Source organism: Scyliorhinus torazame, chromosome 14, assembly GCF_047496885.1.
Source record: "Scyliorhinus torazame isolate Kashiwa2021f chromosome 14, sScyTor2.1, whole genome shotgun sequence".
NCBI lineage: Eukaryota > Metazoa > Chordata > Chondrichthyes > Carcharhiniformes > Scyliorhinidae > Scyliorhinus > Scyliorhinus torazame.
Window position 1 is genome coordinate 21,691,576 of NC_092720.1, and position 144,179 is coordinate 21,835,754.

Sequence of the window (144,179 nt, forward strand, 5' to 3'; positions counted from 1 at the left end):
GGCATCCTGGAGCTGTGAGACAGCGGTGCTGACCACTGTGCCACCGTGCCGCCAAATGGAAAACACATTGTGATCTCACACTACTGAAATCCATAGTATCAGTCAGATGCCACAAGGCAGATCAACCTCAGAAATTATTCCTAGCACCTCAGTTCATGACTTAATATCAAAATATTGCCTCCCAGGTGCCAGGGTCCGTGATGTCTCTGATCGTGTTTTCAGGATCCTTAAGGGGGAGGGGAAGCAGCCCCAAGTTGTGGTCCACATAGGTACCAAAGACATAGGTAGGAAAAGGGATAGGGATGTAAGGCAGGAATTCAGGGAGCTAGGGTGGAATCTTAGAGCTGGAACAAACAGAGTTATTATCTCTGGGTTGTTACCCGTGCCACGTGCTAGCGAGATGAGGAATAGGGAGAGAGAGCAGTTGAACACGTGGCTACAGGATGGTGCAGGAGGGAGGGTTTCAGATACCTGGATAATTGGGGCTCATTCTGGCATAGGTGTGACCTCTACAAACAGGATGGTCTGCACCTGGACCAGAGGGGTACCAATATCCTGGGGGGAAATTTGCTAATGCTCTTCGGGAGGGTTTAAACTAGTTCGGCAGGGGGTTGGGAACCTGAATTGTAGCTCCAGTACACAGGAGGTTGAGAGTAGTGAGGTCATGAGTAAGGTTTCAAGGTTGCAGGAGTGTACCAGCAGGCAGGAAGGTGGTTTAAAGTGTGTCTACTTCAACGCTTGAAGCATCCGGAATAAGGTGGGTGAACTTGTAGCATGGGTTGGTACCTGGGACTTCGATGTTGTGGCCATTTCGGAGACATGGATAGAGCAGGGACAGGAATGCTTGTTGCAGGTTCCAGGGTTTAGATATTTCAGTAACCTCAGGGAAGGTGGTAAAAGAGGGGGAGGGGTGGCATTGTTAGTCAAGGACAGTATTACGGTGGCAGAAAGGACGTTTGATGAGGACTCGTCTACTGACGTACTAAGGGCTGAGATTAGAAACAGGAAAGGAGAGGTCACCCTGTTAGGGGTTTTCTGTAGGCCTCTGAAAAGTTCCAGAGAAGTAGAGGAAAGGATTACAAAGATGATTCTGGATAGGAATGAAAGTAACAGGGTAGTTGTTATGGGGGACTTTAACTTTCCAAATATTGACCGGAAACGCTATAGTTTGAGTACTTTAGATGGGTCTGTTTTTGTCCAATGTGTGCAGGAGGGTTTCCTGACACAGTATGTAGATAGGCCAACAAGAGACAAGGCCACATTGGATTTGGTACTGGGTAGTGAACCAGGCCAGGTGTTAGATTGGAGGTAGGTGAGCACTTTGGTGATAGTGACCACAATTCGGTTACGTTTACTTTAGTGAGGGAAAGGGATAGGTATATACCACAGGGCAAGGGTTATAGCTGGGGGAAAGGCAATTATGATGCGATGAGGCAAGACTTAGGATGCATAGAATGAGGAAGGAAACTGCAGGGGATGGGCATAATTGAAATGTGGAGCTTGTTCAAGGAACAGCTACTGCGTGTCCTTGATAACTATGTACCTGTCAGGCAGGGAGGAAGTGCTCAAGTGAGGGAACCGTGGTTTACTAAAGTAGTTGAATCAATTGTCAAGAGAAAGAAGGAGGCTTATGTAAAGATGAGATGTGAAGGTTCAGTTAGGGCGCTCAAGAGTTACAAGTTAGCTAAGAAGAGCCAGGAGGGGGCATGAGAAGTCTTTGGCAGGTGGGATCAAGGACAACCCTAAAGCTTTCTATAGGTATGTCAGGAATAAAAGAATGACTCGGCTAAGAGTAGGGCCAGTCAAGGACAGTAGTGGGAAGTTGTGCGTGGAGTCCGAGGAGATAGGAGAGGTGCTGAATGAATATTTCTCGTCAGTATTCACACAGGAAAAAGACAATGTTGTTGAGGAGAACACTGAGATTCAGGCTGCTAGACTAGAAGGGCTTGAGGTTCATAAGGAACAATTCTGGAAAGTGTGAAAATAGATAAGTCCCCTGGGCTGGATGGGATTTATCCTAGGATTCACTGGGAAGCTAGGGAGAAGAATGCTGAGCCTTTGGCTTTGATCATTATGTCGTCGTTGTCCACAGGAATAGTGGCAGAAGACTGGAGGATAGCAAATGTTGTCCCTTTGTTCAAGAGGGGAGTAGAGACAACCCCGGTAACTATAGACCAGTGAGCCTTACTTCTGTTGTAGGCAAAGTCTTGGAAAGGTTTATACGAGATAGGATTTATAATCATCTAGAAAGGAATAATTTGATTAGGGATAGTTAACATGGTTTTGTGAAGGGTAGGTCGTGCCTCACAAACCTTTTGATAGGTAGATAGGCCAACGAGAGGCGAGGCCGTATTGGATTTGGTACTGGGTAATGAACCAGGACAGGAGTTAGATTTGGAGGTAGGTGAGCACTTTGGTAATAGTGACCACAATTCGATTACGTTTACTTTAGTGATGGAAAGGGATAGGTATATACCGCAGGGAAAGAGTTATATCTGGGGGAAAGGCAATTCTGCACTGTAAATTCTATGATTCTATGATGTGATGAGGCAAAACTTAGGATGCATCAGACGGAGAGGAAAACTGCAGGGGATGGGCACAATGGAAATGTGGAGCTTGTTCAAGGAACAGCTACTGCGTGTCCTTGAGATGTATGTACCTGTCAGACAGGGAGGAAGTGGCCGAGCAATGGAACCGTGGTTTACTAAGGTAGTCGAAACACTTGTCAAGAGGAAGAAGGAGGCTTATGTAAAGATGAGACATAAAGGTACAGTAAGGGCACTCGAGAGTTACAAGTTAGCTAGGAAGGACATAAAGAGAGAGCTAAGAAGAGCCAGGAGGGGACATGAGAAGTCTTTGGCAGGTAGAATCAAGGATAACCCTAAAACTTTCTATAGATATATCAGGAATAAAAGAATGACTCGGCTAAGAGTAGGGCCATTCAAGGACAGTAGTGGGAAGTTGTGCTTGGAGATAGGAGAGGTGCTAAATGAATTTTTTTAGGCAGTATTCACACAGGAAAAAGACACTGTTGTCGAGGAGAATACTGAGATTCAGGCTACTAGACTAGAAGGGCTTGAGATTCATAAAGAGGAGGTGTTAACAATTCTGGAAAGGGTGAAAATAGATAAGTCCCCTGGGCTGGGTGGGATTTATCCTAGGATTCTCTGGGAATCTAGGGAGGAGATTGCTGAGCCTTTGGCTTTGATCTTTAATTCAACTTTGTCAACAGGAATAGTGCCAGAAGACTGGAGGATAGCAAATGTTGTCCCCTTGTTCAAGAAGGGGAGTAGAGACAACCCCGGTAACTATAGACCAGTGAGCCTTACTTCTGTTGTGGGCAAAATCTTGGAAACGTTTATAAGAGATAGGGTGTATAATCATCTGGAAAGGAATAATTTGATTAGACATAGTCAACACGGTTTCGTGAAGGGTAGGTCGTGCCTCACAAACCTTATTGAGTTCTTTGAGAAGGTGACCAAACAGGTGGATGAGGGTAAAGCAGTTGATGTGGTGGATATGGATTTCAGTAAAGCGTTTGATTAGGTTCCCCATGGTAGGCTACCGCAGAAAATACGGAAGCATGGGATTCAGGGAGATTTAGCAGTTTGGGTCAGAAATTGGCTAGCTGGAAGACAAAGGGTGGTGGTTGATGGGAAATGTTCAGACTGAAGTCCAGTTACTATGGTGTAACACAAGGATCTGTTTTGGGGCCACTGCTGTTTGTCATTTTTATAAATGACCTGGAGGAGGGTGCAGAAGGATGGGTGAGTACATTTGCAGATGACACTAAAGTCGGTGGAGTTGTGGACAGTGCGGAAGGATGTTACAAGTTACAGAGGGACATAGATAAGCTGCAGCGCTGGGCTGAGAGGTGGCAAATGGAGTTTAATGCAGAAAAGTGTGAGGTGATTCATTTTGGAAGGAATAACAGGAAGACAGAGTACTGGGCTAATGGTAAGAGTCTTGGCAGTGTGGATGAGCAGAGAGATCTCGGTGTCCATGTACATAGAACCCTGAAAGTTGCCACTCAGGTTGAGAGGGTTGTTAAGAAGGCGTACGGTGTGTTAGCTTTTATTGGTTGAGGGGTTGAGTTTCGGAGCCATGAGGTCATGTTGCAGCTGTACAAAACTCTGATGCGGCCACATTTGGAGTATTGTGTGCAATTCTGGTTGCCATATTATAGGAAGGATGTGAAAGCATTGGAAAGGGTGCAGAGGAGATTTACCAGAATGTTGCCTGGTATGTAGGGAAGGTCTTATGAGGAAAGGCTGAGGGACTTGAGGCTGTTTTCATTAGAGAGAAGAAGGTTAAGAGGTGACTTAATTGAAGCATACAAGATGATCAGAGGATTGGATAGGGTGGACAGTGAGAGCCTTTTTCCTCGGATGGTGATGTCTAGCACGAGGGGACATAGCTTTAAATTGAGGGGAGATTGATATAAGACAGATGTCAGAGGTAGGTTCTTTACTCAGAGAGTAGTAAGGGTGTGGAATGCCCTGCCTGCAACAGTAGTGGACTCGCCAACATGAAGGGTATTCAAATGGTCATTGGATAGACATATGGACGATAAGGGAATAGTGTAGATGGGCTTTAGAGTGGTTTCACAGATCAACGCAACATCGAGGGCTGAAGGGCCTGTACTGTGCTGTAATGTTCTATGTTCTCTGTTTTGAGTTCTTTGAGAAGGTGACCAAATAGGTGGACGAGGGTAAAGCAGTTGATGTGGTGAATATGGATTTCAGTAAAGCATTTGATAAGGTTCCCCACGGTAGGCTATTGCAGAAAATACGGAGGCATGGGATTCAGGGTGATTTAGCGGTTTGGATCAGAAATTGCCGAGAGACTGCTGTGTGCTCTGTTTCACAGAGACATGGCACACCCCCGCCTCACCGTACTGTGCCATACAACCTGAAGGCTTCTCAATTCACCGGGCGGACCGCACGGCATCATCAGGCAAAGTGAAGGGTGGAGGGGTTTGCCTCCTCATCAACTCCTCCTGGTGCTTGGATGTGGTGACCCTGGCGACCTACTGCTCCCCAGACCTGGAATACCTGACCGTGAAGTGCCGCCCATATTATCTTCCACGTGAGTTCACTTCAGCCATTATCACAGCGGTCTACATCCCACCCCAGGCAGAAGTGAGGAAGGCGCTGGACAAACTATGCACACAGTTATAAACAACTACAAAACAGAACACCCGGAGGCCTTGGTCATCGTGACCGGAGACTTCAACAAGGCCAACCTCAAGAGTGTACTGCCAAAATTCCACCAGCACATCTCCTGTCCAACCAGGGGCAACAACACTCTTGACCACTGCTACTCAAAAATCAAGGGCGCCTACCGTTCCATCCCCCGACTGCACTTTGGGAAATCAGACCATAAGATGGTGCTCCTTCTCCCGGCATACAAGCAGAAACTCAAGCGGGAGAATCCAGCTAAGAAGGTTGTGCAGTGCTGGTCCGAGGAGACAGAAGAGCTCTTACATGACTGCTTAGAGATAGTGGACTGGTCCATATTTAAGAACTGTTGCTGATTTTCTCCTTGGTTCAATTGCTCTGTTTTATTACCTTTGCTCTCGAGTCGTCAGGTATCTTTATGATACCGCCACGAGGTTCAAGTCCGAGTAATGATCAATAACGCAGTACACCGATTAGTAAGATTTAAATCAAAGCACATTTATTATACACTGTAATCGCTACTCATGCACAAATTCTATGTCTAAGCTACTTCTATAACTAACAGGCCTATACTTAACTTAGGACTGGCCCACCAGGTCAGGGGAACAAATGGCCTTTCGTTCAGGTTCTGAGTCTGCGGGATTCGAAGTTGGTACGGATTGGTAGCTAGGAGCGCCTGTCCCATAGCAAGTGTTGAATTAAGACTTACTTCAGTCGATGATCACTGCACCAGTCATGGTCAATGTTGGTTCGTGTTGCTGGATGACCCGGGCAGGAAGAAGAGGTGAAGAGAGCGATTTGAACTTGGGGATCAACTCTTCTCGTCCCCAGGGGCATCCCGCCTTTCGGGGCGGACCCTGTACCTGGTCCCAAGTGATTGGACTTTGTCCCAATCACTTGGTTCGATTTTCTCCAATACTGGAGCAGTTCCCTAATCGATGGGCGGTCTGGAGGTGCTCATTCACCTCCTTTGTGTTGGCTCCTGCTGGCGCCGAGGAGTCTGGCTTTGCTTTGTGTGTCCAAAATGTTACTTATTGTTCCCGGGGATTGCTCATCAGTATGCAGATGACTGTTACTTTGTTATGCTGATGGTTGCTGGTATCGATGTTGTCTGGCCTTTGCAGAGGTAAATACACAGCAAACCTGCAGCTGCTGGTTTCTGTCTATGTTGGCTGACTTTCCCATCAGACTTTTGCTGTTCGCCATTTTAAATCGGGAGTTGGCCAATTTAGGTGGCTACAGAACTCAGTGACCAACTTAAATGAGTATGCCACCACTGTCACAGACTTCATCAGTAAATTTGTGGACGACTGCGTGCCAAAGAAAGCAGTACGTGCTTTCCCCAACCGGAAACCATGGCTCAATCGCTAGATTGACTCTCTACTGAAGGACAGATCTGAGGCATTCAAGAGAGACGACCTTGACCTATACAAGAAATCCAGGTACGACCTCCGCAAAGCCATCCGAGATGCCAAGAGAGAATATCAAACCAAGCTAGAGTCACAGGCAGACTCTCGGCGGTTGTGGCAAGGACTAAACAACATAACGGGCTACAAAGCGAAGCCGAACAGTATCTCTGGCAGCAGCGCACCCCTCCCCGATGAACTCAATGCATTCTATGTTCGGTACGAGCAGGTAACCAACAATCCGCTGTCAAGTGCCCCAGCAGCCCATAATTCACCCATACCCACCATCACAGCTTCCGAAGTCAGATTGGCCTTCCTGAAAGTGTGTTAGACGTTTTAGTTGCTATGAAATGAAGAGTCTAAAGTTCTTGTTCCTTTTCACCAAACACCATTTAGTTCACTTCCACAGCCTCTGCACAAAACTCTTAACAACACACCACCTCCCAGAGGCCACCTGATGCCCCTTTACATATCAGTGTCAATTAATGGATACTTAACATAAATGAGTCAACTAATTGTCTCATTACTTAACAGTCTCCTCTTCCTTGGAGAAAAAAATAATTAGGTGAAAACAAAATTTCAAGAAACGCAAAAACACACACATAATGTCCCCCACCCCTTTTTTTTTGTTTGGACGAGAAAGAAAAAAAAAACAGTCACAGAAACAAGCGCCCTTCATTAACAATATCCAAAAGTTTCTGTGAACTCGCCCCTCTTTTCGTAAAACAGTCTGACAGTTGATAACTCCTGTCGACCCATTTAATTTTTGTTATTTCCCCTCTGTCCAACATCTGCTTCAAACTTGCGATGTCTATCCGTAACCTCTTTTCATTGACACTTTTTGTAAAGTGCACATTTTCCCACAGGGATTTATTGTCAATGTGACAGTCAATAGGTATATTACCCAAATCCCCTAATCCCCAAATTTCTGTCAATATCATACTTATATAAAAAAGCCATATCCACCGCCTCTACAAGGCTTAACGTCTCAGCAACCAAAATGCTTTTTACCACTCTCCTTATTTTCTTTGTTTCCCACACAAGTGGGCAACATTTACCATTGTTCCCCAAAAGGAAAATTATAAAACCTCCTGCGCTTGAAACCCCATCACATAAATTTGCGGAGGACGTATCACTATAAACTATGAGTTTCAAGTGCTTAAGGTCACCGAAAACCGGGAACTTCAAAACACACTCCTGCATTTTTAGTTTGGCCAACGCTTTATTTTCTCTTATTATGTCTTCCACTTTGGCATCATTCATTTTTGTACTCAACTCTAAGACATCAAAACTCACGTCCGGTCTAGTCTGTCTACCTAACCGGTTCAGTTGCCCAATTAAACGTGGCAGTTGCTCTTTTTCTATCTTTGAAGCCATTGCGTCTTTTTGTGAAACTCGGCCACGACTAATTGCTATTGGGGTGATGCTTTCCAAATGAAATTGCTGACTTAAAGTTGTCCCTAACTTAGTCTGTCCAATTTCCAGTCCAATATATTTAAATGCACCGGAAGCCTGACTTCCAACCCTGAATTCTTTCCTCAAACCAGAGATTACAATAGCTTCAAATTCACTAGTCCCACCCCACAAAAAATCATCGACATGCATCATAAAAATGCCAGAAAGATTTCCTTTATAGTGCCAGTAAAACATTGCAGGATCTGCTTTCAACTGGCAACAGCCTAACCTGAACAAAACTGACCTTACCGAAAAATACCAGACTCTAGATGCATCATTTAATCCATGTACACATTTGTTCAACTTCCAGAGTACCCCTTCTGTGTTAGCTGCTTCTTTAGGAGGACGGAGAAAAATGTCTCTCTGGAGCTGATGCCCCTGCAAAAAGGCAGCTTTTATATCTATAGATTTGCATTCCCATGCCTTTGTGGCTAATAGAGCCAAGAAGATCTTTAAAATAACCTTTCCTGCTGTAGGTGAATCTACCCTTAAATCCTGATCTTCTAAGTTTTCTTCAAATCCCCTTGCCACGAGCCTGGCCTTTGCCTTATAAGTTCCATCCGGAAGAACGTTTTCCGTGCAAATCCTTTTGTGGGATAGAGCTCTTTGTCCCCTATCCGGTACTTCCGTGTATACCCCAAATTCACTCCAACTATGCACTTCTTGCTGTTTAGCTTCTTTAATAACTTTTTCATCTAATTTATTTGAAGCCACCAAAATCTCAATTGCATGTGGGCTTCTGCGCCTATTAGTATTTGTAGTCTTACTCATGTTCCGAGATCTTGACAAACTACGTCCCCTCTCCCGCCTGGTATCTCGTTCTGTACTGCTACTGCTTGATCTCTCCCTTCTGCTGTGGGATGTCCTTTCAATAGTTCTTGACATTTTCCTGCGGACATGTTCACTATCCAATGTACTATCTGAACTGGCACTGCGTTTCTGTGCCCTCCATTTTTGAACTTCGTTTTCCCAATCCATTGTCTTGACTCCTTCCCCTGAATGCCGTACATTCAACCAATGTTTAAACTTTCCAGTGGCCTTCCCTGCTCTACTAATAACAGTTGCATCCTTCCATTGACTAGACCCTTCAGGTAAGTATGTCACTTTTGTACCAACTTTTGGCAGTTGCCCTTTCGGAAAAATGGCCTGTTTTAATTCACCAGAAGTGTTGTGTTCCTCCACAGAAACCCTGTCTATATCAGTTAATTGGTCCTCATAGTTCTGTAACACATGCGTACCAGATGACTCTGGTTCCTCGTCATGTCTGTCTGCTCTGTCTAAATTTGAAAATTTGTAATCTGTACCCATTATCCTTGATGAATGGACCTGAACAGTTTGATTACCATGTTGCAAAATAATTGTTTTGCCATCTATGCCTATGATCTTCCCTGGGCCTCTCCATTCATTAGAATTGTCTCTCCTATAGTATACCATGCCTCCTTGCTGAAAAACGACATCTGATGGCCATACGTTATGTCTTAAAGCTCTGCGAATTCTTTCAGAGACCTCTGCTTCCAAAAAAGCTTTTTTACTGCTATGTAATGCATTTAAATGTTCAGCAAAACCAGAGCTAATTGTAGTCCCCATCCCAAGCTGGAGGCTGGTCATCCAAAATGGACGGAATTTTAGGATTTCTACCAAACATTAATTGATAAGGACTATAGTCCCCATCCGTCTGCAATGAATTCTTTGCATGTACTGCCCATGCTAAAGCTGAATTTAGCCTGCAATTTGGTCGATCTGCCAGAATTTTCCGAAGCATATCATCGATGACAGCATGATTTCTTTCACAGACACCATAACTAAATGGGCTTTCTGAAGCCGTATTCATAACTCTGATAGTCATGTTTTCACACATATCTCTAAACTCATCATTAGCAAATTCTCCCCCATTGTCCGTAAGGAATTTTGCCGGTGGACCCATTCCTGTCCCTATCCATTTTTCCACGATTTGATCCAGAATTACTCTCTTTTCTTTACTTCGTACAATCGTTGATTGACTAAATCTGGTTGCTAAATCTACAAAATGCAAAATAAATATATTATTTGCTTTATCCCAGATCTTGAGGTCCATGGCCACAATGTCGTTAAAATCCCTGGCCAAAGGTAGGGTTACTATCGATCGTGCTGGTGTCCTTCTGTACTTCCGACAAACTTCACAGCGGTCACTAACCTGTTCTATCAGTTTAGTATAGTCGTCATCCCTTACCCCTGCATCATTTAATAAATTTTTCAGCCTCCGAGGAGCCAGGTGTGCAAATTGCCTATGCAGTTTTAATACCACAAGCTTTTTATCAGCTAAAGTCCTATTTTCAACTGTCATTAACACATCAGTTTCATGTGTGCTTTCTTCATCGATGGTCTGCTCAGAAGCAAAGGTATCTCACTTGATACAACATCCGTGCTAATGAAATGATTCATTCCGGCAATATTGCAAGGGATCACCACTCTTTTCAGCGACTTCAGAATATTATCATCCCCAAACCTGAAACTTTTGGAACTTTCAAATTCCTTAACCTTGTTACAATTTTCAGCATTCAAAGAGTCCAGGTAACATTTTAACCAGTCAATTCCACGTACAGTAGATGTGCAGCCACTGTCCAATACAGCACAGTTGAAGGATTCTGCAACCAACACCCTCATTACCGGCGTAAAACTGCTTGTCAATAGGACAATGCCTTCTTTCTGGTCACTATCTTTTTCCTCTTCTGACTCTTCCGTGTCATGTGTCGCTTCAAACACTCTATCATAGCGAGTTGGACAGTTGAAAGCATAATGGTATTGAGTGGCACATCGAAAACATCGATTTATCATGCCCCGTGCATTTCTGGGGTTCATCTTCCTATTGTAGGTTCTAACTGGGTTTCTGTCTTCATAATTTCCTTGTCTCGGTCTCCGTCTATAGTCTTGAGCCCTGTTCGTAGCCATACGATTTCGCCATCCTGTTACTAGGGCAGCATGGTAGCATTGTGGATAGCACAATTGCTTCACAGCTCCAGGGTCCCAGGTTCGATTCCGGCTTGGGTCACTGTCTGTGTGGAGTCTGCAAGTCCTCCCCGTGTGTGCGTGGGTTTCCTCCGGGTGCTCCGGTTTCCTCCCACAGTCCAAAGATGTGCAGGTTAGGTGGATTGGCCGTGATAAATTGCCCTTTGTGTCCAAAATTGCCCTTAGTGTTGGGTGGGGTTGCTGGGTTGTGGGGATAGGGTGGAGGTGTTGACCTTGGGTAGGGTGCTCTTTCCAAGAGCCGGTGCAGACTCGATGGGCCGAATGGCCTCCTTCTGCACTGTAAATTCTATGATAACCTATGATAATCTTCCATATTCTGCCTTATTGCAGGCTGACCTATTTGGGTCATCAGAGCCATCGGAATCAAATGTTTCCCCAGAAACTTTTGTAAAGCTTTTGTCATCTGTTCGAATAAGGTATCCTTATCAGTAAACTGCACTCCTGTCAAATCCAGGAGCCTATCCATGTTGCTCACTCTAGCACAGTCAAGTAATTTAAAGGCCAACACAGACTGTGGAAATTCCAGATTGTGTTATCATAGAATTTACAGGCCTTTGACAAGGTCCCTCATGGTAGACTAGTACAAAAGGTGAAGTCACACGGGATCAGGGGTGAACTGGCAAGGTGGATACAGAACTGGCTAGGCCATAGAAGGCAGAGGGTAGCAATGGAGGGATGCTTTTCTAATTGGAGGGCTGTGACCAGTGGTGTTCCACAGGGATCAGTGCTGGGACCTTTGCTCTTTGTAGTATATATACATGATTTGGAGGAAAATGTAACTGGTCTGATTAGTAAGTTTGCAGACGACACAAAGGTTGGTGGAATTGCGGATAGCGATGATGACTGTCAGAGGATACAGCAGGATTTAGATTGTCTGGAGACTTGGGCGGAGAGATGGCAGATGGAGTTTAATCCGGACAAATGTGAGGTAATGCATTTTGGAAGGGCTAATGCAGGTAGGGAATATACAGTGAATGGTAGAACCCTCAAGAGTATTGAAAGTCAAAGAGATCTAGGAGTACAGGTCCACAGGTCATTGAAAGGGGCAACACAGGTGGAGAAGGTAGTCAAGAAGGCATACGGCATGCTTGCCTTCATTGGCCGGGGCATTGAGTATAAGAATTGGCAAGTCATGTTGCAGCTGTATAGAACCTTAGTTAGGCCACACTTGGAGTATAGTGTTCAATTCTGGTCGCCACACTACCAGAAGGATGTGGAGGCTTTAGAGAGGGTGCAGAAGAGATTTACCAGAATGTTGCCTGGTATGGAGGGCATAAGCTATGAGGAGCGATTGAATAAACTCGGTTTGTTCTCACTGGAACGAAGGAGGTTGAGGGGCGACCTGATAGAGGTATACAAAATTATGAGGGGCATAGACAGAGTGGATAGTCAGAGGCTTTTCCCCAGGGTAGAGGGGTCAATTACTAGGGGGCATAGGTTTAAGGTGAGAGGGGCAAGGTTTAGAGTAGATGTACGAGGCAAGTTTTTTACGCAGAGGGTAGTGGGTGCCTGGAACTCACTACCGGAGGAGGTAGTGGAAGCAGGGACGATAGGGACATTTAAGGGGCATCTTGACAAATATATGAATAGGATGGGAATAGAAGGATACGGACCCAGGAAGTGTAGAAGATTGTAGTTTAGTCGGGCAGTATGGTCGGCACGGGCTTGGAGGGCCGAAGGGCCTGTTCCTGTGCTGTACATTTCTTTGTTCTTTGTTGTTGTTCTATCCCCACAACCCAGCAACCCCACCCAACACTAAGGGCAATTTTGGACACGAAGGGCAATTTATCATGGCCAATTTGTTTCTGCAGCCTTTTATATCGTCTGCCAAATTCCATTATATAGTCTTCCATGGAGATATCCTCCATTTTCCGGAACTTATCAAAATCCGACCATGCTTCATACGCACTTAACAAGTCATCTTTCTTATAAATCTTCTCCATATAATGTAATAAAATCTCCAGACCTTCTTCTGAGTCTAACTCTTCCAATTCCAGCTCAGAAAGCACTTTGTTTGGATTTTACTGCCATATGGTAGAGAAAGAGCCAATGCCATACCTTGTTTTCTCTTTCCCAAAGCAGTTACTTTAGTCCTCATAACTACTGCACTTCTCCATTGGTCGTACGATTCCCTTTCAGAAAATAAGGGGGGATAGTCATATCCAGCCATCTTTATCCTGGGTTCAGCCATGTATCTTCTTTTTTTTCCCTTCTCACTCACTCCTTGGTTTGATCAGGATAAGTTGTATCTTTCAAACCTTCACATTTGCACAACAACCATCCTCTGCTACCATTGTTAGACGTTTTAGTTGCTGTGGAATTAAGCATCTAAAGTTCTTGTTCCTTCTCACCAAACACCATTTATTTCACGTCCACAACCTCTGCACAAAACTCTTATGAACACACCACCTCCCAGAGGCCACCTGAAGCCCCTTGACATATCAGTGTCAATTAATGGATACTTAACATAAATGAGACAACTAATTGCAATGTCTCTTAACCCATTCCTTAACAAAGTGAACTCTCGGAAGGAGGCGGGCCCGGACGGGATCCCTGGGTCGTGCACTCAGAGCCTGCGCAGACCAGCTGGCAGAGGTATTCACGGACATCTTTAATCTGCCCCTACTGCACTCCGAGGTCCCCACCTGCTTCAAGAAGACCATCATCATACCGGTACCAAAGAAGAATCAGGCAATGTGCCTCAATGACTACCGTCCAGTGGCCCTGACTTCAGTCATAATGAAGTACTTCGAGAGATTGATCATGAAGCGCATCACGTCCATACTCCCAGAACGCCTTGGTCCACTGCAATTCGCATGCCGCTGCAAACGGTCCACATCAGACGCCATTTCCCTGGCCCTACACTCATCCCTAGAGCATCTCGAAAACAAGGACTCCTACATCAGACTCCTATTTATTGACCACAGCTCCACCTTCAACACCATAATCCCAGCCAAGCTCATATCAAAGCTCCAAAACCTAGGACTTGGCTCCCCACTCTGCAACTGGATCCTCGATTTTCTGACCAACAGACCACAATCAGTAAGAATGAACAACAACACCTCCTCCACAATAGTCCTCAAGACCGGGGCCCGCAAGGCTGCGTACTTAGCCGCCTACTCTACTCCCTGTACACACACGACTGCGTGGCAAAACTTGGTTCCAACTCCATCTACAAGTTTGCTGACGATACGACCATAGTGGGCCGGATCTCGAATAACGATGAGTCCGAATACAGGCGGGAGATAGAGAACTTAGTGGAGTGGTGTAGCGACAACAATCTCTCCCTCAATGCCAGCAAAACTAAAGAGCTGGTCATTGACTTCAGGAAGCAAAGTACTGTACACACCCCTGTCAGCATCAACGGGGCCGAGGTGGAGATGGTTAGCAGTTTCAAATTCCTAGGGGTGCACATCTCCAAAAATCTGTCCTGGTCCACCCACGTCGACGCTACCACCAAGAAAGCACAACAGCGCCTATACTTCCTCAGGAAACTAAGGAAATTCGGCATGTCCACATTAACACTTACCAACTTTTACAGATGCACCATAGAAAGCATCCTATCGGGCTGCATCACAGCCTGATATGGCAACTGCTCGGCCCAGGACCGCAAGAAACTTCAGAGTCGTGAACACCGCCCAGTCCATCACACAAACCTGCCTCCCATCCATTGACTCAATCTATACCTCCCGCTGCCTGGGGAAAGCGAGCAGCATAATCAAAGATCCCTCCCATCCGGCTTACTCACTCTTCCAACTTCTTCCATCGGGCAGGAGATACAGAAGTCTGAGAACACGCACGAACAGACTCAAAAACAGCTTCTTCCCCACTGCTACCAAATTCCTAAATGATCCGCTTATGGACTGACCTCATTAGCACTACATCCTGTATGCTTCATCCGATGCCAGTGCTTTTGTAGTTACATTGTATATGTTGTGTTGCCCTATTACGTATTTTCTTTTATTCCCATGTACTTAATGATCTGTTGAGCTGCTCGCAGAAAAATACTTTTCACTGTATCTCGGTACACGTGACAATAAACAAATCCAATCCAAGGATGTGAAAGCATTGAAAAGGGTGCAGAGGAAATTTACCAGGATGTTGCCTGTTATGGAGGGAAGATCTTATGAGGAAAGGATGAGGGGCTTAAGGCTGTTTTCATTTGAGAGAAGAAGGTTAAGAGGTGACTTAATTGAGGCATACAAGGTGATCAGAGGATTAGATAGGGTGGACGGTGATAGCCTTTTTCCTCGGATGGTGATGGCTAGCACGAGGGGACATAGCTTTAAATTGAGGGGAGATAGATATAGGACAGATGTCAGAGGTAGGTTCTTAACTCAGAGAGTAGTAAGGGCGTGGAATGCCCTGCCTGCAACAGTAGTGGACTCGCCAACATTAAGGGCAATTAAAAGGTCATTGGATAAACATATGGATGATAAGGTAACGAATTTGGTAATTTGGTGCAGTGAGGTAACCAGGAAAGGTAAGTGGTTAATCTAATTTTGGTGTTTTTCAGTTAAAGGTGCAGTGTAGATTAGTGTCTGATTGGCTGAAGCTGCCCCCACCCTAATTGCTGAGAGGCAGTTATCTGGCAGTCACCTGAGGCCTGTTAAGGGGCACAAAGGTACACATTGTTTTCTTCTCTTTGAAGTTTTAGTGTGAGTCATCCTAAAGTCTGTATAAAAGACAGACAGAAAGCGCACATTAGTAAGCATTGCGCAGGTCAAGGAGACACAGCCTGAGTGAGAGAGATACAGACCGAGTGAGAATTTGGTAATTTGGTGCAGTGAGGTAATTCGGTGAAGAATGGGAGAAGGTGCTTTTTCCCTACTGTTTTGTTCTCTCTCTTTCTTCGGGCCTAATTTCGGGAGCCGTTCGGAGGAGGAGGAGCAGTCTCTGTGAGTATAAAAACCTAACGGTAACTTCCTGTTTTCCAGTTTTCTTTCCAAAAGTGACGTCAGAGGGAAGCTGTGATCTGAGTGGTTGATAGCAAATCTGCCCCAAATTTAAAAAAAAAAACACAGCTAAACTCATGAACTTAAATTAAACTAATTAATTAATTAGTGATGGCTGGTCAGGTGATGTGCTTGAGCTGCTTGATGTGGGAGCTGGCAGATCCCATTGCGAGCTGCAGCGACCACATCTGCAGTAAGTGTTGGCTGCTCGAAGAGCTCCGGCTCAGAGTTGATGAGCTGGAGTCTGAGCTTCAAACACTGAGGCACATCCGGGAGGGGGAGACTTACCTGGACACTGGGTTTCAGGAGGCAGTCACACCTGTCAGAGTAAGTAGTTTAAATCCTGCCAGTGGCCAGGGACAGCAGGGTGTGACTGCAAGTCAGGCAAGTAAAGGGAACCAGCAGTCAGGAACTCAGGAGACTCAGCCCTTGACTCTGTCCAACAGGTATGAGGCACTTGCTCCCTGTGTGGATGGCGAACAGGGCTGCAGGAAGGATGAGTCAGCTGACCAAGGCACCATGGTTCAGCAGGCCATTCAAGGGGAGGGAGTAAATAGGCAAGTTGTAGTTGTAGGGGATTCTATTATCAGGGGGATAGACAGTATCCTTTGTGAGCAGGATAAAGAGTCCCGCATGGTATGTTGCCTGCCCGGTGCTAGGGTGCGGGACATCTCTGACCGGCTTGAAAGGATACTGGAGAGGGAGGGGGAGGATCCAGTTGTTGTGGTCCATGTCGGAACCAACAACATAGGCAAGTCTAGGAAAGAGGACCTGTTTAGAGATTATAAAGAGCTAGGATTCAAATTAAAAAACAGGTCCTCAAGGGTCATAATCTCCGGATTACTGCCCGAGCCACGTGCAAATTGGCATAGGGAGGCAAGAATAAGGGAAGTTAACACGTGGCTGAAAGAGTGGTGTGGGAAAGAGGGGTTCCTTTTCATGGGACACTGGCATCAGTTTTGGGACAGGGGGGACCTATATCGTTGGGATGGTCTCCACCTGAACCGAGCTGGGACCAGTGTTCTGGCGAAAAGAATAAATAGGGTGGTCAATAGGCTTTAAACTAAAGATTGGGGGGGAAGGGAAAGTCAGGGAACCAAGAGGTGAAGTAATCAGTGGGAAGAGTAGCTGCTTAGGAATACAAAAAAGCATGAAAAGACAAAACTCAGGAGAGGTTACGATAGTCCCCATCCCACAAAATATGACACAGTGATGGAAAGGCTCAGTAAACCAAGGTCCACCACACTAAGAAAACAAAAAGGGACGGTCAATAGAGAATTAAAGGTGCTATATTTAAATGCGCGCAGTGTACGGAACAAGGTAGATGAGCTTGTGGCCCAGATTGTGACTGGCAGGTATGATGTGGTAGGCATCACAGAGACATGGTTGCAGGGGGTTCAGGACTGGCATTTAAACATCCAGGGATTCACAACCTATCGAAAAGACAGGGAGGTGGGCAGAGGGGGCGGGGTTGCCTTGTTAATTAGGAATGAAATTAAATCAATAGCACTAAATGACAGAGGGTCAGATGATGTGGAGTCTGTGTGGGTAGAGTTGAGGAACCACAAAGGCAAAAAAACCATAATGGGAGTTATGTACAGGCCTCCTAACAGTGGTCAGGACCGGGGGCACAAAATGCACCACGAAATAGAAAGTGCATGTCAGAAAGGCAAGGTCACAGTGATCATGGGGGACTTCAATATGCAGGTGGACTGGGTAAATAATGCTGCCAGTGGACCCAAGGAAAGGGAATTCATTGAATGTTTACAGGAGGGATTTTTGGAACAGCTTGTGATGGAGCCCACGAGGGAACAGGCCATTCTGGACTTAGTGTTATGTAATGAGCCAGACTTGATGAAAGATCTTAAAGTAAGGGAACACTTAGGAGACAGTGATCATAATATGATAGAATTCAGTCTGCAATTTGAAAGAAAGAAGGTAGAATCAGATGTAAAGGTGTTACAGTTAAATAAAGGTAACTACAGGGGCATGAGGGAGGAACTGACGAAAATCGACTGGGAGCATAGCCTAGTGGGAAAGACAGTGGAACAGCAATGGCAGGAGTTTCTGGGAGTAATTGAGGACACAGTACAGAGGTTCATCCCAAAGAAAAGAAAGGTTATCAGAGGGGGGATTAGGCAGCCATGGCTGACAAAGGAAGTTAGGGAATGCATCAAAGCAAAAGAGAAAGCCTATAATGTGGCAAAGAGTAGTGGGAAGTCAGAAGATTGGGAAGGCTACAAAAACAAACAGAGGATAACAAAGAGAGAAATAAGGAGAGAGAGGATCAAATATGAAGGTAGGCTAGCCAATAACATTAGGAATGATAGTAAAAGTTTCTTTAAATACATTAAAAACAAACGGGAGGCAAAAGTTGACATTGGGCCGTTCCAAAATGACGCTGGTAATTTTGTGATGGGAGACAAGGAAATAGCTGAGGAACTAAATAAGTACTTTGCGTCAGTCTTCACAGTAGAAGACATGAATAATATCCCAACAATTCCGGAGAGTCAGGGGGCAGAGTTGAATATGGTAGCCATCACAAAGGAGAAAGTGCTAGAGAAACTAAGAGGTCTAAAAATTGATAAATCTCCAGGCCCAGATGGACTACATCCTAGAGTTCTAAAGGAGATAGCTGAAGAAATAGTGGAGGCGTTAGTTATGATCTTTCAAAAGTCACTGGAGTCAGGGAAAGTCTCAGAGGATTGGAAAATCGCTGTTGTAACCCCTCTGTTCAAGAAGGGAACAAGGAAAAAGATGGAAAATTATAGGCCAATTAGCCTAACCTCGGTTGTTGGCAAGATTCTAGAATCCATTGTTAAGGATGAGATTTCTAAATTCTTGGAAGTGCAGGGTCAGATTAGGACAAGTCAGCATGGATTTAGTAAGGGGAGGTCGTGCCTGACAAACCTGTTAGAGTTCTTTGAAGAGATAACAAATAGGTTAGACCAAGGCGAGCCAATGGATGTTATCTATCTTGACTTCCAAAAGGTCTTTGATAAGGTGCCTCACGGGAGACTGCTGATTAAAATAAGGGCCCATGGTATTCGAGGCAAGGTAGTAACATGGATTGACAATTGGCTGTCAGGCAGAAGGCAGAGAGTTGGGATAAAAGGTTCTTTTTCGGAATGGCAACCGGTGACGAGTGGTGTCCCGCAGGGTTCAGTGTTGGGGCCACAGCTGTTCTCTTTATATATTAACGATCTAGATGACGGGACTGGGGGCATTCTGGCTACGTTTGCCGATGATACAAAGATGGGTGGAGGGGCAGGTAGTATGGAGGAGGTGGGGAGGCTGCAGAAAGATTGAGACAGTTTAGGAGAGTGGTCCAAGAAATGGCTGATGAAATTCAACGTGGGCAAGTGCGAGATCTTGCACTTTGGAAAAAAGAATAGAGGCGTGGACTATTTTCTAAACGGTGACAAAATTCATAATGCTGAAGTGCAAAGGGACTTGGGAGTCCTAGTCCAGGATTCTCTAAAGGTAAACTTGCAGGTTGAGTCCGTAATTAAGAAAGCAAATGCAATGTTGTCATTCATCTCAAGAGGCTTGGAATATAAAAGCAGGGATGTACTTCTGAAGCTTTATAAAGCATTAGTTAGGCCCCATTTAGAATACTGTGAGCAATTTTGGGCCCCACACCTCAGGAAGGACATACTGGCACTGGAGCGGGTCCAGCGGAGATTCACACGGATGATCCCAGGAATGGTAGGCCTAACATACGATGAACGTCTGAGGATCCTGGGATTATATTCATTGGAGTTTAGGAGGTTGAGGGGAGATCTAATAGAAACTTACAAGATAATGAATGGCTTAGATAGGGTGGATGTAGGGAAGTTGTTTCCTTTAGCAGGGGAGACTAGGACCCGGGGGCACAGCCTTAGAATAAAAGGGAGTCACTTTAGAACAGAGATGAGGAGAAATTTCTTCAGCCAGAGAGTGGTGGGTCTGTGGAATTCATTGCCACAAAGGGCGGTGGAGGCCGGGACGTTGAGTGTCTTTAAGACAGAAGTTGATAAATTCTTGATTTCTCGAGGAATTAAGGGCTATGGAGAGAGAGCGGGTAAATGGAGTTGAAATCAGCCATGATTGAATGGTGGAGTGGACTCGATGGGCCGAATGGCCTTACTTCCGCTCCTATGTCTTATGGTCTTATAAGGGAATAGTTTAGATGTGCTTTAGATTGGGTTCACAGGTCGACGCAACATCGAGGGCCGAAGGGCCGGTACTGCGCTGTAATGTTCTATGTTCTATAATATCCAGAATGTTTCGACAAAACAGGCTGTTTCAAGGGAGGTGCAACATTACAATTGCAGAAGGATGCCACCACACCCATTGATCCTCCATGCAAGTGCAACATCCACTTAAAAGACCAATTGAAGAGCAAAGTAGTCAAAATGCAGAAAGGCAGGATCATCAGAAGAGTTCAGGAGCACACAGATTGGTGCAACCCGGTCACATGCGCCATCAACAAGGACGGATCATTGAGATTATGCCTCGATCCAGGGCATTTAAATACAGCTTTGAAGCACTGTCCTTAGAAAATACCCACAGAAAAAGAGTTAAATACAAAATTTACAGATGCAAAGATTTTCTCGAAATGTGATGCCAAACGTGGCGGTTGGGAAAACTCTCAAGAAATTGTAACATTCGCTACGCATCAGACAATACTGTTTTACTGATTTACATTCGGGCTGTTAGCCAGGATCTCTTTCAAGATCACATGTCTGAGCTTGTCAAAGTCTGAGAACATGAACAAACAGGCTCAAAAGCAGCTTCTTCCTCGCTGTTACCAGACACCTAAACGACCCTCTTATGGACTGACCTGATTAACACTACACCCCTGTATGCTTCACCCGATGCTGGTATTATGTAGTTACATTGTGTATGTTGTGTTGCCCCATTATGTATTTTCTTTTCTTTTCATGTACTTAATGATCTTTTGAGCTGTTCGCAGAAAAATACTTTTGACTGTACCTTGGTACACGTGACAATAAACAAATGAAATCCAATCCAATCCATGCATTATGTTAGATTGCATCCGTATCACTGATGACATTGCCATTGAGGGCGGAACAAAGCAAGAACATGACTATAATCTGCACTTACTGATGCAAATGGCACGTTTGAAGGATTGGGATTCAACAATCTGAAATATGCCATCGATGTGCAGCAGATCAATTTATTTGGTTTTATTTCTTCCAGTGCAGCGTAAAATCTAATCCATTTAAAAAAGAGACTATTAAAGCCATGCCAACTCCTCAAGGTAAGGACAAGATTCGAAGGTGTCTCGGTCTCTTGAATTTCTAGTCCCCGTACATTCGTAATTTTGCTCAACAAGCTTCAGGGCAAGGGAGTTGTGAAGAAAGGATGTGCCTTGCCTGTGGCACACAGATCATCAATACCTCCTCAAAGAGCTGAAACTGTCACTATCAGGAGCAGCAACATTGCAATTTTACAATCCTAGGGAGACATCTATCCTGGAGATAGATACCTCACAGAAATGCCCAGGAGCACGCATACTACAAAAAGGTAAACCAATTGCATTTGCTTCAAAATACCTGTCCAGAACTCAATTCAACAATTCCAACATGAAACGCGAAACATTAGCTTTAGTATTTGGAATCATGTGTTTTCATACCTATCTATTTGGCAAAAGATTTGTGGCAGAGACCGATCACTGGTGATGATTTGGTGAAAACTATAAGACCAGCGCACAGTTAAGGTTGTAACATCCTTTGGTAAAGATTCAATGTTATGACTGTGAGACGGGATACAAGACAGGTACCTTGATGGTCACATTGGATACATTTGCTCAATCCAGTGAAAATGGAAGATGCATCCTTCAATCTCCAAATTGACTTCTGGAAGACCTTCTCCAAATTGATCTGCTACATTTTGTGCAACACCAATGCCAATAGCTACAAGAAGAAACGGTGAATGATTCCACACCACAGAACCTGTGGGAAACCATCACTGAAGGATGGCCTGAATTAATTCAGCATGTTCATGAATACATAAGACCATTTTGGCCTTACAATGATGAGCAAGGCATTATGTTTAAAGGCATACAGGTTGTCATTCCAGATCCTTACAACCTGGCATTCTTCACCAACTTCATTGCTCACATGGGCATGGATCAGATGAGAACGCTCGCAAAAGACACAGTCTATTGGCCGGGTATTGAAGCCATTGTCAAGTAGTGTGGGGAATGTCAGGAGCATATCAGAGTTTTTCAAGGAAGTCTCAACCAGAGTGGATAGAGGGGAACCAGTAGATGTGTTGTATTTGGACTTCCAGAAGGCATTTGACAAGGTATCTTACAAAAGGTTAAGTCGCAAGATAAGAGCCCATGGTGGTGGAAGTAGTATACTGGCACAGATAGAGAATTGGCTAATGGGTAGGAAACAGTGGGCGGGATTCTCCCCCCCCCCCCCCACGCCGGGTGGGAGAATAGCCGGGGCGCCGCGCGGATCGCGCCATGCCGCCCCGAACCCCGCACGTGATTCTCCCCCCCGAAACCAGCGGCACGCGATTCGCGCTGGGCCGCTCGGAGAATCGCCGCAAACGGCGAGCGGCGATTCTCCGGCCCGGATGGGCCGAGCGGCCGCTACGACACGACAGGTTCCCGCCGGCGCCGGCCACCCCTGATCGCTGCTGGCGGGAATCCTGCAGGAACGCTGGGGGGGGGGCGGCATGTGGGGGGGCCCCTTCACCAGGGGGGGGGGTCTCCGATGGGGTCTGGCCCGCGATCGGGGCCCACCGATCAGCGGGCCGGCCTCTCTCCCCCCGGGCCTACCTCCTTCCGCGAGCGGCCCCAGAACACCGCGCCATGTTGGCGAGGGGCCGGCACGTGTAAGAAGTTCCCCGCGCATGCGTAGGATTGGGCTGCCCCAACTGCGCATGCGCGGGTTGACGCTGCACCCATTTGGCACCGTGTAATGATGCTGGAGCGGCGTGAACCGCTCCCGCGCCATGCTGGCCCCCTGTGCGGGCCAGAATAGGTTGTGCTCGGGCCCTGTTCGCGCTGTCGTGAAACGTGACGGCGTTCACGACGGCGCGGGCACTTAGTCCCGGGAGCGGAGAATCCCGCCCAGTGGGTGGGGATAATGGGTTCTTTTTCAGGATGCCTACCTGTAATCAGAGCTGGGGCCACAACTGTTTACAATATATATTCATGACTTGGAGGAAGGAAGCGAATGTACTATAGCCAAACCTGTAGATAATACAAAATATGTGGAAAGCCAAGTTGCAAGAGGAATACAAACAATTTGCAAAGAGATATTGATAGGTTAAGTAAGTGAACAAAGTGTTGGCAGATGGAGCATAATATGAGAAAATGTGAAGCTGTTCATTTTGGAAGGGAGAACAATTGATTAAATGGAGAGAAACTGCAGAAAGCTGCAACACAAAGGGACTTGGGGGGACTTGTGCACGAAACACAGAAAGCTAGCACACAGGTGCAGCAGGTAATCAGGAAGGGGTCAATGGAATATTGACCCTTATTTCAAGGCTGTTTGAGTATAAGAGTAGAGAAGTCTTGCTGAAGCTGTGCAAGTTACTGAAGAGACCATATCTGGTGCACTGTGAGCAGTTTTAAGAACGAAGAACAGAGAAAATGTGCCACACAGGAACAGGCCCTTCGGCCCTCCAAGCCTGTGCCCTAACTGAAAAAAATATAATTCTGCCCTAACTCGGTCCGTATTCCTCTATTTCTTCCCTATTCATGTACCCATCCAGATGCCTCTTAAATGTTGCTAATGTGCCCGCTTCCACTACATCCTCTGGCAGCGCGTTCCAGGCACTCATCACTCTCTGTGTGAAAAACGTTTTCCGGAAATCTCCCTTAAACTTTCTCCCTCTCGCCTTGAACCTGTGCCCTCTTGTAATTGACACTTCCACCCTTGGAAAAAGCCTCTGACTAGCCACCCTGTCTATGCCTCTCATAATTTTGTAGACCTCTATCAGGTCACCCCTCAACCTTGTCTTTCCAGTGCAAACAATCCTAGTTTATTCAACCTCTCCTCATAGCCAACACCCCCGAGACCAGGCAACATCCTGGTGAACCTTCTTTGCACTCTCTCCAAAGCTTCCACGTCCTTCTGACAACATGGTGACCAGAACTGCACGCAATACTCCAAATGCGTCCTAACCAAGGTTTTATACAGCTGCAACATGGCCGCCTTATTTAAGGAAAGGTATTGGGCTGGATTATCCGTCCCGCCGCGCCACATTTGCGTTTCAGCACGCCGGCGGGGTGCTCCGTTGCACCGGCTGGTCAATGGAGTTTCCTATTGTGGGACAGCCCCACGCCGTTGGGAAACCCCCGTGCTGCCGGCAAAACGGAGCATCCCACCGACGGAGAATCCAGCCCTTCATTTCTTGGAGACAGTTCAGAGAAGGTTCACAAGGATGATCCCCGGTATGGAGGGATTGGCTTATGAACAAAGGTTAAACAGGTTGGGACTCTATTCATTGGAATTCAGAAGAGTGAGAGGTGATCTCATTGAAACATACAGGATTCTTAAGGGGCTTGACAGGGTGAACACTGAGATGCTGTTTCCCCTCATGGCAGAGTCTAAGACCAGAGGACACAGTTTCAGAATAAAGGGGATGCCAATTTAAGACTGACATGAGGAGGAATTCTTCTCTCAGAGGGTTGTGAGTCTTTGGAACTTGCCACAGAGAGCTGTGGGGTAGGGTCCTTGTGTAGATTTGTTATGGGCCAGGGTTTAGAGAACCCCAAAGTGTATCATGGAATTCACCTGATCCACAACTTTTAATCGATTGTGGTATGGGGAGCACACGGCCCACTCTACAGGTGTGGTACAGCAGAAATGGAAAAGTATTTTTTAAAGCAAAACAATGTTTATTCAATGAACTCAAGTTAACCTTTTTAATACATACAGTGAATATCTCAGCAACCATTAATTCAAATACAACCCCCAAAGAATACAACACTAAGTAATCCTTTAAGCTTTCCTTTTAACATCCAGAAGACTTACAAAAAACATAACCTTTAACAGAAGCACATCAGGTTAAAGTCACTATTGAAAACATTTATAATTCTGAATTCACCAAATGATCAAGAGGTAATCTTTTCATGGCAGAAAGATCAACAGTGCACATGTTCTGTCTTGTTTCAGCTCCAACACTGAAAACAAAACTAAAACACATCCTGCAGCAAACAGCCTGAAACAAAAGTAAAAAGCTGACAGACAGCCCAGTTCCACCCACTCTCTGACATCACTGCACTAGTAAACACCCATTTCTTAAAGGTACTCTCATTACAGATATTTATATACACACCCATTTATAAACACCCATTTCTTAAAGGTATTCTCACATGACACATTTAAGGCTGGGTTAGATAGATTCTTGATCAGTATGGGAATTAAGGGTTATGGGTAAAGGACAGGACGTGGACGTGAGGAATGTTGGATCTGCCATTACCCTATTGAATGGCGAACAGGCTCGATGGGCCCACTCATGTTCCTATTTCCTCTGGTCTTGTTGCCTGAAGTAAAAACCTCACCACTTTTCTTAGAATTCCCCCTATACCAAAAATGGGTTAAGATATTCTAAATGGTGAACAGGGATTCTCACTCCCTGACTCCTATGCAGACTTAAGTAGATGCTATTCGGGTCAAACTAGTGTTTCAAGTTATCCCCCGGTATAACCTATATCTTCATAGAAGATTCGGTCTACTTACCACTTAGTAGCTTCGATTCTGGGTGCCGCGTTGCTAAGTAAGTAAAGTAAACTTTGTAATAACCACTGTTTCAGGTTATCGATTTTTAAGTTATTTTATTATTTTTTCTTTAAAAGAATAAAATTACTGTATTTACAGAAAAGTAAAAAGGATCTTGCTTGTGGATACTCCTGGTCGGTTGATTAGACCTTCCTGGTCTACCTTGGCAATCTCTCTTCTTTATCTTTTGGTTTTCTCCTGAAGGATTAGCTGGGGTGTTCGGTTTTCGAATGCTGTCCGTCCCATGTACTGAGATACTCTACCAGCTGAGAGTGGGAGTGAGTGATAGCAATTCAGGGTTTATAATGCCCTCCTAGCAGCCTAAGTGATTACATGATATTATTGAAAGTAACTTTCTTGCGATGACAAGTGACTTCTTTTTACATTTAGTCCTACTTATGTCTAATACAATCTTTAGTTACCGCACCCTAATTGCATTTAGTCTTTGTACTATTGGATCTTGCGTGACTGGTAATAAATTCGGTTGACTGGTAATAAATTTGGTTCCTGCCTCATCAGCAAATGTTCTGATATAAAACCCTAGTCTTATCTTCCCAGCCTCAATGTTTGACGATAACTTGTGTTCATTGAAGCAGTTCCCTCTGAATCTCTGCATTCAACTGGTGTCAGTGTTTCACACATGCGCTTTATTGTTATCTAATTGGGAGATAAATCTTGACCCTTCTTATTTGACTACTTGCTAAAAGGTTTTAACTTCTAAAGTTAGTTTTAACTTCTAAAAAAAATGTAAACTATTAAGTGTAAAATAAAGTATAAATGTATTGTATTTGTAACTAAAAGCCTTCGTTATATTTGTAACCACAACTATATATGTGACTAAAACTTAATTCGCTATAATTTCTTTAACTGGAAAGGAGTTGTCTCAAGCTGGTGTTTAAGCTGACACTTTTTGTATTTCAACCTGCTTATCTTGCTGTTAACCCTTCGTCGGACTTTTCCCTTACATTTGACATCTCAGTTTTTGCCAGACTTCCATGGTTCAAATGACATATTTTCCCACATTTCTTTACATACCTTATATGCCAATTCAGCACAAATAAGCATTCCTTCCACATGAGATTCCAACCCAACCTTGGTCCAAAATCACATTTCACCTATTTTCATGTCCACGTCGCTGCCTTCATCATCATCATCAACTCTTTCATCAAGTACCTCATTCATTGACAATTCCACAATACATCATGAACAACTGTCGCACATTCTCTCAGGTGCAAATTTCGTTGATATTTCCTGTGCCTAGCGAGATCGTTATGGATAACGGTCCACAGTTCATTGGTAAACCATTTCAGGATATGTGTGAAAAGTGGAATATTGATCACACTAATCATTACCCTACATGCAATAGTTTAACTGAATGCATTATTCGCACGGTGAAATACCTAATTCTCAAGCGTAGGCTGACCAAGCAAGATCGACCCGTTGCACTGTTACATCGAAGAGCGCCAACTTTAAATGCAACCATCCCATCACCAGGAGAGCTTCATGTTTGGTGGGCAAGTGCGCACCAAGTGAGTTAATCTTACCCATTTCACTCGATCAGAAACTAGAGAGCAACTTGCGAAGCTTCAAGAGAAGATGGCCAACATGCAGAATACAAATGCGGGCGCAGAATTCCCAAATTTACAGTTGGGACAATAAGTTCATTTCTAGGATCCCACAGATGATCCATGGCAACATGCCGAGGTGACAAAGATTTATTCAGAACCAAGGCCCAATGAAGTCATTCCGCACAAAGGTACAATGCTGAGGCACAACCGAGGACCAATCAGACCCATTCCACCTCCTCTACCACCGTACAGTCCAATTATATTGAGGACAAGATCTCAAACGCAGCCAGGAACAACATCCAAGAATGACAATCTCACAGCTCACTTTGGGTGGCACGGTGGCACAATGGTTAGCACTGCTGCCTCACAGCGCCAGGGACCCGGGTTTGATTCCGGCCTTGGGTGACTGTCTCTGTGGAGGTTGTATGTTCTCCCCGTGTCTACGTGGGTTTCCTCCAGGTGCTCCAGTTTCCTCCCACAGTCCAAATATGTGTAGGTTAGATGGGGTTACAAGGACAGGGCAGGTGAGTGGACCTCGGTCGTGTGCTTGAGGGTCGGTGCAGATCCGATGGGCCAAATGGCCTCCTTTGCACTGTAGGGATTCTATGGTGAGCAATTACACACACCTCCAGGCAAGATTACCATGACAAGATCTTGCTGTACTTGTAGATTACGTGTCAGCTCAAATGACTCATAGATGTATCAGTTCTGTAACTTAGTTAATGGATACTAAAGTAAAAGTAAAGTCGCCATGGTCCCAGATGATCATAGGTTGCTTTCCCCTTTGAGGGGGAGAGCTGACTAGTGTCGATTTAACCTGAGGATCACCACACTTCAGGCGAGGGGCAAGGTTGAGAAGGTGGGGACCTTCATGAATAACCTCAGCCGGTACGGGCATTGAACCCGTGCTGTCAACCCTGCTCCGTATCATAAACCAGCCATCCAGCCAACTGAGCTGAACCGGTAACTCAAGTTAACATGTATTACAAATAGTTATACTTCTTTGGAAATGGAAAAATATCTTTACCACAGAAGCGGGGTGTGGTGATATGCCTTTACATGATTATAACATGACATATCAAGAAAGAAAATGTGTCATCGGATTCAGTTTTATTTTCAGTTTTGCTTAGAGCAGAGTACACATACACAGCTCTGCTGCTGGTGTTTCCAATATTTCTGACCTTTAATTAATTTCCCCCCGTGCCCAACCTCAATAAATGCACCCACAACCTTTTTCCTCAATCGATTATGAGTGATTGGTGCCTTAATATGATAAGAAAAACGTGACATACTTTGCCCAGTTGAGTTATTAGGCAGCAAATTCTAAAACGTTTAAGTTCCCAACTTTCAAGAAGTCCTACATTAGCAAGTCAACGTTGTACAATCTATTCCTTAGACGTCTGTTCCTTTAACAACACTGACTGCACTTCAAGATGTTCAATTCTATAAATATCCTTGCAGGTCAGGAAGGTTAATGTAGAAATTTAAGTCTTTTGCTATAGCTTATATTCATAACTGACTTTCCAGAAGTTTACAGTAAGCCATTATAAGGAGTGGGATCCTTGACTTTCAAGCACAGAGGTATTGCAGGCAATTGTAACATTCAACTTGTGATCCCCAGCTGAGAGTGGCTAATTCAGCATTGGACCCAGAAGGAGTATTTCTGTAGGACTCAATTCCATACCAATCAGAATCTTTTACTCTCCCGGGCATTGATAACTCTGCTTCATTGAATTAATTCATTCTATCTTGTTATGCCTTTATCAGCTATTGTGCACTGTGGTGTTCTTACATAATGAAGGTTATGTCCAGCTTCAGGAGTTAATTTGAAATTGAACGAAATGGCATTAACAATAGTGACTAATGATAAAATGCACTGGGAGACAATATTGGCTCAGTTGATATTGAAGTTAATAGGTAGCACTTTATTGTTGCACACATCAATTTAACAGAGACAGTTACTCAGGCTCCTGTACACTCTCTTTGCATTCCAATCGGAAAAACGTTTTGGTTAATGGGAGAAAATTAAGATCTCATTCTCGATGGTTATGATGTCAGTTTGGATCTATGATTGCACTACCATGTTGGAGTATGGAGGCTGCGGCATCAAGGCCCACATCAGTACCCGGACATACAATATAGGCTGATTTCCACTCTGTGCTGTTACTCAAGACATTGAGGTGTAAATGCACCTGGGAGCATCAGCAGCCGTTTTGTACTCCACGATTTATTTTTCTCCATATCGAATTCAATATTAAAGAAAATCAGGTATTTATTGTTCATTTTAAGTTCCCCCTTGAAAGCGTGATTGGCCTACTTCTTGAACAGCTGCAGTCCATGTGTTGAAGGTGCTCCCACAATGCAAAGCAGCATGGCACAGTGGTTTGCACTGCTGCCTCAACACGGACACGTGTTGCATTCCAGGCTTGGGTGACTCTCAGTGTGGAGTTCGCACATCCGCCCCGTGTCTTGCGTGGGTTTCCTGCGGGTGCTCCGGTTTCCTCCCATAGTCCAAAGATGTGCAGGTTAGGTGGATTGGCCATGCTAAATTGCTCCTTGGTGTCAAAGATTTGCAGGTTAAATGGATTGGCTATGATCGAAGCGCGGGATTACCGTGATGGGCTGGGCGATTGGGCTTAGGTTGGGTGCTCTTTCAGAGGGGTGGTGCAGATGCGATGGGCTGAATGGCCTCCTTCTGCACTGTCGGCATTCTTTATTCTAGTATAAGGCCAGCAGGTTCCTTTACTGCCCAGAAGGAAATAGCAGTTTGGACCAGTATTCTTATTTCCCCGATTTTCTTGTTTTTTCCCCTCCTGGATGTGTATTCAGTGAGAGCTCTTCAATAATAATAATCATATTTATTGTCACAAGTAGGCTTACATTAACATTGCAATGAAGTTACTGTGAAAAGCCCTTAGTCGTCACACTCCAGTGCCTGTTCGGGTACACAGAGGGAGAATTCAGAATGTCCAAATTACCCAACAAGCACGTCTTTCGGGACTTGTGGGAGGAAACCGGAGCACCCGGAGGAAACCCACACAGACACAGGGAGAACGTGCAGACTCTGCACAGTCAGTGGCCCAAGCCAGCAATCGAACCTGGGGCCCTGGAGCTGTGAAGCAACAGTGCTACCCACTGTGCTACCATGCCGCCCTTGATTGAACTGATGTTAAGATGTCTGTCTCCAGAGGCAGCCTCATGGCATAGTCACGTGACTACAGAAAGCTGAGTGTGTCAGCCAACTGGTTACATTTCAAAACTCAAGCAGTATTGTAAGGTAGGGAGTTCCAGGAATTTGATTGATCAGCAATGAAGGAACAGCAGTACATTTCTAAGTCAGGATGGTGTGTGGTTTGGAGGACAGTTTGGAGGTGGTGCCGTCATCTTGCGCTTGCTTCACTTGTCGTTCTAGATGTAGAGGTCAGACGCTGGGATAACTGAGCTATACAGCCACTGGCCCCCGCCACTCTCTTGTACATCCTTCAAGTGGCCATTCTTCGTGTGGACACCATGGCATTATAAAGAGCAGCCTCTTTATAACACCGAGTGGTGTAGGTTGAGACATCACAGCTGCATCCCACTCCTGCCCTCAGCTGAAGTCTAGATGTGTGGATATTCCCGAAGATGTAAGTGATCAGAAGCAGGGTCCTTGGTTTCCTTATTTTCTGCATCATAAACCAAGAACTCAGCTATAGAGCCCCACCTACTGCTTGGTGATAATCAGAAAACCTAACACACCACACATAGAGACAGCACAGCACTAAATCAGCACGCAATATAAAGGGAGCACAGTATGATTTGTGGTTCAGTAAGTAGCACACTTAACAGTGACTCTGAGGATCACAGGTCCAAATCCTAATCCATACACTTGCACACAGCACCTAGTGCAGTGTGGAGGGACTGCAGCACTTTAGGAAGTGCTGTCCTTTAGGTGACCCATTCAACTAAGGCTCTGCCCACCATAGCGTGTGAATGAAAAAGATCCCATGGCTCGATTTCAAAGGTATGTCCCTAATGTCCTGATCAATACTTATCACTCAGCCAATAACTAAAACTGATTATTTGGTCATCATCACATTGCTGTTTGTGAGACTTGTCACCCTAAATCCACCTTTTTACAAACATTTATCATGGGACGTGGGTGACGCCGGCTATGCCAGCATTGATTGCTCATCCCTAATTGCCCTCAAGGGGCAGTCAAGAGTCAACCATATTGTTGTGGGTCCAGAGCCACATGTAGGCCAGACCAGGCAAGGATGGCAGGTTTCCTTCCCAAATTAGTGAACCAATGGTGGTTTCATGGTCATCATTAGACTTTCATTTCCAGATTTTTATTGAATTCCAAATTTCACCATCTGCTGTGGCGGGATTCGAATCCGGGACCCCAGAGCATTACCCTGGGTTTCTGGCTTACTAGTCCAGTGGCAATACCACTGCCTCTCCTGACACTCTACATTCGGCACCCCAGCATCTTCCTCCAGACCCCCGGAACATCTCATCACAACCCCTGAGAGTTGGGGTGTGGTACCCTCAGATGCCAGTTGCCATGGACCTGACCCGTCAGGCATCCGGATCACAATGTCCTCTTTGTGTCCCCGCAGGAGAAGGTAGCTCGTAATGGAAGGGAGCAGGAGAAGACCCCTTGTAAAGAAAGGGCAATGGAGCTCACAGGGTGGGTGAGGAGTGAACCATCATCGATAATGAGGTTGGCCTGCGCCATAGAAGTGAGGATTCACTGAACCCCAATGACCTGTGTCAATTGAGTTCTTAACTGCACGCACCCTTGTCCTTCCCATTCACTGAAACTGTGTCCCTTGTCTTGCAGGAACACCAGCCGATGAAACCGGCCCATCCAAAGGAAAAGCCTCCCCCCCCGCCCCCCTCCAGCCTCAACAGCACATTGGAGGTGATCTCCAAGGAGGATTATGAAAAGGCGGCACAGTTATCACCAGCACCATTCACCATTGTAGAGGCAAACACCTCGGTGGGCGTCACTATCTGGTGAGCACCACACAGCTGCTGATGCACATCAGGTGAAGACAGGATTGAGCAGCGGAGGCCTGCTGGATCCCAGGATACAGCTGTCCCCCAGTTAGATGCCATGCCTCTGGATAGGTTCCTCCAAGCGCTGCTGGAGTTGCAACGGCAGAGGCGGAAAACCCAGGAGCAGGTGTCAGCGACATTCCTGCAACTGCAAGGCCATCATTGCGTGGCGCCCAGGCCTACACTGGAAGGCTGTCACTGAGTTTGCACATTCTCCCTCTGTCTGCGTGAGTCTCACCCCCACAACCCAAAGATGTGCAGGGTAGGTGGATTGGCCACACTGAATTGCCCCTTCATTGGAAAAAAATAATTGGGTACGCTAAATTTAAAAAGGAAACGCATTCAAATCACTTTTTCACACCTCCTGGGCGTGAACGTGATCGTGTCATTGGGGAGGGCACTGGAAGATCGCGTTCTGAAATCTCTCCGGTGCAAATCCCATTTCTGGCATCTCACGAGATAGCGTGGCCATTACGGGATTTGCGCCCTATCTGTTTCTATGTTTGGCTACATCTTTCCGCAGATGGTCATGGACTGCTTAGGTCTCGTAGAACATACAGTGCCGAAGGAGGCCATTCGGCCCATCGAGTCTGCACCTACCCACTTAAGCCCTCACTTCCACCCTGTCCCCGTAACCCAATAACCCCTCCTAACCTTTTTTGGTCACTACTGGCAATTTATCACGGCCAATCCACCTAACCTGCACGACTTTGGACTGTGGGAGGAAACCAGAGCACCCGGAGGAAACCCACGCAGACACGGGGAGAATGTGCAGACTCCGCAAAGACAGTGACCCAGCAGGGAATCGAACCCGGGACCCTGGCGCTGTGAAGCCACAGTGCTATCCACTTGTGCTACCGTGCTACCTGTATCGGAGGAGACTTAAATGGCACTGCACATTGTGCAATAACCTACAAACATCCCCACTTCTAACGTTACACGTGCGCAAATTAGCTGCAATTCCTAGAATCATGAATCGCTCCAGTGCAGAAGGAGCCCATTCAGCCCATCAAATCTGCATCGACTCTCCGAATGAGCACCTCACTCAGTCCCATGGGCCCACCCTATCCCTGTAACCCAATAACCCCCCCCTATCCTTTTGGACACCAAGAGGTAATTTATCACAGCCAATCCACCTAACCTGCACATCTTTGGACAGTGGGAGGAAACCGGAGGATACCCACGCAGACACGGAGAGAACGTGCAAAGTCCACATCTGTGCATTGAATTACCCTCAATGATGACCACACTTCCAACATTTGTCATTGGCAATGAATACTTTACAACTTCCGAAGGTCATACATAATTAACTTTGTTTCTTTCACTTATTCCCTTGAAGGTAAGAAGCTAAGTCAGGGCAGAGGAGCTGGGAGGTCTGAGAATACTAATCCCTGAATAGCAATGCGAGTCAGCAAGGTCTTAAAGGGTACAAATTAATGGGATTGATGTTTGAAAGAATGGAAGGTCATGTTAAATTTATATAGACCACACTAGTATCCTGGTGGGAACTAAAATCAATGCAAAGAAAAATCTGTACCGCGGACATCCAGTCAAATGCCCCCAATAATTAATATTGGCAAAAGTTAGATTTGCTCCCGCTGTGTGCAGCTGTGGTCTCCATATTGTAACAGAAAGGATGTTGAAGCACCGGAGAAAACAGAGAAATGATTTACAGGATGTTACCAGAATTGAGTAGATGTCACTGTCCAGAACAATTGAGTCGGTTGCTGGAGTTCACTGTCCCTGTAACAAAGGAAGCACATGTCCGAAGCTTCGGGGATTTTGGCAAGGTTTTACAAATGTCATGTCCGTGGTGTTAAAAACAAAGATGGTAGCAAGTCCAGAGGCGGCGATTTTCGGAGTGTGGGAAGATCCGGGAGTCCAGGGGGTGAGAGAGGCTGACATCTTGGCCTTTGCCTCCTTGGTCGCCCGGAGACGGATATTGTTAGCGTGGAGGGACTCAAAGCTCCCAAATTCAGAGATCTGGCTTAGTGACTTGGCCTGGTTTCTCAGACTTGAGAAAATAAAGTTGGCCCTAAGAGGGTCAATGCTAGGGTTCGTCCGGAGGTGGCAGCCGTTTGTCGACTTCGTTGGAGGTGAGGGAAGAGAGGGCAGAATGGGGCTGAGATGGAGGGAGGGAGTGAGGGAGGGAAGAGGTGCCTAATCACGACGATCATCATGTAGGAATTGACTAATCCCTTGTGCGATCATTGTTCACAAATAGAATCAGAGAATCATAGAGCCAGACAGAATCTCCTCCGGTTTAAATAAAACACCTGGGGCGAAATTCTCCGGAAACGGCGCAATGTCCGCCAACTGGCGCTCAAAACGGCGCCAATCAGATGGGCATCGCGCCGCCCCAAAGGTGCGGAATGCTCCGCATTGAGGGGCTAGGCCGACGCCAGAGGAATTTCCGCCCCGCCAGCTGATGGAAATGGTCTTTGGTGCCCCGCCAGCTGGCGCGGAAATGACATCTCCGGGCGGCGCATGCGCGGGAGCGTCAGCGGCCGCTGACAGTTTCCCGCGCATGCGCAGTGGAGGGAGTCTCTTCCGCCTCCGCCATGGTGGAGACCATGGCGGAGGCGGAAGGGAAAGAGTGCCCCCACGGCACAGGCCCGCCCGCGGATCGGTGGGCCCCGATCGCGGGCCAGGCCACCGTGGGGGCCCCCCCCGGGGCCAGATCGCCCCGCGCCCCCCCCCCCCCCCCAGGACCCCGGAGCCCGCCCGCGCCGCCTTGTCCCGCCGGTAAGGTAGGTGATTTAATTTACGCCGGCGGGACAGGCAATTTATCGGCGGGACTTCGGCCCATCCGGGCCGGAGAATCGAGCGGGGGGGGGGGGGGGGGGGGGGAGGCGCCAACCGGCGCGGCGCGATTCCCGCCCCCGCTGAATCTCTGGTGCCGGAGACTTCGGCAACCGGCAGGGGCGGGATTCCCGCCAGCCCCCTGCGATTCTCCAACCCGGCGGGGGGGTCGGAGAATGTCCCCCCTGATCACTCTAATCCCATTTTTCAGCAATTGGCCCATAGCCTTGTATGCTCTGGGATCGCAAGTGCACATCCAAATACTAGAGCCTCTCTGCCTCCATCACCCTTTGAGGCAGCAAGTTCCAGACTCTCACCATCCTCTGGGTGAAAATGTTTTCCTCACATCCTCTCTAAACCTCCTGCCCCTTACCTTAAATCTATGTCACCTGGTCATTGACCCCTCCACTAAGGGAAAAAGTTTGTTCCTGTGTACTCTTTCTGTGCCCCTCATAATTTTAAACATCAATCATGTCCCCCCTCAATCGCCTCTGCTCCAAAGAAAACAATCCAAGTCCATCGAATCTCTCTCCAGCCAAGGAAACATCCTGGGAAATCTCTTCTGCACCCTTCCCAATGCTATCACATTCCTCCTATCCCTGCATTCAATACTCTAGCTGTGGCCAAACCAACATTTTATACAGTCCCAGTATAACCTCCCTGCTCTTAAACCTGTGCCTTGGCTAATAAAGGCAAGTATACCATGTGCCTTCCTAACCACTGTATCCACCTGCTCTGTTATCTTAAGGGACCAGTGTACATGCACACCAAGGCCAGTTTGATCCCTGGTGCTTCCCAGATCCTGCCATTTATCATGTAGGCCCTTGCTTTGTTTGTCCTGCCCAAGTGCATCACGGCACACTTATCCGGATTGAATTCCATTTGCCACTGATCAGCCCATCTGGACAGCCCGATTATATTCTCCTGCAATCGAAGGCTATCCTCCTCACTATATACCACTCCACCATTTTTCGTATCATCCGCGAACTTACGAATCAACCCTCCGACATTCATGTCTAAATCATTTATAAAAACATAAACAGCAAGGACCCCAACACTGATCCCCACTGGACACTGGCTTCCAATCAGAAAAATATCCCTTGGCCATCACCCTCTGCTTCCTGCCACTCAGCCAATTCTGGATCCAATTTGCCAAATTTCCTTGGATGCCATGGGCTCTTTCCTTCACTATCTCAGTCTCCCACGTGGGACCTTGCTGAAATCGAAGCAGACTATCTCAAGGATAGTTGAGTCAATGTGGAAGTCAGGTAGATAGGGCTGGCTTTGCCCTTTCATTGTTGGCAATAGCTACGAGGAAACTGGAGTGAGTGTGCAGTCAAGGAAAGGGATCATGAATTCATTGCAAATTAAGCCTTGTATCACAAATAAAACAGGAGCAGACTCACCCAATTTGTCTATTTTGACATCTCAGTTTAAGATTGCAATAATTGACAAGGGTTTGAAATGGCGACTCTGAGAAAATAGTGTGGGATGGTCAATAATTCATCTGAATATCCTGTAATACAAAGGATTAAAATGGCCTTTTGGCACCAATTTGCAATGTTGTTGAATGGGTTTGTGCCAATGTCTTTATCCTTTGTGACCCTGCAGGAATAACTGTCTAGACAGTTGACGTTTATCCCATTATTCTGGTGGGAATATATTTTTCCCAGGGGTAAAATGACAAGTTTCAAATATTTCTGTCATCTAATTCCCTGTGGTCTGGCCGCTCGTGGAGGCAGCCTTTCCATAACAAATTACTGTGGAGTGAACCACTGCATTTATTCACTCATATTTAAATGATTTACATTAAAAGACCAGTTTTATAAGCTTGAAGAAAGCCTTTTGTCGGTCGAAGATTTTAGTTGCTCTGCGGGAAGATAAAAGCTTATTGACATTGAGTTCGCGCGCTGAAAGCCTCTTGGCAAAATTCCTGGGTGTAACAGTCCAACAAATTATTAAGCATCTTATTTTAAAGGGATCAACCAAGCACAAAAGCAAAATACCGCGGATGCTATTTCGATTAGATGCACTTTGAGGCCTTCCAGACTCAACTTTGAGTTCAACGATTTCACACTGTGTTCGCTGCCCGCATATTGTTTCCCTCTCTTTGCATCTTTCCATCTTAATTGGGTCTGATTAGTAAGATTGCGGATGATACTAAGATTGCAGGAGTTGCGGATAGTGATGAAGATTGTCAGAGAATACAACAGGATATAGCTAGGCTGCAAAATTGGGCAGAGAAATGCCAGGTGGAATTTAATCCGGACAAGTGCGAGGTGATGCATTTTGGGAGATCCAATTCAGGTGGGAGCTATAAAATAAATGGCAGACTCATCAGGAGCATAGAGACACAGAGAGATCTGGGCATGCAGGTCCACAGATCCTTAAAAGTGGCAGCACAGGTGGAAATGGTGGTAAAGAAAGCATATGGCATGCTTACCTTCATAGGACGGGGTATCGAGTTTAAAAGCTCGAAAATTATGTTACAATTATATAGAACGTAGGTTAGGCCACATTTGGAATACTGTGTCGAATTCTGGTCGCCACACTACCAGAAGGATGTGGAGGCTTTGGAGAGAGTACAGAAAAGGTTTACCAGGTTGTTGTCTGGTATGGAGGGTATTAGCTATGAGGAGAGATTGAATAAACTAGGATTGTTCTCCCTACAGAGACGGAGGCTGAGGGGCGACCTGATAGAAGTTTATAAAATTATTAGGGGTGTAGATCGGGTAACAGTTGGAGGCTTTTTCCCAGGGTGGAAATGACAAAGTTCAAGGTGAGGGGGGAAATGTTCAGTGGAGATGTATGGGTAAGTTTTTTACACAGCGGGTGGTGGGTGCCTAGAATGCATGGCCAAGTGAGGTGTTGAGGCAGATACATTAGCGACCTTTAAGACTTATCTGGATAGGCACATGAACAGACGGGGTATAGAAGGATAGAGGCGGTTGGTCTAGATAGGACACATGATCGGCGCGGGCTTGAAGGGCCGAAGGGCCTGTTCCTGTGCTATATTGTTCCTTGTTCTTTTGATCTTTTTGCATAATCCTGTTTTTCCCCTGTTTCTGTTTTCGGACAGCAGTCAATCATAATTCTGTCATTTGCACCTCCCCGAGACATATCTTATATATCTTTACTTTCTCCACGCTCCCTAAACCTCTTTTCTGATCAAACGGGCAGGACAGCCACAGGAAGTCGGCAGGTGGGGTGATGGGGTCTTCAGTAATATGCTGGCGGTGATGTAATCAAAACCAGACTACAATATTAGCAGCACACGGCAAAAGCACCTTTGCTGACAAAACGATGGAAGTTGGGGCCTAGGGCCAGAAGAGACCCAACAACCAAAATAATTCGGGATGATTTTCTTTGTTTCCCTGTGAGTCAGAGGTCGCCTCTGAACTGCCGCAGTAAAGCTAGGCTTCCCTCCACACCCCCTCACCGCCACCCCCCCCTCCCCCAACTGCGAAGCCCTCCCTAAGAAACACGTTGGTCACTTTAAGGGCCCCCTTGCCGCCCGTATTGAGGTTGTAGAACTCAAGAGATTCCCAGTCCTCACATTGTTGAGCACTTTATTTACATAAAAGTACATAGAAATTACAGCACAATAACCGACCATTCATTCCAACTAGTCTATGCTGGTATTTGGGCACCTCCCATCCCTCTTCCTCTAACCCCTATTGTGGTAACTTGAGACCACAAGGTAGGTAGCCGAATGTGTTGTTTAAACAAAGGAACTTATTTACATGAATAAGTAAGAAAGTTTAATCATTATCCTAACCCAATAGAACAGTAGGAACAGTAATAACAATGAAAGCAGGGGTTCTAGTAAAACAAGTCTTGCTCACAGGTCACCCTCTTGCCACAAAACCCGCCAAAGCCTGCATACGCTCAGAACCCTCAAGCAATAAAGCAATTACATAGAAGAAAGGCTTATAAGAAAGGCCTATAAGAACACTCGGTAATCAAAATTACTCACTGCAGCATTCTCCACTCTTAAATTTCAATCCCCCATCAGGACAGAAATACAACAAAAGTAATTCTTAACTATATCAAAGTCTGTCAGGAGCTTTGCGATTGTGTTGCGACCTATACAATACCACTGGTAAATCTTGTAACGATCGCTCTGGTATCGTAGGTGAAGAGGTAAATTACGAATCTTAACTTGAATGTTCCTCTTGCACCCCCCCAGCAGCACCCAGTGGCAAGCCTGAAAACATGGGAGCATCTACCTGGTGACCGCCCACAGCACCATTATCTTCTGCCATGTTACCTGGAATAGTTGCTGACTCTGAAACTTTTCCTGACTCTGACTCATTGTGTAAATGAACATGGGCTTGGTGTCTGTGAACAACTCTTCCATGTTACAGTCTCCCAACCTAAGATCATGGACCTCTTTGGTTTACAATGACTCCTGGTAACCACCTCTGGTTACCACCAAAGATCCTACTATAAACCTGATCACCTGGTTTGAACTCCCTCTCTTTGGCCTGGCAGTCGTGTCCCTCCTTCTGCTCCTCTTGCCTCCTGCAGACTTCTGCTCTGAGATCTCGATGAATCAAATCTAGCTGCGTGTGGTAAACCACTGTAATGTATAATATGTGTATTGTGGTAAACGGCTACTGTATTATATGTAATGTGGTAAACCACTGCCCGATGGCTCCGCCTCCCCTCGGGCTCGGTATAAAGGTGGCTGGTCTCCGCCTCTGATCCAGTTTGGGATCAGAGGCCAGGAGGCTTTCTGTTTAGTTTATTAAAGCCTCAGTTACGTTCACTACTCGTCATGTGTTCATTGATGGCATATCAATTTAATAAGCAAAACATCTAAGATGAATTCATCGCTCAAGCCTGATCGCCTGGTGCTGGACCCACAGGCAGCCGACGCCACTGCAACATTTGAGCACTGGCTAAGCTGCTTCGAAGCGCACATCGGATCCTCCACCGAAGACTTCACCGACTTCCAAAAGAAGCAGATCCTCAAAGCACGGGTGAGCCTGCGAGTCTTCCTTCTCAACAGGGACGCCCCCTCGTATTCGGAGGCGATAATGCTGCTGAAGGGACAATATGTAAAATCTGTAACGAGGTGCATGCTAGGCACCTTCTTGCCACGAGACGACAACGCCCTGGGGAATCACTGCAGAATTCCTGCGTGCCTTGCGGGTACTCAGTTGGAACTGTGATTGCCAGGCGGTATCGGCTACCCAACACGCGGAGCTGTTGATCAGGGAGGCTTATGTCGCAGGCATGAAATCGAACTACATCCGCCAGTGATTACTAGAAGGGGGTACACTCGACCTCCCAGAGACAGTGCAGCTCTCAAACTCGATGGAGGTGGCCTTCCAGAACATGGAGGCCTACACCTCCGACCGCACGCACCCTCGTGGATCTCATGGGTGCCGCCATCATCCGACCCGAGTGCGGCGCAAGCCTGTGCCGCGCAGCAGCCTGCCAATGCCGGAAGCCCGAAGTGCTACATTGTTATTACTGTTCCTACTGTTCTGTTGGGAAGTGCTACTTTTGCGCCCAGGGTAATCATCCCAGACAATGCTGCCCTGCACGGAATGCGACTTGCAATGGGTGTGGGAGGAAGGGCCACTTTGCGAAAAGCTGCCAGGCCCGATCTCTCCCTAATACTCCTAGGCCCAGCAGTGCTGCCTGCTGCCTGTCGGGGCCACCCTTCGCTGCCATGCCACCCGCCATGTGCGACCCGTGGGCGCCGCCATCTTCACCGTCATGTTCGATTTCGCTCGCCACGCGCGGCCCATGGGGGCCACCATCTTTGACGCCATCTCCGATGCCACCTGCCACGCACGACCCATGGGGGCCGTCATCTTGGGACCACTCCGCAGCCTCCCGGGAGCCCTGCTCACCTGCTGGCCGCTATGCTGGCCGCCGCTACCTCCGACCGGCCTACCCATCACCTTCCGAAGCTCGCCTCCATCACGCTCGACCAGTCCCGGCCTCATCACCTCACAAAATCTATGATGACCGTCCGGATCAATGGGCATGAGACGGCCTGTCTTTTCGACTCCGGGAGCACAGACAGCTTTATACACCCAGATACGGTAAGGCGCTACTCCCTCCCAATTTTACCTGCGACCCAGAAAATCTCCCTGGCTTCCGGATCGCATTCAGTAGAAATCCGGGGGGTACTGTGTCGCGACCCTTACTGTACAAGGCGTAGAATACACTAACTTCAAACTCTACATCCTTCCCCATATCTGTGCTGCCCTATTACTGGGGCTCGACTTCCAGTGCCACCTCCAAAGCCTTACTTTAAAGTTTGGTGGACCCCTGCCCCCTCTCACCGTCTGTAGCCTCACGATCCTTAAGGTTGCCCCACCCTCGCTCTTCGCTAACCTCACCCCGGACTGTAAGCCCGTCGCTAATAGGAGCAGACGATACAGTGCCCGGGTCAGGGCCTTTATCAGGTCGGACGTCCAGCGACTCCTATGAGAGGGGATCACTGAGGCTAGTACCAGCCCCTGGAGAGCCCAAGTGGTGGTCGTCAAGACTGGGGAGAAGCACCGGATGGTCATCGACTACAGTCAGACCATCAACCGGTACACGCAGCTCGATGCGTACCCCCTCCCCTGCATATCTGACATGATCAACCAGATTGCGCAGTATCGAGTCTTCTCCACAGTTGACTTGAAGTCCGCGTACCACCAGCTCCCTATCCGCCCGGAGGACCGCCAATACACTGCCTTCGAGGCAGATGGCCACCTGTACCACTTCCTCAGGGTCCCCTTCGGCGTCACCAATGGGGTCTTGGTCTTCCAACGAGAAATTGACCGAATGGTTGACCAGTACGGGCTGCGGGCCACATTCCCATAAAGATAATGTCACCATGACCAGCAGGATCATGTCGAAAACCTCCGACACTTCCTCCACACCGCTAAACTCCTGAACCTCACCTATAGTAAGGAAAAATGCGTTTTCCACACAACCCGCCGAGCCACCCTTGGCTACATTATGGAAAACGGAGTTCTCGGGCCCGACCCCGACCGCATGCGCCCCCTCCTGGAACTCCCCCTCTCCCACTGCCCCAAGGCCCTGAAGAGATGCCTGGGGTTCTTCTCTTACTATGCCTGATAATTATGTACCTGTCAGGCAGGGAGGAAGTGGTCGAGCAAGGGAACCGTGGTTTACTAAAGCAGTCAAAACACTTGTCAAGAGGAAGAAGGAGGCTTATGTAAAGATGAGACATGAAGGTTCAGTTAGGGCGCTCAAGAGTTACAAGTTAGCTAGGAAGGACCTAAAGAGAGAGCTAAGAAGAGCCAGGAGGGGACATGAGAAGTCTTTGGCAGGTAGAATCAAGGATAACCCTAAAGCTCTCTATAGATATGTCAGGAAATAGATAAGTCCCTTAGGCCGGATGGGATTTATCCTAGGATTCTCTGGGAAGCCAGGGAGGAGATTGCTGAGCCTTTGGCTTTGATCTTTAAGTCATCTTTATCTGCAGGAATAGTGCTAGAAGACTGGAGGATAGCAAATGTTGTCCCCTTGTTCAAGAAGGGAAGTAGAGACAACGCTGGTAACTGTAGACCAGTGAGCCTTACTTCTGTTGTGGGCAAAATCTTGGAAAGGTTTATGAGAGATAAGATGTATAATCATCTGGAAAGGAATAATTTGATTAGAGATAGTCAACACAGTTTTGTGAAGGGTAGGTCGTGCCTCACAAACCTTATTGAGTAGTTCTTTGAGATGGTGACCAAACAGGTGGATGAGGGTAATGTAGTTGATGTGGTGTATATGGATTTCAGTAAAGCGTTTGATAAGGTTCCCCACGGTAGGCTACTGCAGAAAATACGGAGGCATGGGATTATCATAGAATTTACAGTGCAGAAGGAGGCCACCCGGCCCATCGAGTCTGCACCGACTCTTGGAAAGAGCACCCTACCCAGGGTCAACACCTTCACCCTCTCCCCACAACCCAGCAACCCCACCCAACACTAAGAGCAATTTTGGACACTAAGGGCAATTTACCACGGCCAATCCACCTAACCTGCACATCTTTGGACTGTGGGAGGAAACCAGAGCACCCGGAGGAAACCCGCGCACACACGGGGAGGACGTGCAGACTCCGCACAGACAGTGACCCAAGCCATAATCGAACCAGGGACCCTGGAGCTGTGAAGCAATTGTGCTATCCACAATGCTACCGTGCTGCCCTTCAGTGTGATTTAGTAGTTTGGATCAGAAATTAGATAGCTGGAAGAAGACAAAGGGTGGTGGTTGATGGGAAATGTTCAGACTGGAATCCAGTTACTAGAGGTGTACCACAAGGATCTGTTTTGGGGCCACTGCTGTTTGTCATTTTTATAAATGACCTGGAGGAGGGTGTAGTAGGATGGGTGAGTAAATTTGCAGATGACACTAAAGTCGGTGGAGTTGTGGATAGTGCGGAAGGATGTTACAATTTACAGAGGGACATATATAAGCTGCAGCGCTGGGCTGAGAGGTGGCAAATGGAGTTTAATGCAGAAAAGTGTGAGGTGATTCATTTTGGAAGGAATAACAGGAAGACAGAGTACTGGGCTAATGGTAAGATTCTTGGCAGTGTGGATGAGCAGAGAGATCTCGGTGTCCATGTACATAGATCCCTGAAAGTTGCCACCCAGGTTGAGAGGGTTGTTAAGAAGGCGTACGGTGTGTTAGCTTTTATTGGCAGAGGGATTGAGTTTCGGAGCCATGAGGTCATTTTGCAGCTGTACAAAACTCTGGTGCGGCCACATTTGGAGTATTGCGTGCAATTCTGGTCGTCGCATTATAGGAAGGATGTGGAAGCATTGGAAAGGGTGCAGAGGAGATTTACCAGAATGTTGCCTAGTATGGAGGGAAGATCTTATGAGGAAAGGCTGAGGGACTTGAGGCGGTTTTCATTCGAGAGAAGAAGGTTAAGAGGTGACTTAATTGAGGCATACAAGATGATCAGCGGATTGGATAGGGTGGACAGTGAGAGCCAAATATTGCGAATGCTGGAAATCTGAAATTGAAACAGAAAATGCTGCAAAATCTCAGCGGGTCTGGCAGCATCTATGGAAGAAAAACAGAGTTAACATTCTGTGTCTGTACCACTCTTCATCAGAGCTGAAGAAACGTGATCGGTTTTTCTCTCTCCATAGATGCTGCCAAGTCTGCTGAGTTTATCCAACAATTTCCTCACCACCGAAGGCAATGATAATGCAAGATGATGGCATAAAAATGCAAAATCGCAACATAAATTGGAGAAACAGACCCTAAAGAATAAACAACTTTAAAATGAAACAACGTTAAACAGTGCAATTTCCCAGTAAGAAGTCTTACAACACCAGCACTGCTCCGAAAGCTAGTGTTTGAAACAAACCTGTTGGACTTTAACCTGGTGTTGTAAGACTTCTTACTGTGCTCACCCCAGTCCAACGCCGGCATCTCCACATCAGTGCAATTTCAGATCAGGGCTTACTATAGTGATGAATGGTTGTTTTTTTGAACTGGCCAAAGATACATAGGGGGTTCAGCAAGGCTCAGCATTAGGACTCCTGCTTTTTTTGATCTATACTAGTGACCAACTCACAGGTGTGCAGGGTTGATTTCAAAATTTGCAGATGATACAAAACCTGGAAGTATTATTTTTTTAAATATTCATAACACCGATTCATTTTTTCAATTAAGGGGCAATTCAGCGTGGTCAATCCACCTACCCTGCACATCTTTGGGTTGTGGGAGTGAAATCCATGCAAACACGGGGAGAATATGCAAACTCCACCCGGACAGTGACCCAGAGCCGGGATCGAACCTGTGACCTCGGTGCCGTAGGCAGTAGTGCTAACTACTGCTACATCGTGCGCCTGTTATTCGACTTTTTGAGTGCCGAGTTTGAACTTGGGTTCCAGAGCATTATTCTGGGTCTCTGGATTACTAGCCCAGTGATTACTACCACTCTGCTACCGTCACCCTTTGATGGAGATATTCAAAATGATGGGCGATGTGGACGGAGTAGATCGGGAGAAACTGCCCCCCACCCCCCTTGCTGGCTGAAATGTTGAGAACCAGAGAACGCAGAGCTAAAATCAGTGGCGTAAGAAGCAAAGGCCGCATGAGGAAAATGCTTTTTAGGTTGTGAATGGTTCGGATCTGGAATGCACTCTCTGCGAGGGTGGCACTGCTAGATTCATTTGTAGCTTTCACAAGAGATTGGATGATTGATTGGGAAAGAAAACAAATTTGCGGGGCTATGGGGAAATGACAGAGGAATGCGACGAGCTGAGTTTGCTCTTACTGAGAGCCGATGCGGGAACAGTGCCTTAACCTGTGCTGTGATCATTCCACGGTTCTGTCAGCGGCAAAGTGGTAATAACCAGCCATTTCAGTGGGGTTGGTTGAGGGGTAAACATTGCCCAGAGGTGAGAAAGCAGTGGTTAGCACTGCTCCCTCAAGGCGCCGAGGACCCGGGTTCGATCCCGGCTCTGGGTCACTGTCCGTTTGGAATTTGCACATTCTCCCCGTGTCTGCGTGTGTGGGTCTCACCCCTACAACCCAAAGATGTGCAGGGTAGGTGAATTGGCCACACTAAATTGCCCCTTAATTGGGAAAAAAAGAATTGGGTAGTCTAAATTTAAAAAAAAAAACTTGACAAGGAAGACGGAACCTCGATTTAAGATCACATCCGCAATGCACCATCTCCTGCAGCATCCTGCCATACAAATCCAGGACAATGTTACGAGCAGGCCACGCAGCCAGGTTGAAGCAGGATTTCCCCTCTGTAATGAAAGGGTTGGGTGGTGAAGTGGTTTTACTGTAAATGCTGCATCAACGAAGCTCCCCACGCCCAATGAGTGTTTTATTCCTGGTAACGAGCGGACACCATCTCTCCCAGGCCATAATAATAACTCAAGCATAAGCTCGTGCTCCCACATTTTCCCACATTGTTCCCTGCCACTCACAGTGAGAGATGGCGATTTGTCACAGTCCTTTTTGTCAGATTCTCAGAGGGTTAGAGAAATAGCCCAGTCACTGATGAACAAGAGGAGCTAGGAGCGAGCGAAGGGAATATATCACAGTGTTTGTAACTATTTAATTCACAAGTATTATCATTAGCTACAGCCAAAGTTAATTGTGTTAAATTTTAAATACTGGCCATGGGAGAGAAAATCTGACAGGGTGAAAAAACACCATTTTACATTTATATAGCGCTTTTATGGTAGTAAAACAGCCAAGGTGTTGCATAGATGTATGATCCAACAGGTGGTCACTCTGTGGCTGCCTCCCCCTCCTCTTAAATATATCTATAAATACAGTTTCAGGGCAGCTGTGAGTCAGTTGGCAGAACTTGGACCCGAAGCACAAGGCTCTGGGTTTAAGTCCCGCTCCAAGGCTTGAGCACAGAATTCCAGGCCGACACTGAGGGAGTGCAGCACTGTTGGAGGTGCTCTCTTTTGGCTCCCCCTACCTGTTCAGGAGTGCGCAGAAGAACCCACGGCACTATTTTGAAGAAGAACAGGGGAGCATTCCCTCAGTCTCCTGGCCCCTGAATGAACATCACAGAACAAAAGATTATTGGGTCGTTGTCACATTGCTATTGCCAGGAAAATAAAGGTGGTTTTAAGGATTTGTACGGTTGAATGTGAGAAATAAGGCCGAGTTTTCAGTGGGTTTAATTTAGTGTTCCTGTTTAAGGAGGGGGAAACCTACAGTTAGATTCCTGCTGGACAAAGGTGTTTATAAGTTTGGGGATTTTGGTTTCAATTCAAACTGTGCGTCTAGTTTGCTCACAGAAGTAAATAAATGCTGGCAGATGCATGAAGTCATCGGAACATAAAAACATAAAACATAGGAGCAGGAGGAGGCCATTCGGCTTTTCGAGCCTGTTCGGCCATTCATTGTGTCCATGGCTATCATCTAACTCAGTAACCTGTTCCCGCTTTCCCCCCATATCCTTTGAAACCTTTAGCCTCAAGAGCTATATCGACCTCTTTCTTGAAAACATACATGTTTTGGTCTCAACTGTTTTCTGTGTTCGAGAATTCCGCAGGCATGTCATTCTCTGGGTGAAGGAATTTCAGAGAATTCATAGAATTTACAGTGCAGAAGGAGGCTATTCGGCCCATTGAGTCTGCACCGGCTCTTTGAAAGAGCACCCTTCCCAAGCCCACACCTCCACCCTGTCCCCATAAGCCCCACCCAACACTGAGGGCAATTTTGAACACTAAGGGCACTTTAACATGGTCAATCCACCTAACCTGCACATCGTTGGACTGTGGGAGGAAACCGGACCACCCGGAGGAAACCCACGCAGACACGGGGAGAACGTGCAGAACTCCGCACAGACAGTGAACCAAGCCGGGAATCGAACCTGGGACCCTGGAGCTGTGAAGCAATTGTGCTAACCACCATGCTACCGTGATGCCCTAATTTCTCCTCATCACAATTCTAAATGGTTTCAGCCGCATCCGTAGACCGTGACCCCTGGTCCTGGGCTCCCCCGCCATTGGGAACATCCTTCCTTCATATACCCTGTCTAATCCTGTTAGAATTTTATAGGTTTCTATGAGATCCCCCTTGATTCCTCTAAGCACCATCTAATAAAACCCTAACCGCCTCAATCTCTCCTCATACGTCAGTCCCGCCCTCCCAGGAATCAGTCTGATAAATCTTCACTGCACGCCCTCCACAGCAAGAACATACATCCTCAGATAAGGAGACCAAAAACTGCACACAGTATTCCAGGAGTGGTCTCACCAGGGCCCCGTATAATTTCAGCAATACATCCCTGCTCCTGTATTCGAATCCTCTCGCTATGAAGGCCAACATACCAATTGCCTTCTTTATCACCTGCTGCACCTACATGCCTACTTTCAGTGGCTGGTGTACAAGGACACCCAGGTCTTGTTGAACATTCCCCTCTCTGAATCTATAGCCATTCCGATAATAATCTGCTTTCTTGTATTTGCTACTAAAGTGCATAACCTCACATTTATCCACATTATACTGCATCTGCCATGCATATGCCCACTCACTCAGCCTGTCCAAATCACAGTGAAGCATCCCTGCATCCTCCTCACAGCTCACCCTCAACCCAGCTTTGTGTCATCTGCAAATCTAGAGATAATACATTTGGTTCCCTCATCTAAATCATTAATATTTATTGTGAATAGCTGGGGTCCTAAAACCAATCCCAGCGGTACCCCACTAGTCACTGTCTGCTCTTTGGAAAAATACCTGTTTATTCCTACTCTTTGGTTCCTGTCTGCCAACCAGTTTTCTGTCCATCTCAATACACTCCCCCCAATCACATGGGCTTTAATTCTACGTGCTAATCTCTTATGTGGCACCTTGTCGAAAGCTTTCTGAAAGTCCAAAAAATACCTGTACACTTGTTCGCCCTCATCAATTCTACTAGTTACATCCTTGAAGAATTCCAGTAGGTTTGTCAAGTATGATTTCCCTTTCGTAAATCCATGCTGACTCTGTCCGATCCTGCCACTGTTTTTCGCATGCTCTGCTATCAAATCTTTTATAATGGACTCTAGATCTTTTGCCACTACCTGACTGGTCTATAATTCCCTGGTTTCTCTCTACCTCACATTTTAAATAGTAGGGTTACATTAGCTACTCTCGAATCCATAGGAACTGTCCCAGAGTCTATAGAAGATGACCACCAATTCATCCACTATTTCTAAGGCCATATCCTTAAATACTCTGGGATGTAGATTGTCAGGCCCTGGGGATTTATCAGCCTACAATCCCATCAATTTCCGCAACACCATTTCCCTCCTAGTGCTGATTTCCTTCAATTCCTTCCTCTCACTAGACCCTGTGTCCCCCAACATTTCTGGTGTCATTTATGTCCTCGTTTCTGAAGACAGAACCAATGCATGTCTTTAGTCTTTGAGCCGTAACTTTGTTCCCCATTATAAATTCCCTTATTTACAGACAGAAATGTCGGGACCTACATTTGTCTTTCCCAATCTTTTTCTCCTCCTACATCTCGTTGCTTCGTTACCATGGGCTAGTTTCCAGAGGGAAGAGATTTTCTTTGTTGTTTTAACTGGAAGCCAGGGCAATTGGAGATAGGTAGTGAGCGAGAAGGCACCAGTCACAGCTCTGATAGAAGCACTTGGCTTAGAAGGCTAAAGAGGAAATGGTTCTCTCAGCTTTGCTAAAAGAAAAGCCATACCATGGAGTAATGGTTAAGAAAATGAGTGCAGAGATCTAAAGAGCCGTTAGTTAAGGCAACTAGAGAAATGAAGAGAAGTTTCCAAGAAGTCTGGAGTTAACAGAACAGAGGAAGCCGTGAACCAGAACAAATACTGTTGAGTAAAGTCACAGAGAGTTGAAAATTCATTGGATCGCGAGAGGTCAGAAAGGCAAATGCAGTAGTGCTCAGGTTTGTGAGAAATTATTACAATTTGTGAGACATTATTTGAAATAATTGTGGAAGCCGGTGGCTGGACCTCGGACCTTTAAGAAAAAGGAAGCCTGAAGGGAGAGGTGTAAAACCCGAAAGTGAAACATTGGTGGAAGCAACCGGGAGAAAGCACAATTTAAAAGAATATTTGAAAGCGGAATTTGAAATCACTCATTGTTTAGTGAGACAAGGTGATTCACAGTATAAGAATCATCTGGGGGATTTTGTGGGGGAATGAACAGACATTCACTTGGGTTCAGGTTGGAGTGTGTTTCTGACCACAGCCAGCCTGTGTGTTTAAAAAGGACTGTGTGTTACTGAACCATTATAGCCTAAGCTCAGGGGTGGACTTCCTCTCTGTGGGTGCCCCATATCACGCCCTGCCCTTTAGTGACTTGGCGGCCCACCCCCAATGACACTGAGCCCTGCCCCAGTGACATTGAGCCCCTCCCACAATGATGTCGGGCCCCATCCCGAATGCCCTCTTGACCCCGCCCACCCTCAGCTCACACAATGTAAGGCAGAGAAACCCCAAATCTCTCCCTCGCTGCCCAGTCTGATTGCTGCCCAGCCCACTCCTCTCACTCTCAGCCCTGCTGCCTGTCTGGCCTCCAGCTCTGCTCGAGGCACCCTGCAACCGCTGGCCACTGCTCCCCGATTCCCTGAAACACCACACCGGCGCTTGGCTGGCCTTCTTCTCACTTCTCGACTGCTGCTCTTCTCACCGATTGGCTTTCGCTTCGACCCACGGCCCTTGACGACTGCGTGTGCTCCTGGCTGGCTGTGTGGCCCCTGCTGCTGCAGCTTGATATCTGGCCTGGTGGCCTCTGTTCTTTTTGTTATTGTGACGGACCGCAAGTCATTGCTTGGACTCTTTAGAACATAGAACATACAGTGTAGAAGGAGGCCATTCGGCCCATCGAGTCTGCACCGACCCACCTTAAGCCCTCACTTCCACCCTATCCCCATAACCCAACAACCCCTCCCAACCTTTTTGGACACTAAGGGCAATTTAGCATGGCCAATCCACCTAACCTGCACGTCTTTGGACTGTGGGAGGAAACCGGAGCACCCGGAGGAAACCCATGCAGACACGGGGAGAACGTGCAGACGCCGCACAGACAGTGACCCAAGCCGGGAATCGAACCTGGGACCCTGGTGCTGTGGAGCCACAGTGCTATCCACTTGTGCTGCCGTGCTGCCACGGTAAAGTGCTTTAAGTGCTTTAAAATGAGTAAAAGCGATGACGCCTGCCAGGATTCTGAGATGGGACCTGTTGCTAGCAACGACAAATATGCCTTTGATTATCACCCAGGTACGTAAATTGCAAATGCAGACGCATTGTGCAGGCTCCCACTGCCAACATGGCCCCCATCTCCACATAGAGCCGATGAAGTCGTCGCCACGCTTAATTTTATGGATACCTGGCCGGACACCACTACACAGATACGTGATTGGATGTATTGGTGAAGGTCCGCCACATTTTCTTGTGTGGGCGCCAGCACAGAAAGCTGCCCGAAGAACTGCAGGCCTTTGCAACCAAACTGTTGGAGTTTAGCATAGAGGACGTCATTCGCGCCATAGTCCCACACCAGGGCAGATACTCCATACTACGGGACCTGAACAATGGCCACCCAGCCCTGGGATATCAAGGATGAAGATGCTAGCCCATAGCTGTGTGTGGTAGCCTGGCCTGGATGGCAAAACTAGAAAGATTGGCCCACCGGTGTGCCACCTGCCAAGAGCAGCAAAGACCCCCGGTGGCAGCGCCATTACATCAGTGGGAATATCCGGGTCGGCCAAGGATGCGTTTGCAAGCTGATTTCGCCGGGCCTTTCCAGGGGTCCATGTTTCTGCTCATAGTGGATGCTCATTCCAAGTGGCCACCGAATATCATCCACCACGTAGAGAACAACGGTCGAAAAGTTCCGTCTCTCCTTTAGTACTCCTGGCATTCCGGAGGTGCTGGTCACGGATAATGTCACCTCTTCACCAGCGACAAATTCGGACAATTCCTGAAGGCCAATGGAGTGCGACATATCCGCACAGCCCTGTACCATCCTTCGTCGAACAGGCTGACTGAGCGGGTGGTGCAAACCGTCAAAAGAGGTCTCGTGAAACACACCACGGGATCCGCGGAAACGCGACTGGGCCGGTTTTTATTTAATTATCACACCGCACCACAAGTTGCGACTGGCGTGCACCGGCAGAGCTGTTATTGAAACGACAACGCAGGACCCCGCCTCAGCCTCACGTTCCCCGATGTTGGCGGGAAAGTGCGATGGAGTCAGGAACAGCAGAGGCGTCGCCCAGATAGACGAAAGCGGACCAGACAGTTCCAACCAGGAGACTCAGGTCACGTCGGAACTTCGGGGACGGCGTTGAGTGAATTCCTAGGATGGTGGTATGAATGACGGGGCCAGTCTCGTAACAAGCACGGACACAAGAGCATACAATGCGGAAACACGTGGACCACCTCCGAGGCAGGGGACTGGCATTGTGCCGCGCCCCTTTTGAGGAACCAAGTTCCATGGTAGCATTGTGGATAGCATAATTGCTTCACAGCTCCAGGGTCCCAAGTTCGATTCCGGCTTGGGTCACTGTCTGTGCGGAGTCTGCACGTTCTCCCCGTGTCTGCGTGGGTTTCCTCCGGGTGCTCCGGTTTCCTCCCACAGTCCAAAGATGTGCAGGTTAGGTGGATTGGCCATGATAAATTGCCCTTAGTGTCCAAAATTGCTCTTAGTGTTGGGTGGGGTTACTGGGTTATGGAGATAGGGTGGAGGTGTGGGCCTTGGGTAGGGTGCTCTTTCCAAGAGCCGGTGCAGTCTCGATGGGCCGAATGGCCTCCTTCTGCACTGTAAATTCTATGAAAAAAAGTTTGAGTTCTGTCACTTCGACCCATGGAGGCTCTGGGATGTCACCCCTTGAGGGTCCCGATACTGAGATGAGGGAGACCATCGACTCTGACTGGAACATGGAGATCCAGGTGTCAGGTGATGTGGTTGAGGATCAGCTGCTAGCGGTAGTCCCCCCCAGAGAGTCGTGCAGAAAACACATTCCCCAATGTACTACCTGCCCCCCAATCTGGCCCCTCAACCGCTGGAAGCACAGCCCCGGGCGAAGAAAAGCAGGCGTCCTCCTGCTCCAACTTCCACAGAAGGTCCTACAGACTCTGTGGGGGGAAGGATGTTACAACCCCCACAAAACCCCATGTGCTTCATGGAGTACGAGCTCCCCCCCCGGTGAGGGGCCGAGACCCATCAGCGGATGTTGGATTTGGGCATAAAAGCAGGCCCAGGTACGAACCGTGCTGTTGTGTGCAGTCCCGACTGGAACATGAATTATGCTTGTACATCGTTACTTTGACAATAAACCTTTTCATTGAACTCTCTTACTGGATACTGTGATCACTAAACTTATCTACGTCCCTCATAATTTTATACACTTTGGTCATGTCCCCCCCTCAGCCTCCTATGCTCTGAGGAAGACAACCCCAGCCTAATCAGCCACTCTTTATCGCTGAAATGCACTGTAGCACAGTGGTTAGCACTGTTGCTTCACAGCTCCAGGGTTCCAGGTTCGATTCCCAGCTTGGGTCACTGTCTGTGCGGAGTCTGCATGTTCTCCCCAATAGTTGCGTGGGTTTCCTCCAGATGCTCCGGTTTCCTCCCACAAGTCCCGAAAGACGTGCTTGTTAGGTAATTTGGACATTCTGATTTCTCCCTCCGTGTACCAGAACCGGTATTGGGATGTGGCGACCATGGGCTTTTCGCAGTAACTTCATTGCAGTGTTAATGTAAGCCTAATGTAACATTATTATAAATGCTCCAGCCCAGGCAACAGCCTGGGGAATCTCCTCTGCACCCTCTCTAACGAATTCACATCCTGCATCTGGTGTGGGTGACCAGGACTGCACACAGTACTCCAGCTGTGTCTGAACACTGAACAGTTTTTGCGTCCGTCATCACATCCGCTTGCATCATTTTGTGGTCAATGATTGCTTGAATCATTTTTCTTTCCCAATGGGTAGCTGTTCATTCGAAGCAATGAATCACCCGTTTAAATAAATGCTTAGAAATGCTGGGCTTGCATCAGGTGGAATAGAAAACTGTGAGGAAATCAGAACTGATTTACAAATTAGCCTGGAGGCACAGTTAAATGTCAAGACTTGCATTTACATAACAGCTTTCGCTGTCCCAAAGTGCTTTCCAGCCAATAAAGCATTTCTGCAGCATAATCGCTACTGCAATGTAGGCAACATGATCGCCAATCTGTGCACAGAGAGCTCCCACACACAGCAACGTCACAATGAACAAATAATCTGTTTTATTTGTTGGTTCAGTGATAAATGTTGGTGAGACCTCCAGGAAGATCATTTATCTGTCAATGAGTGAATTGTATAAAAGCAAATTACTGCGGAAGCTGGAATCTGAAACCAAAGAGAAAATGCTGGAAAATCTCAGCAGGTCAGGCAGCATCTGTAGGGAGAGAAAAGAGCTGGGGCGTCATTCTCCGACCCCCTGCCGGGTTGGAGAATCGCCGGGGGCTGCCGTGAATCCCGCCCCCGCTGGTTGCCGAAGTCTCCGGCACCGGATATTCGGCAGGGGCGGGAATCGGGCCGCGCCGGTTGGCGGGCCCCCCCGCTCAATTCTCCGGCCCGAATGGGCCGAAGTCCAGCCGATAAATTGCCTGTCCCGCCGGCGTGGATTAAACTACCTTTTGAACGGCAGGACAAGGCGGCGTGGGCGGGGTCCTGGGGGGGGGGGGCGCGGGGCGATCTGGCCCCGGGGGGTGCCCCCACGGTGGCCTGGCCCGCGATCGGGGCCCACCGATCCGCGGGAGGGCCTATGCCGTGGGGGCACTCTTTCCCTTCCGCCTCCGCCACGGTCTCCACCGTGGCGGAGGCGGAAGAGACTCCCTCCACTGCGCATGCGTGGGAAACTGGCAGCGGCCGCTGACACTCCCGCGCATGCACCGCCCGGGGATGTCATTTCCGCGCCAGCTGGCGGGGCAACAAAGGCCGTTTCCGCCAGCTGGCGGGGCGGAAATTCGTCCGTTGTCGGCCTAGCCCCTCAATGTTGGGGCTCGGCCCCCAAAGATGCGGAGCATTCCGCACCTTTGGGGCGGCGCGATGCCCGTCTCATTGGCGCTGTTTTGGGCGCCAGTCAGCGGACATCGCGCCGTTTCCGGAGAATTGCGCCCCTAATGTTTCGAGTCCAGATGACCCTTTGTCAAAGCTAAAAGACAAAGAAAGTAGGAGATATTTATACTGTGGCGTGAGAATGAAAAAAGAGTCCTAGCCACAGAAACCTAGGGAATCGGGATGATATTGACCACAGAAACCAAGGGATAAGAGCACTAATGACAGTCCCCAGAGAGAGAAAAAGGTGTGAAAGGCCAAACAGTAGAGAAACTAACATCAGAGGGTGAACTGTGACAGATGTAGATGTGGTGGGAGGGGAAGGGGGAAGCAAAGGGGAGAAAGGGTAAGGAAAGGTGGATAAGATGGGGTGGGTAAATATACATAAAGAAAGCCAAGAAAGAAAGAAATGGTAAAAGGCAGTTAAAATGAAATGGGATGAAAACAAATGAGTGGAGGTGGGGTAGAGCTGAAGTTGTTGAATTCGATGTTGAGACCGGAAGGCTGTAGCGTGCCTAACCGGAAGATGAGATGTTGTTCCTCCAGTTTGTGTTGAGATTCACTAGAACATTGCAGCAGGCGAAGGACAGACATGTGGGCATGGGAGAAGAGTCTTGTGTTAAAATGGCAAGCAACGGGAAGGTCAGGGTCCTGAATGGTAACAGACAGTGCTTTAAATGCCTCTTAGAGTCCAAAAGGTTAGGTGGTGTTACAGGGTAAAAGGGCTAGGGTGGTGGCATGAGCTTGGGGAGGGTGCTCTTTCTAAGGGCCGGTGCAGACTCGATGGGTCGAATGGCCTCCTTCTGCACTGTAAATTCTATGATATGATCTGTGCTAACTATAATATTCTGGATTTTTGTAAATTTTACTCCAATGGCACGAGATTGAGACTGATGACAGCCAACCCGTCAAAACTGATGTTGGATCAACAGTCGGAGGTTTTCAAAAAGAATTGAGCTCAATTCAGGACCAGAGGAGCAAGGGTTCTACAGGCCACACAAAGCAGCCACGGCCTATTGTGATGGTGCATTTGCTGATATATAGAAAGAATACTCATTTAAATGTACGACTATGCAAATAGGTCTGCCTTCAGAGGATCGCTGCAGAGTTGTGCTGCAGCAGTCACCTTGGCCAGTCTGCTCGGTGAGCAGCAGAAGCAGAAAGATGATTGAAGACCTGCGTGTTCAACCTCTAATGAGGGCGATTTTCAGCCTGCGTTCTCCGTGAGCTAAACGTCAACGCAGGCCCAAAATCTCGCCAGAGTAGGAAAACAAGAATCTCGTCGGCGAGGTCCCATTTTCTGGTTTTCCGCGTCCCCTCGCCTTGGTGACGGGACTCCCTCCCAGGAAGGTCGGGAACTCCGTTTTGATAACTTAACAAGAAATTAGCATGCCGTCCCACAATCACTTCCACCCTCATTGAATATTCAAACGTTGCTGAAGCGGTATCGCTGCGGCACGGTTGACAACAGCTCTATGAAAACATCAACCTGGCAGCCTCACCAGGTGAGATCGTGGGTTGCCACAATCCAGCAGGGAGTTCCATGCAGAGGGGGACCCAGATAAGTTCTTCTCAGGTCTGGGGCCGGTTGAACAAAGAACAAAGAACAAAGAAAAGTACAGCACAGGAACAGGCCCTTCGGCCTTCCAAGCCTGCGCCGACCATGCTGCCCGTCTAAACTGAAATCTTCTACACTTCCCGGGTCTGTATCCCTCTATTCCCATCCTATTCATGTATTTGTCAAGATGCCCCTTAAATGTCACTATTGCCCCTGCTTCCACCACCTCCTCCAGCAGCGTGTTCCAGGCACCCACTACCCTCTGTGTAAAAAGCTTGCCTCGTACATTTCCTCTAAACCTTGCCCCTCGCACCTTAAACCTATGCACCCTAGTAATTGACCCCTCTACCCTGGGAAAAAGCCTCTGACTATCCACTCTGTCTATGCCCCTCATAATTTTGTAGACCTCTATCAGGCCGCCCCTCAACCTCCTTCGTTCCAGTGAGAACAAACCGAGTTTATTCAACCTCTCCTCAGAGCTAATGCCCTCCATACCAGGCAACATCCTGGTAAATCACTTCTGCACCCTCTCTAAAGCCTCCACATCCTTCTGATAGTGTGGCGATTAGAATTGAACACTATACTCAAAGGTGGCCTAACTAAGGTTCTGTACAGCTGCAGCATGACTTGCCAATTTTTGGCTGTTCGGGAGGGGTGGGGGAGGAGGGGGGGCGGGGGGGCGGAAGGTTGGTGGAGGGGGGGCAGTGTTGGGCGCAGACCTCATGGAGGCCTCTGGTCTTGGGGGGCATGCGGGGAGGTGAGTGATGTGCGGACATTGGGTGCAGACCTGATGTAGGCCTCCAGTCTTTGGGGACTATCATTTATTTGCCTTCCTCACCCTACCGCTATGTCTAAGTGGCTCCCCAGGATCCACAGCTGAGGTTGAGGCGGCCTGCTGCTTGTCACGTCCTGTTGCCTGAGGCGACCTTGGCGAGTGTCCATTTGAGGGGCTGGACATGGAGCCCCGGTCTGCTTTCGGACGTTGTGGGTCTAATAGTGCTACCCTCCTCAGTGTGCGAGGTTAGAGGTGTGTCAGTCACAGGATGGGGGAGTCAGATGGGCTGCACATCCTCAAAGTCTCCGGGGAGTTAGGACCCGGCCTTTGCACTCTTCCCTGTGGATGCTGTGGGCCTCCTGGGCTCCTCCATGAGATGGAGGTGCAGCTGGCATGAGATCCAAAAGCCCTGCCATCCTCTGGCGCAGTAAAAATTGGACACCCACAAGTGCCTGCACCATGTAGCTGATGACCTTGACCATGGTGTGGTCTCTTTAGGTCCTTCCTAGCTAACTTGTAACTCTCGAGCGCCCTAACTGAACCTTCATGTCTCATCTTTTCATAAACCTCCTTCTTCCTCTTGACAAGTGTTTCAACTGCTTTAGTAAACCACGGTTCCCTTGCTCGACCACTTCCTCCCTGCCTGACAGGTACATACTTATCAAGGACACGCAGTAGCTGTTCCTTGAACAAGCTCCACATTTCCATTGTGCCCAACCCCTGCATGTTTCCTCTCCATCCGATGCATCCTAAGTCTTGCCTCATCGCATCATAATTGCCTTTCCCCCAGACATAACTCTTGCCCTGCGGTATATACCTATCCCTTTCCATCACTAAAGTAAACGTAATCGAATTGTGGTCACTATCACCAAAGTGCTCACCTCCCTCCAAATCTAACACCTGTCCTGGTTCATTACCCAGTACCAAATCCAATATGGCCTTGCCTCCCGTTGGCCTATCTACATACTGTGTCAGGAAACCCTCCTGCACACATTGGACAAAAACGGACCCATCTAAAGTACTCGAACTATAGCGTTTCCAGTCAATATTTGGAAAGTTAAAGTCCCCCATAACAACTACCCTGTTGCTTTCGCTCCTATCCAGTATCATCTTTGCAATCCTTTCCTCTACATCTCTGGAACTTTTCGGAGGCCTATAGAAAACCCCTAACAGTGTGATCTCTCTTTTCCTGTTTCTAATCTCAGCCCATAGTACCTCAGTAGACGAGTCTTCATCAAACGTCCTTTCTGCCACTGTAATACTGTCCTTGACTAACAATGCCACACCTCCCCCTCTTTTACCACCTTCCCTGAGCTTACTGAAATATCTAAACCCTGGCTCCTGCAAAAACCATTCCTGCCCCTGCTCTATCCATGTCTCCGAAATGGCCACAACATCGAAGTCCCAGGTACCAACCCATGCCGCAAGTTCACCCACCTTATTCCGGATGCTCCTGGCATTGAAGAAGACACACTTTAAACCACCTTCCTGCCTGCCGGTACACTCCTGAAACTTTGAAACCTTACTCATGACCTCACTAGTCTCAACCTCGTGTATACTGGAGCTACAATTTAGGTTCCCAAGCCCCTGCTGAACTAGTTTAAACCCTCCTGAAGAGCATTAGCAAATTTCCCCCCCAGGATATTGGTACCCCTCTGGTCCAGGTGTAGACCATCCCGTTTGTAGAGGTCCCACCGACCCCAGAATGAGCCCCAATTATCCAGAAATCTGCACCCATCCCAGTAGCCACGTGTTCAACTCCTCTCTCTCCCTATTCCTCATCTCGCTATCACGTGGCACGGGTAACAATCCAAAGATAATAACTCTGTTTGTCCTAGATCTAAATTTCCACCCTAGGTCCCTGAATTCCTGCCTTACATCCCTATCCCTTTTCCTACCTCTGTCGTTGGTACCTATGTGGAACATGACTTGGGGCTGCTCCCCCTCCCCCTTAAGAATCCCGAAAACACGATCCGAGACATCACGCACCCTGGCACCTGAGAGGCAACACACCAACCGCGAGTCTCTCTCGTTCCCACAGAATCTCTTATCTATCCCCCTAACTATGGAGTCTCCACTGACTAATGCTCTACTCCTCTCCCCCTTCCCTTCTGAGCAACAGGGACAGAATCTGTGCCAGAGACCTGTACCCCATGGCTAACCCCTGGTAAGTCGTCCACCTCCAAAGCGGGATACTTGTTACTAAGGGGAACGACAACAGGGGATCCCTGTACTGGCTGCTTCCTCCCAGCCCCTCTCACCGTCACCCATCTATCTTTATTCTTCCATGGAGTGGACATTCCCGCCATGCAGTGGACATTCCTGCCATGGAGTGGACATTCCCACCATGGAGTGGACATTCCCGCCATGGAGTGGACATCCCTGCCATGGAGTGGACATTCCAGCCATGCAGTGGACAATCCCGCCATGGAGTGGACATTCCTGCCATGGAGTGGCCATTCCCGCCATGGAGTGGACATTCCCGCCATGGAGTGGACATTCCCCCCTGGAGTGGACATTCCTGCCATGGAGTGGACATCGCCGCCATGGAGTGAACATCCCGCCAGAGAGTGGACATCCCGCCATGGAGTGGACATTCCCGCCATGGAGTGGACATCGCCTCCATGGAGTGGACATCCCCGCCATGGAGTGGACATCCCCGCCATGGAGTGGACATTCCCGCCATGGAGTGGACATTCCCGACATGGAGTGGACATTCCCGCCATAGAGTGGACATTCCCACCATGGAGTGGACATTCCCGCCATGGAGTCGACATCCCTGCCATGGAGTGGACATTCCCGCCATAGAGTGGACATTCCCGCCATGGAGTCGACATCCCTGCCATGGAGTCGACATCCCCGCCATGGAGTGGACATTCCCGCCATAGAGTGGACATCTCTGCCATCGAGTCGACATCCCCGCCATGGAGTGGACATTCCCGCCATAGAGTGGACATTCCCACCATGGAGTGGACATTCCCGCCATGGAGTCGACATCCCTGCCATGGAGTGGACATTCCCGCCATAGAGTGGACATTCCCGCCATGGAGTCGACATCCCTGCCATGGAGTCGACATCCCCGCCATGGAGTGGACATTCCCGCCATAGAGTGGACATCTCTGCCATCGAGTCGACATCCCCGCCATGGAGTGGACATTCCCGCCATAGAGTGGACATCCCCGCCGTGGAGTGGACATTCCCACCATAGAGTGGACATTCCTGCCATGGAGTGGACATCCCCGCCATGGAGTGGACATTCCCGCCATAGAGTGGACATCCCCACCGTGGAGTGGACATTCCCACCATAGAGTGGACATTCCTGCCATGGAGTGGACATCCCCGCCATGGAGTCGACATCCCCGCCATGGAGTCGACATCCCCGCCATGGAGTGGACATTCCTGCCATGGAGTGGACATTCCCGCCATAGAGTGGACATTCCCTGCCATGGAGTGGACATTCCCACCATAGAGTGGACATTCCTGCCATGGAGTGGACATTCCCGCCATAGAGTGGACATCCCGGCCGTGGAGTGGACATCCCCGCCATGGAGTGGACATTCCTGCCATGGAGTGGATTCCCCGCCATGGAGTGGACATTCCCGCCATGGAGTGGACATTCCTGCCATGGAGTGGACATTCCCGCCATGGAGTGGACATTCCTGCCATGGAGTGGACATTCCCGCCATGGAGTGGACATTCCTGCCATGGAGTGGACATTCCAGCCATGGAGTGGACATTCCCGCCATGGAGTGGATTCCCCAACATGGAGTGGACATTCCCGCCATGGAGTAGACATTCCCGCCATGGAGTGGACATTCCTGCCATGGAGTGGACATTCCCGCCCTGGATTGGACATTCCCGCCATGAAGTGGATTCCCCGCCATGGAGTGGGCATCCCAGCCCTGGATTGGACATCCCCGCCATGGAGTGGGCAATCCCGCCGTGGAGTGGACATCCCCGCCCTGGACTGGACATCCCCGCCATGGAGTGGACATCCCCGCCATGGAGTGGACATTCCCGCCGTGGAGAGGACATTCCCGCCATAGAGTGGACATTCCCGCCATGGAGTGGACATTCCCGCCATGGAGTGGATTCCGCGCCATGGAGTGGACATTCCCGCCATGGAGTGGAGATCCCCGCCGTGGAGTGGACATCCTGCCGTGGAGTGGACATTCCCGCCATGGAGTGGACATCCCCGCCCTGGAGTGGACATCCCCGCCATGGAGTGGACATCCCCACCATGGAGTGGACATTCCCGCCATGGAGTGGACATTCCTGCCATGGAGTCGACATCCCCCCCTGGAGTGGACATTCCCGCCATGGAGTGGACATTCCCGTCATGGAGTGGAGATCCCCGCCGTGGAGTGGACATCCCCGCCATGCAGTGGACATCGCCGCCATGGAGTGGACATTCCCGCCATGGAGTGGACATTCCTGCCATGGAGTCGACATCCCCCCTGGAGTGGACATCCCCGCCATGGAGTGGACATCCCCGCCCTGGAGTGGACATTCCCACCATAGAGTGGACATCCCGCCATGGAGTGGACATTCCCGCCATGGAGTGGATTCCCCGCCATGGAGTGGACATCCCGCCATGGAGTGGACATTCCTGCCATGGAGTGGATTCCCCGCCATGGAGTGGACATCCCGCCATGGAGTGGACATTCCCGCCATGGAGTGGATTCCCCGCCATGGAGTGGACATCCCGCCATGGAGTGGACATTCCTGCCATGGAGTGGATTCCCCGCCATGGAGTGGACATCCCGCCATGGAGTGGACATTCCCGCCATGGAGTGGATTCCCCGCCATGGAGTGGACATCCCGCCATGGAGTGGACATTCCTGCCATGGAGTGGATTCCCCGCCATGGAGTGGACATCCCGCCATGGAGTGGACATTCCCGCCATGGAGTGGATTCCCCGCCATGGAGTGGACATCCCCGCCATGGAGTGGACATCCCCGCCATGGAGTGGACATTCCCGCCATGGAGTGGACATTCCTGCCATGGAGTGGACATCCCCCCTGGAGTGGACATTCCCGCCATAGAGTGGACATTCCCGCCATGGAGTGGATTCCCCGATATGGAGTGGACATTCCCGCCATGGATTGGACATCCCCGCCCTGGATTGGTCATCCCCGCTGTGGAGTGGACATCCCCGCCAGGGAGTGGACATTCCCGCCATAGAGTGGACATCCCCGCCCTGGATTGGACATCCCTGCCGTGGAGTGGACATCCCGCCGTGGAGTGGACATCCCCGCCATGGAGTGGACATCCCTGCCGTGGAGTGGACATCAAAGAACAAAGAAATGTACAGCACAGGAACAGGCCCTTCGGCCCTCCAAGCCCGTGCCGACCATGCTGCCCGACTAAACTACAATCTTCTACACTTCCTGGGTCCGTATCCTTCTATTCCCATCCTATTCATATATTTGTCAAGATGCCCCTTAAATGTCCCTATCGTCCCTGCTTCCACTACCTCCTCCGGTAGCGAGTTCCAGGCACCCACTACCCTCTGCGTAAAAAACTTGCCTCGTACATCTACTCTAAACCTTGCCCCTCTCACCTTAAACCTATGCCCCCTAGTAATTGACCCCTCTACCCTGGGGAAAAGCCTCTGACTATCCACTCTGTCTATGCCCCTCATAATTTTGTATACCTCTATCAGGTCTCCCCTCAACCTCCTTTGTTCCAGTGAGAACAAACCGAGTTTATTCAACCGCTCCTCATAGCTAATGCCCTCCATACCAGGCAACATTCTGATAAATCTCTTCTGCACCCTCTCTAAAGCCTCCACATCCTTCTGGTAGTGTGGCGACCAGAATTGAACACTATACTCCAAGTGTGGCCTAACTAAGGTTCTATACAACTGCAACATGACTTGCCAATTCTTATACTCAATGCCCCGGCCAATGAAGGCAAGCATGCTGTATGCCTTCTTGACTACCTTCTCCACCTGTGTTGCCCCTTTCAATGACCTGTGGACCTGTACTCCTAGATCTCTTTGACTTTCAATACTCTTGAGGGTTCTACCATTCACTGTATATTCCCTACCTGCATTAGACCTTCCAAAATGCATTACCTCACATTTGTCCGGATTAAACTCCATCTGCCATCTCTCCGCCCAAGTCTCCAGACAATCTAAATCCTGCTGTATCCTCCGACAGTCCTCATCGATATCCGCAATTCCACCAACCTTTGTGTCATCTGCAAACTTACTAATCAGACCAGTTACATTTTCCTCCAAATCATTTATATATACTACAAAGAGCAAAGGTCCCAGCACTGATCCCTGTGGAACACCACTGGTCACAGCCCTCCAATTAGAAAAGCATCCCTCCATTGCTACTCTCTGCCTTCTATGGCCTAGCCAGTTCTGTATCCACCTTGCCAGCTCATCCCTGATCCCGTGTGACTTCACCTTTTGTACTAGTCTACCATGAGGGACCTTGTCAAAGGCCTTACTGAAGTCCATATAGACAACATCTACTGCCCTACCTGCATCAATCATCTTAGTGACCTCCTTGAAAAACTCTATCAAGTTAGTGAGACACGACCTCCCCTTCACAAAACCATGCTGCCTCTCACTAATACGTCCATTTGCTTCCAAATGGGAGTAGATCATGTCTCGTAGAATTCTCTCCAGTAATTTCCCTACCACTGAAGTAAGGCCTGTAGTTCCCGGGATTATCCTTGCTACCCTTCTTAAACAGAGGAACAACATTGGCTATTCTCCAGTCCTCCGGGACATCCCCTGAAGACATTCCTGCCATGGAGTGGACATCCCCGTCATGGAGTGGACATTCCCGCCATGGAGTGGACATTCCTGCCATGGAGTGGACATCCCCGCCATGGAGTGGACATCCCCGTCATGGAGTGGACATTCCCGCCATGGAGTGGACATTCCTGCCATGGAGTGGACATCCCCGCCATGGAGTGGACATCCCCGCCCTGGAGTGGACAGTCCCGCCATGGAGTGGATTCCCCGCCATGGAGTGGACATTCCCGCCATGGAGTGGACATTCCCACCATGGAGTGGACATTCCCGCCATGGAGTGGACATCCCACCCTGGAGTGGACATCGCGCCATGGAGCGGACATTCCCACCATGGAGTGGACATCCCCGCCATTGAGTGGACATTCCTGCCATGGAGTGGACATTCCCGCCATGGAGTGGACATCCCCGCCATGGAGTGGACATTCCCGCCATGGAGTGGACATCCCCGCCATGGAGTGGACATTCCCGCCATGGAGTGGACATTCCCACCATGGAGTGTACATTCCCGCCATGGAGTGGACATCCCACCCTGGAGTGGACATCGCGCCATGGAGCGGACATTCCCACCATGGAGTGGACATCCCCGCCATTGAGTGGACATTCCTGCCATGGAGTGGACATTCCCGCCATGGAGTGGACATTCCCGCCATGGAGTGAACATTCCTGCCATGGAGTGGACATCCCCGCCATGGAGTGGACATTCCCGCCATGGAGTGGACATCCCCGCCATGGAGTGGACATTCCCGCCATGGAGTGGACATCCCCGCCACGGAGTGGACATTCCCGCCATGGAGTGGACATCGCCTCCATGGAGTGGACATTCCAGCCATGGAGTGGATTCCCCGCCATGGAGTGGACATTCCCGCCATGGAGTGGACATCCCCGCCCTGGAGTGGACAGTCACGCCATGGAGTGGATTCCCCGCCATGGAGTGGACATTCCCGCCATGGAGTGGACATTCCTGCCATGGAGTGGACATCCCCGTCATGGAGTGGACATTCCCGCCATGGAGTGGACATTCCTGCCATGGAGTGGACATCCCCGCCATGGAGTGGACATCCCCGTCATGGAGTGGACATTCCCGCCATGGAGTGGACATTCCCGCCATGGAGTGGACATTCCCGCCATGGAGTGGACATTCCTGCCATGGAGTGGACATCCCCGCCATGGAGTGGACATTCCCGCCATGGAGTGGACATTCCCGCCATGGAGTGGACATTCCCGCCATGGAGTGGACATTCCCGCCATGGAGCGGACATTCCCGCCATGGAGTGGACACTCCCGCCATGGAGTGGACACTCCCACCCTGGAGTGGACATCGCGCCATGGAGCGGACATTCCCACCATGGAGTGGACATCCCCGCCATTGATTGGACATTCCCACCATGGAGTGGACACCCCCCCATGGAGTGGACACCCCCCATGGAGTGGACACCCCCCATGGAGTGCACATCCTGCACCAAGGTCTCCACTGCGGGTGCTAACCTCGAGGTTTTGGCCTGTTACCTCGGAGTGCCGGCATCATCTCCTCGGACAGAAGGCGATGGGACTCCTCCTGTCGGCCTTGCAGTTTGAGGAGGGATGCCGATATCCCTTCCTGATATACTCTACTCTGTCTTTGTAGCTCCAGCAGCTCGGGGGAATGACTGAACCCAGGGGAAAGTCGCCTGATTGGGTTCAGCAGAGTCCTGAGTTCCATGCGTCCCTCCGAGTGCCAATCCCTGGGACGTCCCTGCGTCTGCCTGCTGTGGATCATCAGCTGTGAGGTGCTCACCAATGAGTTACCCAGAGGCCTGCCTGTGCCTGCTGTCTCCAAAGGTTGAAAGGATAATTCAGGTTGGCCACTGATTGACCTGCAAGGGAAATGTGTTGTCATTAGTGCATGGCAGGGGCATTTGGGTAGCAGAAAGTGAACTCAGGTGAAGCTGGCACAATGGCTGGATGTGTTGAGGGTTCCTTCTTTAGTCTCATGCCTCCACTTCTCCCTCAGTACAATTATGGTCCAGCTCCTCACCTTCACCTCGAATGGCGTGAGGATTTTCCTCTTGGGCATGACTCTGGTCAACTGTGCCCAATCCCGCCAATTATGCTCAAGCTTCTCCTGCAATGAGACAGATGGGGAGACTGTAAGCATGTCGTGTACCCAATCAAACGGCAATAATGCCTGACATCATGGTTGGTGAGTGGGAGCTGGGATGTGAGGAGGATTGGAGCCACTGGGAGGAGAAGGGGGGTGCGGGCGGGTGAGTGGTGGGGCCCGGGAGGTGGCAGCACGTGAGCCCCCATGAGGAAGTGGGATGGGTGAGCGGTGGGAGCATGGTGAGAAATGAGACTTACCCTGGTTGCACGAAGGAGCTCATTCATCTTCTTCCTGCACTGGACTCCCATTCTCTTACCCAACGAGTTGCCGCTCACTAGTGCTGCCACGGGCTCTCACGCCGGGGCCCGTCACCCTGCTGGTGGGCCGCCTACCCACCTGAGGGTAGAGGATGTCACGCCTCTGCTCCACCCCATCCTGCATCTTCTTGAGGGCTCCCTCCAAAAACCTTGGAGCTATCTTCCTGGCTGCCATCTCCCCTGACTGGACTTGGAAGAAGTGCTGGGGAATGTTGGGGAGGTGTTTAAACAGTGTGCTCCCCCCCTTCCCCCGCCCCATTTGGTAAGCTCAAGTGATGCCGGAAAGAGCAAATCAGAGGCAGATCACCACAAACGAGGCGCGACACTCGTGACATCTTTTTTTTTCAAGAACAAGGACAATCAAAGCTAAGACTCACAATGATGATGACAGAAAAGTGGATATAAAAATGACAATTGAGCATATAACAGTCAAAAGAAAGGAGGTGGCGTCGTAATGGTACTGTCACGAGACCCCACCATAGCAGGCACACAGTCACCCGAGGCCGGAATTGAACCCGGGTCTCTGGCGCTGTGAGGCAGTAGCGCTAACCACTGCACCACCGCGCTGCCTGGAACCGCTCACCGCTGGTGACCAAGAAACCATTGCCGATTGTCGTAAAAACGATCTGATTCACTGAAATGGCCCACTCAGTTCAAGGTCAATTAGGGATGGGCAATAAATTCTGGTCCAGTCAGCGACGCCCGCATCCCATGCAAGAGTTTTTTTTAAATCCAAAGGAGGATGAAAAACACAAGGGGTGGAATTGTTTTGGTGCAAATGGTGCCGCGGGGAAGCTGTTGGACCCAAGAACGGCTTCCTCCACCGTATTTTTAGGCACTCATTGAAAAAAAGGTACGGGGCGGGTCCCATGATGTCACACTCGAAGTGGGGTCTCAACTTCAGTTTTCAAAAATTCCAGGGAGATCCGATTTTTAAAATTTAAAATAGCAGTGGATAGAGCTTTAAAATAGAATTCCCCAGCCCCTCGCGGAACCCCCCCTCCAACCCGCCACGTAATCTCACCTTGCCCCCTCCCCCACCTCCGACCCACCACGGAATTCCCCGCCACCCCCTCACAGAAATCATCTGCCCCATACGGAACTCCCCTACCATGGAACTCCCATCACCCAACATGGAACCCCTTGACTACGGAGTCCCCCCATCGACACAGAGCTACCCCCCCCCCCCCCCGCACCCCTTCCCCCCCCCCCCCCCCCCCCCCCCCCCCCCCATGGAGAGGGAGAAACTGGTAGACTGTTACTCTGGCATACAGTTTGGAGAAGCTATTGGAATTAAAAATGAAGGACAGAGTGGCTAAGCTCTGAGATAAATCCATCGTGGATTTATAAAGTGTAAAGTGTCGGAGGTAATGTCTGTGGTGTTCTTTAGAATATAGAACAGTACAGCACAGTACAGACCCTTCAGCCCACAATGTTATGCCAACCATTTATCCTAATCTAAGATCAACCTAACCTACACCCCTTCAATTTATTGCTGTCCATGTGCCTGTGTAAGAGTCGCTTAAATGTCCCTAATGACTCTGACTCCACCACCTCTGCTGGCAGTGCATTCCACACACCCACCACTCTCTGTGTAAAGAACCTCTGACATCTCCCCTATACTTTTCTCCAATCACCTTAAAATGATGTCCCCTCGTGACAGCCATTTCCACCCTGGGGAAAAGTCTCTGGCTATCCATTCTATCCATACATTTCATCACCTTGTACACCTCTATCAAGTCAGCTTTCTTCCTTCTTCACTCTTGTGAGAAAAGCCCTAGCTCCCTCAACCTTTCTTCAGAAGACATGTCCAGGCAGCCTCTTTGTGTTGCTTATTTCAGGATTATTGGAGTAGTGTTTACAAAGACCACAGAATAGCTTTTACTGGAACAAAGCTATGATTTTATTTACACTACTAAAACTGGGATTCGACACTTAGTCCTTAAGAATACAAAGTTGATCAATAACATCTAACGACAATCATCTTCTGCTAATCTCACTACTGGTATAAACTATAATCTAACCTTCTCACACTATCTGATCTTATGACCTTCATTAGCTATCTCCTGCATTCACTCCTCCCCTAAGGTCTATCACTGCCTTATACAATTGTATCTGTAGCTCCCTCTAGTGGCTACTCTTGACACAACATTAACCCTTGTAATGCTGATAGTTATGATAATACCACAATGTCCAAAGAACATTTTTTTGAGAAATGAACTCTAGTAGTAAACAATGGATGTAGCTCAAATGGACTTCCACTGAGGTATTTAATGAATTTCCACATAAGAGACTGTTAGCAAAAACTTAAGTTCATGGGATTGAAGATGAATTGTTTAACTGGTTATGAGATTGGTTTGGTAGTAGAGGGTAGAGAATAGGGACAAGGGGTATGTATTTATTTGAATTGGAATGAAATGAACACTAGTGTCCCACCGGGATCTGTACAGTGCTTCAACTATTGTACTTATTAATAATGACTTCCATAATGCAAGCTCCCACACAGCTATAGGGACCATTTTTCCAAGGTTTCCATTGACATCAAGATTTCTGGCATAATCAAGAGTGTGGGAGGAGTCTAAAAGTGACATTGATGGATTAGGTGAGGGGGCGCGAAAGCCATAGATGGATTTCACCACAAGAACATTTGACGTCATCCAATTTGGATCAAATGAAAATTTAAATTAAATAACCAAAAATTAGGAAGTCTAAAAGAGATTTATGTACACAGATGCCTGCAGCAGAGTAGCGAGGTATGAAAGATAATCAAAAAAGCAAATGCAATGTTAGCCTTTATGACTAGAAGGGGAGGGAAAGCTTTTCCGCAGAGATACGATTCCCGGTTAGACCACATCTGGAGCAGTTCCGGGCACCAATATGTTGGCCTTGGAAGGTGCGGCATTCAGATTTGTGGGATTGTTTTTTGGGACTCCAAGGATTAGAGTAGGAGGAGAGAGTACATAAACTATGTTATTATTGCTTGGAATATAAAAGATGAATTGATTAAGGTTTTTAGGATTTTCAAAGGAATTTATCGAGTAAATCGAATGTAACTTTTTCCCCAGGTGAGGGAGTCGGGGGTAAGGAGACATCACTTTAGAACTCCAGAGGTATGCCTTTCAGCAGCGAAGTTTGGAAATGTATCTTCACACAAAAAGTGATTGATCTGAAACCTGCTCCCACAAAAATCAGCAGATTCCAGCTCCACTAATAGAACATAGAACAGTACAGCACAGTACAGGCCCTTCGGCCCACCATTTATCCTAATCTAAGATCAACCTAACCTATACCCCTTCAATTTACTCTGTTCATGTGCCTGTCCAAGAGCCACTTAAATGTCCTTAATGACCCTGACTCCATCACCTCTGCTGGCAGTGCATTCCACGCACCCACCACTCTCTGTGTAAAGAAAGTACCTCTGACATCTCTCCTATATCTTCCTCCAATCACCTTAAAACTATGTCCCCTCATGACAGCCATTTCCGTCCTGGGGAAAAGTCTCTGGCTATCCACTCTATCGATGCCTCTCATCACCTTGTACACCTCTATCGAGTCACCTCTCTTCCTTCTTCACGCCAGTGAGAAAAGCCATAGCTCCCTCAACCTTTCTTCATAAGACATGCCCTCCAGTCCAGGCAGCATCCTGGTAAATCTCCTCTGCACCCTCTCCTAAGCATCCACATCCTTCCTATAATGAGGACACAATATTCCACGTGTGGCCACACCAGGGTTTTATAAAGCTGCAGCAAAACCTCGCGGCTCTTAAACTCAATCCCCCTGTTAATGAAAGCCAAATCACCATACGTCTTCTTAACAACCCTGTCAACCTGGGCGGCAACTTTGAGGGATCTATGTACATGGACCCCAAGATCCCTCTGTTCCTCCACACGTCCAAGAATCCTGCCTTTAACCCTGTATTTTGTTGTCTACAATGGATAGAATTTCACAGAATAAAGATAGTAAAGACGATGTAACCAGGATAGTAACGATTATGTAACCAAGACAGGGGGATGGCGTTTAAGAGGCAGATCAGCTATCATAACATTGAATTGCACAACAAACATTAATATGCTGGATTGGCTACTCCTGTTTTTGTCCTCCTCAATTCCTCAACTAGTGTGATCGGATTTTTAAAAATGTATTCATGGGATGTGGCTGTCACTGGCTGGGCCAGCATTGCCCATCTCCAATTGTCCCCAGAGCCCTTAACTTGCGCAGTAAGTTCAGAGGTCATTTTTAAGCGTCAACAACATGTAGGCCAGACCAGGTAAGGACAGCAAATTTATTTCCCTAAAGGACATTAGTGAACTTGATGGGTTTTTACGACAAACGAAAGTGGTTTCATGGTCACCATTTGACTTTTAATTCTACATGTTCTTCTACTGGATTCCAAATCCACCGTGGTGTGATTCAAACCTGGGTACCTAGAGCATTGTTACCCTGTGTCTGTAGTTCATTAGTCCAGTAACAATACCACAACGCCACTGCCTCCCCTTTTACATTTACCTGAGGATGCCTCATATTAACGTATTATCCCGAGATGTCACTCTTGCAGTCCCACGCTCCCTCAATAAAGTAAGTAAAATTGCCATAGTCCCAGATGACCGTAGGCTGCGTTCCCCTTTGAGGGGGAGAGCTGACTGGTGGTGAGTTAACCTGAGGATCACCTCACCTCAAGGGTAACCTCAGATGGTACGGGAATTGAGCCTACGCTGTTGGCTTGGTTCTGCATCACAAACAGCTGTCGAGTCAACTGAGCTAAACCGGTCCTGATGTGTCAACCTGGATTCTGCACTCATTTAATTAGAAGGATTCAAATCAGGGGCGGGATTCTCCGACCCCCCACTGGGCCGGAGAGTCGGCGGGGGGCAGCGTGAATCCCGCCCCGCCGCCCCGATGGCGGCTGCCGGATTCTCCGGCGCTAGTTTTCTGGCGGGGGGTGAATCGCGTCGTGCCAGTCGGGTGCCGTTGGCAGCGCCCCCCCCCCCCCCCCACCTCCCGGCTTTTCTCTACTCCGCGATGGGCCGAGTGGCCGCCCGTTTCCGGCCAGTCCCGCCGGCGTAAATCAAACAAGGTCCTTACCGGCGGGACCTGGCTCTGCGGGCGGCCTGCAGAGTCCTCCGGGGGGCACGGGGGGATCTGGCCCCGGGCGGTGCCCCCACGGTGGCCTGGCCCGCGATCGGGGCCCACCGATCCGCGGGCAGGCCTGAGCCGTGGGGGCACTCTTTCCCTCCGCGCCGGCCGCTGTAAACGTGCACTATGGCCGGCGCGGAAAAGAACCCCCTGCGCATGCGCTGGGATGACGCCAGCGGTTCTGCGCATGTGCCAGAACATGCTGGCGCTCCCGCGCATGCGCCAACTCGCGCCAGCCGGCGGCAACCCCGCCGGCGCCGGCCTAGCCCCTGTGCGGAGAACTCCGCACCTTCCGGACGGCCCGACACCGGAGTGGTTCACGCCACTTCTCGACGCCGGTACAGCCCGCCTCGCCAGTTAGGGGAGAATCACCAGTAGGCACTGGAGTCAGGTCTATTTGGGGATTTGATAAATAGTTAAAGGTGTCATCACTGTTTTGAAGGAGAGATGTCACAGACAGAAATTCTGGATTAATCTGCTATCAAAACAGTGCTGCCTAAATGGCAAGTGAATGCATTAAAGATTTGTAAGGATTCAAAAGCTCGCACTTACTGTCTGTTATCTGCCAGGTACTGCACTTAATGTCTTGTCTTTCGCATTCGATTTGTAGAACAAAGTGATCTGAGAGAGATAATATCCTCACAATTGGTTTCCCTTCTCAACTCTAACATTTTCAGCCTTAAAAATTTAATTGGTTCATAATAAATAGATTGGAGAGGTGGGACTGTTCTCCTTGGAGAGCAGAAGGCTAAGAGGAGATTTGATAGAGGCTTTCAAAATCATGAGAGGGCTGGAGAGAGTAGATGAGGAGAAACGCTCGTCAAGGGATCAAAAACGACAGGACACAGATTTAACGTGGACTTACAAAAGAAGAAAATGTGATATGAGAAAAATCTGTCTCGCACAGCAAGTGGTTCGGGTCTGGAATGTGCTGCCTGGAAGTGTCGCGGAGACAAGTTCAATATGAGCGTTGTCAAGGGCATTCGATGATTATTTAAATAGAAATAATGTGCAGGGATATGGGGAAAAGCAGAGAATGGCTTCACTGCTGCTTCACAGCGCCAGGAACCTGGGTTCGATTCCCGGCTTGGGTCACCGGCGAGGAGCTGGTTTAGCACAGGGCTAAATCGCTGGTTTTGAAAGCAGACCAAGGCAGACCAGTAGCACGGTTCAATTCCCGTACCAGCCTCCCTGAACAGGGGCCGGAATGTGGCGACTAGGGGCTTTTCACAGTAACTTCATTTGAAGCCTACTTGTGACAATAAGCGATTTTCTTCTTTCGTCTTCTGTCTGTGCGGAGTCTGCACCTTCTCCCCGTGTCTGCGTGGGTTTCCTCCGCGTGCTCCGGTTTCTTCCCACAAGTCCCGAAAGACGTGCTTGTTAGGTGAATTGGACATTCTGAACTCTCCCTCTGTGTAGCCGAACAGGCGCCGGAATGTGTCGATTTTCACAGTAACTTCATTGTAAAACTACTTTTTTACTCGAATAAAGATTATTATTGAATGCTTTAAGAATTCACTTATAGTTCTGCCCTTTCCAACTCTCTGCAGGAAAATCAGATGGATATTAGAAACCGGAGAATCCCGACAGTGCAGAAGGAGGCCATTCGCCCAATCGAGTCTGCACCGACCCTCCGAAACAGCACACTACCTAGGCCCACTTCCCCCACCCAATCCCCGTAACCCCGTGCATTGATCGTGGCCAATCCACCTAACCTGCACATCTTTGGACTGTGGGAGGAAATCCATGCAGACACGGGGAGAATGAGCAAACCCCACACAGATAGTCATCCGAGGCTGGCATCGAACCCGGGTCCCTGGCGCTGTGAGGCAGCAGTGCAAACCACTGTGCCACCGTGCCGTCTCGTTGTTCCTGTGGCCAACTTGGCATGAGAATGATCCATTATATTTTTCCCACCAACAGTCCTTCATTTCTTGGAAGCACATAGCCAATGTTCCAGGTCACTAATTCTTTACCGCTGATTGTTCATGCCTCTTTGTTCATGCTGACTGTAACTTCCACCTCAGTGACTCTCAGTGTCGGAATAGCAGTGCCGATGAATAGCTTCACTGGTTATTCACAGTCCATTCAATTTCATTCTTTGCTCCATTACCTTCCACAGACCCCCCCCCCCCTCCTATATCAGCTGGGGATAACTGTTCAGAGTTCCAATTTTAAAAAAAAAATTATTTAAATATTAAAAGGATTTGATGTGGAGAACCAATTTCCTCTTTTGCCCATGAGGATATGAATATTGAGATAATTGGAGGTTTCAAATTTGAGATCATTAGATCTTTGGTGGATGAGGGTTTCAAGAGGAAGTCTTGTGACCCATTGGGTAACACCCTTGCCTCTGAGGCAGGAACTTCTAGTTCAAGTCCCACTCTGGATCAAAATTCCACTGCCCTTCCCACTGCTGGGAACTTCCGGACCCGCAATCATCAATGGGCTTTTGACGGGCCTGTCACACCATGATGAGGCTGTATAACTCCGCCCCAGTAATTGATGGATTCATAATGCGGACAATATAAACCTGGACATCCTTCCAACACTTCGTAACAGCAGAGGGTAAGCGTGGGACATTCTGGGCAGCCACGTAATGGAACGGAAGTTGGAGCCTCTAACATCATTAACCCACAGTTCCTGGTTGCAACATGCATGTAAAAGGACATGTTGTCGCATGGCCACATGGATTCCTGGGGGTATGCAGCTGGCTGCATGACCACTGTGGGTCAGATTGGTGCCCTCAGCATGGGGTTCAATCGCTGGTCTGGCTGGGATGGATTTGGGCCTGCTTCCTTGCTGTTGTGTGGTGGAGGTTGTGGTGTTGTGGGTTGGATGTACCTTTGGGCAAAGAAGAAGAAGGAGTATCAAGAGATGTGGCGCTAAGGCAAGAAATGGTGTTGAGCTGCGTATGATTTAACTGAATGACAGAACAAGCTTGGGTGGTCCTGTTCCTGTTTTTTATTCCTCCAGATTCTCTTCTTGAAATGAAATGAAATGAAATGACAAATGAAAATCGATTATTGTCACAAGTAGGCTTCAAATGAAGTTACTGTGAAAAGCCCCTAGTCGCCACGTTCCGGCGCCTGTTCGGGGAGGCTGGTACCTTTTCACCGAAGCCTCCTTTTCTCGTCTAATTACTTGGCAATCCTTCAAATTAGTTAAAAGCAAATTACTGCGGATGCTGGAATCTGAAACAAAAACAGAAAATACTGGACAATCTCAGCAAGTCTGACAGCATCTGTGGCGAGAGAAGGGAGCTAATGTTTCGAGCCTAGATGACTCTTTGTCAAAGCCCTTCAAAGAACTTCCCGGCGAGAGCTGTGAATTATCTCCCCACTCACCCATATGACCAGCTAAGAGCAGATGGGCACGAACGATGGATCCAGCCAATGAACTCAGGTTTGATAATGGGCACTGGAGGTCCACAACAGGAGTGGGCAGGCGGGTGCCGGAGACGTGTCCAATGTGATGCCCGATCCTGGTCAATCAGGAGTCCCCTCCTGATTCCGAAACCTAAACTATGTCAGCTCTGGAGGGAGCCAATGGACGCAAGGAATTTTGAGGTCTGTGTTCCTAGCTGACAGTCAGTTCATAGAATTTACAGTGCAGAAGGAGGCCATTCGGCCCATCAAGTGTGCACCGGCCCTCTGAAAGAGCACCCTACTTAAGTCCACGCCTCCACCCTATCCCCGTAACTCAGTAACCCCACCTGATCTTTTTGGACACTAAGGGGCAACTTAGCACGGCCAATCCTCCTAACCTGCACATCTTTGGACTGTGGGAGGAAACCGAAGCACCCGAAGGAAACCCACGCAGACACGGGGAGAACGTGCAGACTACGCACAGACAGTGACCCAGCAGGGAATCGAACCTGGGACCCTGGAGCTGCGAAGCAACACTGTGCTACTATGCCGCCCATACTCATGCAAATGAGTTGACGTGTCCCTCCCACCGCCCCCCTTCCTATTTTCCGATTCCACACACTTTACAGCAGAAAGTATGAAGGTTCAGTGAGGGCCCGAGGGTAATCTAAATCAAAATATTGTTTGCAAACAAGGAGATTGCATGTTTCTGTCAGACACATTCTTGTTTTACTGCTTGATTCACTTCAAAATAATTCCCCCCTTTAATCTCTCTGGAATGATCAACAAAGTTGGCAGAGAGGCATTCATAAGGCAAAGCCACAGCCCAACTATGCGTCGAGCACACATATCGGCCACACATACAAGCCTGAATTTGCAGTGAGGTGCATGTCAGAAATTTGCACACACAGCCTTGCCCCAGAATACATCTGCGTTGTTCCAAAAAAAAACTTCCCATCTTGACTAATATTGCTTGGCTAACATCCCAGTTCATGTTGTGAAGCATAATTTAGATTGAAAGAAAGGAAAGCAGGGCAAGATCCAACAAGAAAATCTCCCCGCATTAGCAGTCAGTATCTCCATTTCCACTGTGGCCTCAAATCTTCTTGTGTCCATTAATTAGTTTGACAGGCATTCTTTCTGCGTTGTTCCGAAGCCAGATGAAACATTCAGGTCCTGCCAGTGCCTTGTTACCAAGGCAGCCACCTTCAGACTGAATTATCGGTTCTCCAGTAATCATCAACGAAGGACAAAAGTGCAAAACCTAAGGGACCTTGAGGAAGATTAGAGCTAGAAAAGACTCCCCCACTCATCACCACAGGATAGTTAGTGGGCGTACAGAACAGAATCCCAGGATGAAATGAAAAGTTTTAAACAAGAACAAGTCTAAAGCGTCCCTAATGTAGTGGAGATACGTGAGATACAATGTACTTTGCTGCAGTGTTATCAGAGAAGATTTGACACTGAGTCACACAACCTGCATAGTGGGCAGCACGGTAGCACAATGGTTAACACAGTTGCTTCACAGCTCCAGGGCCCCAGGTTCGATTCCTGGCTTGGGTGACTGTCTGTGCGGAGTCTGCACTTTCTCCCCGTGTCTGCGTGGGTTTCCTCCGGTTTCCTCCCACAGTCCAAAATTGTGCAGGTTAGGTGGATTGGCCATGCTAAATTGCCCTTAGTATCCAAAAGAAAAGATGAGCTGGGGTTACTGGGTTACGGGGAAATGGTGGAGGTGTGGGCTTAAGTAGGGAGCCACTTCCAAAAGTTGGTGCAGACTCAATGGGCCGAATGGCCTCCTTCTGCACTGTAACTTCGATGATAACAAGGGGATAGTAGGATGGAATTTCGCTGGGTCAGACTGGGTCTGGAACCCAGGACCCAGTTCCGAGATTTCTGGCCCCATTCATGACACCCCCAATTTTCACTGGCACCATAAGGCCATACGACGTAGAAGCAGAATTAGGCCACTCGACCCATCGAGCCTGCTCCGTCATTCAATCATGGCTGATACTTTCCCACCCCCATTCCCCTGCATTCTGTCCATAACCCCTGATCCCCTTATTAATCAAGAATCTGTCTACCTCTGTCTTAAAGTCACTCAGTGATTTGGCCTCCACAGCCTTCTGCGGCAAAGTGTTCCACAGATTCACCACCCTCTGGCTGAAGAAATTCCTCCTCATCTCTGTTTTAAAGGGTCATCCCTCTAGTCTGAGACTGGTTCTAATCTTTTCTACAAGTGGAAACATCCTCTCCACGTCCACTCTATCCAGGCCTCGCAGTATCCTGTAAGTTTCAATAAGATCCCACCCCCATCTTTCTAAACTCCAACGAGTGCAGAACCAGAGTCCTCAACTGTTCCTCAATAGACAACTCTTCATTCCAGGGATCATTCTTGTGAACCTCCCCTGGACCCTTTCCAAGGCCGGCACATCCTTCCTTAGATACGCGGCCCAAAGCTGCTCACAATGCTCCAAATGGGGTCTGACCAGAGCTTTATACAGCCTCAGAAGTACATCCCTGGTCTTGTATTCTAGCCCTCTCGACATGAATGCTGACATTGCCTTCCTAACTCCCGACTGAACCTGCACGGTAACCTTAAGAGAATCATGAACAAGGACTCCCAAGTCCCTTTGTGTTTCTTTTCCTCAGCATTTCCCCATTTAGAAAATAGTCTATGCCTCCATTCCTCCTTCCAAAGTGCATAACCTCACATTTTTCCATGTTGTATTCTATCTGCCACTTCTTTGCCAATCTCCTTGCCTGTCCAAGTCCTTTTGCAGCCCCCTGCTTCCCCATACTCCCTGTCCCTCCACAGATCTTCGTATCATTTGCAAACTTAGCAATAGTGACTTCAGTTCCTTCTTCCAGATCATTAATGTATATTGTGAAACGATGTGGTCCCAGCAGGTGATAGGTGTGTGGGTAATGAGCAAATATCCTGCTCTCCTAACATAGCTCTAGGGCCTGACAATTTTCATCGAGTCGGGCGTGCTTTTCCATGACTCACGGTTGACTGATCTCAGAGGAGTCATGAACCACAGTCCGGTAAGTTTAAAAGGCCTTAGCCATGTCCCTTCCATGGACTCCTCCCACCTTGAATGTCCCTCCTACCTTCAATGCCAACTCATAGCCCTTCCATGCCTATCCATCCAATATACTCTGTACTGAACCATTGAACGCTGTAGTACCAATGCCATGAGTGGAACAGTTTAGAAAAAAAACACCATTCATTACTTATAAAAAAGAAAAAAAACTATAACCTTACAAAAGTGTCAATCAAACAGACACATTAAAGTATCAAAATCAGAAGCTTTAAGCATTTGACACCACCTACCCTTGCACAAAGAGACACGGAAAAAGTAAATCTCAGAGCAAATAGCATATTAGAACCTCATAGAGATATCAGTCAAGGAAAGTCAACACTTCTCTGCACCTGTGTACACATATTCACCCACAGGTTTTTATTAGAGTCTGGGCTCTCAGTTGGCTGAGAACACTGTAGTGAGGGAAAGATATCAGGTTACACATAAACAAAAAGATTAAGATTTTGATTGAGATATTAAACCAACTGTAATTGGGAAATACTTAATTGTCTGTTAAACAATTAGGGACCTGCTAAGGTTGTGAAATAGAACATAGAACATAGAACATAGAAAATACAGCACAGAACAGGCCCTTCGGCCCACGATGTTGTGCCGAACCTTTGTCCTAGATTAATCATAGATTATCATTGAATTTACAGTGCAGAAGGAGGCTATTCGGCCCTTTGAGTCTGCACCAGCTCTTGGAAAGAGCACCCTACCCAAACTCAACACCTCCACCCAACACCAAGGGCAATTTGGACATTAAGGGCAATTTATCATTGGCCAATTCACCTAACGCACATCTTTGGACTGTGGGAGGAAACCGGAGCACCCGGAGGAAACCCACGCAGACACGGGGAGGACGTGCAGACTCCACACAGACAATGACCCAAGCTGGAATCGAACCTGGGACCATGGATCTGTGAAGCAATTGTGCTATCCACAATGCTACCGTGCTGCCCTTAAGAACAAATAAATCTACACTATATCATTTTCCCGTAATCCATGTACCTATCCAACAGCTGCTTGAAGGTCCCTAATGTTTCCGACTCAACTACTTCCACAGGCAGTGCATTCCATGCCCCCACTACTCTCTGGGTAAAGAACCTACCTCTGATATCCCTCCTATATCTTCCACCTTTCACCTTAAATTTATGTCCCCTTGTAATGGTGTGTTCCACCTGGGGAAAAAGTCTCTGGCTGTCTACTCTATCTATTCCCCTGATCATCTTATAAACCTCTATCAAGTCGCCCCTCATCCTTCTCCGCTCTAATGAGAAAAGGCCTAGCACCCTCAACCTTTCCTCGTAAGACCTACTCTCCATTCCAGGCAACATCCTGGTAAATCTTCTTTGCACCTTTTCCAGAGCTTCCACATCCTTCCTAAAATGAGGCGACCAGAAGTGTACACAGTACTCCAAATGTGGCCTTACCAAGGTTTTGTACAGCTGCATCATTACCTCATGGCTCTTAAATTCAATCCCTCTGTTAATGAACGCGAGCACACCATAGGCCTTCTTCACAGCTCTATCCACTTGAGTGGCAACTTTCAAAGATGTATGAACATAGACCCCAAGGTCTCTCTGCTCCTCCACAATGCCAAGAACTCTACCGTTAACCCTGTATTCCGCATTCATATTTGTCCTTCCAAAATGGACAACCTCACATTTTTCAGGGTTAAACTCCATCTGCCACTTCTCAGCCCAGCTCTGCATCCTATCTATGTCTCTTTGCAGCCGACAACAGCCCTCCTTACTATCCACAACTCCACCAATCTTCGTATCGTCACAACTCCACCAATCTTCGTATCGTCACAACTCCACCAATCTTCGTATCGTCACAACTCCACCAATCTTCGTATCGTCGCAACTCCACCAATCTTCGTATCGTCACAACTCCACCAATCTTCGTATCGTCATGTAAAATGTTTTACATAAATCATTCTTTAAGCTGCTGAATATTCAAATCAATGGAAAGCAGAATTCTACTCAGGGTTGGGGAGCAAAGTGTAAGAAAAATGTCAATACTGTGCCTTCCCTTTGCTGTCAATTTCAATCAGGGCAGACCAAAGTAGACTGGACGGCACATCCTCGAAATGAGTTTAAACAATATTTCCCTTGCTCCTTTCTTGCCTGCCTCTTTGCTCTTTCCTTTGTTAATATACTCTTTTCCAATTCATTGGGTGAACAATTGAGGCAAGTATGCTGTTACCTGTTACCCTTGTCATGTGAGAGTACCTTTAAGAAATAGGAGTTTAAGAAATGTTCCTTTAAGAAATGGAGCTGCTCATGTTACTGGAGTGATGTCAGAGTGTGGGTGGAGTTGAGCTCTACTTCTGCTTTTTAGTTTCAGTTTTGAGAAAAAGCTTGGGTGTGTCTGTGTTTTTCAGTGACCTGCATCTGAAGTCTGCCATGAAGGACTATCTCTTGATCATTTGGTGAATTCAGAATAATAAATGTTTTCAGTATTGAATGTAAACCCTGATGTGCGTCTGTTTAGGGGCTTGTTAAGTCTTTTGGATGTTAAAAGAGCAGCATACAGATTACTTACTGTTGTATTCTTTGGGGGGGGGGTGTATTTGAATTAATGGTTGCTAAGATATTCACTGTTTTTTTTAAAAAGGTTAACTTGAGTTCATAGAATAAACATTGTTTTACTTTAAAAAATACTCGTCCATTTCTGCTCTACCACACCTGTAGAGTGAGCCGTGTGCTCCCCATACCACAATCTAATAAAAGTTGTGGGTCAGGTGAACTCAATGATACACTTTGGGATTCTTTAAACCCTGACCCATAACAATTGGGGGCTCGTCCGGGATAAAAGTCTATCTATTGGATTGACTTAGTGAACTTAAAGACAGTGATATTACAACCATATTGTGGTTACTTTTCAGGTGTGGTATTTTAGTTTAAGTGGGGAGTGTGTTGTGGACAATGTGTCTTTCAGAGGCTCTGAAGTTTTTGGGGGTGGAGACTGTTACACGCAGTACCTTACGGACAGAGACTGAAAGCAGACTGTTAGATTTGGCAAAAAACATTGCAGTTAACATTACCTGACAAAATGCAAAAAGGTGAGGTAATTATGGCGGTGGCTAAGCATTTAAAGTTGCCTGAGATACAGTTTGACTCATTGGAAATGGCAAAAATTCAGTTGCCAATTAAACAAATGGAACATGAGGAAGAATTAAAGCAGGTTGAATATGAAAGAGAGAGCAAGGAAAAAGAAAAGGAGAGAGAAGAAAGAAGAAAGAATAGCCCTAACAGAACAAAAAGAAAAAGAAAGGAAGGTACAGATCAGGGAAAAAGATAAAGAGAGAGAGTTTGAACTTCAGAAAATGGCCATGAAACAGGACAGTGAGTTAAAATTGGCAGACGTAAAGGGAAACAAACAGTTGGATGATAGTGATGAGGATAGTGAGAAAGAGCGTCAAAGTCGAAGGCTTGGTGGGAATCTATTTAAATATGTACAAGCATTGCCAAGGTTTGATGAGAAGGAGGTGGAAGCCTTTTTCATTTCATTTGAGAAGGTAGCTAAACAAATGAAATGGCCACAGGACATGTGGGTATTACTGATTCAAACAAAGCTGGTAGGTAGAGCTAGTGAAGTGTTTGCATCACTACTGGAGGAGGTATCTGGGACGTATGAGGAGGTGAAAAAAATCCATCTCAGGTGCATATGAACTAGTGCCTGAAGCTTACAGACAAAGGTTTAGAAATTTAAGGAAAGAATTTAGTTAAACATGCATGGAGTTTGAAAGGATCAAACAGAGTAATTTTGAAAGGTGGATAAGGGCTTTGAAAATAGACCAAACATATGAAGCTCTCTGAGAAATTGTACTTTTGGAGGAGTTTAAAAATTCAATCCCTGAAGTAGTGAGAACTCATGTGGAAGGGCAGAGGGTTAAAACTGCGAGATTAGCAGCAGAAATGGCAGATGATTATGAATTAGTTCATAAATCAAAGCTTGGTTTCCGACATCAGTTTCAGCCTGTGAGGGATAGAAACTGGGGATATGATAAATACTCAAGTGGTGAAGGTAAAGGTGATCTGATGGGAGATAATAAGGAGAGTGTACCTCAGATTAAAAAAGAAATCCAGGAAGGTGGACGAGACATGAAAAGTTTCAAATGTTTTCACTGTAATAAACTAGGCCGTGTAAAGTCAGTGTTGGTGGTTGAAGAAAAGCACTGGGAAGGCTGATGTGGTAAAACAGGATAAGACAGTGGGGTTTGTTAGAGTGGTAAAGGAAAGCCCAAGGGAAGTGAAGGAGGTGCAAAAGACTGTATAGCCTGATCAGGCGGTGATTGATAAGAAGGTGCCAGATCTCTTTAAAGAATTTACTTGTGTGGGTAAAGTTTACTCATGTGTATCAGGAGGAGCAGGTAAAGAAGTCACAATTTTAAGAGATACGGGAGCTAGTCAATCTTTAATGGTAAGAGGTGAGGAGTTATGTTGGCTGGGAAGAATGTTGCCAGAAAATGTGGTAATATATGGAATTCAGGGTGAGAGGAATAGTGTTCAATTATATAAGGGAAGGTCGGAAAGTCCAGTGAAGAGCGGTGAAGTGGTAGTAGGAGTAATAGATAAACTATCTTGTCCAGGAATACAGTTTATCCTGGGTAATGATATAGCCGGATCGCAGGTGGGAGTGATGCCTACTGTGGTTGATAAGCCAGTGGAAAATCAGACAACTGAAGTGTTGAAAGACGAATATCCTGGGATTTTTCCGGATTGTGTGGTAACAAAGTCGTAATGTCACAGGTTAAGACAAGAGGAGAAATCAAAGAGTGAAGAGGAAGTTGAAGTGCAATTGTCAGAAAAGTTTTTTGATCAGATGGTTGAAAAAGAACAAGAACAGGTGGAGGATGAGGCGGATATTTTTAGTTCAGGAAAATTGGCGAAGTTACAACAAAAAGATATAGAAATAAAACGGATGTATCAGAAAGCATACACAGAAGAGGAATCTGCGTGTATACTAGAGAGTTATTACCGTAAAGTGATGTCTTGATGAGAAAATGGAGACGTTTACATATGCAGGTGGATGAAAGGTGGGCAGAAGTTCATCAAGTAGTATTGCCGGTAGGGTATAGAAAGGAGGTGTTGCGAGTTGCACATGAGGTACCAGTGGGACGTCATTTGGGGATAAGGAACATTCAAGCTAAAATCCAGAAACATTTTTGTTGGCCTGGACTGCATAAAGATGTAGTTAAATTTTGTCAATCATGTCACACATGTCAAGTGATAGGGAAACCTCAAGCAGTGATAAAACCAGCGCCCGTAATACTCATTCCAGCATTTGAGGAACCTTTTACAAGGGTCCTAATTGATTGTGTAGGATGCTTCGTAAAACAAAAAGTGGGAATCAATATCTTTTGACTATAATGGATGTGTCTACTAGGTTTCCAGAGGCCATTCCAGTATGTAATATTACAGCTAAAAAGATTGTGGAGGAATTACTAAAATTCTTTACTAGATATGGACTACCCACAGAAATACAATCGGATCAAGGATCACATTTTACCTCAAGGTTATTCAAAGAAGTTATGGATAGCTTAGGAATAAACCAATGTAAATCAACTGCGTAACATCCAGAATCACAGGGAGCGTTAGAAAGATGGCATCAGACAATTAAAGACAATGTTGAGGGCTTAAAGTCAAAATTACCCAGAGGATTGGGATAAAGGAATTCCATTCGTACTGTTTGCAATTAGTGATGCACCTAATGAGTCAACCAAATTTAGTCCTTTTGAACTAATTTTTGATCATGAGGTAAGAGGACCACTTAAATTGATTCAGGAAAAATTGGTAGGTGAGAAATCGGAAATTACATTATTGGATTAAGTGTCAAATTTTAGGGAACGATTAAATAGAGCAGGTGAATTGGCTAGACAACATTTGAAAGTTGAACAAAATGTGATGAAATGGGTAGCAGACAAGAAATCCAAAGTTCGTAGTTTTGCCAGTGGGAATAAAGTTTTAGTGTTGTTACCAGTGGTAGGGGAGCCTTTATAACCTAGGTTTTGTGGACCGTATCAGATTGAAAGGAAATTAAGTGAGGTGAATTATGTGGTTAAAAACACCAGTTAGAAGGAAGACTCACCGAGTGTGTCATGTGAAAGTGCTTAAAAGATACTTTGTGTAAGGTTTTCGGGCAATTCGGCCCTTTCTGGACTGCCCAAGAATAAAACCCAGAGACTAAACTGGACACTTTTCAGCCAAAGGAACGTAACCAAATTTCCCAGCAGGCTTGGTCCGCTGAGCTGAGTAGGGGCATAGGTATTTACAAACCCCCCCCTAGGAGCTACAAGGAAGAAGGAGCCAGACAACGAGATAAGATCAAAACACAGACAAAGGGGCACGGGAATACACAGGGGGCCTGCCTGCAAGCAGGACAATGGGATGGTCATAGCCCCATGCAGATGTAAATGACTTTGCCTCCACCAGAGCAGAATCCAATCAACACCCCATCAACATAGCAGCTATCTCCGGAGCAGATGGAAGTCTTTGAAAATCTTCAAGGGAGCTCAACCTCGTTATCTCAAAAAACAGACTGGAGGCGGACCTAGGGGAGGTACTCCCATCTCGACAGGTCTGACCGGCTCAAAGGGGGCAGGACCAGCGGGAACTTTAAACCTTATGGATTCAATGCAAAAGGGGCTGGCCGAACACAGGACAAAGCCAGGTAAAACAATATAAAAGGGGCTGTGTTTCGGTTGAGGGTCTCTTGGCTCTTGGCTCGACCTCTGCACCTTGGACTTGACCTCTGCAGCCTGTGACCGTAAGTACCCTGCAGCAGCTTGCGAAACTCCCTTGACTTTAATAGTGGTTGAGGCTTTGGGGAAGGGAACTTGATGTGTGTTTTGTGCTATTGCTAAAACTGTGTAACCATAAGATTTTTCGTTGTGTCCGTTATAGTACTTTTTGAATAGACTTAGTTTGTGTTAGAGTTTAAGATTTTATTATATTTTCTTCTGTTGATGATTTTGACCTGGGTTTTGCAATAAACCTTGATTTGCTGATAATTGGAATCGTTTAAATTCTTCAATCTTTCACCAGCGATCTCTGACCAAGTCATTGTTAAAATATTCCTCACCTTAATTCCGGGTTCAAGAATCAAGGGTCATCTTGAGCGATTCACTCAGGACAGACTGCTGGTTAGGTAATAAACAGCAGTGTCCTATTCTCTCTCTTGGGAAAGCTACTCTAGCGAAGTAGGAACCGGGTGGGTGTTGCACCACCGGCAAGAGAGAGAATCACCTGGGTATTGGTAGGGGTCTGGAGATCTGTGTGATATAAGCCTCAGGCTGCCGGTTAGGGATAAACGGCAGGCTTGATTCAGTGCTCTCTTCAGTGGAAGTGTCCCAGTGCGGCATCCCCTGGCCTCTGAAGTTTCAGTGCCAGCTGGAGAGAGACACACACAGATACTCAAACCCCAGATATCGGCCCAGTAGTGGAGTAGCAGAGATGGCACCCTCTACATTTGGAAGGGAAGGAGTGAAAAAGGAGGAGGTTTTAATGATTCTAACTCAAAGTGACGAACCAAATCCAGATGACTGTGAATTTTACATACCTCAAATTAAATTGGAAAATGAGGATGTTCTTAAAAATTGGGATAAATTGTTGAGTTACCTTCCAGAGGAAAAACAAACTGACCTGAAAGAGTTATTGAAATGAAAAAATGAAATGAAAATCGCTTATTGTCACAAGTAGGCTTCAATGAAGTTACTGTGAAAAGCCCCTAGTCGCCACATTCCGGCACCTGTTCGGGGAGGCTGTTACGGGAATTGAACCGTGCTGCTGGCCTGCCTTGGTCTGCTTTCAAAGTCAGCGATTTATCCCTGTGCTAATCACATGGGGAAGTTTGTGAAATAAATTGGGAAGTACTAAAATGGCTATACATGATGTAGATGTGGGAAATGCTGTTCCAATCAAACAACATCCTTATAGACTATACCCTTTAAAATTGGCACAGGTTAACAAAGAGATTGAGAGTATGCTTAAAAATGGCATAATTGAAGTGGGTTGCAGCCAATGCAGCTCACCCATAGTGATGGTACCAAAACCAGACGGTACCCAACGGTTATGTGTGGACTATAGAAAGGTTAATGCAGTTACAAGAATGGACTCTTATCCTATCCCACGTTTGGAGTATTGCATTGAGAAAGTGGGACAGTCCGCTTTTATTTCCAAATTGGATTTACTTAAAGGTTACTGGCAGATACCTTTATCCGAAAGGGCGAAGGAGATTTTAGCTTTTGTGACTCCAGATGGTATATACCAATTCAAAGTTATGCCATTGGGCATGAACCTAACGATTACCTAACGAAGTTGGTTCAGTATTACCCAATTGTGCGGTATACATCGACGATCTGGTAATTTGCAGCCAGACATGGACAGAACATTTAAAACATCTGATGGAGTTATACGATAAACTTCAGGAGGCGGGTTTGGTGATAAACCTAGCCAAAAGTGAATTTGGAAAAGCCCAAGTCACTTTCCTTGAGGAGTTTCCGATACCCTCAAGACAAAGGGAAATAATGCGATTTCTTGGCATGAGTGAATTTGGTGGAACATTGATGCAAAAGTTTTGTAGCATGATTGCTCCACTGATGGACTTGCTGAAGAAACATCAAAAATTTCAATGGACAGCGGACTTTCGACAGGCATTTGACTGCCTGAAAGCTGTGATAACCAATGCGCATGTGGTGGAGAATTGCAAGGGACTCTGTGATCAGATTGAACTAAAGTATCTGACTTTAAAGAGAAATGCCGAGGCATAGGAAATGGACGGATCGTGCAGAGACCTTCTTGTTCAAAGAGACTGTCAATCAAGAAGGATTTCAGTTGGAGGAAGAAGAACGAAAAAAAAAGGACTATTATTATACCTATTTGCGTGTGTGTTTTTTGCAAAGATAAAGTATATTTACTGTGTGCATTTCTTAAAGGATGGAGAAAAGTTGAAAAATGAAACCATCTTGAAGTTTTTTCTTGGGGGAGGTGTCATGTGAGAGTACCTTTAAGAAATGGGTGTTTAGGAAATGGTCCTTTCAGAAATGGAGCTGCTCATGTTACTGGAGTGATGTCAGAGTGTGGGTGGAGCTGAGCACTACTTCTGCTTTTTAGTTTCAGTTTTGAGAAAAAGCTTGGGTGTGTCTGTGTTTTTCAGTGAGCTGCATCTGAAGTCTGCCATGAAGGACTATCTCTTAATCATTTGGTGAATTCAGAATTATAAATGTTTTCAGTATTGAATGTAAACCCTGATGTGCGCCTGTTTAGAGGTTTGTTAAGTCTTTTGGATGTTAAAAGAACAGCATACAGAATACTTAGTGTTGTATTCTTTGGGAGGTGTATTTGAATTAATGGTTGCTAAGATATTCACTGTTTGTTTTAAAAAGGTTAACTTGAGTTCATAGAATAAACATTGTTTTGTTTAAAAAAATACTCGTCCATTTCTGCTTTACCACACCTGTAGAGTGAGCCGTGTGCTCCCCTTACCACAATCTATTAAAAGTTGTGGGTTAGGTGAACTCCATGATACACTTTGGGATTCTCTAAACCCTGACCCATAACACCCTTAATATCCCATCAACAACTTATCACATCCTGTCAGCTGAAGCAATGATGGGATCCCACACATTGGCACCTGGATTGCAATAGTGACTACACTTCAAAACTATTTCATTGGTTGCAAAGTGTTTTGGAATGCCCTGAAATGTATTCATTCTCTTTCCTTTTCTTTCTTCTCTTGTACCTTGCTTTCTTCCTATTCTCTCTCTCTCTCTCTCTCTCTCTCTTTCTCTCTCTCTCTCTCTCAGTTTAAGACTCCAGCTCTTCAAAATTCATTAAATGCTCCTGGAGTGAAACAGAAATAAAACGCAGAAGGGGCTGAATTTTTTCGTTCTGTTTTGAGGGCCATTTTCCAGGACTCAAATCTTTCTCAGGGCGAGAGAAAACCACCACTGGACTCGGATTTGAATGGGCTTAACTAAGATGGAGACAAGTTCCCTGTCCATTCAGAACAGTGGCTGGAATCTCAAAACTGGAGGGTCAATCTCGGCTGCAGTAAACGATCAGTAATTGATAAGGTGCTTCAAATCGAAAGTGTACTCCCAGACACCTTTTTGAAACTTGGATTATAAATTATGGAAAGCATCCAGGACATCACTGTGGGGACTGGGGGCAGGAGGGGATGGCGGAGACAGGGGGCTGGTGGGTGGGGGGAGGAGGGGGCAATGGGTTCCTCGGCATGATAGCCTTCGACTGTGCCTCCCACCCAGGCTGGGAGGGAGGACATGTGGGCCTGCTAGGAACAATGGCATCTGGGAAAGCCACAGGGGGCCCATTTCCAGCTAAACCACTCCATCTCACATTGGGAAGCTGGAGGGCGGCTGAAAAACCCAGAGCTTTATTGTCTGTCTTGTTGTTGAAAACTCACCACTATTCTTAGAAGTCCTCCTATACAAAAAAGGGCCGAAATTCTAAATGGTGAACAGGGATTCTCACTCCCTGACGCCTATGCAGGCTTTGGTGGGTGCTATTCAGGTCAAACAATGTTTTCAAGCTATCCCCCGGTATAACCCATACCTTCACAGAAGATTTCATCTACTTACCACTTAGTAGCATCGATCCAGGGTCCCGCATTGCTAAGTAAGTAAAGTAGACTTTAGAATAACCACTGCTTCAGGTTAAAACGTTTCAGTTATTTTATTATTATATTTTTTTCTTTTAAAAGATGCAATCACTGTCTTTACAGCAAAGTAAAAAGATCTTGCTTCTGGATCTTTCTGGTTGGTTGAAAGGACCTTCAGGCCCACCTTGACAATCAATCTGCTTTAAAGTCTGATCTTCTTTAGATGTATTCACTGTTCTGCTCGGCTGCTATGTCCTATCTTTTCCAAGTACCGAGCTGTGAGAGCTGGCTCTGCTGGCTGTCTCTGAGCTGACTCTGAGCTGACTCTGCCTCCTCTTTAAATTCTGGTCCTCCTTAGATGTATTAGCTGTTTTAGCTTGGCTACTTAGCTCTGTACCTTTCCCATGACCGAGCTGACTGTAAGCTGACTCTGCTTGCTTCCCTTGTTCCTTCTCTGCTTCTCCGCCTCTCTGCTTATTTCTGAGTTCTGGTAGTCCTGCTCTGGTCTCTGGGTTTATATATTTTTCTAACAGTTATTAAGTTTTTATGACTATATTGTAAAGTAACTTTTATTTCACATGGATTGTAAAAGGTACCTTTAATTTAAATTTTTCTAACACAACTAAGTATTCATTTTGACATGACTTCACCGCTCAGGTCTCTGATTACATTGTTTCGTTGTGATGTTCAAAGTTCCTTTGTGATATTCAAAAATGCTTTGGTTTCAATAGGGGTGTTCCTGTCATTTCTATAGTTTTATTTTCCAATTGTATCCTCAGTTCATAATTTTGACTTTGATTTTAGCTTTAAATTATGTTTCTCGTAGACTGATAGTCTCCAGTTTCTTTAATTTACCTGACGTCAGCAAAATTTCACACCTATATATTTGCCCCCCTCGTCATTCTTTTCTATCTGCTGATTTTACTTCAATGAAGGTGTGAATCATTGCTTTTAGCGTAATGCTAAAAGTCCACTTGGTTTTAACTTGAAAGGTTTACATTTATCACCGACTCAACTGAAACCCTCATCCATGCTTTTCCAGATGCTTACTAAAATGGTTAATTTCAATGAAGGTGTGAGCCATTGTTTTTAGCTTCATACAAAATCCTGTTTGTTTTGTTTGCTAAGCCTGTTTGACCAAGGCTATCTGCATTTTATAATCCTCTCCTGGCAGCCGCTGTTAACCCTTTGTGGGATCTTTCCCTACATTCTCTCATGTTTCTCTCAGACCAGATATTGCCAGACTTCCATGTTTAAAATGACACATCTTTCCATATTTTCAATTACACCCCGTCATGACATTTGAAACATGACTATATCATTTAATCAATTATCCCCCCCCATCCAATTGTACTGACTAACATTTATCCCCGATCTTTGTCATTTGTATATACATGTTGTGATTTTAAATTGTGCACCAAAATCAATTCGTAAATGTATCCATATCACAGACCAGTGTTGATAAGAGTCTTTCTTCATTCTTCCCTCAAGTCCAATTACCGTGAACCATAGCTGCAGCCGCTCAGGAAGGTAACGCAATAGCTATATCCGTGTGTTCCACTACCTCCAAAGCATTTTACTTCCTTGGCATAGCAGCACCGTAAAAGCTTCCTCATGTCCCTTAGAGACAGCACACCTCAGTCCATCAGTAACCAAAAAGGTCTTTTGTCCATCACTGGCTGTCTAGTGTCCCATTTTTCCATCATCCAAATTGCTTTCCGTTTCTTATTGGAATAGTAAATTATGATATCATGTACCACCCACTGATTCCCTTGCTTCATTCATTTAAAAGGTTCAATCGATCCTGCTTCTATTCATGATTTCCTCACATTAATGTCTAACATTGTCCTGAACCATGTATGTCTGCCAGCCCCTGGAGTACATGAGAAAATATTTTTCTGACAAATTTCCTTCAAATCCATTTAGTCTGTCATCATTTCCCTTACAACATGAAAGTGTATATTTTCCATTACAACATTTGCAATAAAATATGCCAACAGTATTCGCAAAACCACATCGAACTGTCATTTTTTCCAAATAAATTCCCCCTATTGTTAAATACACAGTAAAAAAAAAAATTTAAGTATTTTCTTAATACATTACTGATTACCTAACCACACAAATAGACGGTGTGTTACAACTTTACATATTTGCAAATGTCATCACAATTTCAACACTAAAAATAAGGTACGATATCGACACATCCCTTCATGTCTTTGGGACCAATAGTCATTACATACTAAATATGGTGTGTTAACAACATCAATATTATTCGTGATGTTCTATGCAGTTAACTCAAGAAAACACACTAAACGACCACTATTCCCCCTCTTTTAAAACATTCACACAGTTTAGAAATGCTGATCAAGTTATCGAAAGGCACATATACCCCCATTATCATAACATAACAGTCCCAACCAATTTCCATGACATTTTTTCTTTAATAACTATTACAGCTCTTCAATGCAATATTGTTTGCTGCATTGGTAATAATTTTCCCACCGCGGCACCAAGCTACAAAAATTCTTAAACTATTGTCATTTATCACATTGGGGTTCCTCGTCAGTCGCTGCTGTCTGCCAAGACCCTTAATAACTCCACCGCGTAGTACATACCCTGTGGAGACCTCAGATCATCCATCAGCTGATGTCCAGTTAGAGATGTCTGACCGGAGGTTTCACTGTTCAGTAATAATTTGATATTTTGATTTGTTTCTAACCCGTAAAGTTTTCCTCCGGGCTCTGTCATTTAATTCCCTCAAATATGTAGCCAATTGTATCCTTAGTTTTCACCCAATCCTGTCTAAAACATTCTTCTCTGGAGTGTAGTTCTCTTCCTTCTTGTGAACTGGTTTGTCTGTTATTTATTTTTTCCATCTGAAAAATCAAATGAACAGGCCAAGGGTGGAGAGGGCCCTATTCTTTAATTTGTACTTTCTATTTTTGTTAGTTTACTCCAGAAGTGCCCTCTCCAGGACTTCCGGATTTATTTTGCTACAATTTCTTTCCTTTTTCTTTTTGAACTGGTTTATTTTCCTTATCATTGATGTACATCATACAATTAAAGCCTGTTAAGCCTCCTCCTTCTGTCATTGCACCCCTGAGTGAGATTCGAAGAATCTCAAACTCCTCCTCTTTTGCTCACTCAGTGATCCAATCTGGTCGAATCCTTACCCTGATACATTCCTGATATTGCTACTGCATTTACTTTAATTACTTTATTTTGATTACGACCAGATTTTTATGAAGGTAAGTTCCAAACATGACATTTTAACTTCATCATCTGCCCAATCAATGCTGCTAACGGGTTTTAATTCACTGTCTTCCCACCAATTGGGTCATGTATTTTAATTGTGATACAATTTCTTTTGCTCCAGACACCATGCTTCTCTAATTCAACTGTATATTTACCCAGATTCTGAATGATCTTATCTTTACATTTAACAGCTTCACTGATTATTTATCCTCCAGTTTTAGTTGGTAGCTTCACCCAAATTTCCTCTATTATCAATTGGTTTAATATCTTAATTTTTACCTGCATCTATTTTTATTAAATCTTTTGCTGCCATCAAATTCTCATTTCCTGATACTGCAAGTAATTCTCTTAATTTAACTTTTGGTCAATATCTTTATTCTCCAAAGCTCCTTCTTCAATGCATTTAACATTCTAAACATCATCATTTTTGCTTGTGACATTTTTGTGATGGTCGGGCACTAGGACCCTGCGGAGCTAGGCAGTGTCAATTTCAACGTTCAGTTTCAAAGCTTGCAAGCAGCTGACTGCTGCCGAGTAAAAACTTCTGTATCCGTTTATTCAGAGACCAATTTAATTCTGAACATGCTGATTTATCACCTCATAATACTAATCACATTTCTGCCTGCCATTTATAATTTCTAATTAATGTGAAACTCGGTTTTGCAAAATACAACATTTTTAAAAATACAAACACCAAAGGAAATTCACAATTCCTTATTAAACATACACACACTCATTCATCCACTCAGATCTCGGATCTCTACTTTGTAGGGTTTCACAAATCCTTATTAAACACACACTCATTTATCCACTGAGATCTTGGACCTCTATTCTGTAGGGTTTTAGGTATTCTTAACAAAAATTGAGACCCCTCCATGCTGATAAGTCTCACTTATGCAGGAGTTTTTTGCCTCTGTTAATTTCTTCCACTCTTGGTTCATTGCTTCAACTCTCTTGACCGTGTTTCAGAGCAAGAGGATTATTCTAATTGCCATTTTTTGGATTTCTAACTTCTGTTCCTGGTTGTCCCAGTTGCAATCTGAAATTAAGGATAAGTACCCTCTCTGGGCCCTATCCAAGGCTAACTAAGGCACTATCTTCCTGTTTTAGTTAAGGGTTGATTGGTTATTGGTTTCTAAAGATTCTAGACATCCCTATTCCTCTAGGATGGCCTTCACAATCTGCCTTACTCTAAGGATAATTTATTTTTTCGCCTCCTTTTACCAGTAATGGATGCAAGATTTTCAATGCTGTCACCAAGATGTCTTGCAGACTTTTTCTCAGGGTCAGCATCTTCTAGTCTGCTGATTTTCACACCCAACCTGGGTTTTAGTCCCCTCGATTCATAGAATATCCTTACAAAAGTCAATCACACATGACTTTCCAAACTACGCTCAGCAGGTATAGTCTGACTCACGCATAGACCAGAAATTTCTAATATTCTAACCTTTGCACCAGTTAGAAACTTCTAATATTCCAACCGTTTCTTGGGAACTAGAAACTTCTAATATTCTAGCCCCCACTCTAGCCCCCATTCTGCTTAGCTAGAAACTTCTAATATTCTAGCCTCGCTTTACCTAGAAACTTCTAATATCCTAGGCCTCCACGCTGGGTGCCATGGAGAAAGCAAAACAGCTGGCTGGGCATAATTAACACGGTGTTAACACGTCGGGTGCCATGTAGAAAATAAAGCAACCCACTAGGCATAATTAACAGAGTTTTAATTAAACGTTGGGCGCCATGTTGTTGAAAACTCACCACTATTCTTAGAAGTCCCCCAAAACCAAAAAGGGCCGACATTCTAAATGGTGAACAAGGATTCTCACTCCTTGACTCCTATGTAGGCTTCGGTGGGTGCTATTCAGGTCAAACGATGTTTTCAAGTTATTCCCCGGTATAACCCATACCTTCACAGAAGATTTAATCTACTTACCACTTAGTAGCATCGTTCCTGGCTCCCGCATTGCTAAGTAAATAAAGTAGATTTTGGAATAACCACTGTTTCAGGTTAAAACTTTTAAGTTATTTTATTATTATATTTTTTTCTTTTAAAAGATGCAATCACTGTCTTTACAGCAAAGTAAAAAGATCTTGCTTCTGGATCTTTCTAGTTGGTTGAACTTACCTTCAGGTCCATCTTGACAATCAATCTTCTTTAAAGTCTGGTCTTCTCTAGATGTGTTCACTGTTCTGGTCGGTTGCTATGTCCTCTCTTTCCCATGTACCGAGCAGTGAGAGCTGGCTCTGCTGGCTGTCTCTGAGCTGACTCTGAGCTGACTCTGCCTCCTCTTTAAATTCTGGTCTTCCTTAGATGTATGAGCTGTTTTAGCTTGGCTATTTGGCTCTGTCCCTTTCCCATGACCGAGCTGACTGTAAGCTGACTCTGCTTGCTTCTCTTGTTCCTTCTCTGCTTCTCTCTGACTTCTGGGAGTTTCTGATTTGGTTTTTGGGTTTCTATATTTTTCTAACAGTTATTAAGTTTTTATGACTATATTGTAAAGTAACTTTTATTTCACTTGGATTGTAAAAGGTACCTTTCATCTAAATTTTTCTAACACGACTAAGTATTAATTTTGACATGACTTCACCGCTCAGATCTCTGATTACATTGTTTCTTTGTGATGTTCAAAGTTCCTTTGTGATATTCAAAAATGCTTTGGTTTCAATAGGGGTGTGAATTTTGGTTCCTGTCATTTCTATAGTTTTATTTTCCAATTGTGTCCTCAGCCCATAATTTTGACTTTGATTTTAGCTTTAAATTATGTTTCTTGTAGACTGATAGTATCCAATTTTCTTTAATTTACCTGACGTCAGCAAAACTTCACACCTATATATTTGCCCCCCCCTCGTCATTCTTTTCTATCTGCTGATTTTACTTCAATGAAGGTGTGAATCATTGCTTTTAGCGTAATGCTAAATGTCCACTTGGTTTTAACTTGAAAGGTTTACATTTATCACGAACTCAACTGAAACCCTCATCCATGCTTTTCCAGATGCTTACTAAGATGGTTAATTTCAATGAAGGTGTGAGCCATTGTTTTTAGCTTCATACAAAATCCTGTTTGTTTTGTTTGCTAAGCCTGTTTGACCAAGGCTATCTGCATTTTATAATCCTCTCCTGGCAGCTGCTGTTAATCTTTTGTAGGATCTTTCCCTACGTTCTCTCATGTTTGTCTCAGACCAGATATTGCCAGACTTCCATGTTTAAAATGACACATCTTTCCATATTTTCAATTACAGTCTGCTTTGAGGGGCTGGGCAGCATTTTCACGCCCTAAGTCCTGGTCTGCCAAAATGGCTGACACCAGGAACAGGGCCCTGAATCGAGCACACCGGCCAGGGTACATCTGCTTCCACGTTCGACCGCAATGGGGCCTGAAAGTTTGTTCTAGAATGTCGGCAAAATAAGGACTCAAGTGTAACAACATTAACAAGAGGAAAAATATGTTTTTGGTCATTGATATTGTTCGTAATCAGTGACATTTTGAAAATGAGCAACAGTTTAAAGGACATAAATGCAGCTGAGTAAATGGTCATGCTGAAGACTACACTGCCGATCAGACAATCTACAAAGAGGACAATGCATCACATTCCAGCTTTATATCGTCATCTAATCACATTAGAATTGATCTTCTTCAAGGGAGTAAAGATGGGACATTATAAAGTAATCACGCGAATGAATGTCCATCTCTATTGGCAAGGCTACAAGTCAAACTCAGTTGATTTATAAAACTACATCTTCTTGTATAATATCATTTTAAAATGCCCATTTGTGCTGTGAGCTGGCACCGATTCATCACCTTGGCTTATTTTAAATGCTAAATGCATCCAGAACGACAGCTGAAGTATTGGAGTGGAATGGAATCCGGAGGGATCATGACGAGATAAATTCCTATGTGAAATTGACGACATGCCATCCTACTAGAGAATGTGACAGAAAGGCAGGGTAGGTAGAACAAAGAACAAAGAAAAATATAGCCATGTACAGGCCCTTCGGCCCTCCAAGCATGTGCCGATCATGATGGCCTAACTCAAAAAAAAACATCTGCCCTTACTCAGTCCATATCCCTCTATTTCCTCCCAATTTATATCCATCCGGGTGCCTCTTAAATGTTGCTAATGTGCCCACTTCCACCACATCCTCTGGCAGAGTGTTCCAGGCACCCACAACTCTCTGCATGAAAAGCATACCCCACACATCTCCCTTAAACATTCCCCCTCTCACCTTGAACCTGTGCTCCCTTGTAATTGACACTTCCACCCTTGGAAACCGCCTCTGACTGTTTACTTCATCTATGCCTTTCATAATTGTGTAGACCTCCTTGAGGTCTCCCCTCAGCCTCTGTCTATCCAGTGAAAACAATCCTAGTTCATTCAACCTCTCCTCATAGCCAACACCCTCGAGACCAGGCAACATGCTGATGAACATTCTTTGCATTCTCTCCAAAGTTTCCACGCCTTTCTGATAATGTTATATTATTTCTTATGCCCGAATAATGCTCGTAGTCTTCCAGTTGAAGTAAATGCTTTATTGAGTAAGTTTGTTCTCTCGCCAGAGCTTAAACTAGACATTACAGGACATGATTGATTAAGAAGTACACCTGTGCTGAGCTATCTGTCTTTGTCTTGTCACCAGCTGCTGTTCCTGTGAAGAGAGTGATCCTGGCTTCCATTTGTCTATTTATACACCTCTAGTGCTCCCTCTAGTGATTACTCAGTTGTAGTGTATTCACATTAACCCCTTGTGGACATGCAGATATGCATATCACTACATTCCCCCCCTTTTTCTTTTTACATATTTTCTGTACGGTGTTAAAGAAAATTGTACAAAACAGTTAGATGAATGATGATATGTATATCTGTACAAGTTGTGATGATATTGATAATTATACAAAGCCAATTAATATTTATGAGTTCAATCGTTATAAAAAAAATTAGGAGTCCAAACTTTATAAATTTAGTCGGTTGAGTTTCTTCTTCTTTTGTTGAAGTGGTGATGTTGTTAATCTAAATGTCTTTGTGAATGGCGTCAGTGTTCTTGTGTTTAAGTAACCAACAATTCATCATGAGTTGTTCGAATGGTCCAATCACTTTTGTTGTCTGACCTGGACTTTTTCCTGTGCTTGCGGTATCAATTCTGTATGTCATCTTTGTTGTCTGACCTGGACTTTTTTCTGCGCTTGCGGCATTGATTCTGTTTGTCATCTGCCTTGAAAACTGGTTTGCTTGTTTGTTGTGGAGCAAATATGAATTTGTGAGTTTCGTTGCCATGCCATGTTAGGTTTGTACTCTTGCCATTGTTTTGGACTGTGCTGTTAGATTGGCCTTCATGTGCAGAGTTGTACCATGTTGTACAGGTCATTGTTTCATTGTTGTTGTTTTTGTTGTTTCTGTCATTTGTCTTTGCTGTTGTCCTTGTTGTTTTTGTTGTGCTTGTTGTTTCTGTTGTTGCCTTTGTTGTTGTTTTCGTTGTTGTTTTTGCTGTTTTTGTCATGCTTGTTGTTGTTTTTGTTGTGCTTCATGTTGTAGTTTTTGTTGTGGTTCTTGTTGCTCAATGACTGTTCCTTGTGGATAATTTGAGTCATTCTCAAAGTTATTGGTCTCACTGTCCTTTGTGTAACCTGATGGTTCATTGAGCATTTCGACTTGAAGTTTGTGAGAATGATCTGACGTTGCATTGATCTTGGTGACATCAGTCATTTCTGGCTGATTTGACTCCTCTTTGATTCCTTGGTGCTCCTCTTCTGGAGTCATTTCAGGTTGATTTGTTTAATCTTGGATCTCTTGTTGCTCCTCTTCTGGAGTCAATGTCATCAAGATTTCAGTTTCTTGTAGGTTGTCAAGAGAGGATGAGGTTTTAATTGATGTGGTCTCACTGGACTCAAGAGTAGTTTTACTTTGAATGTTGAGTACTTCTGTACAGACGAGCTGAGATCTTTCAGTCTCGCTGTGATCTTGCACATCGTGTGTGCTGATTGTGATCACTGGGTCACTATTCGTACATACAGTGGTTAGACATTCATTGTCTTCTTGTGTTCATCAAATAAGGTAGATAGATCTTCATAGTCTCTTTTTGTTGTTCAAATGAGCTTGGTAGACTTTCATAGTCTGCTTCTGGTTGCTCAAATAAGGTGGATAGACCTTCATAGTCTTCTTGTTGTTGCTTAAATGAGCTGGGTAGATTTTCTTCTGGTTGTTGAAATAAGGTGGATAGACCTTCATAGTCTTCTTCATGCATGGTTGTCGCTCTGGAGTCTATAATTGCTTCCATTCTGGAGTCTGTCAACGAGATCTCTGTGGAGGCTTGTGTCGCTCTCTCTGTGGAGTCTTTCATCGCTCTCTGTGTGATGTCGTGCAATGTTCTCTCTGTGGAGTTGATCTGTGCTCTCTCAATGGAGTTGGTCAGCACTCTCTGTGTGGCATCATTTTCTTCTTGGCTATTTGACAGGTTGCTGTCATCCAATGTATCAACAATCTGCCATTGCATCACGGTATTGGATTAATCTACCATGAGTAGAGTCGTGTTGAGCTTTGCAATTGTGTTGCTGATGCTATGATAATCATATCCGAATAGCCCAGCCACGTCTGAGTAGTATTCTTTGGTAAACAAATCATCTTCTGTGGTTTGGGATTTGCTTTTGTGCTCTTCACTTTTAATTAACAAATCATCTTCTGTAGTTTTGGATTTGTTAATGTGCTCTTCACTTTGGATGCTGCAAACTGCTAGTTCCAGCGTGCTGCAGAAGTTATTTTCAACTGCTGGTTGAAGTTCAGGCAATGTTGTGCCTTTTGACGTTAAACTTTTGGGTTTTGTACCTTTAAGTCTTGTTTGTGAGTTTTGGGCATTTCCCCTCTAAGTGGGCATGGTCAGAGTCTTCTGATATCATGGCGCTTATGACATCATGCGTACTAATCGATTGCGCATGCGCAAATCGATCATCGGGCGTTGTGTGTTTTTACTTCAAATGCACATGCGCGGCTTGTGCATACACAGACCGATCTTCGAACGATGTGCGATCTTTTCCCAACTGCGCATGCGTGCCTTGCGCATGCACAGAACGCTATTCGCCCAATGCGTCTTTTCTCAACTGCGCATGTGTGGTTTCGGTTTCCTGCGCATGCGCAGAACGGAATTTTGCTGGTTTGTGTCTTTTGTTGATGTGCGCATCTGCGGACAATTTTGAATTGGAGGCACCGCGATGAAGGAGCTGGTTTGAACACAGAGACATCACTTTAAGTTTCTCAGCCTCGTGGTGAACTTTTTCGGCGTTCTTTGTTTGTGAAAGCTCAAGGTAGTGATTATTATTTTTTTCTTGCGATATTCACTTTTCAATCGCGATTTCCAGCATTAAACCTTTCTGTTTTAATAATGATTGGTTGAGTTTCCCATCACTTATCCCTGTGCAATTTGGTCTCTGAGCATTGAATCCCTTGAAGCAGCATAGTTGCAGGTGTTTGATTGAAATGAAATGAAATGAAAATTGCTTATTGTCACAAGTAAGCTTCAATGAAGTTACTGTGAAAAGCCCCTAGGCGCCACATTCTGCCACCTGTTCGGGGAGGCTGGTCCGGGAATTGAAACCCCGCTGCTGGCCTGCCTTGGTTTGCTTTATTTAGCCCAGTGTGCTAAACCAGCCCCTGATTGATTGATTGATTGATTGATTGATTGATTGGTTGATTTGATTCATTGTCACATGTACCAAAGTACAGTGAAAAGTATTTTTCTGCAGCCGAGGGAATGTGCACAGTACATACATAATAGACAAAAGAATAATCAACAGAGAACATGACAAATGGTACATCGACAAACAGTGATTGGTTACAGTGTGGAACAAGGGGCTAAACAAAGCAAACAAAGCAAATACATGATCAAAAGCAGCCTAGGGCATCGTGAATAGTGTTCTTACAGGGAACAGATCAGTCCGAGGGGGAGCCGTTGAGGAGTCTTGCAGCTGTGGGGAAGAAGCTGTTCCTATGTCCGGATGTGCGAGCCTTCAGACTTCTGTCCCTTCTGCCTGAGGGAAGGGTCTGTTACAGTGATCTTCAAATTTTTCGAGTATCACTTTCATTTTAGTTCTGTCTTCACCTTCCAAGTAATTGAAGGAGTTATAGATCTCTCCGGCTTGATGTCCTGCTATTGTGAGCAGCAGTGCTATTTTTCTTTCTTCAGAGGTTGTGCACAAATCATTAGCTACCATATATGATTGGAACATTTGTTTCAAAATTTTCCAGTTATCACGTAAAAACCGGTTGTTTACAGCTGCCTTGGAGTTCGAACATTTTCCATCGAATCAGTCGGTCGTCGAGGATCCATATGCTGCGAGGCCTTCCCAAGATGAATGTCCGGTATGAGTTTTCTTCTCTTTTCGATCTTTCTTTCTGTAATCGGTCTAGTAAGCTTTCCTGAAATCACGGCCTGGTACCATATATTATTTTTTATGCACGAACAATGCGCGTCGTCTTCCAGTTGAAGTAAATGCTCTATTGAGTAAGTTTGTTCTCTCTCCAGAGCTTAAACTAGACGTCACATGAACATGATTGATTAAGAAGTACACCTGTGGTGAGTTGTCTGTCTGTGTCGTGTCGCCAGCTGCTGGTCCTGTGAAGAGTGAGATCCTGGATCTCGTCTGTCTATTTTATACCTCTCTAGTGCTTCCTCTAGTGATTACTTAGTTGTAGCGTATTTACATTGGATTGGATTGGATTGGATTTGTTTATTGTCACGTGTACCGAGGTACAGTGAAAAGTATTTTTCTGCGAGCAGCTCAACAGATCATTAAGTACATGAGAAGAAAAGGGAATAAAAGAAAATACATAATAGGGCAACACAACATATATAATGTAACTACAAAAGCACTGGCATCGGATGAAGCATACAGGGTGTAGTGTTAATGAAATCAGTCCATAAGAGGGTCATTTACGAGTCTGGCGACAGTGGGGAAGAAGCTGTTTTTGAGTCTGTTCGTGCGTGTTCTCAGACTTCTGTATCTCCTGCCCGATGGAAGAAGTTGGAAGAGTGAGTAAGCACTCACTCATTAACCCCTTGTGTGCATGCAGATATGCAGATCACTACAAATGTGGTGACCAGAACTGCACGCAAAGGTCCAAATGTTGCCTAACCAAGGTTTTATATAGCTGCAACATGATTTCCCAACTCCTGTACTCAATGCCCCGGCTGATGAAGGCAAGCATGTCCCAATCCCGATACGCCTCCAGCAAAGTTAGGTCAGAGCACTGGGAACAGCTCCAATGCAATACACAGCCACATTTATATGAAAGAGATGCAGCAAATGATGAAAAAGCTTAAGAAGTATATTCCACTCGGATACCATTTTCCTTGTGTGTTGGATGGCATTCGATTCGAAATCAGGTCCGTTCCAAATCTCGGCGGTCTGCCTATTCTCTTCAGTCCACTGATGGAAGCATTCTCACTGACCTCACTGAGAGTATCCTTCTCTTACCTGAGGCAATGCTCCTGTTTCCAAGGTGACCAGGCTTGTTGAAGTCTGGGAACATGTTTCTGAATTTCATAAATACTCACCTAAATTCCGTAGGAGCACACTGCAAAATACATTTGCATTGCACAACGGATACCAGGAGACTTTAGAAATGTACACTCAGCTTACCACAATACCAAGATTTCAGATTCTGGATGCCAAATCCTAAGGAAGGTGAAATTCTGACCGGTGAAGAGAACCTTTGGATCATTAGTAGCACAGTGCAATTTTAATTAGAAAGGGAGAGGGCCCACACATGCGGGATACAATGGAGTGCCTAAAAGAGGCATTCTTCACCAAGCATCCTGCTCCCCAGCCTTTATCCTGTGGATTGAGACCAGGGTGTCCTTGTTCATGAGTCACTAAAAGCTGGCATGTAGGTCCAACTATCAATTAAGAAGGCAAATGGAATATTGGCCTTCATTGCAAGAGGATTTGAGTACAGAGTAAAGATGTCTTACAGCAATTGTGTCGAGCCTTGATGAGACGGCATCTAGAGTAATGTGTACAGTTTTGGTCTCCTTAGCTTAGGGAGGAAATACTTGCAATAAAGGGAATGCAATGGAGGTTCACCAAACCTATCCTGGGATGGTGGGATTGTCTTATGAGGAGAGATTGAGAAAATTGGGCCTGTTTTCTCAGAATGAGAGGCGATCCCATTGAAGCTTACAACATACTTACAGAGGAGGAACAGGGAGGATGTTGATAGGCTTTTTCTTCTGGCTTGTGAGTCTGGAACCAGGGGACACACACATAATCTCAGAACAAGAAACAGGCCATTTAAGACTGAGATCAGGAGGAATTTCATCAGTTAGTGGGTGGTGAATCTTTAGAATCCTTTACCCCAGAGGGTAAATCACTGAGCATGATCCAGACAGAAATCAATAGATTTCTAGATATGAATGACATCAAGGGATATGGAGATAGCGTGGGGAGAATAGAATTACTAGCCCAGTGACAATACCAATACGCCACCATCTCCGCGTTTTTCACCCTTTGATCAAAAATAATATCAACAGCTTCACAACACGGAGTTTGCTCCCACCTCAGAATCTTTTTGGTTTTGTCATTCTGAAGATGTGGGCATTGTTGGCTAGGCCAGCATTGATTGCCCATCCCTAATTGCCTTTTGGGAAGTGATGGTGAGCTGTGCCAACTTGAGCACAGTCGGGCAGATGGCTAGGCCATTTCAGAGGGCAGTTGGGTCTAGAGCTATGCATAGGCCAGATTAGATAATAATAATAATCTTTATTAGTGTCACAGGTAGGCTTACATTAACACTCCAATGAAGTTAAGGACATGTCTAATGCCTTAGAGACATTAATGAGGCAGATGGGTTTTAGGATAATTGGATAGGTTCCTGGGCGCCATTACTAACCATCACTTTTCATTCCAGATTTATTTAATTAAAATTGTATTCCCCAGCTGCAGTGGTAGGATGTGAACACCAAACCTCTGAATTAGTAACCAGGCCCACTGGATTACACTATCATAATCGCTGTGCTATCATATACCTGGTAAAAAGGTTAAACTCGATTCAGGAAAGTATGGAGCTGGGAGATTGATGAATGGAGATGTGCAGTCACTTATTGCTCATCGGGAAGGGAGCAAGTGTACAGGGTTAGAGTGGTTTGGTTAGCTGAATGTTAGCAAGGGATGATACAATAGTGAATTGAGGGCAGCACGGTGGCGCAGTGGTTAGCACTGCTGCCTCACGGCGCCGAGTTCCCAGGTTTTATCCCGGCTCTGGGTCACTGTCCATGTGGAATTTGCACATTCTCCCCGTGTTTGCATGGGTTTCACCCCCACAACCCAAAGATGTGCAAGCTAGGTGGATTGGCCATGCTAAATTGCCCCTTAATTGGAAAAAATTAATTGGATACTCTAAATTTATTTTTAAAAATAATCGTGAATTAAAGGGATTTATTTTTATTTGTTCATGACACGTGGGCATTGCAGTCTGTGCCAGTGTTTAGTGCCATCTCTAATTGCCCTTGAGGAGGGCAGTTAAGAGTCAATCACATTGTTGCGGGTCTGGAGTCACATGTAGGCCAGACCAGGTAAGGCCGGCAGATTTCCTTCCCTAAAGGGCATTAGTCAACCAGATGGGTTTTTATGACAATCGACAATGGTTTCATGGTCATGGTCATCATCAGACGTTTTCAATTCCGTATTTTTATTGAATTGAAATTTCACCATCTGCAGGGACGGGATTTGAACCTGGGTCCCCAGAGCATTACTCTGGGTCTCTAGCTTACTCATCCAGTGACAATATCACTATGCCACCACTACCCCATGATAGAAATAACACGGTTAATTTAGCGGCAGACAACATTAGCAGAAAGATATTCAGTTGTTTGTAAGAATATAGCAAGGTAAGAAATAAGAGCAGGAGTGTAGACCATTCGGCCCCTCGAGCCTGCTCTGCCATTCAATATGGTCATGGCTGGTCTTCTCCTTTCCTCCACTTTCCTGTCTGCCTCCCATTTCCTTAAATTCCCTGGGGAAATAAACATCTGCCGACCTTAAACGTACTCAACAATGGAGCATCCAAGACCCTCTGAGGTAGAAAATTCCAAAGATTCGTGACTCTTTGAGTGAAGAACTTTCTCCTCATTCCAGTCCTCAATGATATGCCCGTTATCTGGCATTTTAGATTCCCCGAACAGCGGAAACAATCTCTCTGTGTCTACCCAGTCAGGCCGCTTCGGAACCTTGTATATTTCAATGAAACCGCCTCTTATTCTTCGACGCTGAAGAGAAATTAGGCCCATTTTATTCAGCCTGTTACCATAGGACAATCTTCTGGAACCAATCTAGTGCACTTTCACCATACTGTCTCCAATTGTAAGTGTATGTTCCTTCGATATTGAGACCAAAACTGCAGACAGTGCTCCAGGTGTGATCTCACCAAAGCCCTGTACAATTGTAGGAAGAATTCATTATTCTTGTACCTCAATCCCTTTGTAATGAAGACCAACAAGCTATTTGCCTTACTTAATCGTTTGGTGTCCCTGAAAACTTTCCAATTTCCTTGTGCGGGTGGACTCATTTTCTGAGCATCAATTTTTTAAAGTTTCACATCTTTTAAGAAATATTCTGCCTTTCTCATCTTACTAGTAAAGCGAATAACCTCTCACTGCCTCACGATATAAACCACCCGCCACCTTGTCGCCCACTTACTTGACCCGACTGTATTACTTTGCAGATTCTTTGTGTCCTCACAGCTTAACTTCCCACCAAAATTTGAATTGTCAACAAACTTGGATACACCACGTTTGCATCGTATTGCATTTGTGTCGTATTTGTATCATATATTGTATTTATGTGGCACGGTGGCACAGTGGTTAGCACTGCTGCCTCACAAGGCCAGCGACCCGGGTCCAATTCCAATCTTGGATGACTGTGTGGAGTTTGCACTCTCTCCCCGTGTCTACGTGGGTTTCCTCTAGCTTCTCTGGTGTCCTCGCACAGTCAAAAGATGTGCAGGTTAGGTGGAATGGCCATGCTAAATTGCCCCATAGTGTCCAAAGGGATAGGACGGGGGAATGGGCCTAGATTGGGTGCTCTTCCAGAGATTCAGTGCAGACTTGATGGGCCAATGGCGATGTAGGGGTTCTGTGGTTGTATACTCTCACTCTTCATCTAAGTCATTATACTGATTGTAAATTGCTGAGGCTCCAGCACTGATCCTTGCAGTACACCAGCTGCAGCCTGCCAACTTAAAAATGTCTATTTATTGCTACTGTCTGCTTCCTGTCTGTTAATCAATTCGCTCCCCATCCCAATGTATTACTCCAAACTCCATGAAACTTTATCCAGCGAAGTAACCTTTCGTGTGGCGATTTACCAGATACCTTTTTGAAATCTAAGTATACTGCATCTGCTGGCTCCCCTTAACCGTTGTATTGCCCGGTTGCCCCCGCCTTGTGTTTCTCGGCGGTGCGCCATTCGCTGGCGACTTGATACTATACTCCCGCAGCTTGTCAATGGCATTTCCTACTGAAGCCATCCCACCCCACTGGGAAACCTGTGGGCGTTGATGCGATGCCGGTGGGAAAATTGAATCGCAAGGGCCCGGCAGTGCCAGGGAGGGGCTGGGGACAGTGCCGGGGTACTGCCTGGGCATGACCCTTTCCCCACCGGAGGCTGTACTTATCTGTGTGCCCCCGGCTGGTTCTGTTTCCCAGTTCCCTGCTTTACAAAATGCAGTGTCAACCCCGCCAATATGAAATTGTGGCGCTGGCGGGTGGGGGGGAATTCCTATGTGGGTAATGATACAGTGGGGAGGCCCACCAAGTAGGCGTAGATGTATGCTAATAGGGTTCCCATCTTTCATGGCGGAACCCATTATGTCATTAGTGGGGGCGGGGACAACCTAAACGAGAAATTTCGCCGGTGGAAAAATCATTTTGGACACCCGCTGGATTCTCCACTTGGTCCTCCATCCCCGTCCGGATGAAAACAGGGGCAGAAAATCCCAGCCTGGTTTCCGACTTTGAGCACCACACTTTAGGAAGGGTATGAAGAGCTTCAGAGATGGTGCAGAAAGATTTATGAGAACGGCTTCCAGGATGAGAGACTTCCGTTACGTGGAGAAATTAGGATTGCTCTTCTTAAGGGGTGGCACGGTGGCACAGTGGTTAGGACTGCTGCCTCGCAAGGGTTCAAGTCAGGCCTTGAGTGATTGACTGTGCGGATTCTGCACTTTCTCCCCTTGTCTGCGTGGGTTTCCTCCGGGCGCTCCGGTTTAGGGTGGAATAGGGGATAGGGTGGAAGTGAGGGCTTAAGTGGGCCGGTGCAGACTCGATGGGCCAAATGACCTCCTTCTGCACTGTATGTTCTATGTTCTATGTTTTCTCCCACAGTCCAAAGATGTGCAGGTTATGGATTGGTCATGCTAAATTGCACCTTAGTGTACAGGGATGTGTAGGTTAGGTGGGGTTACAAAGAACAAAGAACAAAGAAAAGTACAGCACAGGAACAGGCCCTTTGGCCCGCCAAGCCTGCGCCGACCATGCTGCCCGTCTAAAGTAAAATATTCTACACTTCCGAGGTCCATATCCCTTTATTCCCATCCTATTCATGTATTTGTCAAGATGCCCCTTAAATGTCACTATCGGCCCTGCTTCCACCACCTCCTCCGGCAGCGAGTTCTAGGCACCCGGGATAGAGCAGGGGAGTGGGCCTAGTTAGGGGGCTCTTTCGGAGGTTCGGTGCAGACTGAAAGGTCTGAATGGCCTCCTTCTCCACTGCACTATGATTCTAAGAAGAGAAGTTTGAGAGAAGATTTTTTTCAACATCATGGAGGCTTCTGGGCAGAGTCCACAGAGAGAGACTGTTTCGTTTGGCAGAAGGGTTGAGAACATAAATTTTGAGTGAATAGCGAAAGGAGCAAACGCGACACAAAGAAATTCTTTTCACAGACTTTGTGGTTACAATGTACAGCCTGAAAGTATGGCGGCTTTCAAAATGGAAGCAAATTAGTACCTGATTGGAAATATTTGCAGGGTTACAAGGAAAGGGCTGGGGAGAGGGACGAGTTAAAAGGCACTTGCAGAGAATTATCATAAATTCAACAGGCCAAAACATGCTCCTTCTGTGTTGTAACCAGTCAATGATTCCATGATTCTCTGATCTGTGATACTCTGTACATAAACATTTCATTCCTTGCATGGGCAGCACTCAGCTTAATGAGCACTCAAGCTAAATGGTGCATTAGATGTCAAAACTTATTGAACATTTTTAGCTGCACAAATAGTGAAACTACTCAAAGATCACAACCTTCTGCCTAATGGGCCAAAAGGGACATTATGTGCATTACCACCGGTTCAATCCATCTAGATTTTCCTCCTTAGACAGAAAGCAAAAATATCAATTTGTGGTTCTCAAGCTAATGGAACTCTCCGACTCCATAAGAATTAGACCTAAAAGATCAGATAATGCTCCAAATTGCCTTATTGTTCATCAATTCCAAAATGTTGCAAAAATGATTCCCGTCGAGCAATCGTACCGTTTGCACAGAAGTTCAATTCATAGATTAATCATGTAGATTGATTTCAATTGATTTTCAGCAACTTGTCAACTGTCTAATGAACTCAAATGAATTAAATTTTCAGTAAAGATCATCCCGAACTGCCCAAAAGTGCAGCTTGACATACAAACATACCCAGTAGCCTGAAGCAATTTTAAAATTGTTTTCAGAAGATGTGGGGCATCATTGGCTAGGCCAGCATCACTACAGAAAGTGGAGGTGAGATGCCAGCCTGAACTACTGCAGGAAAAATGTTCCTTTGGAGAAAGAGGTACGAAGTGTGGATGGAGCATGCAGGAAAATCATGGATTCAAATTGATGAATTTGACCGTTTGACTCAAGTCCCAAGTTAGGTTGAAACTCCCTTTTCCCTATTTCGACTTTCTTCCTCTCCTCAAAGCAATTTTTCCGTCCTGAATGACTTTGATGGGAAAAGAAATATGTAAAATGAGCTGCTGATTTGCTTTCATCTCGTTTTGCACTTCACGGAGTCCAATTTCATCCAGAGAGCATTTCACATTTGGTTGGTGTGGTGATACGCATGCTCACATAAACATATGTAATTGTATAGATGTATAAAGCTGCATACCAGTACATGTATTCGTAGTTATGACTTCCGGCCAGCGGGTGCCGTCAGACCATAAGACATAGAAGCAGAATTCGGCCACTTGGCCCATCAAGTCTGCTCCTCCATTCAATCATGGCTGATATGTTTCCCATCCCCATTCTCCTGCCTTCTCCCCATAACCCCTGATCCCCTTATTAATCAAGAACATATCTATCTCTGTCTTAAAGACACCCAGTGATTTGGCCTCCATAGCCTTCTTTGGCAAAGAGTTCCACAGATTTAACACCTTCTGGCTGAAGAAATTCCTCCTCATCTCTGTTTAAAGTATCGTCCCTTTAGTCTTAGATTGTGTCCTCTGGTTCTAGTTTTTCCTACAAGTGGAAACATCCTCTCCACATCCACTCTATCTGGGCCTAGCAGTATCCTGTAAGTTTCAATAAGATCTCCCCCACCCCCCCCCCCCCATCCTTCTAAACTCCAACAAGTACAGGCTCAGAGTCCTCAAACGCTCCTCATACGACAAGCTGTTCATTTCAGGGATCATTTTTGTGAACCTCCTCTGGCCCCTTTCCAAGGCCAGCGCATCCTTCCTTAGATACGGGGCCCAAAACTGCTCACAATACTCCAAATGGGTTATGACCAGAGCCTTATACAGCCTCAGAAGTACATCCCTGGTCTTGTACTCTAGCCCTCTCGACATGAATGCTAACATTGCATTTGCCTTTAAAACTGGCGACCGAACCTGCACGTTAACCTTAAGAAAATCGTGAACAAGGACTCCCAAGTCCCTTTGTGCTTCTGCTTTCCGAAGCATTTCCCCATTTAGAAAACAGTCTATGCTTAGATTCCTCCTTCCAAAGTGCATAACCTCACACTTTTCCACATTGTATTTCATTTGCCACTTTATTGCCCAATCTCCTAGCTTGTCCAAATCCACCTGCAGCCCCCTTGCTTCCTCAATGCTACCTGTCCCTCTACAGATCTTTGTATCATCTGCAAACTTAGTAACAGTGCCTTCAGTACCTTCTTCCAGATCATTAATGTATATTGTGAAAAGTTGTGGTCCCAGCACAGACCCCTGAGGCACACCACTCGTCACCGGCTGCCACCCTAATTATCTCCACTCTCTGCCTTCTGCCAGTCAGCCAATCCTCTATCCATGCCAGGATCTTACCCTTAACACCATGAGCTCTTAAACTTATTTCACAACCTCCTATGCGGCACCTTGTGAAAGGCCTTCTGGAAATCTAAATAAATCACGTCCACTGCTTCTCCTTTGTCTAACTTCCTTGTTACCTCCTCAAAGAACTCTAACAGATTGTTGGACGTGACCTCCCTTTGACAAAGCCGTACTGACTCAGTCCTATTTTATTATGTATCACATGACTGGAGTGACCCGCCAGTTGGCAGTAGGACATACAACAGGGTAGTCGCACTTAGAGTAGCTCCTGAGGAATTCAAGTAACTTTGTCTGTATATAAATCTGTTAGTTACCTTCCCACGTGTTTGACAATGAATCATCATTCTAGTTGAATCCATATATGTTCTGTGTGTATCTTTATCAATGGTGTTAGTTGTTATATGTGAGAAAGAACCCAGCATAGAATGTGGAATGCACAAATAAACCGTATTATAAGAACCATTGCTTAAATGTTTTGTCTTTCCTATATTTAGAGATGGAGGCTTTGCGATATCCCAGGTAGCGCCCTTGCCTCTGATCCAGAATTTCTGGATTCATGACCCACTCGAGGACTTAATGGCCAAGGAAATACATCCATTATCCAGGTGGCAATAATGGAAAAGATTCCTGAATGAAAAGCCTTCGTCCTGAAAGATTGTCTTTCTCTCTCGCCCCCCACAGGTGCTGCCTGTCCCGCTGAGTATTATCAACATTTGTATTTTTTCATATTTCAACCCTTCATACCAGCTCCATTAATCCACACCATTTAGCTGCATATCCCTTGATATTATTACTCAACGAAGATCTATTGATCTCAAGAAGTATACATGGGACAAGGCTTTTAATGTGATATATTATTAATCCTGAAGTTGGACATGAAGAATACGGTGGAGATAGTGAAAGAAGAAAACGCAGCAGAAGATAAAAACAAAAAATCACGTAGTTATTGGATTGTGTGCATAATTACCATTTACTTATTCCAGGCTCCATATTGTCAAAGAGGAATGTGAGGAAATGGAAAATCCATGTATCAGGAAGAAGGAAAGCCTTAGATTGATTGCAGGACAATTAGATGGGCTGGTCAGATGGGCAGGACAATGGAAAATGGAATTTAACCATGAAAAGTGAGAGGTAATGGACTTTAAGAAAACTAACAAGACAAGGGAATATACAATGAATGGTTGGACCCCAGCAAGTCCAGAGGATCAGAGGGATCTTGAAGCGCATGTCCAAAGATCTCTGAAGGCAGCAGGACAGGTAGATAAGGTGGTTACGAAGGCACATGGGATACTTGTCTTTATTAGCTGAGGCACAGACTATAAGAGCAGGGAGGTTATGGTGGAGCTGTACACAACGATTGGCAGGCAACAGCTGGAGTACTGTGAGCAGTTCAGGTTGCCACACTATAGGAAGGGTGTGATTGCACTAGAAAGAGTGCAGAGGAGATTCACCAGGACGTTGCCTGAGTTGAGGCATTTCAGCTGTGAAGGGAGGCTCGTTAGGCTGGGGCTGTTCTCCTCAAAGCAGAGAACCGGGCAGCATGGTAGCACAGTGGGTAGCACTGTTGCTTCACAGCACCAGGGTACCAGGTTCGATTCCCGGCTTGGGCCACTGTCTGTGTGGAATCTGCACGTTCTCCCTGTCTCTGCGTGGGTTTCTTCCGGGTGCTCCGGTTTTCCCCCACAAGTCCCGAAAGACGTGCTGTTAGGTAATTTGGACATTCTGAATTTGTCCTCTGTGCACCCGAACAGGTGCCGGAATGTGGCGACTTGGGGCTTTTCCCAGTAACTTCATTGCAGTGTTAATGGAAGCCTACTTGTGACAATAAAGATTATTATTATAAGGCTGAGGTGTGACCCGATCGAAGTGTCCAAAATTATGAGGTACATAGATAGGGTAGATAGGAAGGAACCTTTCCCCTTAGTAGGGGGATCAATAAACCAGGGGGCATAGAGTTAAGTTAAGAGTCAGGAGATTTCGAGGGGTTTTGAGGAAAAACGTTTTCATCCAGAGGGTGGTGGGAATTTGGAACTCAATGCCTGAAAGGTGGTAGTAATGGGAGCCCTCACAACATTTAAGAAGCATTTAGATGAGCACTTGAAATGCCAGAACGTACAAGGCTATGGACGAAGTGCTGGAAAATGGGGTTAGACGAGATAGATGCTTGATCGCCAGCGTAGACGTGACGGGCTGAAGGGCCTTTTTCTGTGCTGTAAAATTCTATGACCTTAAGATGTCTGCCGTTGCAAAGTAGAATGAGTGTGAGCAAGAGAAAGAAAAATGTTACCCTCTAGCTGTTTGTGGGATCTTGCCATGCGCAAATTGGCTGTTGCCTTTCCTGGGCTAACACCTGGAATGGGCGGGTGTCTTTTGAGGAAAGGTTGCACAGGCCAGGTTTGCATCTGTTGGTTTAGAAGAATAAGAGACGATTTGATTGAAACAGATAAGATCCTGAAGGCTATTGACAGAGTGGATGCGGAGACGATATTTCCTCTTGTAAAATAATTTAGAATTAGGGGTGTCTGTTTAAAAATAAAGGGTGGCCCATTTAAGACGAAACATTTTCTTTCAAATGGTCATGAGTCGTTGGAACTCTCTTTCTCAAAAGCTGGTGGAAGTAGAGTCTTTGAATATTTTTAAGGCAGAAGTAGATAGATTCTTGATTAACAAAGAGATAAAAGGTTATCCGGGATAGGTGGGAATATGAGTTGAAGCTACAATCAGATCAGCCTTGATCTTATTGAAGGTGGAGCAGGCTTGATGGGTTGAGAGCACTACATTCCTGCTCTAGTTCGTATGTTTGCATGTATGTATGTTCCAATGACAAGTATTTCACTGGCTATAAACTACTTTAAACCATAAGACATAGGAGCAGAATTAGGCCGATTGGCCCATCGAGTCTGCTCTGCCATCGAATCATGGCTGATATTTTTCTCATCCCCATTCTCCTGCCTTCTCCCCATAGTCCCTGATCCCCTTTTAAATCAAGAACTTATCTATCTCTGTCTTAAAGACATTCTGTGATTTGGCCTCCACAGCCTTCTGCGGCAAAGAGTTCCACAGATTCACCACCCTCCGGCTGAAGAAATTCCTCCTCATCTCTGTTTTAAATGATCGCCTCTTCAGTCTGAGGCTGTACCCTCGAATTCTAGTTTTTCCTACTAGTGGAAATATCCTTCAGTAACTTTTGAGGTTGTGAAAGGCTCTTTTATGTTTAGGTGTGTTCTGCATAGAGCTTCTAAGTACCAATGTCCCTCTGTGGTCTTCCAAACTGGAGATGTAGACAACGGGTGCTGTACATTTATTACTTTGTACAAGTTAAGCTGGAAGAAGCCAGCTGTAAAGAACGGCCGGCTTTTGTACTTGGCTGATTGGAACTAAATTACTTGGTGAAACAGGGTCAGGTTGCTGGGATTGGTGTCGCAGAAATGTCCCACGGTGTTTTTGTTTTTTTCTGCCAGACAGTAAATTAATGGGACAGTGAGCAGCACTTGTGGGAGGGCAGAAAGTCATGAATACATTGGAGCATCTTAGAAAACAGCGAGGGAACAAATAACACACATTCGCTGATGGGACCGATGCAATACAGAGGAATGGGAAATTAGCATGGAACACCCTGGGCGCGATTCTCCACTCCCACGCCGGTTGGGAGAATCGCCTGGGCCGCCAAAATTTCCGGGGACGCCGGTCCGACGCCCTCCCGCGATTCTCCCAAGCGGCGGGAATGGCCCGGTCGAGTTTCGCGGGCCGCAGGCCGGAGAATCGCCGGAGACACCGAAAATGGCGATTCTCCGGCACCCCCGCTATTCTGAGGCCCGGATGGGCCGAGCGGCCAGGCCAAAACGGTGGGTTCCCCCCGGCGCCGTCCACACCTGGTCGCTGCAGTCATGGGCGGTGCGTGAACGCGGGGGGGGGGGGGGGGGGGGGCGGCCTGTGGGGGGGCGAGGGGGGATCCTGCACCGGGCTTTACCTGGAATGTGGGGTGGCCCGCGATCGGTGCCCACCGTCCTCTCTGAAGGAGGACCTCCTTCCTTCCGCGGCCCCGCAAGATCCGTCCCCCATCTTCTTACGGGGCGGACTTAGAGAGGACGGCAACCACGCATGCGTGTGTTGGCGCCGGCCAACCCGCGCATGCGTGGATGACGCCCGTTATGAGGCGCCGGCAGCGTCATCTATGCGGCGCCGCTTTTACGTGGGCGACAAGGCCTGGCGCGTGTAGATGACGCGGCCCCAATCCTGGCCCATTGTCAGGGCCTGAATCGGTCGGGTCCGGGGCCGTTCCGCGCCATCGTGAACTTCGACGGCGTTCATGACGGCGCGGCCACTTCGGCGTGGGAGTGGAGAATCCCGCCCCCTATTTTTGATTCAATCATGGGACGTGGGCATCGCTAACAAGGCCAGCATTGGTTGTCCATCCCTCGTTGTCCTTGAATTAAGTAGGTTGCGAGGCCATTGCAGAGTGTGGGTGAAATTTTCCATCCTTGTTTGCGGCTGGGATTTTCCAGTTGCTGCTGACAGTGAATGGAGCTTTGGCTGGAATGGCAAATATTCTGTTCTCACTCGCCATGGACGAGACCGGAGAATCCCACCCCATCAGAGTTCCTACACCACATGGACTGCGGCGGTCCAAGAAGGCAGCCCACCAGCACCCTCTCAAGGGCAATTAGGGATGGACAATAAAAATGCTGGGTGAGCCAACAATGGCAATGACCCATGAAAGAACAAGAAGTAAGACCAAAAATAAAGATCGAAGGCTCGATTTAACACCCAAAAAAGAGTCCCGTTTTGAGCACGGTTAGAGGGGCGTTGCTTTGTGCCAGCAGCATCGAGACTGACGCAGCTATAGAACAGGACTCTGTTTTTTTTTTACCTTGGTGAGGAACGCTCGGCCGAGGCCGCACTTACCTTACTTCCTGCAGTGACGAGCTGAACCATTTTTAAATGCCGTCTTGGGCTCTCAACCCCCCTTGGCATCTGATGCACTAAGCGTCAAGAACCACAAAGACATGTGAGACTTTAACCAAGGCTTTAATACACTACATAGGAAGCTTACCCGACACAGACGACCCCAGACAAGGGGTCAGGTCTCAGAATCTGGAACTTATACCTAACTCCCGGGGGAGTGGCCAAGGCGGAGCTCTCCGTGGCCAGGTCAGGTTACATTCAGGTGACCGAACCTCTACAGAGCTACAGTACAATACACAGGATTACAGGGCCACGTTACACACAACTATTATATTCTCAACTTGAAAAAGAGGGACTTGCCATAATCTTTGGAGTGATAAAGTTTCATCATTGTGTTCATGGACAACATTTTCTAGTAGTTACTGATGACAATCCCTGTTAGCCTTACATAGGGAGGATAAGGCCATTCCTCCCATAGCTTCAGCTAGGGTCTAATGTGGGCTCTATTATGAACAGCCTCTGCGTATACTTTTCAGCATAGGTCAGGCACACACATATCAAAGGTAGACGATTCCACTACTGAAGGTAGACGCCTCCACCAACACCACAGGAAATTGTTTCTGCTCTAAACTTTCTCGATACATTACGCATGTCGACGTGACAGATCAGGTTTGGATCCAGAAGGACCCCGTATTATCCAGAGTTAAATACATGATCCATCGCGGCTGGCATTATGATAACAGGTCTCAGCAATTAAGACCCTTTCAGATACGAAAAGACAAGTTAAATTGTGAAGATGGAGTATTATTGCAGGGAGCAAGGGTAGTCATTCTCTCTCCCGCTAGCAGGTATTATTACAAGAGCTACACAGTGCCCATCCTGGGATGATAAAGATGGAAATGCTCGCACGCAGCTATGTGAAGTGTTCCGGGATGGATATCGACATTGAGAATCTGGTCAAACAATGGTGACCAGTGTCAAATGCAGCAACAATTGCCAGCTGGCCTTAATGGACCTTTGGGGGTGGCCAGATTGACCATGGGTGCGACAACACTTTAACTTTTCATTGATGCTCACTCCAAGTGGCTTGGCATGCAGAAAATGAAGTCCAAGATCCTCATCAGCAACGGTAGAGAAAAGGCAACAGACATTCGCCACGCATGGGTTACCCGAGGTGTTGGTCTCAGATAATGATCCTGCATTCACTCGTAACGAGATCCAGCATTTCATGAGCATCAATCACGTTCAACATATTCGAGCCGCTCCCTAACCCCCCTGCTTCAAATGGACTGGCTGAGAGAGTCGTCCACCATTCAAACCATCATGAAGAAACAGTCATCAGCCTCTCTACAAACCAGACGGAACCATCTCCTTTTTAAAAATAAATTTTGAGTACCCAATTCATTTTTTCCAATTAAGGGACAATTTAGCGTGTTCAATCCACCTGCTCTGCACATCTTTGGGTTGTGGGGGCGAAACCCACGCAAACACAGGGAGAATGTGCAAACTCCACACGGACAGTGACCCAGAGCCGGGATCGAACCTGAGACCTCGGCGCCGTGAGGCAGCAATGCTAACCACTGTGCCACCGTGCTGCCGACTGAACCATCTCCTGATTGTTTATAGAACAACACCTCAAATCACCACAGGTGTTACACCCACCGAGTTGTTAATGCCAATCGGGCTGGAGCGCCCAAATCCTGGGACTGAGCGTGGGTTTTCCTCGCCAGTTTGCAGTCTGGAATCACAGGGTGTGGTAGTCTTTATCTAACTCTCTGGCAATAGTTACTCACCTCAATAAACCGTTAATTCATTGACTGACCCGCCAGTCTTAAAGGGGTACGACACAGAGCGGGCCGCATCCAAATAGGATCAGAAGCTGCTGTAGGAAGTGGTGAACAATGAAACAACATGAAAGACCTATGGGCAATGGAAAAGGCCACAAATTAATGTGTTCAGTCTTAAAATGTGGTTGAATTTTGAACTTCTTACACCCATCATTTTTCAGAAAGAAATTACTCATTTCCTGAGTTAGCAAAGCCTCGTAGTGACTGGTTTTCCACCAGTTTGAGTGCAAATTGTCATCACTTCTTCTTTCATTATTTCTCGGCCTCCACTCGATTTGGAAAGATCATGTATGCACCAGGCGAAAGCTCTGTAGAAAAGCTTATGTAACTAACTTTCACTGGAGAAGCAGTATCATTGTGGTTCGGAACTGCAAATGCCGACAGTTGAATCAAGTTAGCCTCAGCAAGGCATGCAATGAGAATAGGGCTTGAGGAGCCACCTTGGAAGTATAAAAGCAAATTGCTCCTTTGGGTGTGAACAATGATGCTGATGCTTTGATGCCCTCAGCATATTGAGAGTGAAGCACTTAGTGTGGGACTGAAGTCACATGGAGGGCCACTCCAGCTAGGAGTGACAGGCCCCCCTCACTGAAGTAAGCTAAGTGAAATTCTCTGAGCAATAACTAAGGACCAGAGTCAGAGAGTTACTCACCAGACGGAGAGGTGGAAACAGGAGGGGGCCTATTCACCCTGTCAAAATCTTTTGCCATTCAAAAGAATGATGATTGATCGACATTTGTCATTCATTCTTTAACACCTTTGAGCCAGAATTTAAATGTTGACCCAGTGAAATTGCGTGGGAGGACGTCGGGCACGCATCCTGAAGTTATCGTGCACTTGTCCGATATTTCGGTCAGAGTACACGCGGGAGACAGAATTGTTCCTGCTGAGGGTTAATCATCTGGTTAAGGCAATTAAAAGGGTTCTGCCTCTTAAGGGTGACAATGATATCATTATGCTGCATGACTGGGCCGGAGATCGCCTCCAGCTGTGTGAATGAGCACCCAATGACAGTGGCTCTCAAGGTCACAGTAGCCCTCCATTTATATACGTTCGGATTATTCCAGGGTCTGTGTGGGAATCTGCGTGGAGTGTCCCAATCACCAGTCCATAGCTGCGTCAACTTCCTAACTGATGTTCAGGTGGGTCCGCACATTCATTCATTACCAAGCAAACTAAGTCAGCCAGGCTCAGCGAGCCAGAGGCTTTGCAGCTATTGCTGGCTCCCCCCGTATCCAGGGTGCCATTGACTGCACTCATGTGACCATCAAAGCTCCGGTGAGTCAGCCAGGTGCACTTGTGAATAGGAACGGCCTCCAAGAGCATCCAGATAGTGTGTGACCATAGGTCCCAGGTTTTACAAGTGTGTGCAAGGTACCCAGACAGTTCCCATGATGCATACATTCTGCACCATTTCCAGGTGCCAAGGCTGCTGATGGTGCCAGCTCAGCTGGGTGGTTAGTTGCTGGGTGACAAAGGGTATCCATTTGAAAAGGTGGCTCATGGCACAACTCCGGCACCCGAAGACAGAGGCAGAAGAGAGATACAATCAGTGTCATGCCTCCACCAAGGCAGTAGTTGAGAGGACAATATGGCTGCTGAAGATGATTTCCACTTCCTGGTCCTACGTCGATTATCGTCATGGCACATTATGCTCTGCACAACCTGGCACTGGTCAGGGAGGACCTACACGAGGATGAGGTAACTCAGGCAGCTCCACGCGTCTCAGAGGAAGACTCTGCAGATGAATCTGATGAGCACCCTGGGCAGGTAGAGGGTGAGAACGAGGATCCAAGTGTGAGGAACCTTCAGGGAGTCGGGGACACCAGGAAGAACTTAATTCAACGCTCCTTCAGCGAGACTGCCAAGGTTTGTCTTCCATCTCAGTGACCCCTGCACATATTCTGAAAGCACAACGCCATGATCAATGTTGCCTCACAGCCTCTGTAATAGCGTTTGCTTCCCCTGACATCTATCATACGGCACTGATGAGGTCTGTACCGATGGAAAGCATGAAGGAAACTTGGCATTGAAACAAAATCTTAATTTTTATTTTTCAGAGCTGAAAGTAAGGAGCAAAAGATGACACGGCTCCCACTGTTACACAAAAACAATACATTGCACCAATAAAATTTACAAATGATCCCTATGAAAACCACATCACGTCCTTGTTACACACTTACACAAAACAATACATTGCACTAATAAAATTTACAAATGATCCCTATGAAAACCACATCACGTCCTTGTTACACACTTACACAAAACAATACATTGCACTAATAAAATTTACAAATGTTCCCTATGAAAACCACGTCACGTCCTTGTTCCGTGTGCCATGAGAGAAGCCCACAGGGACATAGGCAGCTCGTCTCCCAGCGTGAGAAATATCAGGACCTCCCTTCTCAACATTGATGGACTGGCACCCAGCAGAGAGACGAGATGCCTCATCCATCTCTCACACTGGCTGTGTCTGCCTGAAGTCACTGCTGGTCTGTGGGCTTGCAGGTCTGAGCATGACCCCAGGAACCCTGGATTCCATTTCTGAGCTGCCACTCCATGAGAATTGGCACTTTCACAAGAGAGGAGGCTGTGAGCTCGGTGCTCAGGTTCTGCATGGACTCCTTCATGACAGAAACCATTGCACCCAGACACTCTGAGTTTTTTGACATATTGAAACATTGCAAGAAAGTTGTGCTGCATGGTAGATATTGATCATCTTTATTTGTGTCACAAATTGGCTTACATAAATGCTGCAATGAAGTCACTGTGAAAATCCCCTTGTTGCCACATTCTCGGGTACACAGAGGGAGAATTCAGAATGTCCAATTCACCTAACAAACATATCTTTCGGGACTTTTGGGAGGAAACCGGAGCACCCGGAGGAAACCCACGCAGACACGGGGAGAATGTGCAGACTCCACACAGACAGGAACACAAGCCGGGAATCAAACTCGGGTCCCTGGTGCTATGAAGCAACAGTGCTAACGACTGTGCTACCAGGCCGCCCATTGTATTGAGAAGCAGCAATCAGCAGAATCTTCAGACATGCTAATCAAGTAAACACAGATAAAATAAAAGACCATTCAATATTTGTCTCTGGCCTCTTAAAAGTTGTGTTGTACAGCGACACCTGAGGGCTCCACCACTTCTCACTGACATCAGGGATCTAGGTTGTTCAATCATTCCACTTTGTTGCTCAGGAATCTTTTGATCTTTCTGCCCGGTGATATTACTCATAAATAGAATTCAATTACACCCTTTGTTCAAAAGACGTATGTTGACTAATATCATGCACTCAGGCAGAAGAAAGTCTTCTACTTCTTCTGTAGAATAGGAAAGATCTCGTGCAGTTTATCCAGGTTGCAAGTATTGAATCTTTCCCCCAAATATAAATTTACTGCCACCATGGTCACGTGATATAATGTTAATGAGGGCTGAGGGCAGTCGCTGAAATCAGTGTGATGATCTGCACAATGCTATAAATGACAAATGGGATATTTTTCTGTCAAATTAGCAATATTGCACGATGCTGTTAAACTAAGTCCCACCCCAGAGCGCTGCCGACCTCTCACTGATCCGTTAGCCCCACTTGGAGAACAGAGGCCTCTGCCGGTACTGTACCCAGGTGATGAGGAGGCCAATTGCTTTATCGGAACTTTATCAGTGTTTTGGACGTTGGCAAGTAGGGTCAGTGAGATTGTGGGGGAGGGGGGAGGCAAGATTTGAGAGGCCATTAAGGCATGATAACCTTGGAGGGGGGGCAGTAAAGGGAGGTTGTATCTTGAGGTAGTCCCTATGGAACCCCTCTTCCCTTCTCTCCCCTGCTTGCCGCCAGCCCATGTGAGGAAACCTGCCTTGTTGTGGGCTTCTCCCACTGCTGGTTACTAATGGAAGCTGGGGGAGTGTAAAATCTAACCCTCTGTTTTCCTCTAGTTCTGGCCCCTGATCCATCCCTGCTTTAGTCATCTCACTATTGACAGTCATGTCTTAGCTGTCAAGGCCCTAAGCTCCTGTGTTCCATCCGTAACACCCCACACCATCACTCGACCACTTTCAAGGTGCTTCTTAAAACACATTCCTTTGGCCAAGCTTTTAGTCACTTGACTTATTGTTTCCCTGTGTGCACGGTTCGATGTCAAAGCCTGTTTGATAGCATGTGTATTAAGTGCCATGGGATGTTTTCCCACGTTAAATGCTTCATATAAATGCAGTTTGTTGAGATATATAAAGCATTCATTACAGCTATGAAAGAACAATTATTTTCTCCCCGGGCATATTGAAAGGAGGAAGATTCATGAGGAGCGTTTGAACAAAAGTGCAACTGAAAGTGGTTTGGGGCAGGCAACTTGTGTAAATATGTGGCATTAGAAAAGCTTAAACAAAGCAGATGCTGAATATTAATGGAGCATAATGAAATCATAAAAGACAAAATGATGAAAAGTAAATTTAGGCCAGTTAAGAGGAATAACTACCTCAGGCTGTAAAATACGATGAGAAGCTGGGTTTAGTGAGCCAGTGGCCTAGCAATACAGGCTTCAGTAGAACAAACACCTGTTGTCACCCTTGCCTATTTATTATTACAACAAATGCGACAGCCCACTTTGGAAGCATTTTCTAAACTGTGCGGGGTGGGGTGGGGGGGGCGCATTCCATGGGTTTTTCACGTTGCATGCTATTTTGGGTGACCTTATGTCTCCATCGCAAGAGTTCAAGATTGCAAAGCATCCCTGGTATGATCATTGAAGTAGCTCTCCTCCCGTTACACGCAGCCACACAACTGGATCCTGCTCATGCAGCATGAAAAGGTCACCTCCAGCTCCCCTAGGACACAAATGTTGGAGACGTTTCTGTCGCTCAGCCCATGTCAGAGAGGGCATGTGTACATGACTTAGAACAAAGTGATCACACTTCCCTACCAGAATTCAACTACAACAACAACACCACAAATGCATGTAACGCCTTTAGCATAACCAACTGGCTCCAAGGCACTTCACAGGAACGTTATGAAACAGAATTTGAGGCATAAGGAGGTATTAATTAAAGGCGATGATGCTTAATCGTGGAGATAGATTTTACTGAGTGCCTGAATGGGAGAGAGAGGGTTCCAATGGGAATTCCAGAGTTTAGGGGCCAGGATACTGGATGGCTGCCGATGGTGGAGTGGCTGAAATTGCGAATCTGCAGGATGGCAGAATTTATTGGGCGGGATACTCCGGTCCGCCAGCCGCTTTTTCCGGTGCGGTGCGCCACCACCGGCAGTGGGGTTCTCCGATCCCGCAGCCGGCCAATGGGGTTACCCATTGTGGCCAGCCCCTCGCCATCGGGAAACCAGCAGGCGTGGGTGCGATGCTGGCAGAGAGGAGGATCCCGCCGACGGAGAATCCCGTTGATTGGGTTTTTTTCTTCAGATGATATAAGCAATTGTGGAGGAGCAGATGTGAGGGTGGGGTTGGAGAGGTAGCTCACAGAGATAGGGAGGGGTGAGCCTGCGAGGGACACTGAAAAAAGGATGATAAGGCTCTTTAGCCATTGAACCATCAAGCATTTATTCTGATAGCGGCGTAGTAATCCAGAGGCCCAGGCTCCAGGTACATGGGTTCAAATCCCTAATTGCCCTTCAGCTGAGTGGCTCGCTGGGCTGTTTCAGAGGTAATTTAAAATTCAATCATGTTCCTGTGGATCTGGAGTCACAAGTAGGCCAGACCAGGTTAGGGCGGCAGATTTCTTCCTTCAAGGACATTAGTGAACCAGATGGGGTTTTACGACAAGCGACAGTGATTTCATGGTCATCATTCGGCTTTTTAATTCCAGACCTTTAGCAAAATCAAATTTCACCATCTGCCGTGGTGGCATTCAAACCCAGGTCCCCAGAATATCACCCAGGGTCCCTGCATTACCTGCCCAGTGACAATAACACTACACCACCGCCAGTCCTGTAGTAATGGTGAAGATAGAGCTCTGCATGTCAGTGAGGAAGGGCTAGTTCCTTAGAGCCTCTCCTGCTATCTCCCTGGAAGTGGGGCATGGCTGATGGAATGTGTGGGAGGAATGGAGCTGGAGGGGGGACAGTGGAAAAGTGGGAAAAAGGGCGGAAGGAAGGAAGGCATTTACGTAGCCCTTCTCCCAATCTCAGGTTACTCCAAAGCATTTTACAGTCAATGCAATGCTTTTGAAGTGGAGTCACTGCTATAATGGATTTGCCAATTTGCACACAGCGAGCTCTCTCAACCACTAATGAGGTAAATGGTGTGGGGATTACATTCCGAACAGGAGAGAAGGACTACACACTCAGTGTATTCCCAAATACTGAGCTTTTTTACACTGTTTGTGCTGCACATACACATTTGAGTTAAATTTCCAGTGGCTGACAACTTACAGACAACCTCAGTCCCAAAGTTTACCATTTAAGCTTGACCTTGCGCATTTTATAGACAGGCAGTTTATGCTGAAATCTGAATTATTAATATAATGGTGAGTGTAATGATAAGTAGTCATTATAGACAGGCAATTTTAAAAAAAAAAGGTTTCATTGTCTCTCAATATTAGGAATAGTGAACATTTCCTATATCACATTCATATGTCTAAACTTCACAGAACTCAAATCGATTATCTTGACTCCAGTGATTAATTTACAACATGAGATTATACAAACTAGGGTTGCATGTGCTGGGACTTTCAATGTTAAGGGGCGATTTCACCAAAGTTTTCAGGACATCACCAAAGTTTTCAGGGCAGCACGGCAGCGCAAGTGATTAGCACTGTGGCTTCACAGCGCCAGGATCCCAGGTTCGATTCCCTGCTGGGTCACTGTTTGTGCGGAGTCGGCACGTTCTCCCCTTGTCTGCGTGGGTTTCCTCCGGGTGCTCTGGTTTCCTCCCACAGTCCAAAGTCGTGCAGGTTAGGTGGATTGGCCGTGATAAATTGCCAGTAGTGACCAAAAAAGGTTAGGAGGGGTTATTGGGTTACGGGGACAGGGTGGAAGTGAGGGCTTAAGTGGGTAGGTGCAGACTCGATGGGCCGAATGGCCTCCTTCTGCACTGTATGTTCTATGTTCTATTAAGAGTAACAAATAGGGCAGAGAGAGAGAGAGGATCTATTTTGGCGATTGCGGAGTCCAGGACTAGGGAACATCAGCAAACAATTCGAGCTAAAAGATTTCAGAAGTGAAATTAGGAAATGCTTCGACATGGCAAGTGTGGTCGAAGTTTGGGACTCTCTTCATGTGTAAATTTTGAAACTGAAATTGATAGCAGTTAAAGCAGATAATAAATAAAGCGAATGGAATGTTGGCATTTATAGCGAAAGGACTAGAGTATGAAGGTAAGTGTTATGGGCGAGGAGTTTCAGAACCCCAAATGTATCTTGGAGTTCAACCAACCTCTCCCTTTAATGGATTCGTTGCTTTTCCGAGCACACGGCTTTTTTCTTAGGTGTGGTATTTCAATTATGGACACAACGGTTTTTAAACACAAAACACTGTTTATTCCATGAACTCAACTTAACATCTTAAATAAACATTGGATCTCTTAACACCCCTTACTTTAAAGATAACTCAGAAAATATTGCAGCAGTAAATAATTCCATAAAATGTTCCTTCAAACTTCCAAGAGACTTAACACCTTTAAACAGTATCACATCAGGTTAAAGGATATATATATATTTTCTGTAGAATGGCAGAGATATATTAGCTTGGTTGACTTCAGCTCCAGCACCTTGCTTTCTTCCTGCAGCTCTCTGGACACACACAGACACACACAAACTGCTTTTTCCAACTAGCTTTCTCCCTTCAAGCAACTCACAGCAAACCAGAACTTCTCAAGCTGCTGTCTCAAATTGGCTTTCTCCTTTTAATCAGCTCACAGCAAAAGAGCCAGGCACTTTTAAACTGCTCTCAGCAAAACCAGCCAGGCACTTTTCAAACTGCAAAGCCAAACTGCAAAATGGCTGAACTGAGCTGAGCTCCATCCACTCTATGACATCACTGTTTTCTTAAAGGTACGTTGCTTAAACATCCAGTTCTTAAAGGCACTCTCGCATGACACCTCCCCCCAAGAAAAAAATAGCATGAACTTTAAGATGGTTTCATTTTTCACTTTTGCACCATCCACTAAGAAATGCAAACAGTAAATATACATTTTCATTTAAAGAAAACAACACACACAAACAGGTATAATTATATAGTCCATTTTTCTTTGTTCTTCTTCCTCCAACCGAAATCCTTCCCGATTGATCACATTCATGACAAAGCATCAGCTATCACATTTTCCCGTCCTGCCACATGTACTATTTTTAAATGAAATGGCTGCAACAACAAACTCCAGTGAAACAACCTTGCATTGTTATTCCGGAATCGCTCCAAAAACGTCAAAGGATTATGATCTGTATATATAATGGTGTCAGACGGATTGCTGGTCACATAAATGTGAAAATGTTGCAAAGCCAGCACCAAACTCAACGTCTCCTTCTCAATCGTCGAATACTTTTTCTGGTGAGAATTCAATTTCTTTGAAAAATAACCAACAGGCCGCTCTAGCCCTTCCTCGTCGTCTTGTAGAAGCACCGCACCTACGCCCACATCACTCGCATCAACAGCCACTTTGAATGGTTTGGTATAATTTGGGATGGCTAACACAGGAGCAGTGGTTAACACAGCCTTCAGGCCATCAAATGCCTGTTGACACTCCGCTGTCCACTGGAATTTGTTACGCTTCTTGAGCAAGTCCGTCAGTGGAGCAACCACACTGCTAAAATTTGATTCAAATTTCCGGTAAAATCCACTCATACCAAGAAATCGCATTATTTCCCATCGTGTCAAGGGTATCGGAAACTCCCCAATAACTTTTGTTTTCTCATCCCGTGGGGCCAGTCGACACTGTCCGATTTTATGGCCAAGGAAAGTGACTTGGGCTTTTCCAAATTCACTATTGGCTAGGTTTATGACCAAACCCGCCTCCTGAAGTTGATCAAATAACTCCCTCAGATGTTTTAAATGTTCTTTCCATGTCTGGCTGAAAACTACCAGATCGTCGATTTATACCTCTCAATTGGGTAATCCTGAAGCGACTGTATTAGTTAACCGTTGAAATGTTGCTGGGGCGTTTTTCATGCCAAATGGCATAACTTTGAACTGGTATATACCATCTGGAGTCACGAAAGCTGAAATCTCCTTCGCCCTTTCAGATAAAGGTACCTGCCAGTAACCTTTCAGTAAATCCAATTTGGAAATAAAAGCGGATTGTCCCACTTTCTCAATGCACTCTTCCAAACGTGGGATAGGATAAGAGTCCGTTCTTGTAACTGCATTCACCTTTCGATAGTCCACACACAACCGTTGGGTATCGTCTGGTTTAGGTACCATCACTATGGGTGAGCTCCATTGACTGCAACCCACTTCAATTATGCCATTCTTCAGCATACTCTCAATCTCTCTGTTAACCTGTGCCAATTTTAAAGGGTTAAGTCTATATGGATGTTGTTTGATCGGAACAGCATTTCCCACATCTACATCACGTATAACCATTTTAGTACTTCCCAATTTATCTCTACAAACTTGCCCATGTGATACCAATAACTCTTTCAGGTCAGTTCGTTTTTCCTCTGGAAGGTAACTTAACAATTCATTCCAATTTTTAAGAACATCCTCATTTTCCAATTTAATTTGAGGTATGTCAAATTCACAGTCATCTGGATTTGGTTCATCACTTTGAGTTAGAATCATTAAAACCTTCTTTTTCTCTCCTTCCCTTTCAAAGTACCTTTTCAGCATATTCACATGACACACTCGGTGAGTCTTCCTTCTATCTGGTGTGTTTACCACATAATTCACCTCACTTAATTTCCTTTCAATCTGATACGGTCCACAAAACCTAGCTTTCAAAGGCTCCCCTACCACTGGTAACAACACTAAAACTTTATCCCCACTGGCAAAACTACAAACTTTGGATTTCTTGTCCGCCACCCATTTCATCACATTTTATGCAACTTTCACATGTTGTCTAGTCAATTCACCTGCTCTATTTAATCGTTCCCTAAAATTTGACACGTAATCCAATAGTGTAATTTCCGATTTCTCACCCACCAATTTTTCCTTAATCAATTTAAGTGGTCCTCTTACCTCATGACCAAAAATTAGTTCAAAAGGACTAAATTTGGTAGACTCATTAGGTGCATCCCTAATTGCAAATAATACGAATGGGAATCCTTTGTCCCAGTTCTCTGGATAATCTTGACAATACGTCCTCAACATTGTCTTCAATGTCTGGTGCCGCCTTTCTAACGCTCCCTGCGATTCTGGATGGTACGCAGTTGATTTAAATTGTTTTATTCCTAAGCTCTCCATCACTTCTTTGAATAACTTTGAAGTAAAATTTGTTCCTTGATCCGATTGAATTTCTGTGGGTAGTCCATATCTAGTAAAGAATTAGTAACTCCTCCACAATCCTTTTAACTGTAATATTACGTACTGGAATGGCCTCTGGAAACCTAGTGGACACATCCATTACAGTCAAAAGATATTGATTCCCACTTTTTGTTTTAGGAAGCAGTCCTACACAATCAATTAGGACCCTTGTAAAAAGTTCATCAAATGCTGGAGTGGGTATTAAGTGCGCTGGTTTTATCACTGCTTGAGGTTTCCTTGTCACTTGACATGTGTGACATGATGGACAAAATTTAACTACATTTTATGTAGTCTAGGCCAATAAAAATGTTTCTGGATTTTAGCTTGAGTTTTCCTTATTCCCAAATGACCTCCCACTGGTACCTCATGTGCAACTTGCAACACCTCCTTTCTATACCCGACCGGCAATACTACTTGATGAACTTCTGCCCACTTTTCATCCGCCTGCATATGTACAGGTCTCGATTTTCTCATCAAGACATCATTTTTGCGGTAATAATACTCTGGTATACTCTCAGATTCCTCTTCCGTATATACTTTCTGATATATCCGTTTTATTTCTACATCTTTCTGTTGTAACTCCGCCAATTTTCCTGAACTAAAAATATCCACCTCATCCTCCACCTGATCTGGTCAAAAATCATTTCTGACAATTGCACTTCAACTTCCTCTTCACTCTTTGATTTCTCCTCTTGTCTTAACCTGTGACTTTGCGACCTTGTTACTACACAATCCAGAAAAATCCCAGGATATTCATCCTTCAACACTTCAGTTGACTGATTTTCCACAGGCTTATCAACCACAGTTGGCATCACTGCGATCCAGCTATATTATTACCGAAGATAAACTGTATTCCTGGACAAGATAGTTTATCTATTACTCCTAATACCACTTCACCAATCTTCACTGGACTTTCCAACCTTACCTTATATAATGGAACACTACTCTTCTCACCCTGAATTCCACATATGACCACGTTTTCTGGCAACATTCTTCCCAAACTACATAATTCCTCATCTCTTACCATTAAAGATTGACGAGCCCCTGTATCTCTTAAAATTGTGACTTCTTTACCTGCTCCTCCTGATACACATGAGTGAATGTTACCCACACAAATAAATTCTCTAAAGACATCTGGCACCTTCTTAACAATTACTTCTTGAACAGGCTGTACAATCGTTTACCTCCTTCGCTCCCCTTGGGCTTTCCTTTACCACTCTAACAAACCCCACTGTCTTATCCTGTTTTACCACATCAGCCTTCCCAGTGCTTTTCTTCAACCACCAACACTGTGACTGAACATGGCCTAGTTTATTACAGTGAAAACATTTGAAACTTTTCATTTCTTTTCCACCCTCCTGGATTTCTTTTTGATCTGAGGTACACTCTCTTTATTGTCTCCCATCCGATCACCTTTACCTTTACCACTTGGGCAGCATGGTAGCATTGTGGATAGCACAATTGCTTCACAGCTCCAGGGTTCCAGGTTCGATTCCAGCTTGGGTCACTATCTGTGCGGAGTCTGCACATCCTCCCCGTGTGTGCGTGGGTTTCCTCCGGGTGCTCCGGTTTCCTCCCACAGTCCAAAGATGTACAGGTTAGGTGGATTGGGCATGATATATTGCCCTTAGTGTCCAAAATTGCCCTTAGTGTTGGGTGGGGTTACTGTGTTATGGGGATAGGGTGGAAGTGTTGACCTTGGGTAGGGTGCTCTTTCCAAGAGCTGGTGCAGACCCAATGGGCTGAATGGCCTCCTTCTGCACTGTAAATTCTATGATTCTATGACTTGCGTATTTCTCATGTCCCCAGTTTCTATCCCTCCCCACTTAAACTAAAATACCAGACCGGAAAAGCAACAATCCTTCACAGTCTTTAAGTTCACAAAAGCCAATCCCCATCGAGCCCCCAATTGTTATGGGCGAGGTGTTTCGGAACCCCAAAATGTATCATGGAGTTCAACCAACCTCTCCCTTTAATGTATTTATTGCTTTTCCTAGCACACAGCTTTTTCCTTAGGTGTGGTATTTCAATTATGGACACGAAGGTTTTTAAACATAAAACACTGTTTATTCCATGAATTCAACTTAGCATCTTAAATAAATATTGGATCTCTTAACACCCCTTACTTCAAAGATAACTCAGAAGATATTGCAACAGTAAATAATTCCTTAAAATGTTCCTTCAAACTTCCAAGAGACTTAACACCTTTAAACAGTATAACATCAGGTTAAAGGATATATATATTTTCTGTAGAATGGCAGAGATATATTAGCTTGGTTGACTTCAGCTCCAGCACCTTGCTTTCTTCCTGCAGCTCTCTGGACACACACAGACACACACAAACTGCTTTTTCCAACGGGCTTTCTCCCTTCAAGCAACTCACAGCAAACCAGAATTGAAGGTAGTCTAGTCACGAAGGGCAACTCAGTTATGTGGAATGCTCCTCCTGTACAACGTGGGAAATCAGGGACACTTCCATTGTCCAGCATGACCATGTGTGCAGGAAGTGTTTCCAGCTGTACCTACTCAAAATCTGAGATTCATATCTTGACCAGTGGCTGAAGACACTGTGGATCATCACAAGGTTGCAATTTTCATGGATAGCACAAACAGAGAGGTGGTCACAGTCGTAAGTGAAGAGTGCGCAGGCATAAAGGGAATGGCTGACCACCCGGCAGAGTGAAAGCACATGGCAGATAATGCAGAGGTTCCTTAGGCCCATCTCTCTCTTTAACAGATTTTCCATTTTGGATACTGCTGGAGGAGATGGTTTCCTCAGCGGAATGCAACAAAAAATAAGTCCGTGGCATCATGAGTGGCTTAGCTGCACAGGACGGGGAAGAAAATGAGTGGGAGAGCAATAGTGATAGGAGATTCTATTGTGTGGGCAACAGATAAACATTTATGCAGCCACCGACATGGTGACACCAAGTTGTCATGTTGCTCCCCTGGTGCCAGGGTCAAGGATGTCACTGAGTGGCTATAGGGAATTCTGAAGGGGGAGGTGAAGAACCAGAGGTCGTGGTCCATATTGGTGCCAACAGCATAGGGAAGAGATCCTGCAAGCAGAATATAGGGAATTAGGAAATAAATTAAAAAGCAGGACCTCTTAGGATCTCTCCCAGTGCCACGTGCTGGCGAGATCAGGAATAAGAGAACAGGCCAGATGAATGCATGGCTGGAGAAATGGTATAAGAGGGAGGCATTTAGAGTCCTGTGGCATTAGGACCAAATGTGGGGAAGATGGGACATATATAAGCTGGATGGATGTATAATCATCTGGAAAGGAATAATTTGATTAGAGATAGTCAACACGGTTTTGTGAAGGGTAGGTCATGCCTCACAAACCTTATTGAGTTCTTTGAGAAGGTGGCCAAACAGGTGGATGAGGGTAAAGCAGTTGATGTGGTGTATATGGATTTCAGTAAAGCGTTTGATAAGGTTCCCCATGGTAGGCTACTGCACAAAATTCTGAGGCATTGGATTCAGGGTGATTTAGCAGTTTGGATCAGAAATTGGCTAGCTGGAAGAAGACAAAGGGTGGTGGTTGATGGGAAATGTCCAGACTGGAGTCCAGTTACATGTGGTGTACCATAAGGATCTGTTTTGGGGCTACTGCTGTTTGTCATTTTTATAAATGACTTGGAGGAGGGCGTAGAAGGATGGATGAGTAAATTTGCAGATGACACTAAAGTCGGTGGAGTTGTGGACAGTGTGTAAGGATGTTACAAGTTACAGAGGGACATAGATAAGCTGCAGCGCTGGGCTGAGAGGTGGCAAATGGAGTTTAATGCAGAAAAGTGTGAGGTGATTCATTTTGGAAGGAATAACAGGAAGACAGAGTACTGGGCTAATGGTAAGATTCTTGGCAGTGGGGATGAGCAGAGAGATCTCGGTGTCCATGTACATAGATCCCTGAAAGTTGCCACCCAGGTTGAGAGGGTTGTTAAGAAGGCATACATTGTGTTAGCTTTTATTGGTAGAGGGATTGAGTTTCGGAGCCATGAGGTCATGTTGCAGCTGTACAAAACTCTGGTGCGGCCGCATTTGGAGTATTGCGTGCAATACTGGTCGCCGCATTGTAGGAAGGATGTGGAAGCATTGGAAAGGGTGCAGTGGAGATTTACCAGAATGTTGTCTGGTATGGAGGGAAGATCTTATGAGGAAAGGCTGAGGGACGTGAGGCTGTTTTCGTTAGAGGGAAGAAGGTTAAGAGGTGGCTTAATTGAGGCATACAAGATGATCAGAGGATTGGATAGGGTGGACAGTGAGAACCTTTTTCCTCGGATGGTGATGTCTAGCACGAGGGGACATAGCTTTAAATTGAGGGGAGATAAATATGACAGATATCAGAGGTAGGTTCTTTACTCAGAGAGTAGGAAGGGTGTGGAATGCCCTGCCTGCAACAGTAGTAGACTCGCCAACACTAAGGGCATACAAATGGTCATTGGATAGACATATGGATGATAAGGGAATAGTGTAGATGGGCTTTAGAGTGGTTTCACAGGTCGGCGCAACATCGAGGGCCGAAGGGCCTGTACTGCGCTGTAATGTTCTATGTTTTATGTTCTCTGTTCACCCCAGGAGAACCAGGTCAATATTATCACAGGGGCATTTGTTAGTGCTGTGCGGGAGGGTATAAACTAGCGTGGCAAGGGATGGGACTTGAGAGGGACATAAGAGAGGGTGATAAAGATAGAAATGTAAGGCAGGAAAATAGAAAGAAAAAGTGGCAACAGAGGAAACAATGGTGAATAGCAAACAAGCCATAGTATACCATGGTAAAAATGTTAAAAAGGCAAATTTAAAGTTACTATATCTGAATGCATGGAGCTTTTGCAATAAGGTGAATAAATTACCGGCACAAGTAATTGCAAATGATATAATTGCGCGAGCAGAGATGTGGCTACAAGGTGACCAAGGCTGGGAAATAAATATCAAAGGGAATTGAATATTTAGGCAATAAAGAGAAAGAGGTGGGGTGGCACTATCAGCAAATGGTGAAATCAGGGCAATAGTGAGAAAGGATATTGGCTCAGAACATCTAGATTCTGAATTAGTCAGAGTGGAGCTAGGAAGCGACAAGGGATAGAATCATAGGCTAGAATCATGGAATTTACAGTACAGAATGAGGCCATTCAGCCCATCGAGTCTGCATCTGCCCTTGGAAAGAGCACCCCACTAAAGCCCACTAAGAGCAATTCAGCATGGCCAATCCACCTAACCTGCACATCTTTGGACTGTGGGAGGAAACCGGAGCACCCGGAGGAAATCCACGCAGACGCGGGGAGAATGTTCAGACTCTGTACAGACAGTAACCCAAGCCGGGAATCAAACCTGGGGCCCTGAAGCTGTGAAGCAACAGTGCTAACCACTGTGCTACTGTGCCGCCCCAATGGAAAACATCAGCGGGAGTTGTCGATAGGCCCCTAAGCAGTAGTTCTCAGGTTGGGGTGCAATTAAACAGGATATCAGACAATGTATGGAACAAGGGTGCCACAGTAATCCTGGGTGACTTTAATCTATACATAGACTGGACAAACAACATTAGCAATAATACTGTGGGGGTTAAATTTCTGGAGCATGTGCAGAATGTTTTTGGGGCCTGTATGTTCAGGAAACAACTAGGTAAAATGCTTTCCTGTGCGTTGAGAAGGGGTGAATTAATAATCTTGTTGTGCAGAGCCCAATAAGCAAGAGTGATCATAATGTGATGGAATTCTTTATTGAGATCGAAAGTTAAGTGGTCCAATCCAAAACTGGAGTCCGAAACAAAGGAATCTCGACAGGTATAGGAAGTGCAGGGTGTGGTGATTACGTGCACATGCTGTCGATACGACCTCCGACCAGCGGATGGTGTCAGACATCCATCACGTGACCAGAGACACTCGCCAGTTGGCAGTAGGACATATGAGAGGATAGTCACAGTTTGAGTAGTTCCGGTAGAATTCATTTTGTAGTTATTGTCTGTAAAGTAACCTGTTTGCTATCTTTCCACGTGTGTGTTACTAAATCATATTTTAGTTAAGCAATTGAATGTTCTGTGTACCTCATTGCAACAGCCATCTCACAGAACACAACACAGGGATAAAGTAAAAAATAAAATAAGGAAATCAAAGACAGGGCATGAAAAAAGTTGAGCAAATAAAGTTAAAGAAAATCCAAAGATGTTTCACCAACATATTAATGATAAAAGATTAATTAAGGAAAAAGTGGGACCTATCATAGATGAAGAAGGGGACTTGTGTTGAGATACAGAGGCTGTGGGAAGGGTTTTAAATTAATATTTTTTCTCCGTGTTTACAAAGGAAAGGGACGATGCAGATATATAGTGGAGGCACAGTGGTTAGCACTTCCATCTCTCAGTGCCAGGGACCCAGGTTCAATTCCGGCCTTGAGTGAATGTCTGTGTGGAATTTGCACTTTCTCCACATGTCTGCGTGGTTCTCCTCTGGGTGCTCCAGGGTCCTGCCATCGTCCAAAGATGTGTACTTTAGGTGGATTGGCCATGTTAAATTGGCCCTTAGTGCCCAAAGATGTGTAGGCTATGTAGGGCAACAGGGATTGGGCGTGGCATTGGGGCCTAGGTAGGGTGCTCTTTCAAGGGTTAGTGAAGACTCAATGGACTGAAGGGCCTCTTTCTCCACTGTAGGAATTTGATGTTCTATATAGTAGTCCAGGAGGAGCACTGTGAGATATTGGATGGGATAATCATAAAGAAAGAGGATGTATTTGAAAGGTTCAAATCATTGAAAGTTGATAAGTCACCAGGATCAAATGGATTGTTTCTGAGGCTGCTGAAGGAGGTCAGGGAAGAGATAGCAGATTCTCTGAGGATGATTTTCCAAACCTCACCAGATACAGGAGGTACCAGAGGACTGGAGAAATGCAAACGCAGTTCACTGTTTAGAGAGGGATCTAAGGAAATGCCAAACAATTATAGGCCAGTTAGTCTTACGTCGGTGGTGGGAAAATGATTGGAATCAATCTTGAGATTAGAAAGGCATGGACTAGTCAACAATTGTCATCATGGATTTGTTAAAGGAAGGTCTTGCCTCACAAAATTCATTTAATTATTTGTGGAAGTGACAAGAAGGGTTGATGAAGATAGTGTAGTGGATGTTGTGTACATGGATTTTAGCAAAGTGTTTGACAAGGTCCCACATGGGAGTTTGGCCAAAAAAATAAAAGCACATGGGATACAGGGTAATGTGGCAAACTGGATAAAAAGCTGGCTCATTGACAGAAAACAAAGGGTAATGATCAATGGATGTTCTTGCAAATGGAATGTTGTTTCAAATTGTGTTCCACAGGGCTTGGTGTTGGGACCCTTACTGTTTGTGTTATATATTAACAATTTGGACGTGAACGTGGGCGACACAATTGTGAAGTTTGCAGACGACACAAAGATTGGCCAAGTAGTGGACAGTGTAGAGGATAGCTATCATCTCCAAAATGATATAGATGGGTTGGTGGAGAGGGCGGTAAAGTGGCAGATGGATTTTAACACAGAGAAGTGTGAGGTCACCCACTTAGGGAGGTCAAACAGTTATAGAGAGTATGCAATAAATGGAAATATACTTAGACGGGTAGATGAAGTTAGAGATCTTGGCGTACAGGTCCCTAAAAGCATCAGTTCAAGTAGACAATGTTGTAAAGAAAGCATACGGAATGCTCTCCTTCATTAGCAGAGGTATAGAATATAAAAGTACGGATATAATGTTGGAATTGTATAAAATACTGGTGAGGTCACAACTGGAATATTGTGCACAGTTCAGGTCAGCATATTACAGGAAGGACGTTATTGCTCTGGAGAGAGAGCAGAGGAGGTTTACAAGGATGTTGCCAGGGCTGGAAAAATGTAGCTACGAGGAGAGAGAGGATAGGTTGGGGTTATTTTCCTTGGAACAAAGAAGGCTGAGGGGTGACTTGATTGACTCACTGGGCTAAATCACTGGCTTTTAAAGCAGACCAAGGCAGGCCAGCAGCACGGTTCAATTCCCGTACCAGCCTCCCCGAACAGGCGCCGGAATGTGGCGACTAGGGGCTTTTCACAGTAACTTCATTGAAGCCTACTCGTGACAATAAGCAATTTTCATTTTTTTTCAGGTGTACAAAATTCTGAGGGGAAGAGGTCGAATGGGCAGGATAAAATTGTTACCCTTGGTGGGCAATTCTAGAACCGGGGACATAGATTTCAGATAAGTGGCAGAAGGAGTAGAGGGGACATGAGGAAGAATGTTTTTACGTGGAGGGTAGTGGGTGTTTGAAATTCAATACCTGAATTGGTGGTGGAGACAAATACTCTGGGCTGAATTCTCCGATTTTGCAGTTATCTCTGGAGGAAGCATCTGGTCTTAAGACCAATAAGTCGGCACCGCCCCCGCCCCGATGCTCTGCCCGTTGGGGGGCTAGCAGCCGCACCACGGAAAGCCCCTGGCTTTACCTACAGGTATTGGATGCAGAATGGCCGGGTCCGTGGCCGTGCATATGCACGGCGGCGGCTTGCGGCGGCCGTGCCTTACAACATGGCACCGGCCGCGCGCGGAGCTGGCCTGCCAGAGAGTGCCCCCCCTGTAACCCCCCTCAACACCCCCAGACCACCCCCCACCAATCCCCCCAGGCCCCGCCGAAGTCCCCCCTGCCAGCAGACCATCTCCCCCTGACTGTGGCGGCGCTGAAAACAGTCGGCGGCCACCACGCCAGTTTCATGAAAGTTGAGAGGACACTCGACCAACGCCATCGGGAAGTCGGCACATCGGGGATGGAGCATTGGAGGAGGGCCTCAGGTGACGTCCTGAGGCCGCCCCAGCGGCATGCGCCATACTACTCGAGTACGCCATTTTTGAGGGGGCGGAGCATCCGAACGATGGCGCGCCCTACGATTTCAGAGTAAAATGGATTCTCAGGCTAATTGCCAAATGCGATTTTGGCGACGGCAATTAGAGAATCCTGCCCCCTAACTCTTCTAAAAAGAACCTGAATCTGCACCTTAAGTGCTCTAATCTACTGGACTATGGACTGGATGCAGGAAGGTGGGATTAGAAAGGGCACCTAGGTGCCCTTGGGCTGGCACAGACAAGATGGGTTGAATGACCTCCTTCTGTGCTGTAACTTTTCTATGGTGCTATGAGGGGAGAATTGGCTGAGATAAATTGGGTGACTTAATTGCATGGCGGCGGATAGGCAATGGCTATTATTTAAGAAACAAATGCATGCATTGCAACAGTCATACATTCCTTTTTAGTGCAAAAACACAGCAGACAAAGTGCCCAACCATGGCAAACAAAATAAATTAAGACAAGTATTAGAACCAAAGAGAAGTCATGCAAAGTTGCTAGAAAAAGTAGCAGGCCAGAGATTTGGGAGCAATTTAGAATTCAGCAAAGGAGGACCAAGATATTGATTAAGATGCGAAAAATAGAAATTGAAAGTAAACTTGCAAGGAACATAGGAACAGACTGTAAAAGCTTCAATAATTCTGTGAAATGAAAATGATAAGTGAAGCCAAATATAGGTCCCTTATAGTCTGAACTGGGCGAATTGATAATGGAGCTCATGAGAACGGCAGAGCAATTAAGCGACTATTTTAGATCTGTGTTCAGAGAAGTAGACACAAATAACTTCCCAGAAATGCTGGGGAAGCAAGGGTCCAGTGAGAAGGATGAATTGAAAAAATTAGTAAAACCAACAGTGCTGGAGTTATTAATAGGATTGAAAGCTGATAAATCCCCAGGGCCTGATAGTCTACATCCCAAGGTACCAAAGGAGGTGGCCATGGAAATAGTGAATGCGTTGGTTGTCATCTTCCAAAATTCTGTAGATTTTGGAATAGTCCCAGCAGATTGAAGGATGTCAAATGTAAACCCGCTATTTAAACAGGAGGGAGGGAGAAAACAGGGAATTACAGACTGGCTAGCCGAGCATCTCGAGTAGGAAAAATGTTAGAGTCTATTAGAAGGGACCTGATAAACAGGACACTTAGAAAATATCAATGAGATTAGACAGTCAACATGAATTTATGAAACAGAAGTCATATTTGACAAACGTGCTGGAGTTTTTTGAGGACACTGCCTGTGGAAGTAGTTGAGTCGGAAACATTAGGGACCTTCAAGTGGCTATTGGATAGGTACATGGTAGAATGATATAGTGTAGATTAATTTGTTCTTAAGGGCAGCAGGGTAGCATTGTGGATAGCACAATTGCTTCACAGCTCCAAGGTCCCAGGTTCGATTCCGGCTTGGGCCACTGTCTGTGCAGAGTCTGCACATCCGCCCCGTGTGTGCGTGGGTTTCCTCCGGGTGCTCCGGTTTCCTCCCACAGTCCAAAGATGTGCAGGTTAGGTGGATTGGCCATGCTAAATTGCCCTTAGTGTCCAAAATTGCCCTTAGTGTTGGGTGGGGTTACTGGGTTATGGGGATAGGGTGGAGGTGTTGACCTTGGGTAGGCTGCTCTTTCCAAGAGCTGGTGCAGACTCGATGGGCCGAATGGCCTCCTTCTACACTGTAAATTCTATGATAATTTATGATTAATCTAGGACAAAGGTTCGGCACAACATCATGGGCCGAAGGGCCTGTTCTGTGCTGTATTTTCTATGTTCTATGACATAACTAATAGAATTGATAAGGGAGAAACAGTGGATGTGGTGTATTTGGATTTTCAGAAAGCTTTCAATAAAGCCCCACATAAAAGGCTTCAAGGCAATTTAGACAAATTGGGCAGAGTTTTCCCACACTTTTTTGGAGTGTCTGTCAGGCCCTTACTGAAACCTGATGAGTAACTCTCCAGATGCACTGCCGAGTATTCAGACCAGATCTTGAGCCACTGTGGCAGAATAAAATCAGGGGGCATGGTTTACACTGTCAGTTGGGTGGGGTAGGGTCTGATAGAGCCAGCAAGGCCACCCCATGGAGATCAGGGCACCACCTTTAAAGGTCATCCTGATCAGAACTGGTATTGGGGTCTTCTCCCCCGAGCTCCCATCACACAATTACTGGGGCTTTGTAGCCCCCCTGCCCCCCCACACCTCATATACTCAATTTCTGAGGCTCTCCCTCTCTCCCACAACTAACAACAACCATGGCAGTATCGCTGGTGCTCCCCCCTTCAATGTGAGGTCCCCCCTCACTGCCTGCTCCCTCTGTCATTGCCAAGACCTGCCTTCAAAGGCCTCAGCGCTCCCCCCCCCCCCCCCCCACCACATATAACAGGAGCCCCCACCAATTGGGCTCCACAGGGAACCCGCCCCGGCACTGCCCGGGAAAGGCTGGCATGGCCGGGTTTGCACATGCTGGCACTGCGATGTTTACACACTGACACTGCCAGGTTGGCACAGTTTGGCACTGCCCATTTGGCATTGCCAGGTCGGTGCTGCCCGGGTACGTCCCTCTGCCCCCGGGGATTATAATTATCTTAACGCCCTCGGAGGGATCCTCTAAACTGTTTCCCATCTTCATAAAGCTGTGGTGAAACCTGCCATCGCGACGACACTTCAGACAGTTTTCGATATTCAGCGAGTGGAGATCATCTGGTGCGGAATAATATGCAGATTCATTAAAAAGTTTTAAATGAGGTTCCCATTAAAAAGGGTGTTCCATCGGCGGTGAGGGGAGGTGAAAATTGGGAAACGAGATTCTCACCAGCGAGAATCACGTTCTCGGCTCCTGTGACATTTTGCGCCCGCGTTGCCGTTCTCGCTGACGGTTGAAGTGGGGTCAAAATCGCCCCCATTGAATGAGTGGGCAAATAAATGGCAGATGCAGTATAACGAGGATCCACTTCAGACGGAGAAACAGAATGGCAGAGTAGTATTTAAATGATGATAGTTTGGGAAATGTTGATGTTCAAAGGAACCTGGGTGTCCTCATACGCCAGTCACTGAAAACAAACATGCAGGTACAGCAAACAGTTAGGAAGGCAAATGGTGTGTTGGCCTTCATTTCAAGAGGACTTGAGTACAGGAGCAAAAATATCTTACCTAGCTGTACAGATCCTCAGTGAGACCACATCTGGAGCATTGTGTGCAGATTTGATCTCCTTACCTTTGAAAATATCCACTTACTATGGAGGAAGTGCTGTGAAAGTTCACCAGGCTGATTCCTGGGATTTCAGAATTGTCATGTGAGGAACGATCGAGTCGACTAGGACTGTCTTCACTGGTGTTTATTACAATGGGAGGGGATCTAATTCAAATGTATGAAATTCTGTCAGCGCTGGACAGACTGGATGCAAGGATTGTTTCCCCTGGCTGGGGGGTTTCGAACAAGGGGTCACAGTCTGAGGATATGGGGTAGACCATTTAGGATTGGGGTGAGGAGAAACCTCTTCACTCAGAGGGTGGTGAACATGTGGAATTCTCCTGAGTATATTTAAGAAGGAAATAAATAGATTTCTAGACGCTAAAAGCATCAAGGGGTATGAGGAGAACCTGGGAGTCTGGTGTTGAAGTAGAGGAGTAGTCATGATCATATTGAATGGCGGAGCAGGCTCAGAGGGCCAAATGGTCTACTAAATCTCCTGTTTTCTATGTTTCTATTTAACGATAAGAATAATCTTTATTATTGTCACAAGTAGGCTTACATTAACACTCTAGTGAAGCGACTGTGAAAATCCCCTAAAGCCGCCACATTCCGTCACCTGTTCGGATACACAGAGGGAGAATTCAGAATGTCCAATTCACCTAACAAGCACGCCTTTCGGGACTTGTGAAAGGAAACCGGAGCACCCGGAGGAAGCCTACGCAGACACGGGGAGAACGTGCAGACTCCGCACAGGCAGTGACCCAAGTGGGAATCGAACCTGGGACCCCGGCGCTGTGAAGCAACAGTGCCAACCACTGTGCTACTATGCCATTGCGCATCAGGTAGTCCCCGTGTTTTTGCACCAGCTCACAACGTCAGTTGATTCAGCTCCTGACAGGGCTAAATCGCTGGCTTTGAAAGCAGACCCAGGCAGGCCAGCAGCACGGTTCAATTCCCGCAACAGCCTCCCTGAACAGGCGCCGGAATGTGGCGACTAGGGGCTTTTCACAGTCACTTCATTTGAAGCCTACTTGTGACAATAAGCGATTTTCATTTTCATTTCATGCAAAATTACATTTCGTGTAATGCTCAAGAAGAATTATAAATGGAGTTTGTTAAAACAACCGACAATAAACAAAGACCTTGGGTGTTCCATGGAACAACATACGACATGGATCAGTACCATCCAAACTATCAATTAAATGCATTTGCTAGTCTTGTTTTTTGTGTCAGCTGGACTCTCCCCCCTGAGTCATAAATATTTTGTTACGAGTTATAAACTGCAATTCAGGATTGGGACACGTGTTCCAGATTGACACTGTACTGGAGTGCGGCACTATTGAAGGCATGGATGCCTGAATTCAACTTGGGTGGTCACCAGCCCAGTCAAATTGTCCCCACCCCCGCCACAAGTTCGGCCAATGGTAGCTTGGTGTTGGCTCAGAGCACTGTATCCTCACAGTCAGAAAGTTATAGGCATAGGTCCCACTGCAGAGACTTGGGTACATAGGGCTGGATCATGTCAGTGACTTCATAATGTGCACTGTTATTAACGTGAAAAGCAGCAAAGACATTTTTATGCAGTGAGTTGCAAATCTCCATAATGTATTGTTTGATTTACACAACCCTCCTATTTACATCAGGCCTTTGATCTAAGTGCTGTCTTTCACAACTGACTGGATTTGAACATTAATCCCTCATTAAAGACACCACAGAAAGTTAAATCTGGGATGTAGCAACATCATATTTTTTAAGTCAGTGCTATAATCAATCTCTCCAACTCAGGAATCAAACAATCTCAACAATAGTGTCTCATTCCATCTGATGTAAATTGGTCTTAGACATTTTAAAAATGTCATTTCCCTCTCCCCCTTTCTATCTCATTTATCTCTCTTTCTCAATCCAAGTTTTCTTTCACTCTCTTTATTTCTCTCTCCGTACCTGATTTAAGAGTCATCGGACTCGAAACGTTGGCTCTTTTCTCTCCCGACAGATGCTGCCAGACTTGCTGAGATTTTCCAGCATTTTCTCTTTCGTTTCAGATTCCAGCATCCGCAGTAATTTGCATTTATCTAGTGACTCTAGTTCACTCTAGTTTCGTCTCCTTTCTACATTTCGCGATCCTTGAATCCCATTGGTAAAAGAAGACAGGGGCGAAATTCTCCGACCCCCCGCCGGGTCGGAGAATCGCCGGGGGCTGGCATGAATCCCGCCCCCGCTGGTTGCCGAAGTCTCCGGCACCAGAGATTCGGCGGGGGTGGGAATCGCGCCGCGCCGGTTGACGGGCCCCCCCCCCGCTCGATTCTCCGGCCCGGACGGGCCGAAGTCCCGCCGCTAAAATGCCTGTCCCGCCGGCGTAAATTAAACCAACTACCTTACCGGCGGGACAAGGCAGCGCGGGCGGGCTCCGGGGTCCTGGGGGGGGCGCGGGGCGATCTGGCCCCGGGGGGTGCTCCCACGGTGGCCTGGCCCGCGATCGGGGCCCACCGATCCGCGGGCGGGCCTGTGCCGTGGGGGCACTCTTTCCCTTCCGCCTCCGCCACGGTCTCCACCATGGCGGAGGCAGAAGAGACTCCCTCCACTGCGCATGCACGGGAATGCCGTCAGTGGCCGCTGACGCTCCCGCGCATGCGCCGCCCGGAGATGTAATTTCCGCGCCAGCTGGCGGGGCACCAAAGGCCTTTTCCGACAGCTGGCGGGGCGGAAATTCATCCGGCGCCGACCTAGCCCCTTAATGTTGGGGCTCGGCCCCCAAAGATGCGGAGCATTCCGCACCTTTGGGGCGGCGCGATGCCCATCTGATTTGCGCCGTTTTGGGCGCCAGTCGGCGGACATCGCGCCGTTTCCGGAGAATTTCGCCCAAGTTCTTTCACAACGTTTCCTGATGCCCCATATCCTTCACCGCACAGTTATCAGCTCGGCCTGCCAGCAACGTGCAGCACAGGAACATTTTGAGCTGAAGGGTGAAGGAAATATCTAATTAATGGGACATGAGGCGAGTTGCTATACTCCAGCAAGAACCAGCTAACACTCCAGTGCCATACTATGGCAGTGCCACACTGGCTGAGGTGCCGTCTTTTCGATGAAATGCTCAAGCAATGCTTCACTTGCCCTCCCAGATGGACATAAAGGACACAAATTTAAAGAAAAGCAAAAGAGTTCTCCCCATCTGCCTCTCCCACCGCCCCGTCTCCTGGTCAATATTAATCCAACATCTAAATATCTCTGGCAGTGCAGCACTCCCTTAGTACTAAAATGGGAGAGTCACGCTTGATTTTTCTTCTTGTTTACGTCCTAGAGTTGAGCTCGATCCCCAAATCATCCAACTCTGAGGTAAAAACAAGACCAACTGACCATCAGTTGGAGCAACCCATTATGCCAAATCCTGTGCAGAAAGTAAATTAAAGAGTGGAAAAGAAAAATGGGATTAAGAAAGGGAACAAGAAGCGTCTGAAGCATATTCAAAAATGCTTGTTTTTAAAACCTCCAGGGCTAATTAAAACAATTGCCACATTTATCTGCATGCATGCGGCTGCTGGGAGTTTCTGTCTGATTTACATGTTAATGTTGGTGAACAATGATGGCCTTGGCACTATTTATTGTCACCAAAAGCAGGCCCATGCAAAGTACAGCCAACAGGATCATGTTAAACTCTGGTCTGAAAGGAGTTGGCATTAAGCCACAGTTGAACAAGAGACATGATATCCTCAGGGAAGTACAGGAAATGAGACAACTTGGCCACATTCTGGACTGCACTCCTATCAGATACTTCCATGGTTAAGAATGGCCAGAACCTCCACAGAGACAAATACGAACACTAGGTTTCTTGGAACAGACTAATACTAGTAGCAGCCAGTATAAGCAGAGTAATACAAGCATGGCTGAGTCTGAGGTCAAACAGCTCAGGACTCTTTTTGCAGGAACGGCTTAAAGGAAGTGGCTTTCATTTAAGCGAGTGTGGCTGTTTGATGCAAAGTTGCCAACGTCAAAGTTGCCAAGTGGAAAGCAACATTCCCTAATCTCACCAGCTTCAGGAGACATGTGAAGATTTTATTGCTGGTTCCTAACCACGGAGGAAGTACTCCTGTCACCATTTTTCTTTCACTGCGTTACCGCATATACTCACATATGAGGCGTGATCTAACTGAATTGCAACAGAGTGGAGTGCATTTAGCCAGGCGTTTCTTGGCACTCGGAGCACCAAGAAAGACCCATGTTATGGGACAGGAGTTTGTTGCAATCCAGGGCTCCATCGAGGCCACACTTAGTCCCGTTTCCTGCCCGCAGAGTCTCCGTCCGCCAGGACTCCTCAGTGCAGGAAGCGTGATGCAACCATCAATTCACTCAAGGACTCGTGTCGGAGTAAAACAGTGGTTTTAATTAACTATCAACTGTGCCTGCCTGCGACTGGTGCTTACTGAGGACAGCCCCACAAACCAGCTACTCTTATACTCCTTCAAAGGGGCGGAGCCATGGGCGGAGCCCGTACATGCTCCAACATCCTCTAACATCTCCCCCTGTGGATGAAACCATACAATGGCCCACAGATAAAACCCACAGGGTTAATAACATAGAACATAACTCGTGAATTAACTGTATTTACAAACATAGAACATAATTGGTGAATTAACTGTATTTACATTCACCACAAGGCGATCGGGACTCCATGTTTAAATGGCACCCCAATATCTTGACCCCCCAGACGTTACCCCTCGGAACCCCCCAAAGCCCCAACTAATCTATGTGATCAGGGAAGATTGCCTAGTGCTTTGGAGACTGATGGTTGATTACTCAGTTTACTGACTATACCCGTGACTTCCAACCATAGCACAATGGTTAGCACTTCTGCCTCACTGCCCCCAGGACCCGGGCTCAATTCCAGCCTTGGGTCACTGCCTGTGTGGGTTTCCTCCGGGTACTCCGGTTTCCTCCCACAGTCCAAAGATGTGCAGTTTAGGTGGATTGGCCATGCTTACATTGCCCCTCAGTGTTCAGGGATGTGCAGGTTAGGTGGGGTTTCAGGGAGTGCAGGGAAGTGGGACTCAGTAGGGTGCTCTTTCAGAGGGTCGGTGCAAACTCGCTGGGCTAAATGTCCTCCTTCTGCACTGTAAGAATGCTATGGTTTTACACCATGGAACCACATTGCCCCAGGTCTGTGGGAGTTGGGCGGGCAAGGCCAGCAGCCAAGAAGCCAGTGGTGGGAGGATTTCCACAGGGAGGGCTTGATATGACCTCCTATTCTGCCCCGGGGGTTAAGATTCTCCCTAAAGTAATATTGCAACCGCCCCCCCACTCCGGTGCTCCAATTTCAGAGTCTATTTCAGAAAGGACATTCAGGTATCTTATAGATATTTGAAGCATTAAAATATCACGTTCCTCAATGAACATGTCACCGCATTGGACAATTATCAAGCAGGATACATTCCAGGGGCAGGTAGGAACAACATGTTGCAGAAACAGCTGGCCAAGCTGGTGTTGATTCATATTCTCTACTTAATGTGATGGAAATTTATGCAAAATGTTTATCCAACAAAAAAGGTTAGCTTGGAATTAAAAGGGGCACAGCATGGAGATCTGTTTGGGAACACTCATTAATTTAACACCAGATGAAGGGGAAAAAAAGAGCTTCGGGTCCATTCCGGAGAGTATTTGCAGAGTAGCAGGCAGGAATAACTGGCCTGGAAGCCGTCTGCTCACAGGGAGCCCGCCCCACCAGCAACTTTGGTTCAAAATCAAAAATTAAAAATGGAACCGTCCCCACCCCACTCGAACAGCAACCCCCCCCAACACCCCCAGACACCCCACGGGACACACCCCTACGCCCACCGTGGAACCAGTGCCAAGGGCAGTGCACGAGCAGTGCCAGGGCGCAGTGCCTGGTCGTGACCCTTCCCATCCAAGCCAGAACTCACCTGAATTCCTCCGCAGATTCTGCTCACCAGGTGCACCTTGCAGGGGACCTCTTGTGATTCCCGTTGCCTTGCCCTTTACAGACGTGAATGGACAATCTAACGGGCATGGAGGGGGACAATCGAGCATAAAGACCTGATAATTACA